At 40.2% G+C, this 144,179-nt stretch overlaps 1 protein-coding gene across 1 annotated transcript; it reads right to left on the bottom strand.

The window, feature by feature from the left end:
• Window positions 1-50,741: 50,741 nt before the first annotated feature.
• Window positions 50,742-133,091, bottom strand: Gnai1 (G protein subunit alpha i1). Its single transcript, XM_085684192.2, has 8 exons — window positions 132,850-133,091; window positions 83,881-83,923; window positions 83,650-83,791; window positions 71,217-71,374; window positions 69,269-69,397; window positions 58,160-58,289; window positions 55,287-55,440; window positions 50,742-52,804 (listed from the first exon to the last, which is right to left on the bottom strand). The coding sequence occupies exons 1-8, from the start codon at window positions 132,965-132,967 to the stop codon at window positions 52,614-52,616; spliced, it is 1,065 nt and encodes a 354-aa protein (XP_085540318.1). The 5' UTR covers window positions 132,968-133,091; the 3' UTR covers window positions 50,742-52,613.
• Window positions 133,092-144,179: the final 11,088 nt, after the last annotated feature.

Below are 144,179 nucleotides of genomic sequence, written 5' to 3'. Positions count from 1 at the left end.
ATCCTATTCCCAGTGGTGGGATGACTTGTTCAGCCTTCATACACAGGAGGAGGAGCTTGGTCCTGCCTCGACTTGAAATGCCTTGCTTTGTTGACTCCCACTGGAGGCCATACTCTCTCTGAGGGGTGGGTAGGGGGACTGAAAGGGAGTGGGGGGAGGGATACGGTTGGAGAGGAGGGAGGGGAAACTGTGGTTGGCATGTAAATAAATAAACTTACTTAAAAGATCCAATACTAAATATGAAAACTATAAAATTCCACTAAATACTGGACGCATCCTTAGGTATGTCATGTCAGGTTGCATTTTAAAGTTTGCTCACAAATTCAACTTTCCAGCCATGTTGGAGAACTGACACATTTCAAGGTAAAATTGTATATGGTAGGGTGGACTAACGTACATTTTAATGTACTTTTCGTTAAAATATGCTACTTAATAAAACAAGTATATGATATTTAATTTTCCTAACACTTTAATTATAGTAGGAACCCACCTAGGCCATATCAATGACACTAAAGCCATGTTAGAAACAAGTACAATTAACCAAGGGCAGGAGCAAGAAGGCAAAGGAGGACACTAAAGGGAGCTGCCTTCTCGGGTCTCCCCATAAGTGGCTCCATCCTGCTCCTACATGTGACTGGGTGACACACTGTAAGTCAACATTCCGTTGATCAACACTGAACATAGGAATCATAGGTGATGGAGACACCAAGAGAGCATGGCCCACTGAATCGAGTAAGCAGGGCTCACATGGGCTCCCAGAGACTGAAGCAACAATCATTGTACCTGCATGAGTCTGCCCCGGGTCCTCTGTATGTTGCAGCTGTTACCGTGGTAGTTTTGGGAAACTCCCAATAGTGGGAGAGAGTGAATCTCTGAATTTTTGCCTGCCTTTGGGCTCCTCTCCCCCTACTGGGTTGCCTTGTCAAGCCACAATATGAAGGCTTTTACCTTGTTTTCCTTGATCTATTTTGTCACGTTTGGGTGTTGTCTCTTGGTGGCCTGCTTTTTTTTGAAGGTAAAGAGAGAAGAAATTGATCTTGGGGAGAAAAGAGGTGGGGACATTTCGAAGGAGTGGAGAAAGGGAAACTGTGGTCAGGATGCATTGTATGAAAAAAGAGTCTATGTTCAGTTAAAAATGAAAATGGAGGAGTAAGATTATCATTTAGGCCTTATCTTCTCATTGGCTGGAATAAAATATGAGACCCCATTATAATGCAGATACCAGAGAAAATTATATTAAACATGAAAAATGATTTCAGAGAAATAAACGAGAAGGAAGAAACCAAAGTGTAGAGATGATAAAGGAAGGGATTATGCTCTGTCTAGATAACTTGTAGACTCTAGACTAATACCGATACAGAGAAATAATTCTTGAAGCAAGTATTACACTTTAATTAAGAATGGAGGAGACGACAGAAAATTATTTTAGTGGTACTTGGATAAAGCCCACGCCAAAAGATCATTCTTGAACTGGAGAGCTAGCCTAGAGGGTATCAGAGCTTTCTTTGCATGTATTAGCACCAGAGAGTACGTCCCAGAATCTATACAGAAACTGGCTGCAGACATGTGCACCTATAAATCTAGCCCTGTGCAAGAAGTAGACAGGAAGATTGCTGAGGCTTGTTGGGTGCCATCCTTGCTCCAACTTCAGTCAGTGACAGAAACTTTCCTGAAAGGAATAAGGAGGAGACTCATAGAACAGACACTCAACATGCTCTCATGAGCTACACACAGACACACACACAATACTATTCACAAAATCACATTGGCACACATATGCAAAATCAATAAAGAAATAAAATTAAAAAATAAGATGTCTTCTTATATGTATACAGTAGGAAATGTTTTGACATGACAAAATATTTCTGAGTTGGCAAGATATCTCAGTGGGTGATGGGACTTGAAGCAAAGCGCTGTGGACACTAGATAGAGCCATCTCAGCAGAGCACAAGACTATAAGGGAAAATGGTGGAAACTTATACATAAAAAAGTAACTTTTTCCCTCTAAGAACAAAAACTGAAAGCTCTACATTATACTCTTGTCCAGCGCATGCCCTACATAAAACCTTAAGTCTTACAACATGCTGAATACCATCAAGGAATGAGTCAACCATCCGTTCTCTCTTAGGCCTCCACTTTTACTCAGTATCTGACTATATTTCAGTAGCTATTCTGTATCTAGAACCTCACAAGGCAACTGTAGGGGATGCTCTATCTTTCATGACAGCTAAGGCTCAGAAAAGAAACCGACACGCTTTCTTTGCCCAGTGCCTGCGATACAAAGTGGCTTGTTGCCAAAGATGACTAAGTTATTGGGGAGAGGAGCTGATCTTGCTTGATTTAATTGTTGCTCTGTGTCTTACTGTAGTAATTAAAACCAGGAAGGAGACATGTTTTAAATCTTTGCTTGTCAACGGTTTTTCCTCATCAATGTATTTTAGAAAACATTTCCCTAATAACTTCCCATGAAATATGAACACCACATATATACGTTGGCTATTTACTATGCTATGATTTATACACTGAAGTTTGATCAATCCCCTAAGAACCAACATTTTGCACTTTGGAGAGATATTACTCCACAGCATTTGCACAGTCAAGTCACACCACTGCATGCAATGATATTTATGTTTGCAACTTACATGCCCTTAACCCTAATTGCAAAACTGGAATGTGCCACTAAATTTTGCTTTAATCCCTAGGAAAAAGACTCAACACAATATTTGTGAAACTGCTATGGAGAAATCACTTAGATTAAGCAACTAAAGAGAATGAGTCAATTGGAGTTTGTTAACATGAAGTCAATAGCCGGGAATTTTTCATCCTTCCCATTACTGGAACTTAAGAAAAAACACATTTAATGGTTTTAGAAATATTCTACATATAATTAGCAAGTTGTGGGTATTGTAGTCATTCCCTGTTCTTATCAAGTATCTTGTTTCAAGAGCATATTAAATCATAAAGGCAAGTCTACCTAAGGTGTGATTTAATGGCATTTGATTGTGGAACTGGATTTGCTTATTAGTTCTTATTAGTTGTGCTTATCCTACTAAACATTTGAATTAAAAGCAGAAAGTAATGCTAGGAACAACCTCCCATATGTGTACCTAGACACACAAAGGAAGGGTTGCCTTCCTTAACAAACCACGGTGTTCTTTGAAATGATATATGCTTCATACTATAAAACGGGCTGCTTGTATTCTTTATGTGGTAGAAGAATCAGCCTTTGCCTGTTTTTCTTGAGGAATCAAGAAGCAAAATGCATCTTCTTCTCAGCCCTATCCACCCTATTCATTAATCATGTGTCTCTGTCCCACCTGCCTCAAGGTGAAAGTAAATAGCTTTCTGCCTCCAGGAGGCATCCCTCAAGGTTTCTGAAATTTAGAAATGGGCGAGATAAGCACGTTTTACTTATCTATGCTTATGGCTTATTTATTTATGCCCATTTATATACTAAAATATGTTTATTTTTGTTCCTGTCAATGGAAAGAAATTCTCGTGCTCCATGTCTTAAGCTTTAAGCGGAGAAATCTGAAAAGAAAATAAAAGATGCCATGAATTTTTCACACTGCCATCACCTGATGGAATGAAAATGAAGCCAACCGTGCACAGGGTTTCTGGGGATTCACACAAATATGATTGGAATCAGGCCACACGCCAGCTGCATGCCCTTGCAGAAGATTGCTTCAGTTTTCTGTGCCTTTGATTGGGCTTGCTTCCTAGCTTGCCTATAAGGATTGCAAGGCCAGAAAATATCCTAGAAACATTTCCAGCACATTGTAAGCATCCCAACGTACTAGCTATTAATAACAGTAAATTATTCTGTTTCTTGATTCTACGGAGATTGACTGTTGTATCGAAAATATCTCTATATGGTGACTATTAAAAATGGAAGATATTTAGTATTCAGATACTCATGTTCTAGTTCAAGTGGTCATATACTTAATGTGAAAATATCTAGGGCAGGGTAAACAAGCACAAAGAATATAAATTGTTTTTATACCACATTGAAATTTTAATTTCATAAGTCTCATAAGTTAAGAATTGTTGAAGTGATTAGTTTTTATCACTTTCAAAATAGGTCTAAAGGATCCAAAAAATGCTTCTCAAATGTAAGAACAGATAAATTTCCAAGGTTTCCATTAAAATGCAGATTCTGACTAAGTCACTCTGAGAGGGGGAGATCAGTGGGGATATGCATGCAAGACCAATGCTGCTATCTCAAACTGTGGTTGAAATGAGAGGATCTGCGGTTTTCAAACACTTTATGTTGCACTTGATAGAGGAACTTGTCAATATGCTATGCTGGAAGCGTAGATCAAAACTGCAGAATTTAATGAATAGCAATAAACTCGTAAGTTTCTGTGCATACTATTGAGACTAGTGGACACATGTCATAAATTCAAGCTATAGAAATGAAGTACCCAGCAGAAGATCCCAAACCATAGGGAACAAAGCAAAAGACTAAAGTTCTGACCTGTAGTGAGAAAAACATAAAATTAATTAATGAAGTGAGAAGAACATACATTTCATGTAACACTTTTGTTGAGATAATATAATGTTCCAATAACCTTGGAATTAAGACATTGTATGTATTGTAAAACACTAAAAAGCATATAAAAATTAGTGAGCCAAAGCAAGTATTTGCATGCACTGTAAGAGTAAAGGGAATACAAGTTTGCAAAGAGTTGTGCATTTTAAAAAACTATAATGACACTTAAGGAATATTATATAAATTAATGACAGGAAAAAGGCAAAAGTTATTTAAAGTTCTGTGCTGCATGAGTCCTAATTGGTCTTAATAATAAAAACCCAGAGACAGATATCGGGGCAAATGATGCAAGATCTGAGAAAGAAAGGAGCAAGCCACAGCAAACTCTTACATTGCTAGCTTCTCAGGCAAAAAGGGCCAACCTTATGTCTCTTCCTGCCTTATATTCCACTCTCTGTCCAGCCATATTACTTCCTGTCTGTCTGTATAGACCTCCAGACCTCTATGGTTAACTAGTGGTTAGCTCTGCCCTCTGATCTGCAGCAAGCTTTATTTGTTAGACTACAACCAAGATATCACCACAGTACTGCCACTTTAATATATGATACATGTATTTAATGTAATTAGGGGAAATCCGTTTTCTAATAAATAATGTTTAAAAATCAAAGAGGCTCCCTTCCTATAGTTTAGTGTCACTTAAACATTAAGTCAGAGGGAATTACAGAAATTGAAAAAGAAACTATGAAATATTTATCATATCACTATACACAAAACAGTTAAAATAAATAAGCATCAGACCTACAGAAAATGTTGAAGATTAAACCATTAAATAAAAGTTATAACAAAGATCACTGTAGGAATGAAATCAGCAGGAAAAACTATATAGTATAAATAAAGAATATTTATTATTCGTTGACCAAAAGAGAAATACATATTTAATATGAAATTTGCTTGACTAAACTGGAAACCACAATATATAAATCTTCATTTATTTAAGTAGAAACCAAAATGTTTCCCAGTAGAGAACAGCAGAAGTCTAGTGAAATGGGTGTGTTTGGGTACTTCTGGTGAGACCGCACACTGACAGCCGCCGGTTTAGAAGGCAGCTGGGCAGTAGGTACTCCACTGTTCACTGGGTCCCCTCTGGCCCCTGACAGCACAGCTGCTGTAGTAGACCACCTGAAACAACCGCAGGATCAGTGCACAGATCACGGTGCATTGTCTACTGAAACTTGAGGAGAAACTGAGAGGGAACCACTTTCTAGAGAAGCTGTTACCTCTTCAAAGGAAAGACACAAGCATGTATGGTCTGAGGGCTGAAAAATTAGAGTTGTATGCAGCATATTTACAAATGCCTACATGCTGGAGAATATGTATACATGATACATATGATCTATTTCTGCATAAGCCTTTGGTAGCAGGTCAAATAGTGGTCAGGAAAAAAATAACCTCCCTAGAAGCCACAGGCATTTCTTATTCAAAAATTGTTGTGTAAAATATAATTATTCTCATCATTTTTATAGCTGGACAAATTTAAATCATATTCTTTTTATCTTTATATGTGTATACACACACCATCTCTCTATATATATATATATGTGTATATATATGTGTATATATGTATATATATACATACATACATGTGTGTGTATGTGTGTACATACACATGCTAAAGATTAATTTTTGTTGGAGCTTATATCCATTCCATAGATGCTTACACCGAGTGACATCTCCAACCCATAAACTATGTTTGGAACACCACTAAGGATTCTGTCATTTAAATAAACAACACTGTATTTCATCATTTTTCATGATTGACCATGTTTTTCTAACGGTAGAATTTATAGATTTCTATAATTATTCACAAGTGCTGCTCTCTGCTGTGTCTGTAGCAGGAGAGCTGCTGTGCTCAGTGCTGTGTGGACTCTGAATATTTGTATATCTGATCTCATCTACACAAGACCCAGGATGGACATTTCTTTGTCTTCTCTCAATTGTGAGTCCAGGAGGTCATATAGAGACCTTTTCTTCGTTCACAGACACCCCTTCTGTAATTAGTTCTTATTTTACTTCTTAAATATGTGGTTATCTTTCTAGTTCTCTTTGCTTCTACTTTAAAATAGCAATATTTTAAATATTTAGCAATATTTGTAGCATATATGTAAACATAAAATAAAATTATTTCAGTTGGTGCATATTTGTAATTCCAGCAGTTGGGAGATTGGGGCAGTAGAATTGTTGAATTGGATTAAATCCCATTTGGGGTGTACGTAGAGAGACACTGTCAGAAGAAAGGAAAACTCAGAAAAATTATTTGCCAAGCTATTAAAAAGCTACAAAAACAAAGGACACTTTCTATGTAATGCTATTTTTATCATAATTATCTTGTGCCTTTTATTAGTGACACCATTACAGTAAAGTTATTTTATGTGCCTTCTCTATTTATTTAAAGAATCAGCCACTATCTTTGCAAGTATCTGATATAAATGATGTTTTCAATAACATTGATAGTGGTATAACATTGTTTCTTGATTGACCGGAGCATTTGGAATGAGAGGCATTCAACCATTCTATAAAGAATTTTTTTTAACATAAAGATCAACATGTCCATGATAGCCTCTGGCTTATTTATGTATTTCCACAAGAGAAATGCTCAACCACAGATACTCCCTTCATGCCCAATAACTCCCTAGCCATCACCAATTTATAGAAATAAGTATTTGGTGGAGACTGATGAGCCTATTATAAAATATAATTGAAAGCACAGTTTCTTTCAGAGATCTGTCAACTTCTTGCACACAGAGTCATGTCCTCTTTGATTTATTCTTGCGCCATTTGTTTCACCTACAGACTTGGACTTTATTTCGTCTGTTGTCCTATATATTCTTTTGCATGACTTTTCCTTATAGGTATGATAACTCCTTGAATGCTGTGGCTCTGATTTTTTTTACTCTCATGTCCCCAGTCCCAATCACAGGTCTGAAACTTGGTGTTTACTAATATTTGTCAAGCTGTAATTAATTAAATCTAACTTAAAAAGAAACTAATCATGTTTCATGTTTATAAAATTAGAAGGTCATAGGAGGTAAATTTGATCAGGAAAATAATATACAGAGATAAGTTTGACATAATCTTTCATTATATTTTGGGTGATAAACTTAATAAGACTACTCAAAGATTACACCTCATCATCATGTATAGAGTTGAAGACAGCAAACTATACATTATTATAGTTTGAGAGTGTCCTTCGGAATTTCATCCTCAGCAAGGCAGAATTAAATGCTGAGGTGTTTGTGTCAATAAACAACTGAGTGTTAAATGTCTGTTATAACGTCAGCAATAATAAATGCACAAATGAGAAAGTACCAGGGCAGCTACTGAACATGGATCAGTGGATATCTTTTTCTGGTACCTACTGGCTGATGTTCTACCACAATAATCAATTTACTAGATTGGTGTAGGAGGTTCTTCTGTCTCTGAGTTGCTTTTATTGGTTAACAAATAAAGAACTGCTTTGAGCCTATGGCAAGGGAAGAACAGAGCTAGGCAGGAAAAGCTAGACTGTATGCTGGGAGAGAGAAGGGCAGAGTCAGAGATACACCATGGGGCCACCCAGAGTCAGACATGCCAAAACTTTAGCTGGTAGGCCACTGTCATGTGGCGATACACAGATTAACAGAAATGGGTTAAATTAATGTGCAAGATTAGCCGATAAGAAGCTAGAGCTAATGGGCCAAGCAGTGATTAAATTAATACAGTTCCTGTATGATTGATTTCAGGGCTAAGCTAGCCGGGTGACCAGGATGAACAAGTGGCCTTCCTCCTACACTAGACTGTATTTCTTATGAAATCTTTGTTTTCTCTATCTCATGGGATAGCTATTGTATAGTGTAATATTGAATATAGGCAATATTTGTCTTAACTGTTTAACTTTCTTGTTATTTGAATATTAAGAAAATAGACTTTATGTGCTAAGAAGGTCTGATAAGACAAAAATAAATAAAAAATAATCTCGGACTTTCCTGTATCCAAGTCTGTTTATTTCCAGATCACTGACAGATTTTAATATATAACGAACATCTCAGGTAAAGTAGAACAGAGGTTATATAACTGTGTCAGTAACATAAACTTAAAAAATATCTATTTACATGCACGTTTTACATAGTTATATGTGTGTATACATTGTAGATTTTTGAAGTTGACTATAAATAACAAAAGTTTTACAACTGGGAAAATATTACATGATTCAAATGTTTTTATTTTGCTGACAAAAGCATTTGTCCTTGGTCTACACTGTTCATGTGTGTCTGATCAAATCAAATCAAGGGGGCAGGCTGCTGGGTAGAGAGGAACTAAGGAGAAATGAAAGGACTTCGCTCCTCCACTTTCTCGCCCTGGGAATGCTCTATGTCTATATTATACAGTTCTTTTTTTGACACATGTTCTTTCAGGGACCTTTATTTCTACAGCTGCCTTTCCCTACAGGGTCATAGTGGAACTTAGAGTTGCAAGATTGTAGGCTGAGAACTCTCGTGGTAATCCACAGCTCACACTAAAACTGACTTCAGAATTTTTCAATTTAGGAGTGGTCTTGCTAAAAGTTGATGATATAGATATTAATTGATATATAGCTGTATTACGAAGATGAAAAAAAGTCATTAAACCAGATGAAAAGCGAAAAGAAACTTTTTCACGAGTATGATGCCTATACCAGTGACGTTATCAGGAAGCTGACTGTGCTGAGAGACCACGTTGTTGACAGGAGCTGCTCATGCAGAGCACACGAAAGCATGAGAACAAAACCCACTCACCATCTGAGGAAGGTAAGAAAAGGAAGAACACATCATGTAAATAACAACAGAGAGATGAATGCAGAACCACAATAAATTGAATAAGCATTGACATGGTTATTATTTTCAAAGAAATATAAGATAGACATATAACTGATCCCCCAGGTCCTGTCTGGCTCCCTTTACCAATGATAGAAATTTAATTTATGAAACAATTACTGAAAGTTGTGTAGTAAGATTTTAGAAGTTACATAAATGTCAAATTGTTTGACATTACCATATGAGAGAGAGAAAAAGAGAGAAAGAAAGAGAGAGACCAGTTTTACAGTATTCCCAGGTCACTGGAGGAAAAGTAAAGCATTATTAAATGTTGCTAAGAGTGGCAGCTTTGTGTTGAACATTCTTCCAGTCTTTCTTAAATATGCATTTGGTGCGGGAGAATTATCTGTATTCTGTCAATCATATTTTAATAAAACGCTGATTGACCAGGCAGGAAGTATAGGCGGGAAAACTAGACAGGAAGTAGAGGTGATGCAATGAGAACAGGAGAATTCTGGGAAGCAGGAAGCTCCCACTACACTCCTGCGCAGACCACCGAAGAGGCAGCAGGTAACTTGCCCAGCTGAGAAAGGTACGGAGCCATGTGGCTAATGTAGATAAGGATAATGGGGTGACATAAGTTATAAGAGCTAATAAGTAGCCTGATCTAATGGGCCAATCAGCTTTATAACTTATAGAGATCTCTGTGTGATTGATTTTCCTTGGGAGTTGCCGGCCACGGGGTACCGGGCGGAACAGATACCCCAACAAGCCGGCCCTCACACTACATGCATTCTATGTTGATTTGGTTTTTATTTTATGTGAATGAGTGAAATCAGTTCATGCCTTTGAATAAGCTTCTCTTCTTCATGGTGTCATGGTTTGAGAGCTGTCAACAAGCAGCTCCTTCTCTGGAAACCAGGCACATCACCATCATGGCAACACTGCTGCTTTGAACATTTTCAGATCACTTTGAGAACACTCCAGCTGTAAGGACCACACGCTGAAACCTTGGTCATGCTGCAGCAAGTCTGATTCCAGTCACAGCCACTCTAGACAATAGTGTAAGTCAGCATTCTAGGAAAGACAAGCTCCATGACTCTGCAACTACTTTCACCAAAAATACAAAAAGTAGCACTTCTCCGATAAATATGTAAGAATATAGTAGTTGTTACAAGAACCCATGCTATGATTGATATAAATTCTTTTCTTCATTTGCATACAACACACCCTCTCGAATACAGTCAAAGCTGTTTGCCTTAGTTTTTGAATCACTGGGGAGCAACTCTCCCAAATGTACTACTTTGCTGTTTCACATGACCATCTTAAAAGCCTTCTCACTAATGGCCTTTTTGCCTACTTGGGGTTTTTATCAAAAATCAGTGAACTTAGGTAGTAGCTTAAAGAGAAGACAGGGGGCTAAAGGAACAAGGACAGTCTCTACCAAGGGCTCTGGAAAGAGTGAGAAATAAGGATAAGAGAAAGTAGACAGTCAATATGCAAAATGCAAAACATGGGGAGTGACAGACTTAGTGATACTGGTTGCTAGAAGGATACCTGGGAGTTCCCCAGCCTTGAAGGATGAGGGCCCACTAAACTTGAGAGCCGTAATATTAATTGGGATGACTGCCACCAATACTGACATAATTGATCGCTACTCTGGACTATGGATTTCATAGTTCTTCGGTGCCATGATATTAGCAAACACAAGCCAAAGCATTAGCAGTCTAGCATAAGCAAAGGACTGAACCCATGAGAATCTAATTCAAGGGTCTGGACCCTAAAGGTATAGGAGGCACAGAGGTTCTGGTGCTCACTAGTAAGCACGAGGGAAACCAGAATATTCAACATGCTGGGTTATCTCTTCAAAGGAAGAGATATATGACCTGTAACCTGTTTCTTGACCAGAAGGCTAGGAACCGATCAGTGTATAGAACTCATCTTTATGGAAGATGTCAATTCTTCTTTGCAAAGGGTTTTGATGAAGTCATGTCTTACGCTTTTTTGAACACATGGAAAACTACAATCAGAAAAAAGTTCAACAAATTATGCTGTGCTTAAATATGCCTAAAATCAACTCCTCAGGGTCAGAATTTCAAAGTCTGAGCCAACACTGAGTCATGCTGCACTGGACTCCCTGTCTGTCTTGTGTGACCCTCTGCACTCTTCTGGCCATGCTGTTTGCAGAGACACCCTCCCCTCCCAACACTAAAGGTTTAGTTCCAGGGGTCCTTCAACACTCAGTGTCTTATAACTACGTCTTATAACTAGCAACACTAAAAAGCTAGTTTTCCAGCTGCTCACAATTTCCTCCTCAGAAGAACAAAACACCCCAGGCAGCATAGAACTAAAAAAAAATCTTAAAAAAAGATCTTAGCTAAAGAACAGCTCAGTGATATGAAAAAATCAACAAATAAATCCTTCTTGGTAGCACTAAAAAGAAACCCACCTTATTGATATTAGTTATAGATTCAAGATCTTGAAGTTAATCTGTTCATCAATATTATGTATAGACCTGAAAAAGGTACAACACTTTTGTTGACCTACACAGACATGCACAAAGTAGCAAAACTATTGAGTTACTGTACTAATATGATCAGATCAAAGATGATGCTCTGACTTCTTGTAGTGACTTGTAGAGGCAAGTGGAGAATAGAGCATTTAGCAGGTCATGTGCTTCAGAGCAAGAATTCCTAGTTTCAGATATCATTGAGTTAAGTTTGATTCCCACCTCCAGCTTCTGGTAGTGGACAAATGAGATGAGTCACTCAACAATCTTGCTTCCTCTTTTGTGTTATGAAGAAGATGAAAATTCACCAGGATGTAAGGGGTAGAATTTTTCCACATTTGATGCTTTTTCTCATTGTTTCTCTTTTATAGTGTTTGTTTCTTTGTTTGTCTGTTTAGAAAAAATAGCTCAGTAATCTCTCAATTCCATGTTTGCAGAGACCTTATCTAACAAATGGAGGCACTGGTAATTCAAACCGATTCCAATAGTTACGAAGACAAGAATATAAAGGCAGAAATTCAAACGTGTACCTACATGGAATATCAGATGCCTCAAAAGAAAAAGGAAAGAAAAACATTGAAGAATCATTTGGCAATTAATTTAAATTAATTTCAATTAAGTGTAATTTAATTTCAATTAAATGTAGACTACATGATTGTGTATTGCAAAAATTCAGAGAATACCTCATAAAATCAAAATAATTAAGCTAATAATAAATAAAACTTCAAAATAGAATGTGTTGTAAAGTAACTCCTACAAATTAATGATAAAGGGAAAATTGTAAAAAATAAGATAGATAATAAAATAGGATTGGAGCATGTGATCAAAATGGACACTCTGAACGTGGCTGGCAGTGAGGGCTGACTGGGAAACCAAGGACAATGGCACTGAGTTTTTATTCTACTGCATGGACTGACTTTGTGGGAGCCTGGTTTGTTTGGATGCTCACCTTTATAGACCTGTATGGAGAGGGGAGGACCTTGGACTTCCCACAGGGCAGGGAACCCTGACTGCTCTTAAGACTAGAGAGGGAGGGGGAGGTGGGGAGGGAAAAGGGAGGCAGGGAGAAGGTGGAAATTTTTAATAAATAAATAAATAAAAATAAAATAAAATAATAAAATAAAATAGGATTGGGAAGTTGGCTCCATTGGTAAACTGTTTGTCCTATAAGCAAGAAGACCTGGGTTGACCCCCAACACCCATATAGTATACTATATAAGGGTAATTCACAAATATAATCCCAGCATTGGAGAAGAGAGACAGGGACATTTTTGTGACTCACTGGCAAGCCAGCCTGGCTTAATCAATGGCAAGCTCAAGTTTCCAATGAAAAAGACTCTGTCTTATGAAAAAAGTAATAAGGTAGTACCAAGGGAAAGAAATGCAATATTGACTTCTAATCTCCAAAACACAAGCAAGTACAAACAAATATGAACTGAATGTGCAAACAAACACACACACTGTGTGCAAAAATTATGTTGTATGGACTTAAAATTTAATCAGTAGTTAAACTTACCTGGATAAAAGACACATATATGTTTTGTGTGGAAATTGGCTAGACCAAGAGAAGACAGAGGCTGAAGGATTTTGTGAGCTTCTCTCCTTTTGAAAGCACAGGAAATGGTGGAGCTGGGATTCCAAGGTTTCACGTGGGAGGAGACAGAGAGTGATCTATCCTTGACAAATGGAGAGCTGCCTGTGAACACGTTAAAGCAGTCGTGTCCTCGGTCACACATTCTTTTCATGTTTCACCAACATTTCTTGTCTTCACTCATGACTCCCTACTCTAAGTGCATGAACTATTCTAGGCATCTTCATTGTAAGACCCATGATAACCAGCAGTTTGCTGCACTTGCATTACTTCCAGGACATCCAGGGCTACACAGGAAAAAAAAAAACACTGACTCTAAAAACAAATAAAAAAGAAAGAAAAGAAACAGAAAAAGAAAGAATTCTATTTAAAATTGTTAATTAAAAATAAAAGGAGTTGGTGAATATAGATAATGTTAAGCACACAAAAAACGAAATATAGAATAATCAATTTTGACTAATGTAAGTGCATTACCTTTATGGTTAAGAACAACTACCATGTTTTTTCTCTAAATAATTAAATTCTAATAATTTATTTAATAAGCAGAAAATATATGTCCTATCAAGGAAACTCAAACAAATATTAAAAGTTATATTTAACAAAAAGAAAGGAATTACCTTTTTGGAGGTGTGGAAACATAATATGTGTATCTTGAATGTCATTCTTCTTTTTACATATTCATACTTGGAATATATCTAATATGTAAATGAAAGATTAATCTGTATTAATTCTGCTATCATGGAGCTACTTCACTGTACAAAAGTCTGAATACATTCCAAATTGTTTCCAGAATCAATTCTATATTTTTTGTGCTACGTAGATGTTAGCAATAAGTAAACTCATTTCCAGTCTATAGAAATTTATTTCTTACAACGACTGCTTTAATTAAGGTCTTAACTAACTATTCATCAAGTTCTCTTCATATCGCTAGGTTCAGAAAAATATTTTATCTTCTAAAATTTTCTTCCTGCCTATCACTTTGATCTTAGTCATTCAAAGGGTTTTTCCTACTTCACTCTTAAGGTCATGGGATAAATTGAGAGAAGTTTAAAACAGACATTAATTACTTTGAGACTTCCAGTTATTGAATTGGTCTTATGAAGACTATCAACGGACTGCTAGGCATTTATGGTCTTCTGAAGACTATCAATGGAAAAAACAGTGCAGTACTATAATATTGCAGTCCAAATACACTGACACAGCAGGTCAATTGTCATAAAAGCTGATCTCTTTGGCAAGTTGTGGAGTTTGTTTATTTGATTTCTTAAAAAAGGACACAGTATGTATAGGCTGTCCTTGATCGATAATGAATTTGCCTAATCCTCCAATGATCTATGATTACAGGCATGTGCCACCACTCATTAAAACATTGACCTGTATGTAATTATTTTTCTAATGTCCCTGCTATGACAAATAGAAAATTATCCCCAATATTTCAAAAATATTTATTCGTATGTTTTCTATACATCAAAAGATCTTCACACGGCTGGGAAACATTGATGGTCAAGACATGCTTCATTCTTGTTCTTCTATTTTAATGGAAAGAGAGAGAAAATTAACAGACAAACAAGATCATTTCAATGTGATATTTATCAAATAAATAGGGTGATAAAAATTTAAAAGAAATAAACAAGACACAATTAGAGGTTAAATCCTCAGGGTCAGTTTTCTTACGTTACCTTGGAAAGGGCACATCATTTCAAGAGCTGGATCACGAATAATTCAAGCATTGGTACTTGGAAGAACAATGAACCTTATGAAGGAGCTGGTCTTAAGAGAAGGCCCAATACATTGACAATCTGATGAGGACAGGGGAAAAATAGCAAGCTGAGGTAGGAAAAAAAGGTGGAGATAAATGCCCAGGGCCTTTTGGAGTATAGTGTGTATAAAGTTAACGTTCTGCTGCTTTGATAAAATACCGTGACAAAAAGTAAGTCACAGGAGAAGGAGAAGGAGAAAGGGTCTGTGCTGACACACATTTCCAAGAGATCCAGTTCATCGTGGTGTGAACAGCATGGCACCATGCAGGAAAGGCACGGTGGTGGCAGCAGCAGAAGGAGAGCTAGTCACACTTCGTTCATACTCGGGAAGCAGAGCATGAACAAGGTGAAATTGTCAAGGCCTGTCTATATTGGCCATGGTGGCTGAAAGAAGAAATGTTCCCCACAGGTACAAGAATCTGAATGCTTGGCTCCCTGTTGGTTGTATTCTTTTTTGAGACTATGGGGTAATTTCAGAAAGCATAGCATTGCTGCAGGAAGTAAATTATGGGGGACAGAGTTTGAGAGCTTATAACCTTTTCTCTCTCCCAGCTCCCCCTCTAGGGTTTATATCTGCAGCTGTAGGTGGGATTGTTCAACTTTCTGATATGGCCTCCTTCTGTGCCATTGTGGACTCTCCCATTTTGCTCTTTCCTCAATAAAACATTAAGGAAAAGCAACTTGAGGGAGAAAGGGATTTATTTCGGCTTATGAGTTACAGACCATCATCAAGGGAAGCCAAGGCAGGAACCTAGAGAAAAAAACTAAAGCAGAGATCACAGAGTCAAGTTGAGTGCTTGTTTTCCCTAACTTGTTCAGCTACCTTTCTTATACAACATACACCCACCTACTCAGGGATGGCACTACCCACCATGGGCTGGTATCTCCCACATTAATAAGAGATTAAAAAAATGCTCCACAGACATGCCCGTAGATCAATCTAATGCTCCAATTTCTCAACTGTAATTTCTTCTTTCCGAGTATGTCTAGATTTGTATTAAGTTGACCAACACTATGAGGCTTAGCATCACTAGAAATTTATCTAATGCTTGAAAGCAAGAAACTGGGATTATACTTAGGCAAAGTTCTCTTCAACCCAATTCTTCCCAATCTCTTTCTTTCCTCAGTGGTATTATCTTCTACATCAAGGAACTGATCAAAAGTCATCTATGTTAAAGACACCAAAGACTACTTGACTGTGGTTGAATAGAACCTGCAGAGAATTGTAGGTTAAAATCCAAAGTTATCCTGAGCTCTCTTCAGTCTCTTTTTTTTCCATTTGGCTCCAAATCCTCTTAAACTTTAGGTAAAACTCTTCAATGTAAAATGAGTGTAAGACATTAAATTGTAACCATCCCTATACTAAGAATGTAGTAGATAGCGTATTTATCCTGTGGATTTCCAGAAATACTGTAGGTCACTAACCTAAAATCTTTTCTATATAGTTTTAAAAAACATTCATCCCTATTCATTATTTTTTCTGTGACTATAAAAGTTCATACAACTTTTTAAAATAGTTGTTTTTTATTTTTGAGATTATCATATGATTATAGCATGTACCCTTCCCTTTTCTCACCCCGAACCATACAGTATACCTATCTTTTTATAATATTATTTTAACTATGTAAAGATTTGTTAATGACTGTGGAATATTAACTGTGTAAAGGTGTGCTACGTTTGTTCATGCAGTACTTGTTTAAGGATGTAAGAATGTGTGTTAAGTAATGTAAAGATGGGCTGCATTTGCTTCACCTTGCAAGCCTAACACATCTGATTGCTCTAATAAAGAGATGAATGGCCAAAGACAGGATAGGCAGGGTTGGCAGGAGAGAGAAGTAGGAGAGGAGAGAACAAGGGACACACCCAGGGCCAATGGCTAGTCAGAGGAAGGATAGGAGGGGCTGACAGGCAGAGGGATTAAATAGAAGAAATCTAGGTTCGTGAGAAGAACAAGAGAGAAGAAAAAGAAGAGAATGAAGAGAGGGACACACATGAGGTCGGTCAGTTTGTCAGACACAAGAAGCAGTGAAAGTAAGATATACAGAGGGAAGAAGGTAAAAAGCCCTGAGGCTAAAGGTGGATAAAGAGAAATAGGTTAATTTAAGCTAAAGGAGCTAGCAGAAATGAGCCTAAGCTAGGCCGAGTATTATTCAAAACCATTAATAGTTCTGCTTGTCAGGATTTGAGAGCTCGTTGGTGGCTGTCCCCCAAAAAAATCTGACACACCTTTCTTCCTTTCTTCTTCAAGTTCATGACTGTTTTTTCCATTGGTTGATGCTACAGAGATGTGTGTGTGTGTGTGTGTGTGTGTGTGTGTGTGTGTGTGTGTGTGTGTGTATTTCTAAATACATAAAAACAACCTATATGGGCCACTTGTATGTATGTACTTCCAAGGCAGACCATTTGATATGAGACAACCAACTGCTTTGCTCTTCTTTGGAGAATGGTATTTTGCCCAACCTCAACTAATCAAAATGCGGAGTTGTAGAGCCCAATCACAACTGATGCATCTACAGCCCAATTGCTGCTCATAAGGCTCAGAGATCATAGTAGTGACAAGATTGCAAGAATAAAGAGAAACAGATTTGCTTTGCTGTGATTGTGCCTCCTAGGAATATCAGAGTCTCGACACATAAAGTCTCACCATCATGTCTGTCTCAACAGGAGCTGAGCAATAAGGACACCAGTAGACATACTAATGTGGACAGAGCAAAGTCTATGAGGTCTCAATTCCACACACCCAATAACTTGATGCACCTGTTTTAGTAAGGGAACATACTGTTTGATGTCATTAGAACCCGTGTTCCCAGGCCATATTTACTCACATTTGGCTCAAAGTGTGGAAGAGTTCATGGTTTTAAATCCAGGTTTCCAATGTACATCTCTCAGACCTATGCACCAGCAAACCTAATGCCTCTCCTAACCCAGAAGCTTTTCTTTAGCTATGAAAAGATTAGAAGAAGATAGAAGCCCAAATGAGTAGCTGTGGGTGATGCGTATGTGTGTGGTGTGCGTGTGTGTGATCATTTGGGGACATGGTTTCACTATGATGCATATATGTGTGTGGTGCATGTGTGTGCATGTGTGTGATTGTTCTTGATACGTGGTTTCACTATTTTTGTACCTGGCTAATTTGTAACCTGGACATTTGGTGTCACACTGGGAAGAGCAACTGGTCTGACCTTTACTGTGTTTATGCCCATATACTGTGGATTAAACTGTGGTCTCTGGTCCTTTAAGATTCTCTACTTCTCTACTTCTGGTAGAGAAGAGGCCTAAAACTGGCATTTTTGCAAGCTAAATAATATCCTATTTCATTTCTGTCCATTTCCTACTTTGGTTTCTGGAACAACATGTGCTCTTTTAGGTCTTCAATGCCCAGCTTGCTATACTCCATCCGCATCTTGTATATTTCATCTTATCCTCAAAAGTTCTTTTTTATTTTATTGAAGTTTCTGTTTCCTTGAAATCAATCTTGAAGCATTTTGCAAAGGTCAGCCTAGTCACTGCTCTTCTGAGACAAAATAAACACTGTTGCGTCAAAGAACCCTCACTCTGAGATTGGGAACGGCAAACAATTGTCATTGAAAACCACTCACTAAACAGTCTGATTATAATCTGAAAAAATAAATGTTTCGGGTCAGAATCTCAGAACACAGAAATGGATATTTACTTTTATTCCATCAAAAATGTTGGAAATAAGAACGAAGTATCTTCAAATTAGATCAAATTAAATTACTTTTTTTCTTTTGAAAATAATCTTGTATTTGTTATTTGGAATAGAATTTTCATGCAAAAGATGAAAAATTGAAAATATCTTTTTTCTGGAATTCATATAGCTTTTCAATTATGGAATAAAAGATCCTATTTGGAAATTGAAAATACATGTTCTGGTCACAACGGTAGCATTTTTTTTAATCTTAGAATTTATAGTATACATTTTTTATCTACTAGATGGATATAGCTTCCCCTGACTTGCTTATGACTAATTCAACTATTACGCCATTTCACCCACAGAAAATGCATGTAGATTCTAGGTATTACTTTAAATTCCTTAAATTTAGATAGTGTTAAAGTATATAATAATAGTCTTAGGTCCTTTTATGTGTTTGGCAGGATTCATGCAAGGGTGCGCGCGCACGCGCGCGCGTGTGTGTGTGTGTGTGTGTGTGGTGTGATGTGTAGTGTGTGGTTGACTGTGTGATGAAACAGACGTAGAAGAAGGTGCTGATTTAATATTCAAATATTCCTATGAAATAGATATTATTGTATTTATCTTTTCAGATGAAAACTGTAAAACAGAGAAAATATAAATAATCTGCAAAAGGCTGACGATGAAAAGAGTAAAACAGAGAAAATGTAAATAATCTGTACAAGGTTTCACAGCTTTTCAATTATTCCATAAATGTAAGTATAGCAAGAACAAATGAATTTTTACAACAAATATCCAGAAACGGACTTGACCAAGGCACAAGATAAACACACATTTTTTTTATGAAGTTGAATGAAATGATTGTGTATGGTGTATGTATCCATGTATATGTGTGTGCATACACGTACCAGTGTAACTAAGAGAACTCAGTACTATTCAGACTTCCTCCCACATCCCGGGTTTGGAATCCTGTGATTCCTGTCAGATTGCCTGCCCTTATACAAACAGTAAAAAAAAAAAGCCGACTGGGATGCCATGTCATTGTTGGAATTTTAGTTAGTTTAGAACACGAAGCATAAAATAGTATTACAGTCAGAGCCAAGATGAGATTTAGCGTTGGTGACTCTTTGCGTTGGTGACTGGTGAGCTGCCTCTGCAGTGTGTTCCTTCCCGAGCCTCCTCTGCTGAGGGCTGCCATCCCACGCCACTCCTTCATTGGCCTGAGCTGCCTGCTGCTTACGTCAGTCCGAACCACGTCACACTTGATCAGATTGCTTTGGCATGAAACATGAAAGTCATGTTCACCAGAAGCGCTACAGATATGTTTAAATCTGTTCACCATTAAATTGTGCCAGCAACAGTTTTGCGGCAGGATGTATACCAGTGATGATTAAAATACAGGGGACATATAAATAAATGAGTCTCAAAAAAAAACCCCACAATTGAAGGTATAAAATTTTAAGTGTGTTTCATTTGTCCTTTAAAATCAAAGGTTATCACTACTAGATGAATTTTGTTAACACTCAGATTCTATGGCGTAGAGTTTGAGTTTGATGGGAGCATTTAGAATGGGAGGAAGAGGGAATATTGCTGTTTCTATTTTCTGAGATTATCTACCATGACTGCTCTATGTGTTTTATGAGTATTCCTCTACAGAAGCGTCGAGAATATGGCACCGGGTTTCCAAGACAACAGAATAATCCCAAAGGATAGCAGAACAGGAGGTGAAGGCAACTGGCAGCCAAAAGAATATCCTGAGCTGAGGGGAGGCACCACCTCAGCAGGGAATTGAATGGAAACCTCTGGATACCCAGGCGCCAATGTGAAGAAGGAGAGCCTATTCAGGAAGGAACACTAATATATGGCATGTGTCCCAGAATTCTATAGTGCTTGGGGAAAAAATGTAATTGTCACTCCCGACAACTTTGTAAAATGAAATTAATCTCTGCCAGGTCCTTTACTATGAAAGATAGACTCTTTTCACCTGGAATTATTATTTTTGTTGTTGTTGTTGTGGAAAAATCATTCTAATGCCCCTTTCCAGGCTGTGGCGAGGAATGACTTAACTGATTTTATGTGTGGTGGGGAGGAGGGTGGACAATCACACTGTGCTCAGCTGCATGGTACCTTGCGCTCTTCACCCTCCTGCTTGTGAAGAAGGATGCCTAAGATACTCACTGTCCTTGAGACCCCACCCTTCTCTCTGCTACAGAGAAAGCCTGTGACTGCTCAGCTCTGTTCATGACAGGACACATGCATTTATTTATGAAGTAAAATATTAGAAAGTCCAAATCGGCTACATATCAAATCTCCTCATTCAACTCTGTCTTATCAGGAAAAAATAATATAAAAATTTCCATTTGTCTTGTGGCTCATCTTCTTGGTTAATGCTGTACTTGAGAGATAAAATAGATATGATTTGTTTATGCTTGGAACTGCTAAGACATTCTTGCTATATTATTTGTGTATAAGTTTTCTGTTACTGACATAATGAATGATCACGATTTCAGCACATTTAACCACCACAGATTTATTTTCTTTTCACGTCAGTAGGTCAGAAGCCCAGCACAGCAGTGTCAGACTCCGTTAGAATCAAGCAGGCTGGCGTCAAAGTGTTGGCTAAAACGGTGCTTATCAAGCAGTGTTCAGAGTCCCCACAACAACTGATCTGGTTTTTTTATGCCCAAATGTATTTGTTCCTCTTGTTTTCAAGGGATGCTTCCGCCATCTTTAAGCCAACTGCTGCTCAGATTGGGTTCCCACTGTGATCGTCATGTACAGATTAATGGAGATGGGTTAGTTTAGGATGCAAGAGTAAATAAGAAATATGCTTAAGCTATTGGCCAGAGAGTATTGCAATTAATAGAGATTTCTGTGTGATTATTTTGTGAGTCTGGGCAGCCAGGAAATGCAGAAGCAGCCTCCCCTAACAGAGCGAGGCACCAATCTATGAGTATAGCAGAATATTTGTTAGGATTCATTACATTGACTTTTTTTTTCCCTCCAGTCATGCTTGGTTGTATCCTAAGTCTCTGGACCATTCAATTTCTGGGTCCTGGGGCTCTAGTCAATGTCAGGATTAGGCTTCTTCTCATGGTATGGATCTCAGACTGGACCAGTCATTGACCGGTCATGCCCACAATCTCTGTACTACCTTTACCCAGACAATTTTTTTTTTTTAAGCAAGGAAAAGCATTACCTGCAGCGGGTCAGATTTGGATGTTTTCATGTGCTTGGATTCTTGTCCAAATAACTGAAAATAAAAGATCACACAAATTTGAGAAATTAGCAAAGAAATTGTATTTGGTCAGGATTTAGAGTCCAGGTTAGAGAGGACTGTGAAGACTGACACTGGGCCACTCCAGTGAGGGTACACAAAGGCTCTGATGATTGTGTGAGACTTCTTTCCATGGAGATCAGGAGGAGGGAAGGAATTTGGTTGCTAAAGGACATAATAAGGGTGGTTCTCTGTCTTTATTGATAAGCTAGGGCACATAATCTTTACTGTGAGCCTACCTTCTCACAATTCACTTAATTTAACTATATGCACACTCAACTGTGCATGAGTATAAAATGGTAAATAGGAGATTCTTCCTGCTTTTTATTTGCAGCACAGTTTGCCTTATTGAACATTACTAAAATCTCACTCAGGTTTTATCAATCTTCTTCGTCTTCATACATAAATATATTGGGAATGTTTTGAACAGAAATTCTCTAAAGTGTTGTTCAGGGTGGGGATGCTTTTCTCAGTGTTCATAAAAGGGTATGTACATACCACAATGCCAGTAGAGGTTTGAATTTTCTGGGTAGATTTTTTGTAGAGGGGTGTGTGTGTGTGTGTGTGTGTGTGTGTGTGTGTGTGTGTGTGTGCAGAACGTGCAGGAAAAGCAGAGAAGAGAGTCAGTGTTACTAAAGTATTCCCTATGCCCCTCTGCCTCAAAAGAACACATAAAACATACAGCATGCCTGAACCTTGGGCGTCTTACTCTCTACCCATCTTAAATAGACTAGAATGCCTTTGCTTCCACTCTACATCCCGTTAGTTCTCCGTGTTGCTCTTATAACTGACAGCCTCTCTTCTCACCGAAGTGCCCTGCACTATTTTCATCACTACTCCCAGGCTCAGATTTGATATAAGCCTCGGGCAATAACTGTTTTCTACAATTACAGCCCACGACCTCAGCTCCCCCAAACACATGAAGCAAGCTTTCTTTATTTCAAATTAAATACATTTTCCTAAGAGCCTTCTGCTTCTAAGGTTCATGGTGAAACATGAATTTTAATGGGTTCCGGGAAAACTAGGCCTATACAGGTTTGGGCCAGTGGGTATCCTAGAGATCCTCTGGTCCTATTACTAACTGCAGACCACCTTCTTCTGGATAGCCCTCAAGTTGTAGAGGGCTTTGTTTGAAAATGGGTGTCAGCATCCAGGGTATCACCTACAGAATAAGGGTATCTGCTGTGTACAGCTGTGTCCCGCTTTGGAACTGCAGAGTCGGAATAGCAGGGTGATCAGGATCACTCTTGGTGATCCATCTGGGGACATTTGTATTTTCCTCCAGTATTTTTAGATCTTAAAAGACTAGCAGTTAAATCCAACTTTTGGCACCATGATAGGATGTTGTGGTCCACAAAACTGACACTTGAGAATTGTGCAGTACAGTTGCCAAACACACACGCACACACACACACACACACACACACTCACACACACACACACACACACACACACACACACATCTTATTATCTCTTAGGAAACTATGATTTTACATTGGGTTGCATTCATAGCTACCCTTGGCCATGTGTAACCTATTGACTGTAGTGTGGGCATGACTGATACGGTTTCCAAATCTTAGGAATAGCAGTGTTGAATCTTAGATTACTTCTACTGCCATCCCTAAAGACAAGGGACTAGCCGGGAAATAAGGAACTGTCGTCCAAGTAGAGATAATCGACTCAAGCTTCAGGAGGAGGCAGGGCAGCCATTGTATACTGAGGAGGAGAAACTGCAATATATTTGCCGTTCAGGAAGTTTACTGGAAAGTCTGTTGGTGCCGCTGTACTGGTTTCATATTAAAGGACAGTAAGCCCATCCTGAGAAAAACACAACAACAGAGGATTTCAAACTTCCTCGATTAAAGTATGGGCAACTAGCACAGGTGGAGGAGTTGGCAGGTGGTATCCATCATGAGATCAGCTGTATCACTTGCACTGCACAGTGCATCTTGGTAACCCTTCTCTGATAATTTTGGGAAACAAGACCCACTAGAGTATTGGACAAGCGTTTCCCTGTCAGAAAGGAGTCATTTCGAAAGCAAGTAGTTGGGAAATCCTCCAAGAGTGAACGCATCAGATAGTGTGTTGCTCCCACCAGCTTCCTTTTGTACAGTCACTTTCTTCCTTCTCTTAACGAGCGGGCAGGAACAGCATCTCTGCTCTATATTCTGTGTGATAAGGACACATTTGGAGCTCACAAAGCTAAAAGAAACCCACATGTACATATAGTAAACAGTTCAGCATACACACATTTCTGTTCTGAGTCAGTCTTTAGCTCAGGTGGTACTTTGGGTAAACTTGGTTTCACAGAGATAAAAATGATGTGACAGTTCTGAAGACAGAAGAAAAGAAGCATCAACATCACGTGGACCAGGGTCAAGGCTACCTACAGGTTCAGGAGATAGGATTAACTTTGGAAAGTCTTCCTGACTTTGTTTCCACTCCGTATGATGTTTGCTGACTGGAGATGCAATGGAAGACATATTACGGCCTTCATCTGCCCTTTCTTAGATCATCCCTTCTGTAAATAAAGTCAGTTTAAAGATTGAGCTACTGTTACTCATTGACATTTGTGGTAAGGTGACAGAAACATGAATCCTGGTATCCTGGAGATACATATTTCTCTGTATATTGCTGTCTCCAAAGGCAGTCGTTCTCTATGGCAAAAAATTGCCAGTCAAAGTGGGCCAGGCTATTGACTGCCCCATATGAGGATAGTAACATCTGTTACTTTGGGCTCATCTAGAAGTATTTGATGCTTCCCTACAGGATCCATGAAGAGTTAAGACCATAGATCTCCTTCCTGCTTAATCCTACCATTCTGACCAGCGCATCTAATTTCAAAGATTCTTCAGGCATAAACTCTGTTGCCGCATCTGTTCGGAGGGACCCAGTCTAAGACACAGGTGTCGTTACAAGCTGCTGTTAGTAGTTCTAGTCTAAGACAAATGTGCCATACAAACTGATGTTAGTGGACTGTAGACAAAAGTTTCCGTGCTGCCTGATGCACAACTGTTTGTGTTTCAATAAATTATAAATTCATAACTGGTATTGTATACAATAACTTCTAATTAATACATGGTATACATGTATACACATTCCAGACTTGATGGGGTAAAGTCCATGGAGGATCAACCCTACATAAAAACCTATAGGCCACCGAGAAAGGTGGGGAGCAGAAGATGTGGACTTCCCCAGGAAAGAGCAACCAACTGATTGTATAGTGCTAAATGTTGACCCGCAAAACATGTACAAGTAACAGCATATGGATTTTACAGGTTATATCTGAGAGTATATAAATGTACATATATGCAAGTAACAACCGTTAATGAAAAGAGACCATGAATTTGAAGTAAAGCAGGAAAGGCTTTGTTGGTTGATTTAGAAGAAAAAATAAAGGGGAAGGAAGAAATGTTGTAATTAAATTACAATCCACAAAGTTAAAAAAATTTTTAAGAAAGTATATATGAATTATGTGTATCTTTAGCACTTACTCATTAAAAGACATAATTTTCAGCCACCTTAATGTTACATTTTTATCAGACAAATTGTTTTCTCCTCGACATTTACTACAAATTTTTTGCTGTTTACTTTATTTAGAGATGGAAACCTAATGTTGCCCAGGCTGGCCTCGAACTTGCTACATACCTGACCAGCGTCTTGAACTACTGCCCCGCCAGCTTTGCCTTCGCTCTGCTGGGATCACAAGCACATGCCACCACGCCCTCCACTCACTGATTTTCAATTTCTGAATGCTAAATGGATGTTAAAATTTGTTTACTTTGGCAATTCAGGGCATCAATGTACTTTTTTTCAGAGTAAAAAGCATTGCGGTTTCATTTTCTTAAATTATAATTAAGAATTCAAGAGAAAACTGCAAAAAAAAAAAGAAAGAAAGAAAGAAAGAAAAACGTGCTTAGAAGTCTGATTCCTCTGGTTCTGCGCTAATATGTAGTGTGTGTTGGGGGGGAGGCGGAGAGAGCCTTGAGTTCCCAATGACAGCATCAGCAACCCAGTCTAATCATTGATAAAAATCGCATGATATTTATATGATGAATATTCTCACACTTCTTTTCCTTCTTTCTTTTTGTCCTGAGTGGTGCAGGAGCCCTGACCTGAATCTTGCCTGTTGTAATAGCTGCTGTCTCCCACATTAACATCTGTTAACATCTGTTTACTTCTCTTCGCTGGTGCATGCACATCAGACAGCAGGCGCCTCTTCTCTTCTGTGTCCTATGTTGAAGCTTGCCTATTCACTTCAAGTCTCTAGGTCTCCAACACAGATTGGTTGTAATCTATTTCGTCTTGGGAAGCTCACTCTTTATGTGTAAGGGGGGTCTTTCCGATCCACAAATGTTGTGCAATATGTAATTGAGTGCGTTGAAATAGAAAATAATGTCCAGTCCTACCCCATTCCCTCAAACCAGCAATGTACAATAACTTCCTTCAGGGACCACTCCTTTTTAGATTGTGTTAAGCATACAGTTTGCATCTGTATTCCCAGCCATAAGGTTCAGTCTGGCCTCATAGCAATCACTTCACTAAAAGTTTCTTCGTCTCTTTAGACTTTAAAGCATCTTTTTAAAACATCTCTATCAAAACCTACGTCTTTCTGCATCTGTGTCAAGTATATTTTAGCTGGTTCAAGCTAGAGTCATAGCTATTCACTGCAACAGATAGAATTTAGAAATTCCATGCGTCTAAATCATCACCAGGAGGCTACAAGGAGAGCAGAGAACATCCTTCTCAGACAGGTGTACAAACATTGGCTGAGATGTTACAGAGGCCCTGAAGCCTTATACTACGACTTCTCTACAAATATTATCACAGTATAGTCTACCTCTAAAGTTTTCAAACTATAATCCTTATCAGCATCACCTGGAAACTCTCTAGAATTGCAGACTTCAGCTGTTCTGTAGATGAGTTGATTCAGGGTCTCTGAAGGCAAGAATAGAGCATCACGTTTGTTTCATATACCAGAACTGGGAACCACTGAGAAACCTGCTCATGGAGCAGGTCATGGCCAAGCTTTCAAGCTGGGTTAACAGAATCACCGGAAATTGTTCTGAAAACTAGATCCTGGGTCCCACTATGTAGCTCCCATGAAGAAGACTGCAGGAAAATGCAATTTTACTAGTACTTCCCAGGCATGTCTCTTTCTCAGTTAAGTGCTCATGACTGCATACGTATTGTTTGTTCTGTGCTCTTCCCATTTTCTCTGTTGAAAGTGGCATTCTCTTCTCTTTGGACCTGCAAAGGAAAAGAAGGCAATGATATCTGAAGTTAGCTTGTATGAAAGAGCATGCTCATATACCAAAGTCATTATCTCAAACACTGGTAATCCCAGTACCTGGGAGGTGGGAAAAGGAGGACATCCTTAGTTACATAACAAGTTTGGGGTCAGTCTGGGCTTTATATGACTCTGTGCAAAAGAGAAAGGGAGTAATTTTGCTCATTTATCACTGCATTCATTTTGAAAATCATTACATTCCATAGTTGCCTATTTACTGATATTAAGCATCTTGGCTTGCATCACACACACTGAGTGATTCTTGAAATTACAGATGTTTAGATTCATTGAACAAGATCTGTGGTTATTAATTGATACACAAGAGTACATAGGCATCATTAGTACATCCAGAACATATTTAACTCTTCGGAATATGTTATCATCTACATTATCTATACCTGAAAAATAAATATGATACAGAACATACCTATTGACTATCTAATGACCATGTGTAAGTTCTGTGTATCAAGTTCTTGGTGAACAAAGTAGAAGTGTTGAAATAGTTCATCTTTGATGTTTCTTGCTTTTCAAGCTACGATAATTAAATTACTTTAAAAATACTATGTACTATGATTAAATTACTTATCAACTTGTATACACAGTCACTTCCAGGAATCATAAATGAAGATTAAATAGAATTCCTTTGAACTTCTATTTCTTGGCATTTATTGCATTGGCCACAGGCAAATATTTAAAATTTATTACCCCCGTCAGTGCAAAGCAAAGCGCAAAGGATACAGACAAGATGTTCTAAATAGTTTATTCATACTTTGAGACACTTACTGTAACTTTACTGCTTCTAATTGATAAAAAATATTTCAAATAACAATCAAATTCAAGGGCAAATTCCAGAATGAATTAGAATCAAAGAAAAGAGTAAATAATTAAACCACCCCAATCCTGTGTTGGGTTTCCATTTGCTTTGGAGACTTTTAATTGGGAAACATTTGTTTTGATTTATGGTCTCAGACATTGCATCATGGTTACTTGCCCCTGTTGCCTGTGAAAAACCTGTTACAATGAGAAACCAGTGGCAGAGGAAGCAGTACCCACGAAGCAATGGAGGAGACAGGAGAAAGCACTTTCAAACTATTTAACTTCCACTTTTTAGTGGTGCTCCAGCTCCCATTGGGATCCAGCCCTCAGCACGTGTGCCTTTGGGAGAATTCAAAAGCCAATCTCCAGCAATCCGTTCTCATCTCAATGTACAATACTTAAAGATGTAATACTTGTTGGAAAATGTGAGTCCCATCCCCAGCTCTACAGTAGAACACACTCAGCAGACTTCTGTGACCCCATGCACCTTCCTATCAGTGGTGGATCCCACAGATCCTCCCCTTCTAATCTTCCTCACCCCATTTGTTGCATGGCCCCAGATTCCAACCCTCGCAGGCCCCTCTTGTTAATCCAAGGACTGTTGCTCTCAGGGTAACAAGTAGGCTAAAGGCAGACCCACACCTCTCTCACTGTTCCTGAGATTCAACACCCAGCTACCCCCCAGTCTCACTCCAAGTTTTGTAGCCTGGAAATTTTCGTTTTCCCTTTCCTCTCTGACATCATCCCCAAGAGGTAGTAAAACTTCTCCTCCAACACACCTACTCCAACTCATCCCAGTATTCTTCCCTGTAAACATACCAGCTGAGCACACCAGGAAAACAGGCAGCACACTACCTAACACTCTCCAGAAATCCAGAAAGGAAACAGAAACCAAGGCAAAAAGAACAAAAACCCACCCAACAAAATGAATCCAGAAATCGACACCTAGACCTATAATCATCCCAAACCAAGATGCCTAGACGTGAGTGCAAAAACAGCATCAATAACAGGCAGGGAAATATGTCCTTACAAGAGCCCCTCTATCTGACCACAGCAGGCCCTGAATATTCCAGTGTAGCTGAAGCACAAAGAAAAGGCCTTAAAACCAACTATTTGAAGCTGACAAAGATTCTTTAAAAAGAAATGAATATTCTTTTCTTTTTTTACTGTTTTTATTAATCTATACATTTTTTTTTCTCTAATCCCCACCCTTCCCTCTCTCTTTCTACCGTCTCCTATGATCCCTACACTCCCAATTTACTTAGAATATCTTGTCTTTTACTTCTTCCTATGTAGATCCATGGTTGTCACTCTTAGGGTCCTCTTTATTGTCTAGTTTCTCTGGATTTCACTAGGCTGGTTGGTTTTTTAATGTCTAAAAGCCATTTATGAGTGAGTACATATTATATTTATCTTTCTGGGTCTGGGTTACCTGATTCAATATGTGTTTTTCACATCCATCCATTTGCCTACAAATTTGAAGATGTCATTATTTTTTTTTCCTGCAGTGAAAATAATCAACACTATTGGTCACTGATACCTTCCATTATCCACGGTCTCAATTCCCCAATAAAAAGACACAGACTACCAAACTAGATGTAAAAACAGGATCCGTTCTTCTCCTGAATCCAGAAAATCTACTTCCATTTCAAAGACAGATATCACTTCAGGCTGAGGAGTTGAAAAAAAAGGTATTCCAACCCAATGGACCTAAGAAGCAAGCCATTGTAACCAATCTAATAGCTAACAAAATAGACTTCAAACCAAAACTAATATAAAGAAATAGGGAAGAATACTGTATATACATCAAAGTAAAAATCCAACAAGATGAGATTTCAACACTTACAATCTAGATGCAAAACAAAATGCCACACACATTTTCAAAAGAAACACTGCTACAGCTTAAACACATAATGTCCCTCACACACTTAAAGTGGGAGACTTCACCATCCCACTCTCAGCAGTAGGCAGGTCCTCTGGACCAAAACTAAACTGAGAAATACTGAACGTAAGAGACATTATATATCAAATGGACCTAACAGATATTTACAGAACATTTTACCCAAACAAAAAAGAATATACATTCTACTCTGCATCTTCTGGAACTTTCATCAAAATTGACCACTTACTTAGAAACAAAGCAAGTCTCAACAGATATAAGAAAATTAAATAAGTTCCTGCATCCTATCAGATCACTACAGATTAAAGTTACATATCAATAATAATGGAAACAAGAGAAATCTTGCAAACATATAGAACCTGAACAACTCTCTACTCAGTGAAAAATATGCCAAAACAGAAAAAAGAAATAAATAAAATAAAATGACTCCTAATGATAAAAAAGGAAAAAGAAAACAGGAAAATGCAACCTCAGTTAATATCTTATATGTTATAAATAGCTGATTTGATTATAGATAATTATTTGTATATTCTACTAATGTTTCAAACAAATGTTTTTTTTAATGTGATGCAATCCAAGCTTGCCTTGACTTTAGCACCTTCCCATTTCAGCCTCCTGAATACTGAAACTAGTATTGCCTATCACAATAACAAACCTTAAAATGTCCTTTCCATTTGATTACATTAATTATAAACACTATATATTTAGACTAAAAGTAGACCTATATGAGAAAGCACCTAGTTTACTCTTTTACATTGGTACTAGCTAGATATTCTTGACTGGAAATTAAGAACTTTGTGAATAAGGACTCCAACGATAATGCACTAAACACGTTTAGCATGGTTTAAATGGTAAAGTTTTCTAGGTAGATCTCTTTTATTATTTCTGTAATAATGAAATTTTTAAGATTAATAACAGTAACCAGCATATGAAATAAGTGTATACATCAGGAAGGATTGAAAAGAAGACAAAATTGTTCAAAAATAGATAATTTTACGTATAGTCTCCGTGTAATATGGTAATAATCCGGAATGCTAAGTAAATGCAGAGGTTTTGTTTATTCACATTTCCTGTACATTTCTAGCATGCTCCACATAGGTAATTTCACAGTCACCTTAGTTTATTTAATTTTCCAGAGTAGTAAAGTGCTGTAGATTAATGACAAGGGAAGGACAAAACCATGGCAAGTGGTTATGGTCCAACAGCGCCCAGTCTGTTGGCCTCAGGCTGAGTGAAGACTCCATCTGTTAAGACAGTTTCTTCCTAACTGAAGAGAAATCACCTGAAGTTTGCTTCTGAACTCACACGTGGGCTTGATGGCTTTGGTTTGGCATGTCTAGCTTTTGTGGTAACTGAAATTGCATTTTACAAGCAAGAGTTGAGACCATAATCAAATTTCTGATCCTTTCATATTTTTCATTACTAATTAAACTAAGACACGGGAAAGAAAGCATAAGTCTTGTAGACATATGCCAACCATTTTTCAAATTTATGCATAATTTCTCAATATGAAAATGCCTTGCTAGCCACTACTCTTTACTGACCATCAGGTACGAAACATGACTGTACGAAGCAGGAAGAATCCTACAAAGAACAAAGTAACTGACATTGTGGCATAACATCATTAAAAAATGAGATTTAGTTAATGAAAAATTATATTATGAAAAAATAGTTAGACTTATGACTTAAATTACATTTAATCTGATTAAACCATGATTAGGCTATTAGACAGGATTTTAATTTTAATGAGAACTTTGAAGTGATTTGTGTATATTGTGAAATACTTCAAACTGGACTAGAAAATCAAATTTTCCTTGGTCATATTTTGTTTAAGGAAAGGGGTCTTTTATAAATTATCTAAAGTTTTTGGAAAATCAGAAGAACAAAATGGAAGTATAAACAAACCACAAAATGTTTAATTTAATTGTGACTCTAATTTATGAGATTTAGCGGTGGTAGTTACTGGGTCCCGTACTGATTTAGAGAGAAATGTGTGTCAGACATACCACTGCGCTGAGGATGGAAAATAAACCTTTACTGAAATTATGGACAGTGGTGAATCTTCAAACTAATTTTTATGTTCCCTTACTAGTTCTCAAACCATTGGTTTCATCCTTCATTTGAATCAGAATAAAATACTATTAAAAGGGGACATTTCATCACATAAATAATTTTGAAGAAATATATTTATTTCTCAGATCTATAATATAATAAAATCATGCCATAATTTTTCAATTTCTATTTCCATTATAGTGTTTTTGCAATTGACAAGTGTATTTGCTAGAACAAAACACCATACGAATGCAACTTAAGGGAGGAAAAGTGTTTGTTTTAGCCCACAGTTCCTGGACAAGGAAGCCAAAGTGGTAGGGGCTCAGAGTACCTAGGCATAGCACATTCACAGTCAAAAGACAGAGAGAGATCAATAATGGCTTTCTCGTTTTCACTCAGTCACAATTAAGGTCAATTTTCACATCTCAACATAGCCTAGAGCAGTGGTTCTCAACCTTCCCAAGACTACAAAACTTAATACAGCTTCATGTTGTGATGACTTCCAACCAAAAAAAAAAAAATCTTTGTTGCTACTTCATAGTCATAATTTTGCTACTGTTATGAATTTTAATGCAAATATCTGTGTTTTCCAGTAGTCTTAGGTGACCTCCCCCAGGGGCTGGGATGCACAGGTTGACAACCACTGGCCTAGACCGTCGCTTCCAAGCATATGTAGAGACTTGTCATCAGGTATTTCTAGATTAGGAAACTGATATGCTACTGATGTATTTGGCAGCATGAATCTGAAAGCACAGAATATAAATATGAGGTGGACTAAAGTCTCATTTAGCAGCCATCTTTATTCAGAGCCTCAGACGATTTGTATCCTGAGGATATTCAGAAGGTCATGTGAGCAAATCTCACATGTTTAAAGTTAAATGGAGTCACAAAGGCAAGATCACGTTAGTTCAAGCTGAAAAGAGTGAGGAGGACAACTCGTGCTTGGAAGCATCATTCTGAGCAACAATGGGTAAGATGACGGTAACCTAAAGTAAACCTACTCATATTATTGTAACTGGGAGGAGCACAAACTCATATGCCAGGAATAACTCATGTTACAGAGGAACAGAGGTTACAATACTCTCATCTTGTTTACTTGGAGCTTCTTCACAAGCTCTTGGAAATCTCCTTACACAATTCTATTCATTTCTTAAGTGCAGTATGTCCACAGTGGTTTTAATTCAGGATATTGACAAATCTAATTGTCACTTAATGTACAAGTACCTTATAAGTAAAAAAATTATAAACACAATGAATAACTTTAGGCCAGTGAAAGCAGTCTTTGTGATACTCTGCTAATGAGGAACAAGGGTCCATTCCTTCTAAAGGTTCAGCTATTCCATCAGCCATACCCTTGAAGAAATGCCTGGCAAGCAACGTGAAAATGCATCAAAAACTTTCTGCTGTAACTGCATAACATCAAAACTTAAATACATTCCCCAATCCTGTAAATGTATTCCCACGCATAATTTTAAACATCCCATAGAACTGACGGATTACAATTAAATCAATGACTATTACCCAAAGAACAGTTAGCAGTAAATGTTCCATGAGAATTGCAATCAATAAACACATGATCAGCAGAGTGACTGATTTTCCTTTTTCATTTTGCCATCTTTCTAATAGTAATAAAATGTTATGATACCAATAGGAAGTGATTCAAGTTTAAACACCGTACCTCCTTCAGATGGATGAATGCATCTAATTATGGTCCAAAAATCCAGGCATAAGCACAGCGTCATTAGTAAAAGTGACAGGAACGGGTGAGATGTGTTCAGAGACACCACAGATGCACAGGTCAAAGAAGCTAGCAGCAATGGAGAAACATCGTCAGGTGACATAGAACTCTGTGTTTTGTAGAATAATACCTCTCACTTGGTGCATGGGGCCATAACTTGCTCCCAGGTGGGAAGACTTGGCTTCAGATGATATGATCAAGATCTCCATTTGTCCTTTGCCCTTCAGCTGGAGGTTCGCTATCTTTCTGGTGACTTCTGATGTCTCCACGCCATCTGCCAGATGATGGCCCTGGGCCATAGGAGCAGAAAGAGGATCCATAATGTTTTAATGGATCACACAGTCTTCAATGATACCCTTTCTACATTCACAACCTTTTGCAACATTTCTTTTCTCTCTCAAGTCAGATCAGTTTCCGTTCTCAGTGCAGCTCAATCCTTATGTGCCAATTTATATATAAGGTTAGTGTTGAACCTCAGTCTTCCTTCAGAATACCCATTTTGTGTGAAGATAGGCAGACTGGGGTTCCAAAGCTGCCCATTATGATTCAAAGACTCTGCGTCTTCCTTAGTCCACACAATAAGTGGCCATCCAAATTTAAATAAACAGCAGGTTCAGTTAAAACAATGGCTGAAAAATATCTAATAAAAGCTGATTGGTTACAGCAAGCTGTAGAGCTGTAACCATTAGGGACTGGGTAAAATGTGTATGTAGAGTATGTAGAATTTGAATATAGAATGTATGCTTCTTGTCTTTTCAAAGAGCCATTGATTGCCCCAAAGATGGGAGAAGAAAGGCCGCTGACCCAAATCATCATGGCCAAATTAATTAAAGCAAGATTTTTTTTTATTCATGTACACTGTCCACCTCCCTCCTAGTCAGGATTGAAGAGGTCTGTTGACAGCTTATGTCCCATCCAGTTCCTCAGCCATTAAGTTCCAGAGAAATACACAGAGGTCTACCTACATTAATTATAAACTGGTTGACCTAGTAGCTCAGGATTCTTTTTAATTTATTCTTTCTCATATCTTAAATTAACCCACTATGTCTATGTTAGCCACATGGCTTGGTGCCTTTTTCAGTGAGGCAATCTCATCTTGCTTCCTCTCTGTCTGGGTGATGACTGTAGACTGAATCTTTCTTCATTCCAGAATTCTCCTGTTCTCATTGTCCTACCTCTACTTCCTGCCTGGTTGCCCCACGAGTATTTCTTGCCTGGCCACTGGCCAATCAGCATTTTATTAAACAAGGCAAGGTTTTTATAGCACTGGAGAAGGTGGTTTCCAAATAGTGGATTTGGTGGGTAAAATAGGCAGGGTTATAGTAGGAGAATATAAAAAAAAATATGTTAGTCATAATGACCTCTTGAGACAAAGATAAATTGCAAAGTGGGCATACTAACAGGTAGGCATGACAAGGTAGCCATAACAACCCTTTTGAAACAAAGTCAGGGTTGCAAGATGGTTATTGACTTTTTGAAACAAGAACATGATTGCCATTCCTGAAACAGGCAGTACAGAACCATTTGTAGTTAAGATTACAGGTAGCCCCTGGCCCAAGCCCTGAGAAACAGATTTAATCATGAACAGGAATGAAGCTAATTTGTCTTTACTGTAGGATGGCTTTTTACTATAGGAGGCAGTCTGGTTCTTCATCATCTATAAAAGCATTATAAGCAATCTCTATGGGATGTTTAGACATGATTTTAGGTAATATCCATGTTCTTGAAGCTCAGGTGTTACCACTCTGCCCTCGTGTGCATAAAGGGATGACAGACATCATGCAGCTGGACAGCTCTGAACTCTGGTCCAATAATGAAACAGAGACAAGCTCAAAATCCTGAATGTGCTTGGCTTCATAATCAGGAAGTGTGAAAGGCTGTGGAGTCCATTTGGTCTACCCTGCGAAGCTGTGTCCGACAGAAAATTTTCTCTCTTTTTCTCCATTTTTTTTAAGGTGGCCCAGTAAACTGCAATTGAAACACTATGCTGAAATCTGTCTTTGAACAGGATAGGTATCTAAAGCAGCTAATTTTTCTCTAGGTCCCCACATTTCTACATAGTTTTAGAAAGTTGGAACTTGGAACTCTGAATTCATTGAACCAAGTTTCTATTTGGGTGCCAGTGAGTGTACATAGTGAGTCTCTCCTGTCCACCTCATCCTTTGTAGGCATTTATGTCTGTGACCCTCCTTGGAAAAGAAGTCTTACCAAAAGGATCACTGAGATTTTAATTATGCAAAACCATCTGAAATGCCAGGGAAGCCAAGAAAAGCTTGCAAGTAATTCTTCCTAATCTCAGTTCCTCAGAAAGAAATTCATCTGGGAATGAGGATGTTTGGACAGTAAACCAAACCACACAGTCTCTAAGATCAGAGGAAAGTGACTACTCAGGGATCTCAGGCACTTATCCTAGAACTCCCTAAATAGTCATTCTGGAAAGAGAAAGCTTAAACACACACACACACACACACACACACACACACACACACACACACACACACAATCACACACATCACCTCCAACAAAGCCTTTAGTGATGTGTCCTAACTAGTGAGGAGAGCAAGAGAGCCTGAGAACTCCCAAGTATCAATTTTTATGGTGTATCTCACACCTTTCTTTGTGTTGTCCAGAATGGATGTTGACACAACCACCCCTAGGATCCGGTGCTAGCAGAGAGTATCTCACCAAACCATCTCCCTCAAGAGTAAGTGTGTTTGTCTGAGGTTTAGATATGTGCCCCAAGCAGGACTGAGTCTTTCAGGAGATTAGACTCATGCTGGGTGAGAAACGGTGTCTTTCATTTGGTTCAGAGCATACCAACCTGAAACTATGAAAAGGAGCTGTCTTTGCTACATGTTGAAAAGTTTTCATCAACAAACAGGTCAAATAAAATCTCAGCATGGATGGGGGCATTTGGCATGAAGTCCTACTTCTAACTAAGGAGCTACTGGCAATTTACAGTAGGTGGAAATGAGGATATGACCACTCCAAGCTGTGGTTGAAAAAGAAGGATTTTATTGTATGTATGAGGTAGATTAAATCCAGAAACATCTGGAAAAGTCCAGACTGAACAGAGCCATGATAAGAGATGGAGCAAGAGAGGAGGAAAAGAGAGAGGTCAGATAAAGGGCAAGCAGACCGAGAAATGGCTGAGGACAGAAGGACAAAGAACACAGGGCTGAGATGACAAGTTTACATAGGAAAAAGAAGCTGGGGGAAGGGAACCAAAGTCCATGGGCTAAAAAAGTTTAGGGAAGGGGATGGGTGAGATATGCTGAAGAGGGCCCAGCCCAAGACCCTGTAACAGGTGCTGAAAGCAAGAGTCTGGAGGCCAGCTTGAGCTTTGGTGTGTTAAATAGGCACCACAGTTAGCTAGTTTCCTGAGTTTGTTTAGGACTTAACAAGTGGTGGCTGGGACGGGGAGAGTGTGTTTTCTTTGAGGGTGTAGCCCCTGGTGAGTTAATCATGTTCCAGTGGACACTCATACATACCCAGGACTACTGGGCAACGTCAACTATACTTAACAGGTTATTTTGAAACAGAGGACACAAAGCTCTGTGGATAGGCGAGTGGAGGTAGATCTGAGAAAATGATGAGAAAGCATGGATATGACCAAAATATATTGTTTGAAGGTCTCAAAGAAATTAAAAAAAATTGAGAAAATGAAAATAAGAATTATGTCAGAGGCTGGAGAGATGACTCAGAGCTTGAATCTTTACTGATCTTTCAAAGAACCTGAGCTCAGCTCCCACCACATACAGAGGGCAGCTCATGGCCCTGTAACTTCTGATCAAGGGGCTTCAATGGGCACCTACACATACAGGGCACACATATATTTACACACACAAAATAAAATAAAATTCAGACACTTAAAATAAACCGAAAGATAGATAGATGATAGATATAGATAGATAGACAGACAGACAGACAGACAGACAGACAGATAGATAAATGAATAAGCAGAAAGTAATGAAGTCATCACAGAGGAAGACAGGGAGACTAGGTGGATCATCTTTGCTAACAATGAGTGACAAAGTGCTCAGAATCTGCTTCTTGTCTAGTTTTGTCGTACTTTAAAAGTGAACAACAGATACATTCCAAAGAAAACCAGGTTGCAACAAATATATTTGACTTTGACTTTGTACGGATTTACATTTTGTCTCTTTTTGACTAATGTATAGGCCATCTTGTTCACAGGAAGGAGCCACCAATGGACATGGATAGTAATTTGTTTAATTGGGGCCTTGGAGAACAAGGGAGATGCCCAGTGGAAATAGCAGAATAAACCGAAGTCTCAGAAATTGTGGTCAACCATTGGAATACAGGGTATGGAATCTGAGTTTGGCCTCTCACAGATTTCCTCATGGTATTGCTTCCTTAGAGTCATGGAAGGTCAGACCGAGGAAAAATATTTCTTAATTTTCTACAAGTGAATGTTAGAAGTTTCTAGAAAAGGAGATTCTTATACCTACTGGGATTTCGTTAAGCTTAGTGAGCTTTCTCACTGCAGTGATTTAAAATATAAGAGTTATGCATAACCAATCGAGCTATTTATATCAGAGGAGTAAGACAAGGTCATTTGAGGAAAAGCAAAGTGTTGACAGTGAGTATGTCCATTCCTATGGCTTTGAGAAGACCAAACTAATGAGATAATGTGAAATTATGGAGAAGGTAGTAAAAAATAAGCCTGGTAAATTATAGACAGGTAGGGTTAGAGCATAGCTTATCTGAAAGGCTTTAATTGGACTTAGGATGAAATAGGAGGAAGATTTTTATATTATTTATTAAAATGAGTTTAGCATAACTTGTCAAAGTGGCTTGCTCTACAAATATAATCAAACTTCTTATCTCCATGGCCTGCTCAAGTTTTTGTAGTCAACTTAAGGACCCTTTAAAATGCATATGGGAATTCTCTGATTCCCATTGTTCACGGGTCCAAGAATCAGGGAGCTAACTCAATGGAAACTTATTCTTTTTTCACACTCTATACAGAGAAGTAATTTGGCCCCATGTGGCTCACAGTCTGACAGTTTTTCCTCTGTTTTTGCTACAGTGCCCTTGCCTTTGCAGACACCTTCACGGGATGGAATGGCCACTGCCTTTTAGCTGTAAGCAAACAGACCTTACATAAATATTTATTTTCTCAGGATGTACTTCCCAGTACAGGATGTCCACCAGACTGGCTGGGTCTAAACCCGGGCTGAGTTTGAACAAGCAACACAGATGTTCCTAGAGGATCAACTCTAAATTTCACAAGCTCTGCCTCCTGGCAGCTGTTCAGGGAGTACACTTTGTAACCCTGCTGCAAATTGGCTGCCAGCATAATGAAACTAAGAATTCTTGAAGCTACGAATAAACCGCAAGCAATCTGAAGAACAGTCTCTCTCATTTAGGTGTGAGTGCTTGTGTCTACACAAACTACATTCCCCAACTATCTGCTGAAGAGGAGAGTATCCACAGCTGTGTTTACCGAAGATGAGGAAATGAACAAAAGGGTCAGTGGTGGAAAATTACTAAATGATGTAGTACATAAGCTGTAAAGAAATTAAGATTTACCAGTGAAAATATGTTAGGAACAACATATGGCAGGTGGATAAGGATCGCACTCTTGAATATCTATAAATGGAAGTCATATGAAAAGATCAAAAGTTGGGGTCATGTGTTTAAAACTAAAACTAAATATTTAGCTAAAGGGTCTTTCCATGCGCGTACAGGTATATATCATATACATATGGCATATGTATATAAACAAACACACACATATATATTACATATATGCTGAGGGAATAGAAATGTGCAAGGCAATTTGAGCACAAAAACCTATGTACTACTCAGATGTACAGAAGACAGAGACAGTTATGACCTGGAACAGGAAAACAAGACCCCAAGGACCATGCAAGTTCATGTCACATGGAGATGTACTTCTTTAATTTTCATTAAATATTTGATATCTAGATGCATATATATGTATATATGCATATATGTATATCTCCTACATCATGTACATTGTGCATACTCATTCATGACATTCTTAATTATAATAACTCTTAGCCTCATTGGGCTCTTAAAACTAACCTAAATGGGAATCCAGTCAGTCGGTCTTTGGAACATCTTCTAGACTCTATACCTCCAAGAACTAGGGACAGGAAAATTCATTCATGCTACAGTCATTAGGTCTCTTTAAAGAGAAAGAATTGAAATATCAGCTCTTCTTGGCTATGCTCTGGAAATAATTGAAGACAACTATCGTAGTAGCTCTAAAAACTGGACAACATCTCCTGCACATATTCAGGTCTCCTGTGCATATTCAGGTCAGTGATAAGACTGGTATCTTCCTTCACTGTAAAGCATCTCCCTGTGGGCCACCACAGCACCAGAACACAACCTTTTAATCATCCATCTACCCCACCTTTGCTCAGCATCTCTGCTCTCCTAACTTTGCTACACATTTTTTTTTCCACCAAATTTTCCTACTATCTCTACTCGCCTTAATTTTATATTTGTCAAATTTGTCCTTATTGTCACTGGTTGTTTTTTTACACATATTTTTGAGTTAACTCACTTGTGAACTCAGACAACAACTTGTGGCCAGTTTTCTGTCTCCACTGTGCGGGTTCCAGGAATTAAACTCAGTTACAAAGCTTGGAGACATTGTTTGCACCAACTGAACTATCATCACACAGGCCTTAAGAGGTAGAGGACGAGGTGCTTAAGGATCTCAAGGTTTCAGATAAAGTCCTTGAATAACAACCCTTTATGACCATTTCATGGAAAAAATTGGAAGTCAGTCAGGTTCTATTACTTATTATTAATATTATTGTCTTACTATTAAGCTGTGACAAAGGGGTCAACTTCTCTTTATTCTTAGTTCAATTACAGAATATTTAAAATTGTTATCTGTAGTATGAGCACAGTCCCTTTGTTCTGTCCTACCCAACAGCTTACACCCAATATAATCACACAAAAATTGTATTAATTAAATCACTGCCTGGCCCATTATCTCTAGCCTCTTATTGGCTAACTCTCACACATTGATTTAACCCATTTCTACCAGTCTGTGTAGCACCACGAGGTCGTGGCTTACTGGGAAAGATTCTAACCAGTATCAGTCTCAGGTAGGAGCTTCATGGCATCTGTCACACTGCCCTTCTTCCCAGGATTCAGTTCAGTCTACTCCACCTATCTAAGTTCTGCCCCATCAAAAGGCCAAGGCAATTTCCTTATAAAACCAATGAAAGCAACACATTGACAGAAGGACCTCCTACACCAGTCATCTAAATTTTAGTAAACATATAGTAGGCCACACATTTTTATAATTTTAAGCTTAATTTGTCAAGAGAAAAAAAACCTCACTCAAACTCATTTTCCATTACTTTCTATGGATTCTTTTCTCTATTACAGGATGACTCAGCTTAAGATCCTTCTCATTACCAATCATTTTCAGATAATGAGAATTTCCAGCAGTGGGTTCTCCTAACTTACATCTAAGGACTCACTTTGAAGTCTTGACTGTCCTTTTCAATGAGCTCCTGATTCTGTCTTTAAAAATTGCAGGTAACTGACGGAGCATGTGCACAGCCTTGTTAAAAGGCCAACCCTTTCATCTTGGACAGGCTGGCTTTGGAGTTTTGAGCACCTCCTTGGTGATCCCAGGGCAATGAAGTGAGCCTCCAAAGGTGCTAGACTGTCGTCTGAGAAGCATTGACTAGGTCATTTTCCATTGTGCATGGGGGTTTGCAGATGATTTCAGTTAAAGATCTGAAGATGAAATGCTAGGCCCGGATTATCTCGGTAAGAGCAGAGTTCTCATAAGGTTCCTACAAAGAAGGTGGCAAAAAGGTCATAATGCACGTGACATATGTTAGGACCGAGAAAAGGCTACAGGAAAGATGTGACACTGGAAGCCTTGAAGACAGAGGCAGAAGTCATGAGCCAAGGACTGTGCACTGTTTCTAGAAGCTGAAAAAGATAAGGACTCAATGTTCTCCTTTGATGTCTCCAGGTCAAGTGAAGGCCTGTGCATCTATTTTTATTTTTTAAAAGTGTTTTGCAGATACCTGAGAAGACAGCTTAAACTGGCTGCCGTAGAAAGATCTAAACTTGTGCCAACCTAAGTTCAGTTCCACAGAGCCCACATGAAAGAGCCCACCTGTAACTGAAATGGAGGGTTGGCCAAAGGGACAGGAGACCATAAGATTCCAGTATTCCTGATACACATTGGCCAGACTGATTAGCAGAACTAATTAGTTCTGGGTTCCAAGAGACAATCTGTCACAAAAGAAACAAACAGACAAATAAATAAATAAAAAAAGAAAGAAAGAAAGAAAGAAAGAAAGAAAGAAAGAAAGAATGAACAATAGAAATAAGGGTGAAGAGTAATGAAGAAAAGAGACCCAATTCTTGCCTTTTGTTTTGACATAAATGTGTGTACAACAGCAAGTAAGCAAACAACACACACACACACATACACACTCACAATTCACACATCTATTTATCTTTTTATATGTATTATAGTACTTCGGATGGATCCCAAGGTCTTAAGTTCAAAGCTATCTTATCTACAGAATTTATAAGACTGAGTTATCACTCTCATTAATTTTGTGTGTATTTGTTACTACATAAATAGGAAGAAAATAGAAGCTTAACTGGATTTGATTGTTTCTTTTTTGATTGAATGAAAGCTCAAAAAAAATCTTGGCTTTCAAACTGTGTATTTCCTCAGGGACAGTTTGGCAAAGAACAGAGAAATGCTTTCTTTCCCTCTGCCTCAGGTCCTTTCATGAGCCAGTGGAAAAGTATTTTCCCTGTATAAACTAAAATCCCCCAACCTACTGATTGTATTTACTTAACCACAAGCCCATTCTGACAGTGTAGTGTTTTAACACTGCATGCTGGGATAGTGGAGATGAACAGGGCTGGACTGGCAAAGATGACATTTCTTCTGTAGTTCCACTTAATTTTTCTCTGCATACCAATTAATTGTTGACAACATCTGTCCCTCATCTCTTTCTTCCTAGCCTCTAGTTCCCATATGCTCATCACCACCCTGAAATTGCAGTTGCTTAGAATTGCCATCTTATTGTATGTCTGGTGCATCACATGAACCATTAACCTATTTAACCCTAGCTACAACTATAAAGGGAGGTCACTTAAATCATCTCATTTCTAGGGAGATACTGAGCCCTGGGGAGATTAGACCACTCAAAGCTGTAGACCAGGCAGCAGCAGGGTCAGCGTGGAGATTTGGAGATGTCAGGTGCAAGGCAAAGGATACACACTTCCATTCTGATCCTAAATATTGGAGGAAAACGGAACTTAGTGTACAGGCAATAACAACCGTGGAGTAGTCTGCATCTCATCCAACTCTCTGTGGCAAGCTAAGAAAGAAGAAGCTGTCCACAGAGAGTTTTGACCTTGGTTTTATCAAACTAAAATTAAAATATTAGAATTGATTAGGGGAAGTAAGAGTTATTGAAAGGAATAGGTACTTTTTTCAAGTTGACTTTGTGTTTAGAGTGTAACCACAGCATGCCTGCCTATAAAAGGAGCTGGCAACTGTACATTTCTCACCAGGGCAGTTTGTTCACTTGTCCTTGAGAGTAACTATATGGAAATTGTAATATTTAATGAGAAAAGAAAGTGCGTCTACATGGCTTTGAAAATGTCACTGTGTCTCTGTGTGATGTGTGAGACTAGATATCCCAGGGACCTAGAGTGAAATCAGATACTTCTGTTCTTTAAAAAAATTGGCAGCAAGATGACTACTAAAGACATTTTGCTATACTCATAGATCTGTGCTTGTTCAGTCATCGTCCATTACCTTCCTCCCGCAGCAGACAGAAACAAATGCAGAGACCCACAGACACATTATGTAGAAAGTGAGAGACCTTGGAATGCTCAGCTGTAAATGAGTCTCCATCAAAACTCTCTGTTTCTTTATTATTGTTACACACACACCTAAGTGCATTGTGTGTGTGACCATACTGTCTGTGTGTTGTGGACCCACATTTCTACATGGTGTGACAGCCAAGTTCTATGAGTCTCCATCAAAACTCTCTGTTTCTTTATTATTGTTACACACACACCTAAGTGCATTGTGTGTGTGAACATACTGTCTGTGTGCTGTGGGCCCACATTTCTACATGGTGTGGCAGCCAAGTTCTCAGGCTGTCGCTGCCCTAACAAAAGCTCAGGATATATTTTTTTTGCAAATATGTAGATCGCCTGAGAAGAGGTGTGACTTCCAAGCTAGTGACTGAGCTGGAATGTGATTTAGGAGCTGGCTGGATGGACAAAGATTTGCTACAGTTCAAAAAGCTATGAATGTTAGAAGTTTGATGTATGTGGGTCCATTAAGGCTGAACTCTTCAGGTTCTACCATCTTCCATCACAGATACTTATTCAACAATGTTCATTGCCACACAATTCACAAAACCCAGGAAGTGGGAACATCTTAAATGTCCTTTAATCTTGTACAATACATAAAAAATCTTGGTACATGTATATTATGTATACTGTATAATGTGATACTATATATAAAATGAAAATGCGGTACACATGAACAATGGAATATTATTCATCTGTAGAGCATAATAAATTTCAAGCAAATCAATGCATCTAAAAAGATTATTTAGTAAGGTAACCCAGATGTAGAAAGACAAACACCCCAAGTTCACTCTCATATGAAGTTCCAAATCTTCAGGTGTAAATATGCAGCATGGAGTAACCACAGAAACCTGGGAAAATGTAAATGGACCACAGTTATGTGGGTGTTCTTGAGATGGGAATTGCATACAGGTTTTTGTAGACAGGGAATGTGAAGTGTGACAGAAAAATGTAGAGGGGAGCTCCACTGGGGAGAAGGAAGGCAAGGCATAAAGAGGAAGAAAGATGATGAGGGACAAATAGCATCAGTGTTTAATAAGGCCTTAAGGGATACACACACACACACACACACACACACACACACACACACACGCACGCACGCACACATATGAACGTTAAACCACTCAGGCTGACAATGATCCCCAGAGTAAGCATAGACTAACAACACCTTCATACCAAATACAATACATATCCTTTAGAATGGTTGGGCATGTAGTCCAGTTAGTCCTTAAACAATATAGACGATGGTTGTAGCCCTCGGATGCCACTCAGAAGTTGAAGGTAAGCCCCTCTTCTTGAACACACTGAAAACTAATGACTATAATTGGGTCTAACCTGAAAGCTTATGCTATGCATGATACCAAGGGAGGGATGCAATTAGTCCTACATCTATGAACCACAGCAACGATCATGCAAGATCTGCAAAGGAGCAATGAATGGCATACATAGGCTAGTGGTGATCAATTGCTGTCCAAATGGAGCAAAAACCTACTCAAAAGTAAGGAAGTCATCCTCGTACTAGAAACCTAGCCAGCATCCTGGAGTGAAAGAGGTCATGTAGCTTAGAGAATAATCTACTGCCTCTGTTTTACTGAATCTGAATTCTTTCTTACTACGTTCTCATCTCATCTTTTGTCTGCTCATCAGAGAAGCTCCTCCTTACTACAAATGGAGATCATCCCAGAAAGCCATGGCTAAATGTCTTGATAGTTTTAGTAAATGATAAAAGAAATTACTGACATCTTCTAATGTGTGTGTTATATGTCATACTTAAGTAGAAATTCATCATCATTCTCATGCAATACATACATACATACACACACACACTCTGAAAACAGATTTGCTTGTATATGCACATATGTATAGCAACCTTTCTGATGAGCCTAAATGGACCTAATCAAAAGGACAAGTACAAATCTGGTAAGCTTCAACCAGACAGATTAGAAGATTTTTATGGACTATTAAATAACTATTTGTCGTCCTTCTCAAAAACAAAGCTGTTCAAGGGACTCCTGGAGGGGTTTGGTGTCCTGTTGATTTAGATCCTTGGAACTCCAGCTCCCTTTCTCCTCCTCGTCTCCTGAAGTCACTCCTTCTGAACCCCGTTAGGAAGGTTTTCCTGTCATGCATGATTGGTCTAACCTTGTGCTGTGGGAAGTGTGGGAGGAAGAAGGAATTGTAAGGGGGAGTAGAAACATATTTTCACAGAAATACAACACAACAACACTCTGCACTTGTGACTTGGCTGCAGGATACTGGGAAACGGGCCGTAAACCTATGCTTAGGAATTTTCTGCTATGCCATGAGTGAGCCATCTCCAAGTATCAGGACTAAAAATAATTCCAAAGTTCACTTCTAAACCTTGGACTTTCAAACGTACGCTCGTCTGTTCTGTTACAGATGACAGATCTGAAATGAAAATTGGGCTTTTTTTCCTCCCTCTGCAGCGAAGGCTGTATTACATCCAGCCAAACCACAGCACTTTGGACCTGAAATAGTCCAGTCCCTCACAGAGATGAGTCACTACAGTAGTGACTCGAATATTCACTTCTTTTATATCTAAATTTTTAGCTTTTTAGTGTGTCTTCTGCTATGAAACTTAGAAACCCTTTCACGGAATTCAAACAGATTTGCTTTGGGAGAAAAAGAAAAGTTATCTGAGGTTATATTTCTAATGATTCTTGTTACAAGAGCATTTTCATCGGACTATAGAGCTAGGCTGTTTGAGCAGCAACTATGGGGCCCTCAGAGAGAAGACAGGGGCCTGTGCACTGACCCTAAGCTTTCCACTCTGAACTCAGTTGGGAAACTTATCAGACTTTGGGTTATTCCTTGTGAAAAGTCAGTTCAAATTAGGGAATTTGATAACAAACCAGAGTGTGGACCCAAATATGAAAACTAAAGTGGTACTTATGACAGGTAGACTGGCTTGTGCAATAGGGTCCTAGACCTTGCCTCTTACGAAGGGTAATTCTGTGTACTGTAAATAAAGGAACCACTATGCTCAGTGGAGCACTGAGAAGCATGTCCCAGGTAAACCATATTACAGAAGATGTTAGAGGGACAGTCAACACAACAGGCTAAAATCCGAGAAAATAACATCCTATTCAACGAAAAATAGAAAGCTCTGAGACAGCTTTAGCTTCAGTCTTTTGATTTGAAAAGCAGTAACAGAATGATATTCTGGAGCTTTCATCTACAATGATTGTGATCCAAACATGGAATCCAGAAAATTTTAGGTAATCAAATTACATTTCTACATGGGTTCATTTTGAGGACAAGTTTCACAGTGAAAGTGTGCAGTTATTTGGTAACTTAAAAAAAAATCAAAATGAGGATAAAAATGCTACAAAACTATAAATCTAATTAGGTAAAACCGGAAGCTGCACTGAAATCGTCAATGTGTTTTTGCTTGGAATGTCTGGGAACTCATGAAGCAGCAAGAACCCCCCCATCAGCATTTCCTGCCTCTTTGACATGACAGCCAAGGCTGAAAAATTTACAAAGCGCAAAGACGTATTTCATATAGTTCAAAAGGCTGAGGGTCTAGTGTCGGGAAGCTGCCAGGGAATCACACAGTAAGGATGTAAAATCTGAGTTTAGAGTTCCCTTTTTCTTTCTACAAAGCCACAAATTTCAATGTGGGGCCCAGGCCTCCTTAGTTCATCTGGTCATATCTGCCTCCTGGAGCCCTAACCTCCAAATGCCACAACATATTGAATTTGGGATTAAGTTGTCAAAATGCGAGTCACATTCAAACCACAGCGTACTTCAAAGACTGCAGAGGGAGAAGACATTTCGTCAGTCTTGCGTTCTCAGGGTTTTGCTCTATAAACTTCTTTAAAGAGACAATGTGTTATAACACTCAAATAGGAAGGACACCATTATTAACCAGCACTAGATGAACAGTACTTACTTAGGTTGGTCTTCCACATATGCTTTCTTCAACAAATCTAATTTTCTATCATTTATAATTTTATTATAATAACTCTTCCATTATAGTGGTAGCACATCTTCATTCTATGGATAAAGTAAAAATATTGGCAACAAAATCACAAAAGCTGTAAAGGCTTGATTATTTGCGTGGTACCCAAGATTGCACACATAAGCAAAGCTGTCAGAGTCAAGCTTCGCTGTCTTTGGTCTGGGCAATTCAGCCAATTCCTGTCTGCAACTTGGGTGTCTTTAGACTTGATGATATGTGTTTTATAACTTTTAATGTAACTAAGAAAATCGAAGTAAATTTAAAAAAACACTATAAACACCAAAGCAATCAGGGGAAATGCCTGGGAAACAGGCCAATGAGATTGTGAAGTACAAAACTGAATCTAAATGTTATTTTAACTATGAAGGCAGGGTTATGAAAAGGAAATCAAAAAAAATTTCGTAAGTTAACTTTAAGATTGCAAATCTCCCATAGATTTCACTACATTATTAAAAATAACAGCTGCCCCCAAATTGAGAGCATTGTTCTCTCATTTGAGTTTCCCAGTATCAGCAGCCACATAAGACACCGGGAGGGTTTTAACCATAAAGGTGAATTATGCAGATAGTTTTTGAGGCCTTTCACACAAAATGCTCACCAATATTGATTTGTTAAGCACTGATTATGATTTCAATCTCCAAATCCTAAAATGGGGTTTGGAGAAGTTACTCAGCAGTTAAGAGTGGGATTAGGTTCCCGGCACATGGTGGGGGAAGCACCAAACAGCCAGTGACCCCAGCTCCAGGGAATCTGACACATCACTGGTCTCTGTGGTCACACACACACACACACACACACACACACACACACACACACACACAGTGAATGAATGAATGAATAACAAATCTTCTTTATACCTAAATTCACATAAACTTTAAATCGACAGCAGCCATTAAGATGAACGGTCTATTTTCAACCACGTTCCTAAGATGATAAAAATGAGTCAAAACAAGATGGAGTAACAAGCCCAAGTTAATCAATTAATAAGAATCCAGACTGCTGTAAAATAGCATACTAAGCAATCTATGATCACAGTTGCAGTACTGATCACATTATTAAATAAACACATCAACAGTAAGAAGGGTAGTAAATAGTTCTACAGATACAAAATATGCAAAAATGTGTTACTATTGTGCCCTTCACTATATTGTCATATTGACAATATAGATACCAACATATCTGGTTCTGTGTTTTTGTGAGCTAGAATTGTATTAGTGTTCAGAGAAACTCCAAAGTCATGAGTGCAGAGAGGTGGGAGAGTCTTCTGATGGCTCCTCTGGAAATACGATAATTCCTTAAATACCTCTGACAGACAAGCAATCGTGTGTTTGAAATCTTGATTTGGCTGTGGAAAATTAGCCTATCAGAGATGTCATCTCTACCAGTTGGCAGCATTCAGTGAGAACTCACACATTTCTGCTTTTCAAAGAGGTTGAGTATTCTTGAATCGGATTAAGTAGAAGAGTAGTTTTTCAGAGATGTACTGAAATGAAGAGTATCCTACAATCAAGAAAGTGATACTGGCTCTAAGAATGGAAACTGAGACTGTATGTGGGTTAGTCTGGATCCCCTGCTCATGGATGTGTGGTCAGATTGGTTAGGCTTAAGTCAAGAGACAGGAAATAAGCATGTGATTAGAATGGCAGTACCCAAAACTGTACAGCTCTGAATAGCCCATACCTGAATGATCACAAAAAACTATATTAATTACAACACTATTTGACCAATGACTCTGGTGTCTTACTAGTTAGCTCTGACATCTTAAATTAATCTATTTCTATCAAACCGTGTATCTCCACAAGGCTGTGGCCTACCAGTAAATTTCCTAAGGTTCCAACATGTCCTCCGCTGTTTGCATGTAGTATAAAAACGAAGCTGGAAAGTTGATATGAGCTCAAAGACAGAAAGGCGTTGACGAGGAGGCTTTCAATAATATTCAATTATATTAAGTCAGAACAAGTGTGGATTAAAATAGAGGGCAACATAGTCCCAATGTTATTATTAAGCATGTCAATCTAGATTTCAAGGGGTTGACTGAATGTCATCAACAATTTTCAGGGGAAGCTCAACAAAGAGAAGAAAACAGAGGGAAAGAGATAAAACACCCTTCCAACCATAAACTAGCAATGATTCAGAGAAAAAGAACTCTGCAACTAGAGATGTAGACAGAGAATATACAAAGTTCCAGATGGCCAATTTCAACTTAAAGATTCAGGAATATCCTCTCTCTCAGTTTCTGTCTTTTTCTCTGATAAAGCTTTAAGTAAGTTTAATGGTCATGTGCTTGACTGCTTTCCTAAATGTCTTGAATCACATACGACCTCTGAATTATGTGCATCTGAAGTTGTTACTCAACACGTATGTGATGCGGTTTTCTATAACTACAAAACACATCTGTGATAATCAACTTACAAAGGAAGAGGGCTTATCTTGGCTTATGGGTTTGCATAGATTGATCCCACTGTTTGAACTCTGAGGTCAGGTAAGCTGGAAGCACACGGGAGAACGAATCCACTCACCTCTTACGCCATGCATTAAAGAAAACAAGAAGGGGCCAGATCTACACAAGCCTCTTCTAAAGGATACCCTCATGACCTAAGGACCCCAACTTCTCCAAGAGTCTGCCACCTGCCTTCTAGCTACCCTTGGACAAAGAAATTTATACATTGGTCTTTGGAGGACATTCAACAGCAAAACTATAGCAACAGCTAAAGGGTAATAATTGATTGAAGAGAAAATGATGAAGCATTTGTTTGCGGCAAGGTGATCTAGGGGGTTGAATTTCCATAAGGGGCTTGTAGGCAGGCAATTTTTTATATCACACTGTAGAAGAATATGTAGATAGGGTAAACTCAAACTTCTCAGTCAAGTAAAGCCAACAAGACAAGTAAAGCACTGAAAACAGGAACGAAGCTCCCGTACACGGATACCTAAGTTCTAATGCAAAATGAGTTCAGTCAACAGGTTTGTAAAATTTTAAAAATTTAAATTTATTAGGATGTATTAGTAGCACAGTTACACAGAGTAGACTTCAGGGATTCACCAATGATGGTCACCAATGTGCTTCTTTGTGGTTTTTAAACCCTATTTTGCATCATTCAAATTTTTCAGATAATCGTTGAATTTCATACATAGCTTCACAACCTGGGTCTGACAGGTCTTCCATTAGTAAAAATGAATGGAAACACACATTTCATGAAAGGCACATAAAATAATCTAAACTAACAGGGGAGGAGTTTCGATAACCTCGAATTTCTTTACATTGCAAATAGGAAAACCATTTCCCCCAAAGTAAACCATGTGAATGCAGTTTGTGATTCTCCCATACACTTACGTGTACACAAATGGCAACAAGAAGACTAAGGAAATGTTAACATCTGAGGCAAGTGAGAAATCGCACGCTGGCACAGTCTACAGAAAGACTCCACTTTACAGGATGAGTCAAACAGGGGAATGAGCCGGGCACTGTTCCTCATTTTGCTGAAACAAGGGCACATAGACACAATGTAAACCATTAAAAGAACAATGGCACTAACAAAGTTCAGCATGTAGCTCTTATGTAACACCTATGCAGGCACACACATACACACTCACTGATCTTGTTAAATACTACTATTCAATTTCTAAGTATAACTGTCCTCTTAATGTCAGAAACCACAGTGTAGCTTTAAAGGAATATGAATTCCAGCGAGTGGAAGGAATTTGAAAATCTAAGGGAAAAGAAGCAATTTTGACATAAATTGATAAACTGGAAATTAGTGAATTAAAAAGCTTGTATACTATCAGTAATAGAGGGTTTTCTGGTTAGCTTCCAAACAAGGAACTATCACGTATGCTTAATTATGAGGGATTTGTCAAAGAAAATACATAAATGAATGTCTCAAAACTCACATACTAAAAATTTTTACCCACAAAATTGTTTTCACCACTCACCTAAACTTTGTCATAAATAAACTATGATTATTTCAGGGTATAAAATTAATCTGGCGTCACCCAAAAGCAATGCAGAGATGCCATCCGGATACTAAGGTTCAATTGAAACCAAGTGGTGGACTAAAAGCCAAGTGTTTTTAAGTCTAAGATCCTGTATCTTCAAAATTCTGAACCTTTAGCTTCCTCAGACAAATTTAAGGTAGAATCGTAACATCATGCATCCCGTAAAGAAAATGTCAATGCGCGCGAGGCTTACGTAACTGATACAAAGGCAGTGTGCTAACCTCGGTAAGAACATCCCCCCGCGAAACACATAACCTTTAGAGAACAACTCGTGGTATTAAAATAGTCTGTGCAGTGTTTGTACAAATAACATTTTATGAATACAAGTATACATATAATCAAGGTAAGGGCCGTGACATTTCCTACTATTAATTAGGGTACCTAAAATTTATAGGACACGAACATAAATAAAGCTGTTGAAAACTGGCGAACACAGAGCTAGTCTGTCATTCAGTACAAGGGACTTAATATTTATGTTATTTCCAAAGCCATCCCACTAGAATCGTAAGTTGCCACTCTTACAACCTAAACATAATATGGGAAATCAAAAGATATAAATACATCTTACATTTGCATATTTACACTTACACAGAAGTCACCCGTTACACTAGAGCCCCGTTTCCACCTCACACCTCCTTTTTGCCATTGCAGGACCCCCTTTCACCTTTGAGAAAGGTCCTCGTCCTTCCAGATAAAGACACAAAACAGAACAACTTTGGTCATGTCCAGGATGCATTTGCAGTATACTACATTCTGTGTGGCTGGGAGACTCTAGTCTAGAGAGATCCGAATATAAGTACTCATTTGGTTTGAAAACGCTTTTCCCTACCAACCGTGAAAGTTAGAAGAGACCGCAATCTTTTAGGTTATTTTTGATGATGACATCTGTGACAGCGTCAAACACAAACTGTACGTTCTTAGTATCCGTGGCACAGGTGAAGTGGGTGTAGATTTCCTTCGTGTCCTTCCGTTTATTGAGGTCTTCAAACTGACACTGGATATACGCAGCTGCCTCCTCATAGGTGTTGGATCCTGAGACGAAGAAAGGGGAAGGCATACGCAAAAAAAGTTAGAGGGGATAGGGTTAAGTAAAATGCGCTTTAAAACACAGGCTGGTTTTCTGCTTATAAAATATAGGGACTCCATAACTCCACGTAACCCTCTAGAACAAAATGATTTTTTTTTTCCAGTTGAAAAACACCTGGGTAAACTCCTCTTCACAAGCCATCTTTAAACGTAAGAACTCCTTCACATGGTAGTCTATGTTTGCATAGAACATAGAAGCATAGTCATAGAAGGTAGTCTATGCTTCTGCTTAAGTTTCCAGGAGCCAGACCCCTTTCCATCACCCTCCATCATCTACATCCCCACGCTGGAAAATTCAAGCCACTGAACCCTAATGGTGGCTTAGTATTATTGGGCTAACCCACCGGTGAATCAGCAATGCCAGCTGAATTTGTCCCCTCCCCCTTCGTATTTACTCATTAGTCATCTTTGGTAATCATTTTTATTCAAAATCTATATCATGTCTCTAATAGGGTAAATGTTACGAAGCTACCAAAAAAAGAAAAGGAAAAATGATGGCCTTCTCCTGCTTTTAGGTGAGGGGCTTGAGACTGGCTCTGAGCCAGAACCATTTAGAAAGGGCCTGGCGGAATCTGGGGATAAGCACACACATCCTCTGACCCAGAAATTCCAGGTGTTAGGAAATTCCAGGAGAGCTTTGCTATGGTCAAATAAGTTCACAAATAATGCTAGCAGAACACGGCCTTCTGCTAGAGGAAATAGGGCCTGCAGAGAGGAATTCGGGCTGACAACATAATTTTGCCCAGTTAAGAATAAATAGGACTATGCAAAGAGAGTTAACAAAAGGAATACAGGGCTGCAGATGGACTTTGGTGAAACGGCAGCTCTCCGTGATAGGAGAGGAAGTGCATTGTAAGGCAGCAGAGGCAGGACACACCCAAGGGGCTGGCAGGGCCACCCAGGCGTTATCCATACAAAGCCATAGCCACACGATCCAGGAGCTGATGCTGTGCCAGCAACAGCTTAGCCATTCACCGAGCAAGTAAGTCGTGCAGATTTGAAATTATAATCTTAGCCTTTGGGATATCGAATAATTACGTGATATTCAGTGTTTATCAAAGACACTTCCTTTCTGCATCCAATGAGACTCTAATTAATAACAGCTTGACTGGTGCAGATCTGCAGACATTGCATGATGCACTTGACTGATGCAGAGCTGCAGACATTGCATGATACACTGGGATCTGAAGTTGGACTCCGTGGCTGCCCCGAACTCTTGTTCTTGTCCGAACGGGGTTACCCAGGTGCACACACCAATGGGCTACCCAAGGTCAGCTGTGTGAAGACACTCACTCAACAGTCACCATCAACCCACTCAGTGCAATGCTAACTCAGATTTTATTTAGACTTTAAGAAGTTCTTGAGAATTTTTTTGTTCTTTCAAATAGACTGAGGCAAAGGTTAAAATATTTATATTTAGAGTTCGTACAAACTAATGGCAGTTTTGTTTTTTGAAGGGAAAGGGCCCCTCACTTATACTTAAATATGTATTATATATAGATATATATAATACATATTTAATTATGTCATATTAATATACATATAATATAAACATACACGTATATGAAAACTGATTTACTTTGCTTGTACTTGAAGGCTGGAACAGCATGAGTGGGATGGGTACATATTTCTCTTCTCAGCACTCAATTTTTGTTTTGGAAACAGGTTCCCAGATACCCTGGTCTGTCTTTGGACTTACTATGCAGTCCAAGATGGCCTTGAAGTACTGATCTTCCTGCTTCACCTTCCAAGTCTGGGGCTTACAAATGTGAACACCAGACTCATGTTCAATAGTGGCTCGGGATATGATCCATGGAACTAAACCAAATTTTAACCATGCTTTATCCCTATTCCTGATTTTACAGATGAGGCACTGGAACCTAGGAAAGGTATCTGCCTTGTTCAAGATTGTGGGTTTAATTCTGTAAAAGCTGGGTCTTTTCTTCAAATCTGTTCTGTTCTTGGAGCTCATTGGCCAGCACATCAAAACTCAAACGAGCTTCCTCACTGGCTCCTCTTTCCTGGTCTGCTTAAGTCATGTTCTGTCCATGAGGCTGGGTGCCTACTGTTGTTCTTCATGGGCTTATTAGCATGTGTGTGTGTTTGTGTTTCCCAGGAGCTAGCGAACAGAGACAGATCTTATCTTTGCTCATCCAATCTGTCATTATCTTATTGTATGAGCAAGTCAGTTTTTAAATTCATTAAAGACATGGAGTCACCTTAGGAAATTACCAAAACCTTTTCCAGAAAATGGACAAGAGAAAAACCCATCCCCATCTTCAGGAAGTGTCTGTGTTCAGTTTGGAAAATACTATGTCCTCCAGTGCAAGAATTAGTAATAGATTCAAGCCAACAACTGAAAATCATGCTTTCGGGGAAGTTCGCCTGGATACACATGATTCGCTAAGTTAATCTAAGAGTCCAATACCTGCATATTCCGGGTAGCAGATTGTGAGGGGGCTCTTTTTGATTTTTTCTTCAAAGAGGTCCTTCTTGTTTAGAAAAAGGATGATGGATGTGTCTGTGAACCACTTGTTGTTACATATACTGTCAAACAACTTCATGCTTTCATGCATTCGATTCTGAAACAAAAAAAAAATCATTTTCATGAGCCCTGAAGGTTTTGAAGAACCGTTTTTTTTAATTTAATTAATAGTTTTCCCTTTAGTTTTCATACTGACCACAGTTTCCCGTCCCTCTTCTTCTCTGTTCCCCCCCCCACACACACACACTCCCAACTAGCCCCATCTCCATTCACCTCCTCCTCCTCCTTCTCCACTCAGAAAGGAACAGGCCTCCCAAGGGCTTGAACACAGAACAGATAACATGGCACATCAAGCTGAGGTAGGACCAAGCTCCTCCCCCTGTGTCAAGGTTTGCCGAGGTTATCCAGGATGGGGAACAGGTTCCCAAAAGCCAGCTAAGTGCCAGGGATGGGTTCTCATCTCCCTGCTAGGAGCCCCACTAACAGACCAAGCTATATAACTGTCACACACATGCAGAAGGCCTAGGTCAGTCCCATGCAGGCTCCCTAACTGTTGGTTCAAAGTCAATGTGCTTCCCGGAGTTCAAGTCAGCTGTCTCTGTCGGCTCCTCTGTCATGACCTTGACCCACCTGGCTCCTACAGTCCCTTCTCCCTTTCTTCAGTAGGGCTCCAGAGCTCTGTCCAGCATTATTTGTCATAGTCAGAACTTGGAAACAATCTAGATGTCCCTCAATTGAAGAATGGATAAGGAAAATGTGGTACATTACAGAATGGAGTATTACTCAGTGAAAAATATCAATGACCTCATGAAATTTGCAGGCGAGTGTATGGAACTAGAAAAAAAAATCATTCTGAGTGAGGTAACCCAGACTCAGAAAGACAAACATGGTGTGTACTCACTCATAAGTACATATTAAGAGTAAGGTATAGGATAACCAGCCTACAATCCACAGCCCCAGAGAGGCTAGATAACATGAGAGGTTAGCTACAGGTTGCATGGATTTCACTGGGAAGCAGAAATAGAAGAGACCTCCTAGGTAATCGGGGGTGGGAGGGCAGGGGGTGGGAACTTGAGGAAGCAGGTTATGAGGGCTGGGTGTGAGGTGGATTGGGGGCTGGAAGAGGGGGAGAGTAATGAAAGAGACATCTTGATAGGGCAGGACACTTTGGGGTTAGGGAGAAACCTGGTGCCAGGGAGGCTCCAGGGAACCCCCAAAGACAAAGCTAAGACCCCTAGCTATAGTGGAGAGGGTGCCTGAACTGGCCTTCACTTGTAATCAGATTGGTGACTGTCCTAATTGCCATCATAGGGCCAGCACTCAGTGACCGATGGAAGCAGAGGCAGAGATGCACAGTCAAGCACTGGGGAACGGTTTTAAAGAGAAGAAACGTTGCACTAGACCAGACCTTTGCAGCTGAAAACCGTTCAACACCCCGAAGGACGGCCCAGCTGTTATCTCAACTCCAAATTTGTCTTAACCTGCTCCGTCTGAGGCACTTGGGCTGATTTCAAACTCAAGCAAGGAAAGCCTTCACCGGTTTATCCCCTGTGCTGAGACGGAGGGTAGCCCTGAGTGAAAGCTATTACCTCCTAACGGGAAACGAACCGCTCTCCTTTCCTACAAGCAACAACAATTTTCTGAAAGCCAGCAGGAGACCCTGCACAGCCAGGCCTGCGACAATGATCAAGCAGACCAGGGTTTGACCCAGACAGTGGAATGAGGCATACCCCTCCCTCTTGACTGCCGGCTTTTCCGTCCTCATTCAGAATCCAAGAGCTTTTCTCACTATCCAACAAGTGTCTAGGATGGTGAGACCCTGTTCTTCCCATAAGGCTGTACCGAAGGAATAGCTTCCACTTCTTCCTGACCAGCCACCTTTTAATTAGACTACAGAGATGACCGGTGGCCTGGTCCAGTCGACTGAGGCCACTATCCAGTCAGGTCTCTCGATCAAGAACTCATAATCATTCTATAATAACACATTTTTGTCATCTCTACACAAGCACAACTTGGATTTTAGATAAGCTGAGTGTCTCGGCATCACATAAACACCGCTGGCTCAGTGCCCACTGTGTAATGTCTAATGCCTGAGGTCCTGCTGCCGCAGCAGGTTGTAACCAAGGGTGTTCATGTCTGAACCCATCAAAGACATGTCACTGGTGTGCAGATCACCTAGGCTGAGGAGGCAGGTGGGAGCTTTGGAGAGTAATTATTAAGTTGAGCAAACTGAAATCCAAGTAGGTCCACACTGTGGAAATTAGTAAAGATGATTTCCAGTTTTGTTTGCTGCCCTTTGAGGGGCTGAGTTCAAAGAAGACCCTGCCATGTTTTACTGCATAGGACTGAAAGAAATGTATATGTGATGTTGTTTTTCCCTCCTGGCCAACAGCTGTTTGTACTTGATATAGAAAAACCTGAAATCTCCACTAAATTTTCTTTGTATTTTAGGGCCAGAACTTTACATCCCGATCTACGAATGCTTCCCCAGGTGAACGATACATTTATAAAATGCTATTTGAAAATTATTTTACTATAAATATCCAGGGGTAGCATATATAAAACAACAAGCATCAGAGGAATGCATGACAAAGTGTGGGCCTGCAGTGGATGCAGGAAATGCATAGGTGTGTGTGGGGGGGGGGGGGCCTACACCTCCCAGCATCTGTACGCCCCAGGATGCAGCAGAGAAGCCACAGCAAACAGCCTCAACTTTCAAACACTTCCTTCGTCAGCCAGGATTTCTCAGAAACGTTCTTGGCAACATCTGCCGCTGCTGGCGTTTCATGCTGTGCCCCAGAAGTGGTTCTACTTGCCATTTCTTCGTCCTCAGCTAGGACCAGGTCATAGTCACTCAGGGCCACACAGAAGATGATGGCGGTCACGCCCTCGAAGCAGTGGATCCACTTCTTCCTCTCTGACCTCTGACCGCCCACATCGAACATTCTGCAAGAGGAAGATTAATGACTTGACACCACATTCCGTGTTCAAAAGCCCCGACAAGTTCTGCAACGCCAACAGAAATGCTCCGCATAGCTTGGGGACTGTGGGACAGAAAGAAAGGGACGGAGTGGGAGGGGAAAAATGTTACCAATTTGTTTTCTCAAAGGCCCGGGGTGGGGGGTTGTTATTTTTTTAATAGATTCTTTGATTGCAGCAAGAGTAACTCTAAACCAAATGAAAAATATTCTTAACAAACAACACATATGGGCCCTTGATATGTCTCAGAAGCCTGAGTTCAACCCTTCGGTCCCTTCCACACGCACTCTGTGGCATGTGTGTATGTATGAGTTCATGTGTACACACACATACGTACACACACATACACATACACACAAATGATGAAAAAATTAAACTTAATTTTTTAAAAGCACAGACATCCATTAACAAACATAAAAGCACTTAGGATATCAAACCAGCAACAGAATAATGGACCTCACTGCTTGTAAACATGGACAACCACATGAAGCAATGGAGGAAATCACAGGCCAAAGAAAACACACTCGACTTGCCAGTTCAAAGCAATAGAACCACAGGACAGGGCTCCCTGTTCGTATTGAGAAATGAGTTCGGGCAGGGCAGAAAGCAGGAGGTTGGAACGTCAGGGAAACCATCTCAGTAAGAAGAGGTTTATGAGACAAAGTACTTTTAGAAAATGACCAAGAGGTTTGTGTAAATTATAGACTAAAATGAGAGAGAAGGGGTGATGGACCAATAAAATAAGAATTCCTCAATAATTATATAATATATAACCATGGACCACTGGAGGTTAGTGTACCTGGTTCTGGCACAATCAAACAATAACATGCCAGTGACCTTTCCTTCCTGTTCCTGGCAAATCTATGAAGTTAAGCCAAAGTTTAAATTTGCATAGACTACATTATACAGCCTAGAAATAGCCGCTTATATAACGGAAACACTGTGTAAACAGGCACATTTTAAAGGCCCCATTTATCTCAATGGCGCACTAATTAAAACCACTCCTCGCTAATTCCCCACGGAGCAGCGGTGGCCTAAAACCAAATCTGGATCTGTCCACGAGTGCCGCCACTTTCGTAGTCTTGGTTTATCTGGAAGCTGCTCGTTAGCGTTTGCTACAGCAGGACGATCCTACCACAGCATAGAAAGAGACCAGAGGGCAGAGGGGTAAGATGCAACCCACTGAAGCAGAGAACAAAGGGAGAACCGATTTAATTCCACTAACATTAATACAAGAATACCATGTGTAAACAATTTTACCATAAGCTTAGATAGTTTTTTTTTCACACAGCATGCCTCGCCCATCCATCTGGAAGAACCCATCCCTTCCTCCACTTTGTCTGCTCTGCTCACTCCGTGACTCAGTCACTTACTAGTGCTTCTGTGCTACTGATGTGGTCGATGTCTAGAGATGGCTGACTTTAAGCAATGCGGACTCTCCTTAACAGTGTAGCCAGGCTCCCTGCAATCAGCCAGGAGGGTTAGGACCAAGGCTAGGGTTTCTCAGACAAAAGATGAAACTATCCTCATGATGTCACCAGAGCTTTTACTGGAGCCTGAGAGCCTGCTCTGCAAACTCAGGTCTGCCCCTGCTTTCTAACAACCTAATCATTCCTGCTGTCTGGGGAATACTGGGTGGTACAAAAGGAAGAACCAATAAAGAGAGATACTGTAACAAATATCTACAGGTGTGAAAATGAAAAGGGACTTGGAACTGGATACATGAGTAGCATCTTGAAGTGTCCTGAAGCATGTCACATAAAAAGAAACAACCAGATTTTCTTGAAATATAGATAACATAGTTAATTTCATTTCAAATTCAGTTGAAAGCAAAAACCCCCTGAGTTTCTACAGTCTTAGGGAATGCATAGACTATGGTGAACAGCCTGCAAATACAAAACTGGTTAGAAACAGATTTAATGAGTTCTCAGAGCAAAGGGAAAAGGCCCACTGTAGGGAAGGTGATGCTGTAACAGAGGGGCAGAAGTGGCTGCGTGGCTTGTCTCCATCAGTCTGTAAGTAGTGGACTTGCCTTCGTATAGGAACACAACAGCAGAAAAGCAAACTGAGGAATAAACTCCAAGCCAAAAGGGAGTCCCTCTCCCCCACACACAGGAAAGAGCGACATATGACCGCACAGTTGGCAGAGGTATAAGCCAAGGTGTGCCATGAATTGCCAGCAGCTACCAGACACTAAAATCAGGTCAGGAATATTCTTCCCTGGAGCCTTGAGGAAGAGCACAGTCTCCCAAAACACTGATTTCAGTTCTAGCCTGAAGAACGGGAAGATGATGGATGTTTACTTGTTCATGAACCCATTTTTGGGCAATTTGCATAGCAATCCTAGGGAGTGAAAATATTATTTGCAAAGAATAGTCTTTACTCGTAAGCTCTATTTTCTGACTTAGCAATTACCATCTCCTAAAAATTAAATATCTGTTTTTGTATCTGCCTTTCTCCTTAAACAGTTTAAAAGCAAAGACTGTCTCTCTTTGCTTGTTTATGTCCCCAACATTCGATACACAAAGAACTCTATAAATACTACTAAATAAATCAACCATGCCTACTGAATACTTTTCGACATTTTCAAGAAATAATAGACTAATGTTGTGTTTAAGATTTGGAAACACTTTCTATATCAGGGGAATGTTAAAACCAAAGATATTTCATTATAATGTGACAGTCAGGTAATTTGAGTATAGAAGAAACCTCCCCAACTTATTTAATTTATGAATTATAAATGAATGATGGTCCTTCATATATTGGTCATATAATGGAAAATTCATTCTACACCAGTGGTTCCCAAGTAGCATCAAACAGAAACAACAATTGGGAGATGCTGAAGTCACCGGTCAGAGATTGTGTTTTGAGAAAGAACCTGAAAACCAAGGAGCAACAATAGCTGTGGCCAGATTTTATTTAAACTTATAACTACTTAAAAAGCTAAATGAAGATAATAACCAAATTAACTATTTTACTACTCTTTTCAGATTCCATATAAATCACAGATAATTCAGAAATGTCATAATTATTTCTTCATAAAATGTTAATTATTAATGTAATTCTTTAATATATTGTTTCTCAAATTCTGAGTATCTATTTAAACAATAAAAATTTCTCATAAAATCTGTTCTCCTTTATATGAAAAGGCTGTTAACAACTGTTAACAACTAGAGAATCAGGTTGAATTTCTTAGGTATTTTTGTAATGTGAGGTCGAAGGAAATGTTTCCTGAGATGCACTACCTTAGCCTCTGAAATCATCTAGTACCAAGTGGCCAAGCCTGACCAGTACAAAATTAGCTAACTGTATATGACTATCACGCTCGCTAAGAGAACAGTGCGTCCCAAAATCTATTACACATTTATATTATAGAAAGGAAATGGAAGGTTCTCTTAAGTCATGTCAACTTTATAACAGAAAGGATACGTGAAATCTATATCTGGAAATAGATAACCAGAGCTGCTCAATTCATTCATTAGACAAAGACCCTGACCATAGCAGCCCAGTCACATAGATAGATCCTTAAACTCTAAGAAAATCTCCCATAACTCATCTTCTATTTGCTAAGCCAATCATATAAAAATATGAAATCTATTTCATTTACCAGTTAAAGTCAGACAGAGAATTGTAACAGGAAATATACCGAGCATTACTGAGAGAGTACCACAGTCAATGGTTCGTAGTACATTTATTCTAAGTACATTTCTGACCTAGTTCATTTCAGGCCCATTTAACCCAGAAAAAGAAAAGTTAAAAGCATATATAAGCCATCATTGGGATTTACAACCCCAAATCCAAAAGAAGAGCATCTCTATGTCACTATATTAAAGATGAAACTCAACAAATCCTGTGACACTGTCCCTCAAGGGTCCCCACCCATGCAGTAAAAATGGCTTCTTGGCAGGATCACGGTGACAGTCAACCTCAGCAAATCCTAGGGTCTATTTGATGTTGAAATGACAACTTCGACAAAGCTAGGAAACGTATGTTCTGGTAGTCAACACGTAAGACTATCCTGAAACATTAAAGTGATTTCATACGGCCAGACTGTCTTAGGACCCAAATAATACAATGACATGCACTGCCATCATCTGTCACATTGGTGAAGTTTTATCTTTACTTAATTATTTTCAAAAGGAAAAATAAGACTCATTATGTTATTGCACTTCTGATTAAAGGCAACATGCTAATATCCAAGCATCTCAGTGGGGTTTACCCAGTTACTTAATGGGAAAAAATCTATGTCCAAATTCCATCTGTTTTAACTGAAATGCCTTCCAATTCCTCTTTAGACAACCCCACCTCACAATCAGCCATTTCCTCACCAAAACACATTTTCTTAATCCATGGTCACTAAAACTAGAAAAACTAGTGGATGTGGCAGGACAGCCTTTTAAATCCAGAACTCCAAGAGGCAGAGATGCAGGCGGGTTACTATGAATTTGAGACTCGCCAGAGTGAGCTCTAGCCAGCCAGGGCTACAAAGTGAGACCCTGTCTCAAACACCAAGCAAAACAAAACAAAAATGAACAAACAAATCTTAAGTAAACAAAATTTTTGAAAAATCAGACTTGAAGATGTTTTGTAGTTAGGCAAATACGTTTTAAATCATCAAACAATAAACATTTTATGATTAAATATCATTGCATAGTTTTAACACAAATGGATATGTCTGATGTGGGAGTAAACTCTGTGTGATGTGATTACAATTAATGAATAAAGAAACTGCCTTGGCCTGTTGATAGGGCAGAACTTAAGTAGGCTGGGAAACTGGACTGAATGCTGGGAGAAGGAAGGCAGAGAGAGACGCAATGGAGCCACCACCAGTGGAGATAGAACTGCTGAAACTTTGCTGGTAGGCCACAACCTTGTGGTGATATACAGATGAATAGAGATGGGTTAAATTAAGATGTAAGAGTTAGCCAATAAGAAGTTAGAGCTAATGGGCCAAGCAGAGATTTAATTAGTACAGTTTCCATGTGGTAATATCAGGTGTAAGCTAGCCAGGCGGCTGGAAACCAACAAGTGAACCCCCTGCAACATATGTCCCCAGACCAGATATTGCATATGGCTACTCAATAACCTACACTTTTATCAGGAGGGTTACAAGACAAGAGATTCAGTAGGAAGGAAAAATATATCCACTATGAGGTGCAAAAAAAAGGGGGATGAAAGTGGAAACAATAAGAGTGAATTCAAAACCACTCCTACTAAATAAAATTTGTATTGAAGATCAACAGTCTACACCTTCACTTAAGACAGTAGGGAAACAGCCTCTTTTTTGAGGGAGAGAGAGAGAGAGAGAGAGAGAGAGAGAGAGAGAGAGAGAGAGAGAGAGAGAGAGAGAAGCTGAGATGCTCCAACTTCCCAGCTTGGAGTACTGAGCCTACATTAGGAAGTGAACTGACAAAGGTTTGTTTTGCTATCAGATCTCCAACTGACAACCTCCTTGACAAAATTTCTTTAAAAAATCCTGTTCCATTGTCCTTATCATTTGAGAGAGTCGAAGCTACCTGAAGCAGTCTAACCCATGATTCATAGTAAAGCTTTCTTTTGAATAACAATCTTGAACCAGAGCATTTTACAGGCAAAGCAAAACAAAACAAAAGATAGTTTCAATAACAACATAAACTAGGCCATTTCAAGCTAATGTGGACAAGGGCTGTTGAACAGATGATTCAGCAGTTGCTGCTAGCTTTGTTCCTTTGTGCCTTCAACTTTTCAGATACTGTGACGATGGTGTAGAAGAAAAGCTAAGGGAATATATATATATATATATATATATATATATATATATATATATATTCTTTTTAAAACAATCTTATTTTCCATACCAACTCCAGTTCTTTCTCCCTCCTGCTATCCCACCTTCTCTCCACCCCTCCACCATCCAGTCCTTAGAGAGGCTGAAGCCTGCATGGGGAGTCAACAAAGTCTGTCACATCACTTGAGGCAGGACCAAGGTCCTCCCTCCTGTACCTAGGCTGAGCAAGGTATCCGTCCATAGGGATGAGCTTTAAAGAGTCAGTTCATGCACAAAACATAAATACTGGTTCCAATGCAAGTGGCCATACAAACTGCCCAAGTCACACAACTGCCACACACATTCAGATGGCCTAGTTGGGTCTTATGCAGGTTCCCCAGCTGTCAATGCAGTCACTAAGATCCCAGTAGCTCAGGTCAGCTGCTTCTGTGGGTTACCCTATCATGATCTTGGCCCTTTACTCATAATATCATTCTTCCCTCTCTATGTCTGGACACCAGGAGTCCGTACCAGTGCTGATGTGTGGATCTCTGCATCTGCTTTCATCAGTTGTTACTAGATGAAGGTTCTATGATGACAATTAAGATAGTCATCAATCTCATTACAAGGGAAGGGCACTTAAGGCACCTTCCCCACTATTGCTTAGATTCTTAGTGGGGGTCGTCCTTGTGGATTCTTGAGAATTTTCCTAGTGCCAGATTTCTTCTCACTAGCCCCATTATGGTTCTCTATATCAAGATATCTCTTTCCTTGTACTTCCTCTCTGTTCGTCACCCAACTCAACCTTCCTGACCGCCTGGCTCCCCTTATCCCCTTCCCACTCCCCTACCAGCCTCCCTACTCAGTACCTCCATGCTCCCAGTTCACTAAAGAGATCTTGTGTATTTTCCCTTCCCAGGATGGGGAATCTTGAGGGATAATGCTCTTGTACACTGTAAAGATTTGTCACTCATTTTGGTTTAATAAATCACTTACTGTCCATTAGCTATGCAGGAAGTATAGGTAGGGTGACAAGACTAGGAGAATTCTCAGAAGAGGAAAGGCAGAGAGTCAGTCACCAGACAGATGCAGAGGAAGCAAGATGAGAATGCCTCACTGAGAAAAGGTACCAAGCTATGTGGCTAAACATAGACCAGAATTATGGGTTAAAGTTGTAAGAGATAACTAATAATAAGTCTGAGCTAATAGGCCAAACATTTTATAATTAATATAATCCTCTGTGTGTTTCTTTGTGACTGAATGACTGTGGAACTAGGTAGAACAAAAACTTCTGCCTACAAAGGGATCCAAGTATGTATTTTTTGAGTTCTCCTTGTTTCCTGTATTCTCTAGGGTTGTGGACTGTAGGTTAATTATTCTTACATTATGTCTAATATCCACTTATGAGTGAGTACATACCATATTTGTCATTTTGGGTCTGGGTTACCTCACTTGGATTTTTTTCTAGTTCCATCCATTTGCCTGCAAATTTAAAGATTCTATTTTTTTTAACCCCTGAGCAGTACTCCATTGTGCAAATATACTACATTAACTTTATCCATTCTTTGGTTGAGGAGCACCTAGGTTGTTTCCATGTTCTGGCTATTATGAATGATGCTTCTATGAACAAAGTTGAGCAAATGTTCTTGTAGTATGTGTGTGGATCCTTTGGGTATATGCCCAAGAGTGGTATTGCTGGCTCTTGAGATAGATGGATTCCCAATTTTTTGAGAAACTGTCATACTGATTTCCAAAGTAGTTGTACAAGTTTTCAATTCCATCAGCAATAAAGGAGTGTTTCCCTTATTTCACATCCTCTCTAGCATAATCTTTCATCAGTGTTTTTAATCTGTCATTCTGACAGGTGTAAGATGGTATCTCACAGTTGTTTTGATTTACATTTCCCTGATGGCTAAGAATGTTGAGTAGTTCCTTAAGTACCTTTTTGCCATTTTAGATTTTTTTTTGTTGAGAATTCTCTATTTAGATATGTACTCCAGTTTTAAATTGGATTATTTGATATTTTGTTGTGTAGCTTCTTGAGTTTTTTGTATATTTTGAAGATCAGCCTTCTGTCAGGTGTGTGGTTGAAGATTTTTTTCCATTCTGTAGTTTACCATTTTGTCTTGTTGACTGTGTCCTTTGCCTTACAGAAGCTTCTCAGTTTCAGGAGGTCCTATTTTTTAATTGTTGATCTCAGTGTCTGTGCTACTGGTGTTGTATTCAGGAAGTGGTCTTCTGTGCCAGTGCATTCAAGGCTACATCCCACTTTCTCTACTATTAGTTTCAGTGTGGGAGGATTTATACTGAGGTCTTTAATCCATTTGGACTTGAGTTTTGTGTAAGGGGTAAGATAAGAACCTATTTGCATTCTTCTACATGCTGATATTCAGTTATGCCAGTACCATTTGTTGAATAGGCTTTCTTTTTTTTTCCATTGTATGATTTTAGCTTCTTTGTCAGAAATCAGGAGTTCATAGGTATGTGGATTCTTTGGGTATTTGATTCGATTCCATTGATTCACCTGTCTGTTTTTGCACCAATACCAACCTATTTTCACTACAATAGTTCTATAGTAGGGCTTGAAGCCACAAACAAGAAAATATCTTGTTGTAACTCTAAACAAACAAATGAAAGACTTATATAATAAGAACTTTTAAGTATTTAAATAAAAATATTGAAGAAGATATCAGAAAATGGAAAGATCTCCCATGTTCTTGGATGGGTAATATCAGTAAAATAGTAAAAAGGGCAATCTTATGAAAATCAATTTCATGCAATCCCCATCAAAATCACAGCACAATTCTTCACAAACCTTGAAAGAACAATACTCTACTTCAAATGGAAAAACAAAAAACCCAGGATAGTCAAAACAATCCTGTATAATAAAGGGTATATAAATTTTAATTATATACAGTTTGAATTTATATAAAGCAAGCATAAAGCACTAAAAATAACCTGGAAAAGAAAATGTGTAATGCAAAACATAGGGTATGAATATCATGACAGTTTTCATAAGGAGGACTCATCGTGAGTTTCTTTTCTAATAACTTCTGTAATGACAAGTGGGGTCTGCTCAGTCTGAGTCATGGGATCTGTAGCATCCTGTGGGAACATGAAGGCACCTGGGTGGACTTACACATGAATACAGCTGCAGTGTCCCTAAACCTATCTCCCTCACACTGGTTTAAGGACACAACCAAAGGAAACCCCTGCCTGCTGAACCAAGGAAAATGATACAAAACCCACGCAACACATTTAATTCCAGCCTTGTATCCTTTCTCTGGGGTTACTAATTAGCTGTTATATATACGGTCTAGGGAACATGGTATTTGATACAGTCTGAGTAATCTACTGTCAGGTTTATGTGACGGGGGCCCCAGCAAGCTGTCCAAAGGTTTTACATCGGGATCCTTGCCTTTGGACACAGAACTGACACTTAGGGAATGTGCCATTTTAAATGAAATTGAATCATAAGACATGCGGTATTGAAAAACAATCTCCTCCAGTTCCTGTATAGAGCTTCAGAATATAGAAACATAATATCAAGGAGGGAAGATTAGTAATGAAAATCATAAACAAGTATATCATTTTCTTCAACACCAAGTAACAGCACAGTGGTCTTGGCTTTCTATGAAAACACTGTAGTCAAGTTATTGTTTTCAGGCATACATAGTTATATGAAATATGTAGCCTTGTTTTCCTTGATTCTATCGTCATTGCTTAAATGAGAGTAAGGTGGTCAAAATGAGGAGCAGCAAGGTACACGCTCAGCAGTTCTGACTGGAAAGGCATGGGGTTAGCAAGTCGAGCAATACAGCAAAGAAATAGGGAATAAAAAATAAACATAAAAACTCCAGCAGCAGATATCGACAAAGGGACCCTGGATGAAAGAAATTACCAAGGAGGCTTTAGGGTTGGAGGTGGACGGGCAAATTAAAATTTGGTTGGGTTTGACTGAGATTCAATCCCTGTCTTTCTCATGTTTTTGAAAAGCATTATTTATTAGAAGAAGAGAGATACAGTTTTATGAATGTCTGTATGATGAGTCATTGCCTTCCTCTGAAACTGGCTCATTCCAAGGAAGGAGTTGGGAGGAACATCCCCCATACTCCGTCATTCCTAATGCTCCATTATGTACCACTCTTCACACACAGTAGTTTCACACTGGACACACCTGAAGCAAACATTGCCCACCACCAGATTTCAAATAGCAGTTTGCTTCATGAAATTTTTCAAGAAAAAATTCAAAGGCACCTTTGTGCTGTAATATTTTGTTTCTGATCTAACAAATAAAGCTTGCCTGAAGATCAGAGTGTGGTATAAGCTACTAGTTAGCCATAGAGGCCAGGCAGTGGTGGCAAACACCTTTAATTTCAGCACTTGGGAGGCAGAGGCTGATGGATCTCTGTGAATTCAAGGCCACCCTGGGCTACACAAGATTGAACCATTGTAAAAGAGAAATGAAGCTAGATGGTGCTGGCTCACACCTTTAATCCCAGCACTAGGAAGGTAGAAAAGGGAAGGGATATCACTTGCTGGAGAGGGGAATGTAAGGTGGGCGGAGACAGGAGCTCAGTCTAAGAATTCAGTTTGAGGAATTCATGGAGAAGGTGAACTCAGTCTAAGAATTCAGTTTGAAGAATTTATGGAGACAGGATCTTGTCCACCCTGGGTCCAGATTTGGTAAAGGTTAAAGGTCTCTCTAGTATCTGGCTCCTTTACTTCTCTGATCTTTCAGCATTGATCCCCTAATATTTGATTTGAAATTTTTAAGTAATAAGATGAATTAAAATTCACACAACACCTTTCTTGAAACACAGTTTTCTAAGTAAGCACATATTGTAAAACTAAAATTTCCTATTTTACCTAAAGACAGACAACGATGCCCTCATTAGAAATATGCTTATATATTAAAGACACATCTTCTGTTTTGTCAAACAGCCAGACATTATTATGGTTTGGGCACTGGAAAAATAGTGAGCAAAGGGCACTTGTCTGGTTATTTTTCCTTAAATAAAAGTTTAAATATTCTTCCGAAAATGTTCTAATTCATTTCCATACAATTATCTTGTCTAATCTTCTGAAAAAAATTTCCCAACAGTAAAAATGTTATAAACAATTATTACTTTGCCTTTTGTTTCTAAAGCAATGCATTTTATAGTCAAGCTTATAAGCAATATATTTGGAAGTTACTCACTTAAAATGAAGATCTTTAAAAGTAAAATGGGTTTCCACAATTCCTGTTGTTTTCACCCTGGTTCTCAGGACGTCCTGCTGAGTTGGGATGTAATTTGGCTGTGCTATTCTGTCCAAGTCATTCAAGTAACTGAAAACAAATAACAAGCACATTGTCAAGAGGGACTGGAGCCAAAAAGATGTCTCAAAACAAAAGCTACAGCATAGTTTAATTATGCAGCGTTCTGAAGTCTTCAAGGGTCTTTATGAGTATATAAACAACCAATTTAAGCATCTCTATCACAAAGTTACTCACAAATCTTTTAGTGCCTGTTTAAATTTGTTAAGCTTTGTTTTTGCAGTTATAGAAATTCAAAAGAAAGTTGCTTAAAAATGCCTAAACTGAAAAACATCATGAGCTTAAAATGTTTCTTAAAATTCTTACTTACGCTTTTCTGTATAACACCATGCTTGGGTCTATACTTTGCACTCCGTTAAAGACTTTACAGGTCTTAATTGTGGAGGCAGTGGTAAGCAAGCTCAGCAAAGGCTGGGTGGAATGTTCTTTCCTTCTAGCCTTCTATTTCACTGTTCTGTTCTCTGATTCAATAGCTCTACAAACATTGAGTTCCCCCAAAATAACATAGGCTCTTGTCAGTGGCCTTATTTTGCCCATCACAATTAAAGAATAAGACACTAATGTGAAAGGTGCCACACACTTCAGCTTAATTAAGATATAGAAAAAGCAAGTTAGAACAGCTTCTTCCCTGAAGGCAAGCGTTAAACTCCCAGAGATGCTATGCAGCTGCTGGGGGAAAGAAGACATCACAGGGCTGGTGAACCCTATGAATCAAACATCCAAGATGCCAAGCAAGACATTCCCATCTTTCAATAGTGCCACCACTCTCATAGAAGTAATCAAGTGCTGTCTCATTTTATTTGAGACCTGCTCCACAGATGAGAATCTCACTTGTAAAAGGAGCGGTGGGCCGCTTCCTGCCGTCTAGCTCCCAGCTAGCTTTACCCGAAATAATTACACGGAAACTGTATTCATTTAAACACTGCTTGGCCCATTAGTTATAGCCTCTTACTGGTTCACTCTCACATATTGATTCAACCCATTTCTAATAATCTGTATCACCACTTGATTGTGGCTTACCGGCATGAGTCTAACCAGCGTCCTTCTCAGAGAGAACAACCATGGCGTCTGCCTGACTCCACTTTCTTTCTCCCAGCATTTTGTTTGGTCTACTCCACCTATCTAAATTCTGCCCTATCAAAAAGTTAAGGCAGTTTCTTTATTTAACCAATGAAAGTAACACATCGACAGAAGACCCTCCCACACCACTCAATAACAACCTTAGTCTGGGGAAGTCGTAGGCCCAACTATAGTTACTAAATTGATATAACATAAAGCTACTTTATAAATATCTATGTTTATGCTCACAGACTAGAGCTACTCCCGGTCTTAACCAGAGAAGCCTCTTTTCACAGTAACTGATGGTCAACATTGAGACTCGTGGATGCCTAAGATGAAGAAAGTAAGAGATGGCTGAGGGCTCAAACCTAAACAAGGCATTTACACTACCCTCTCTAAGGCACGGAGAACTTAGGAAGGGGAGGAGGGTTTAGAGGAGCTAGATCAGTGCTCTGAGAAAAGCAGAGGGAGTTTTCAAAGCTTCAGTGACATTCTTGGAGGTAAACTGGAGAAAACCCTGTTCCATACAGTTCTAAGTAGAGATTAAACATGATCTCTAATTGGAAACATGGGTAATAACAGCATTGCTACCACAAACATACAAACACACACACACACACACACAACAGGGAAAGCATTCAAATATTGTCACTCAGGAACCATGAGTTGCATGTGCCCCACAACTCTCCAGGGCAAGTGACCTGGAGACAGATTTGCTAGCAGAAGATCATTCATTAAAGTTTGGTTTCGAATTTAAGCGGTGGCTACTTACTATGCTGCAGAATCATTCAGCTGGTACTCCCGGGATCTGTTGAAGCAGGCTTGCACACCACTGTCTTTCCACAATCTCTTTATGACTCCGGCGAGCTCTGCCGTCATAAAGCCTTCTTCCGCAGCCCCAGCCAGCACGAAAAGTTGGCGAGCGTCATCCTGCACATTCGACAGAACAAGAGGTGTTAAAGTTAAAGGATACAAATGGAGAGATGAGCAAGACGAAAACCACAGTTGTGAATTTCCTTCATGGTTTTTTATAAAGGGCCACAACTTTTCTCTCTCGAAAGCACCACTTGCAAAGTTGGCTTATGCAAAACAAAATTACAAGCTTATGTTACGAGCCTCTGCTTTGTGGTACAGGCGGCAGCTATTGAAACACCTGGAGCAACAAGAACAACTAATCACGGCGTGTGAAGAGACCTTCGCTATCCACTGACAGAACGTTGTAGACTAACACTCATTTCAAACAGAAAAAGATGGGTGATTCAGAAAGTCATTCTTCTCCAAAGTCTTTTAATCAAAGAAGCACAGCATCCTTAAAGACCATCTACAGCACAATCTAATTAAGTGTTAGCATTTTGATTCAGTTTACAGATGCAAAATATTGTCAGGGAAGAGAGAAATCAACGTGGCGAAAGCAACAATGGTTTCACAGAATTGTCTGTGGATTCTCACGATGTACACATATTGATAATCAGGGAGGGAGGGAAGCTAGGAGCAGGGTCTGTTAACCCAGGCATAGGGAAAGACATCTGGAAGCTTTGGAGTAGATGCACCCACCATCCGCATGAGGACAACACACACGAACACACACCAAGCTCTATGAGACTGGGTATAAAGGGGGCCTGGTTCTGCATTGGAGATGAAGCTGCTACAGTTGCTGAACCACAAATAATAACCCACTCGTAGTCACAGTTGCCAAAGAGAAACGGGGGGGAGCCTCTGGGTGTGATCCAGGCTGCCTTCCACAGCCATGCGCCGGGCAAAATGAGCTCCTGCTCCAAGTGCACTTTATTCACACCAAGTCTTCCACATCTGGTCTGTCGTGCAGCATAGCTTTGCTAAGACCAGACACATATTCAAGTTCTGAGCTCCGGGTGTGGGTAGTAATTGCCAACCCTGGTAGTAGAGTGGGGACTTTAGGTAGAAATAGTCTAAGAAAAAAAACCCTTGGTGTCACAAGTTACTACTTTACTCAGGTTATTTTTAGCTTGAGATGTGTGGTTTTGTTTAGTGTGGAAAAAAAAAATACTGCTATTCCTAAGGGCCATCCTTCCAAGCTACAGCTGGCTCTCCAATCTTCAGGTTGAAGGCATTTGGAAAGCATGTACTGGGGAGGCATAGAGGCTTTAATATTTTGTTATTTTAATCATTATTATATGACAAATGCTGTATAAAATCTATTAGCATATATGGTCAGGTTCTTATTAACAGTAACCTAGAAATAATTTAATGTACACAGGTAGGATTTCTATAGATTACATGTAAATATACCTTTTGGCTTTTCTAAAGTAGATTTTTTACTACACAGTCCAGACAAGCATTGAACTTGTGATGCGCCTGCCTCAGTGCCAAGTGCGGATATTATAGCAGGGGACCACCACATCTGGAAGCCAAATTATACATAAACTTGATCACCTTCAGACTTTGGTGTTTGCTGAGCTTCCTTGAACTAATCTCCCACCACTACTGGGGGATGAAAGCATTGCGGTTGAGTCTGACAGACGAATGACGGAGTATGGGGAAGAAAAATGTCTCAAGACAGGCGTGAGGAACAGACAAGCTGACGATACACACTCATCCTACCGCTAATTCATGAAACATTTTCTTGTCAGCTGGAACGCGTCATAGAAACTAATTAAGTTTCTCAGCATAGGAACACGTTATTCAAGCATATGCTTCCTTCCTTAGTAAACCACAAGAGAACTGCGTGCAAGCCAGCAACACGCACACGTCCTTAGTAAAGCTGTCCCGCAGACCGCAGCCATTCTTGGTACCTTGGACCTGTCTCCAGGAGCAATAAGGCCACCCACCTTCCACATAATAACCTATGCACAAACAACCTGCCCTTTTTATTTACCGAACTACCGAAAACACAATTTTGTTTAGAAAAATACCTAAGGAGTTTCGAAAAACGCATCCCATTATGCAATCTCTCCTCAATGATTGTGAAGTTTTGGCAGAAGAGAACAAGACCCTCCAGGCTAGATCATCGGGTCAGAGCCCTTTCTTGCATACTTTCTAGGAGGAGGCCCTAAAGAAAACACACAAGGAACTTTGGACGCTGTATTTATAAACTGCACTTCCCTCCCGAGGCACGCCAATGTCTCTTCCGTTTTTAGACTGCACACGTCAGTGAGACCACGCGATCCCTTTCTTTCCATGTCTGCCTCATTCGACTGAAGACAGAATCCTCCAAGTCAGAAGAAAATGTTGGCCAGACGTGCAGAGGTAGAAAATTAAACTGGGCCCCACCCCCGGAGGAAAGGAAGTGGGAGAAGCAACAGGGAATGTTCTCGGAAGGATAAGCAGCAAGAGGCAGGTGGAGATTAGATAGCATAAGGAGCAACTGCACGGAACCTAAACTCAACAGAAAGTTGAGTTATTTTATTGTTTTATAAAGTTATTTTATTTATTTATAAGTTGAGTTTATTAGAATTATGTTAATTATTTATAAATAATTATAAATATATAATTTAATATAATATAAATATAAAATAAAGTTATTTTATTTATTTATAAGTTGAGTTTATTAGAATTATGTTAATTAAACTCATTTTAGCCCCTCTCCTAAATGTGAAATCACAGACATCTTAACTTGCTTTCCTGTAGTAACTACGCTATTATCCTGTGGATTTCATAACATCGAACTGCAAACTCCCAAACTACACAGTAAAACTAGCATAAAAAAACAAAACAAAACTAAACAAAACAACAAAAAAACCTCTCTTCTTCACAAAATGTCAAGCAGCTTCTCTCCCTAAAGTAACTGGAAGCCTGGCATGGTGTGATGGTGGACAGCTGTCGTCCTGGTACTCAGGATGCTGATACAGGAGCATCTCAAGTACTAGGCCAGCCTGGGTTGCATAGTGAGTGCAAAGTCAGTCTAAAATACAGTGAACCGCTGTCACAGGAAAAGCTAATGGGATTTGAGCAGAACGCATTATAGGAAGATTTCTACCTAACCTTCTGTGTTGAATTAACCAAGGTATTTTGCCTCAAACACCACAGCCCAGTAATCACATAAATCAGTACATAAACAATCAGTAAGTCCTTATTGTCTGAAATAATTGCCTAGAGATATAAAATATTCGTCTAAAAAAAATAAGTCCTTTTCTTCTCTAACACAAGAAAACGAAACTGTAGGACAGTGACAGTGTTTATACTCCACTCTGGAACAAGGTATTTATAAAATGTACATAAAACAAAACTCAAATTCGTTTGGAGAAATCAACAGGAATGCACGCAGTAAGAGATAAAAGGCACAGCGACCACAGACGAGAGGGCTGGAGTGAGGTAAGCCTGTAGCAGTTTGCAGGAGCCTGACATGGTGTTAAAAGCAAAGAAGGGCTGGAGGGCTGGGGGGAACTAAGTCAGAGTTAGACTTAGTTCGATTTCCAGCCTACCTACCGTCTCCAGACCAGATCACACTCTACATACTAGACAGCATGGTAAGCAGCATGTGGGGCACAGATTATGTATGTAATGCACACACACGCGTAGAAATAATTTTTAAAATTTAATTTTTCTTTTTAAAGACAGAATGGGTATGAACATGGAAGTAAGCCAATTAAAATGTGAACCTGAGCGTGTAAGTCCCAGCTCATAACTAAGCCGTGGAGCTCAGAAAGGAGCCACCTCAGTACCGCACTAGGGAGATAGCACAGGCTTTCCCAGGAGTAGCTAGACACCGGGCTGGGCTGTGCATTTTATGTGAGACTCTCTCATAGTCTATCCAGGATGGGGAAGACTTTGAAGGACCAGGATGGTTGACCTTTGACATGCTAAGGGTCACGAAAGGCACAAAAAGAATATATTTCCTATTGGGTACAGAGCAGAAACAATACATTCTCAGTGCCAAGCACATCAGGATTCGTTCAGAAGCTCAAACACTCTTGAGTAGTCAAAGCAATCTGAAATATGGAATCCCCAGGGGAGGCTTTTAAGGCAATGGCTAGATGAGTAATCACAACAGAGAAGACAAAACGCCAGTAATCTTTGCACACAGAGCATCAAAAGACCCGTCTAAAATACAAGGAGAAAAATATGATAAACTAGGTGAAAAGCAGCAATCGCTCTGAACTGAAGCTTACAAGGATAACTTCCGGCCGTCAGGTCTGACACATGAATGGACATCCCTTGTCCAAGTGCTTACATCATTTATAATATTTGTCAACGATATTGGAAATCACACAATGATAGCTTATGTTTAACCTACTACATTCCTGTAAATATGTTGCAATATATATGTGTGTATACACATATATACAAATAATATATACACATATAAATATATATACAAACAATACACATATACACAAAGAATAATAAATATTCATAAGTAAATAATAAATAAAAAGTTCTGAAGCATCTTAATTGGGCAAAGAAAGAATTTGGTGTGTTTGACACACTGTGGCTCAGTGGCAACCTCAGATGATTAAGGGCTGCTTTAAGGAGCATGAAACTAAATATATTTTCTCTACAATCACAAGTAAAAATGACAAAAAAAATTGTCAGTCATTTTCTTTCACCATAGTGGTTAAAAGGGTAATAAAATAAAAAATAAGTTAATTTTAATTCCATTTAAGATTGCAAAATTTTTTGCTAAATTTCAGTGAATTTATGAGGGATCACTGTATTAAGAAAGGAAATGACTGATATTACCACAAATAATTTAATGCATGTTTATGACAATAAATATATCCAAATTCATAAAAATAAAATATACTGTCATTTCTGTTTTTCATGTGGATGTTCAGAAGTCAACAGAGACCCAACAAGACATGATAAATACTAGTGAACTAAGACAAGGAAATAGCCTATGCTGGAAGAACGCGTTACACTCAAATTTTCCTGTCATCCTCAGGATGGGAACCCATACAACCACGAGCCCCTCACCTCCTTGCTCTAATGTAAAGTGGAGCACTCCTGTGAATGCCTCCGGTGCTCATCTAGCAGGCACAGCGAGGGAAAATGCCTCAGGGACAATTTGCAGAAATGAGATTCAGAAAGAGTAGAAATTACTGGCTATTAAAAACCTCCTACAGTATGTAGAACAGTCTGCATTTAATACAAGCCAGGAAGATAAAAATACCAACATAAAGTTGTATGATAGAGGCAAATCGCTGGGGAAGGATGTGCTTATCTTCAAACACTGAGAGATAACAGGCTATAAATAGGAAAGTACATACACACCTTATTCTATTCGTACCGGTGGCTAATAAGTTATTAATAGGGAAGCATAGCTATGGCATATTGTGTTCACCCAACAGAAGGTTTCAGAGGGACTAAGGAACAAACAAAAATACTGAAATTCACTGCCTCGCAGAACCTTTAAAGTCGGTATAAATATTTGGTAAACCTTTGGTCAACTGAAAACGTTCTAAATAAAACATAGCAGAAATAATACTGTAGGGAGCTTTAATGATGAAAAAGACCCAACAATGAGACAAAGGATAATAAAGAAAATATTAGAAACTGGCTACTAACTACTATTGGGGAACAAATGGCAATGCAGGTGGACTTAAAAACGAGCAAACAGTGGGTAAGCAAACAGGGCACATTCCACAACAGAAAATAATACATAATAAGTAAGGGTGTGAAAAACTATACTCCTGAAAGCATTCGCATGACACTGACCTAGGACTCACTCACCACAAATCAGGCAATTCCCTTAACTTTGGCTGCCTAGGGTAAGAAGAAAATGTGTACTCAGACTGCTGTCAAAGTGAACTGCTAAACATTCCTCAACAGCTATCTTGCAAATCAGGCAGACAGACATAGGGTAACCAACAGGCTGATGAAAACAAGCCACACAAGTATTCAAGGAGAAAGGTGTCCATCTTCTAAGGGCAAACTGAGGCTGGTCAGGAAGATGCTTAGTGGATCTTGGGCAGGCTCGGGGTTCCTCATAGCATAAGGCACGAGTGCAATTATTAGCTGCGTAATAATCCTTTATAATATTAATAAACATCCTATAATACATACATAATATTATAAATAATAATAAAATCCTATATAATAATAAAGCTGTAATAATAAATTTACATTCGTTTCCAATTTATTTCAGATACAATACTACTAGAAAAATAAAATCCAATGATAGATAAATAAAACTTCCTATCTTTAAAGATAACTTAGCAAACATTCTCTGCCAATCACGATGAACCCATATAAACCTGCTTTCTGGCTGTCCTCATTCTGTGCATTTTATTGTAGGCTAGACCATTGCTCTAATTAGAGTAACAAGGGCCAATCATATGTTAACAGCTCTACACAATGCTTCCTACCACATAGTAATCTAAAGTATCAATACTTCAGTATGCATAGATGGACCACCCTCACTCTGAGAAAGATTTAAAGAGACAGCAGCCATAAAGGTAACTGTACTATGTCGATCTTGAGAATCATTTGCCGTGGAATAATCCTTCTGAACACTGTGAATATGTATTACTTTCATGGGTTAATAAAGAACCGACTGGCCTATAGCTGGGCAGGAAGAGATTGGGCGGGAGACCCAGATTGAAAAGATGCTGGGAAGAAGAAAGGCAGAGTCTGGAGTAGTGAGTATACACAAAAAAAAAAAAGCAAGATGGAATGGATATGCCGTACTGAGGAAAGGTTCCAAGCCATAGGACAAAGCATAGATAAATATGGGCTAATTGAAAATATAATAGCTAGCTAGAATAAGCCTGAGCTATTGGTTACGCATTTATAATTAATATTAAGCCTCTATGTATTTATTTGGGAGCTGTTGGTGGAAAAGAAACAACCACCAACAATTATTTTTTTATTTTTCACAACTAAAATATATAATGTTGGCTGTGACTATATCAGTTTAAACATGCCCGACCTTGACAAAAATTGCCAATGTCTATATTGTGTACAAACCTGCTAATTGCAGAAATTACCATACATTAGTCATAATTTCTGAAAAGTCTATTCCTTTTCCCCTCAGTTCTCAACAAGTAAACTGTGTATTAAGATAGAATCTCAATGCAGATGGGGGAAATCTCACGCCCCCCCAGATGAGGAGTTATAAGCAATGAATAACCACTGAAAGAGGGTGAGACAGTCTCCCATGAAGACAGCCCTCCTACCTCATGTTATACATGAATATATATAGTATTTATATAATAAATATGTGTTTATTCATTTATGTGTATATGTAATGACATGGTTAAAAGAGAAGACCTTAATTAGGGAGAGAGAGAGAGGGTAGAGAGGAAAAGGGAAATTATGTAATTATATTTTAATTAATTATTTAATTAAAAATATATACTCCCCACAAAAACGACCAGGGTTTTTTAGTATTTGTTTAGTTTCAACAGAATTAGAGAAAATTAATTCTCAATACATTTGAAACAGAAATGCATACTGGTCTTATTTGTTTGATAAATAAATGAGGCAGTGTGATCACAACCTACTAGGTGTCAATTAATCTTTGAAGCAACGTAAAATACCACCCTGTGAATCTGTCAACAATATCAGTACAATTATAGATATCAAAATTAACAATTTGTTGAGATCTGCTATGTTCAAGGCATGTTGTTATAAACAATCAGTACTGATTTTATCTTTTTAAAAATCCTATGAGGTAGATGCTCTTAATTTTTCCTGTTCCAATATAATAAAACAAGATAAGAGGCATTGAGTGACAGAACTGGTGGTTTCTCTGGGAAAGAACCAAAGTCACATCCGCAGAGGGAAAGAAGCTGACTGTTAAAGGTGGTATTCCCAAGTCACTGGTGAAGGGACTCGTTACTCAGTGAATGGCAGTAAGTCAGGAGTCAAATCATATGACATACTTAGATCTTATTTAACAGGAAACACCCACTAGTAGGTGGATACAAACATGTAGCACAGAAAAACCATGGTAGTATAAAACTTAGAAGTTTCAGGTTGAGAGGATGGGTCAGTCAGTAAGTACCTATACATAAGCATGTGTACCTAACTCAGGTCTCCATCACCCAGGTAAGAAGCCAGGCATGGCATTTCTAATCCTAGTTTGGGGAAGACTGAGATAGGAGGATTCCTGGAACTCCCTGGATAGCCAACCAGGCTGAATTAATAAACTCCAGGTTCAGTGGGAGTTTCTGTACCAAAAAATAAAGTGAGAGCAATTGAAGAGACAAAAGAGGATGTGGACTTCTTTTTGGACACAAAATGCACAGAAACACATATAGTTGTGCGTGCACGCGCGCACACACACAAACACGCAAACACACACATACACACACACACACACACACACTCTCATGTTTAAGACCAACATTAGATCTACATTGGATTTGGTACCATTCTAGGATACATGAGACCCTGGCTAAACAAGAACCGCAGTAATCAGAGTAATTGTGAAAATTGTCTTTGTATCAAGAGCAAGACAGAAGTGTTAGATTTAATTGCCAACAAACAAACAAAACACCAAGCAAGCAAACAAAAATATTCTGTAAGAAGGAAAATATTTACAACAGATGAAGGGTGAATGTCTCTAATATTAAAAGAAACCTGCTGCGAAAACAACCAATTTAACAAAAATGAGAATATTTAGAGGAATCCATGATGGAAGCACAGATAAAATATTATAAAACATTCTCATCTTTGATCAATGCCAGAGAAAAATGAAAAAGTGACACCAATAATCTTCCCCATTTGTCAGCTGTTCAAACTAGAATACTGGTAATATTTACGTCAGTGTGGCCCTCAGAAAACATGCAGTGATGAAGGCTTGCTACTAAAGATTATCCACTCTGCCTTCACGTGTGAAGCAGATCTGTGGTCCTTCGCAGAACTAAACATCTATTTTTCTTTCACCTTATAACACTCACAAGGATGGCTACTTCTGAAAAGAGAATTTCCAAAGTGCTTTTGCATATCCTATTCCTTGGTTGTAGACTGCCTTTTTCTTCATTTTTTTTCTCTATAGACCTCTGACTCGGGATACAATATTCAGTTCAGGTGTGTCGTCCTCATGGGTGGCTCTATTTAATTCATCTTTATATCCTTAAGAGCAGTTGCAAGGGCCTTGCAGTGATTTAAATTCTACCTAGATGCAAGGCACCCTGAAATACAGGACAGCTAGAAGGGCAACAGACCCTGGGAGAACACACCCTGTGTGTGAAGCGGTGACCGAGGAAGGCTGTGAGCATCAGAGATAATGGACAGAGAATAGAACGCCACAGCTGCTGCGTGCAGTAGGGAGCCTAGCAGAGTGGATGCACACACAGATCCCACAGCCGCAGGAGAGCAGTTAGCCATAAACTAGAGCTAAGGCTAAGCCAAAAAAGTGTATAAAAAAAGAGTTTAAAAAAAAAAAAAGAATTCTGTCGGCGAACCACATGAAAATCAAATGTCTTCTGATGAAGTTGCCTGCATTGTCCCTGCATGCTCTCTCAGCACAGGTTCGAAGCATTTTTCCTTGCAGCCACGGGACAGTCTGCTTCACAGTGAGGCAAGTGTGGGTTGTTGAGTTTGGTTTGGTTTTCGAAGATGAGGTTTCTCTTTGCAGCCCAGAATGGTCTGGAACTTATCATGTAGGTTTCTGAGCTCAAACCCATGACAATCCTCCTGCCTCAGTTTTCCCAAGTGTTAGGATAAGAAGCATGAGACCCTGTAACTCACTTACATAAATGAATTTGCCAAGTTTTCAATTGCCACAATTGGTATTGGTATAAAGTATGATTTCTGTTTACTTTTCCTCCTTAACCTCAGTGTGGATTCCATCTGTGGCATTCTTTTAAACAGAGATTAAAAAGTTGCTGTTGCTGATATTTCCAAGAATATTTCAAAATAATTTTTAATAATTCATAATATTCTTCTAAATTTTCTTTTCTGAAATAAGATTTGATAATATCAAGAATATCTTATCTCATCTACTAATCATTCACTCTGTAATATATGCATTTATCATTTATTCCCCTAACAAATGTCCTAAATGTATTGAATAAATTAAAAAAAAACCATTATTTAAAATGATCATGACCGAAGCCCCCAAATTGTACCTTTGCTCTCTAGATTTCTTTGCCTTATATATCTGCTACTTTGCAGACTTCCAACCACACACCTTCATTCCCTTCCACTCTACCCTAATCCCCTACTAACAATTGTTTGCTTTTCTCTTTGATCCTTGACTTCTATATTTAGTTTTGATTTAACACATATGGGAAGCCAAATAGTATTTCCTCATCTTTCATAATATTGTTGAGGTTCATCCATGGGGCAAAAATGGCAGACTTTCCATTCAGTGGTACATCAACAAGAGACAAGTAATAACCCTGAAATAGACAGATGAAGCATCACATGGAGAGAAAGAAGGAGAAAAATGTGCTCTGTGGAAAGGCCAAGGCTCTTTTCCACCAAACTGAAATCACATTGGGGTTCAAGGGAGGCAGTCCAGGCCAGCACCTGGACCAACACTGAGCTTGCTGCCCTCAGAGCCTGTGGCAGTTCTGCCATGTAACCCTCTGCCTTCTGGCTTCTCTACCAGACATTGGCTTCTCTACCAGACACTGACTTCTCTACCAGGCACTGCTTTGTCTGCTGACGCACTGTTGAGCTCTGAAACTCTGACTCATGTCTTTAAACAACCAGTATTTTCCTGTTCCAAAGATAAGCAAACTCAGCGAGCGATCCCATTTACTCAAGGTTCAGTTATCATCGATTTAGTCTAGGCCCAAGAACAAATCACTAGATCATTTCAGTGCTCAAATGTCTTGTTTTCTTGTTGTGTAGCCCAGGCTAACACATGACTCACAGTGTGGTCTAGTTTGGGGTGATTGAAGCATTCCTCCTGCCTCAGCCTCTCCCATGCTAGACTGAAATATCTAAACTTGTGAGCCAAAATAAATCTTCCGTCTTTTTATGCTAATTATTTCTAGGATTCTCATTATGGTGATGGCATATGAGTACGTGGACACAAAGGCATCTAAATGTTATGGTCTAGATATAAAAGGGTGGCAAGTGTCCATGTGCTAAATATGTGGCCCCTGGCTCATGGGAGATCGAGAGATGTCTGGATTGGCAGTGGGGTGGGTTATAACATCATCACTAAACTAAACCACTGGCAATTTCAGAGGTGAACGGGCAATTAGAATGGGGACCTGGCTGGCGGAATCAGGTCACATCATATCCCTGGCCCCTTCCTGTATCTGTCTACTTCTTGTCTACCATGATGTGATCCCCTGTTCTATCACACACTCCTGGAATGCCATGCTATTTCAGCCTGGCCTTAAGACCACAGCCATGGTACCAGCCAACCACGAACTGAAACCTTTGATGATGTGAGCCAATAGCAACTTGTCCCCACTTTATGTGGGTTTGCTCAGGTGTTTTGTAGGATTGCCAAAAAGTTCCTAAGACTCTAATGTACCTGTTATGTAGAAAATACTTCAGTGATTTCTGGACAGTCCAGATAAGCCAGGAGAAACAGCAGCAAGGCTGAAGAGTACACGTCTTTGCTCTTCTTCTTGTACTTACTTCCAAGGCTCCTGACTCATCCCTGTCCTTTTGACTTCTTGTGGAAAGCATCCCCAGTAGCTGTGTGGCCTCAGTTATGTAACTACAGCACTATCCCTGCAGGGGCTGAAGTGTATTATATAGGCCCATATTCCTACATTGTCTGGTGGTCAGAGAATTCTGAGTGAGCCACAAGGCACAATTTGCACCTGCCACACAGAAGGTGGTCGCCTAGCCTTTTGATAGGGCAACAACCTGATGCCATCCAAAGCAAGTGGTCAGGATATGCTAATGTCATTCTGCTCCTGCTATTGAAATTTAGGAGGTCACCTGGGGAAGAGGTATTTTTCAGTCTATGGGACAAAGTGGGCATGTGCATGGCTGTGAAAACACAAACATAGCTACAGACATGACCTAAGTCTTTCCCCTCGTTGCCTAGGAAACAGATTGCTAATGAATGTCCCCCTCAATTTACGTTTTGATATAAAAGCTGTTTGGATAATAAATATGGGTGATTTTCAGGATGTGAATTCAGGATTTCTTGAAGGATCACTGAAATTTCCTCCTGAAATAGTTGTATGAGTTGTGTACTCATTCCCAGACTTCCACTCTGGCATAAGAAATGGTTTATGTCCAGACAGGTTCCAGACATATTGACGCCCAACATGGGGCCCAAACCCACCACTGTGAGATTCAGAGTCTCATGCTTTACCGACAAGATCCTCCTCAGACAAGCTCCAACAACGCCACTGACTTACTGCCCGAGCAGAGTCTCCGAAGTCTATCTTCAACCTCCCCATGGCCCTGATGATGGCAATGATGGACTGGATGGTGTTACTGTAGACCACCGCCTTGTACTGTTTACACTCTTCTTCTGAGTAGCCAGCTTCGTGGATGATTCTGAAGAGAGCAGAGGAAAATAAGCTTTACTTCCTGTACAGAGGTCACTCAGAGACGTGCAAACATGTCTAAGGGCTCCATCCACTTACTTCATTTGCTTCACAATCGTACTTTTCCCGGATTCGCCAGCACCTGGAAAATAAGGATTTTCTCTTTCAGTATCAACACTTAAGTATCTCCAGCTCCCATGACACACACACACACACACACACACACACACACGTGTGCAACACCCTCTGTGTCACTTATATTGAATCTTGTATTATATTACAGCAAGATACAAAGCAGCAACTATGGAGGATGAAGAAGTACAAAGACCAAAGGTATAAGGTGCATCATACAGTCAGTAGGAAGTGGTCTCAGAACTAATGTCCTTCTTTCCTGACCTCTTCCTTCCCATTCTTTCTTGTGGTGCTAGGGATCAATCCTCAGGTCTCACATATTCAAGGCAAGTAAATGCTCTACCACTAAACAATACCCAGCCCTGTATTCAGGATTTTGCTAAGTAAGTAGATTTTAGCCATTCTTACCACTGGAAGAAAAATGGGTAATTGTGTGAAATGATTGATGTTATTTTTTTCATGACAGCAACCACTTTACTATACAGAGATCTCTTCATAGTATGTTGTACATCTTAATACATTATAAAACAATAAGATGTAAAATTAACTTTGTTTCCAGGCATAAGAATTCTCAAATTTAAGTCTATTTTTCTATTACTTCATAATACTCCTGTCAATGTCAATACACTCAGCTGAAAAAAAAGTTTCTGGTATTGTATATTCTCTAAAACATTAAAAGTATTCAGTCTTTTGTAGGCAGAGACTGATCATTCATTCCCTGCTGCCCATACCTGAAATAATCACAAAGACTGTATTAATAAAAACACTGCTTGACCAATAATTAGGCGTCATGCTAGCTAGCTCTTACATCTTAAATTAACCCATTTCTATTACTCTGTGCATCACCATGTGGCTGTGGTACATGGAGTTAAGTTCCTAGGTATTTGTCTCCTCCAGCAGCTACATGGCTTCTCACCGACTCTGCCTACTTTCTTCTCTATCTCTGCTTGGAATTCCCACCTTTCTCTAGTCTGCCCTGTGATTGATCCAAAGTTCTTTACTAACCAATGGTATACAGAAGGGAATCTCACATCAGTCTTTGGCTGGGCATGGTAGCTCACAGTTATAACCTGGCATTTCTGAGGCTTGGCTACCTAGTGAGTTTCAAGGTAGTTAGTGGGCATCTATATCACAAAACCAAAACTATGAAAATAAAAATAAATCAACTCTGATTGAAAATTGAAGTATTATAAATTGTTTTGATCATGGTTTTCCACATCAGTAGGTATTTCAACTGTTGGACAAGTATCCTAACAGTAACTTCTGGCTACTTTGAAGTAGAAGGACACTGGTATAAGAAGCCACTTGAGGGACTGGAGTGATGGCTCAGTAGTTAGAAGCACTTGCTGATCTTATAGACACGCAGGTTTTATTCCCAGTACCCACATTGGACAGCTCACAACCACCTGTAATTCCATTCCCAGGGGATTCGGCATTCTCTTGTCTCTGCAGGCACAAGGCATATATGTGGTACATATCCACACATGTAGGCAAAAGACTCATATACACAAAATAAAAATAGATATTTAAAAAAGAATTCAGGGAGCCATGGGGATGGTTTAGCAATTAGGAACACTCCCAGGTTTGATTTTCAGCACACACACACACACATGGCAGATCACAACAACCCTAACTCCAGTGCCAGGAGATTTGATGCCCTTTTCTGATACACGCAGGTGACAAGCTTATACATGGTACACATACATAAGGCAGAACATTCATGTATACAAAATAAGTAAATCTAGAATAAGGAAGAAGAGGGGAAGGGGAAAGGAAAAGGAATAACAGATGATGGGAATAGAGAATGAGGAAGGGGAAGGACGAGGAGATTTAGAGGATGAGGGGAGGGAAAGAGGAAGGGGCATCCATGTCCATGATAGCCACAGTCTCCAGGGACTGTAGAGATGGCTCAGCAATTAAGAGAACTTGTTGATCTTGCTTAAGACCTTAGCACCCACATGGTGACTTTACAGCCATCCGTAACTACAGTTCCAGGGGATTTGACACAGTCTTCAGACCTCTGTGGGTATCAGGCACACACATGGTGCATATACATATATGCAGGCAAAACACTCACGCGCATAAAACAAAATTTCAAAATCCAGAAAAAAATTAAAGAAGCTACATGAGGAAATTTTAGAGTAAATGTTAATAGTAAGGGCTCTGCACTGTCTGCCAATCTCCATTGCTAAAGACTAGCACATGGCCGATGTGACTCGCTCATGCCAGGCAGCAAGGTTATGCCAGACAGTGTTTTTTCCTTCTTCCTTTCACGGAGGTCACCAACCTAGGAACCACTCTCTAACCTTCCCCGCTGCCCACTTGCTACCTGCAAAAAGTTGCCTAAGGAGCCAAACCCTAGCTCTATGCGGTACTAAAGCATAAATATTAGCAAGGAAACGGGGTCCCCCTTCCTTCTCGTCCCACTCAGCAGGAGCTGCTCTTACTATCTTACACTAGACCAACTACACTTTCTATGTGTTGAGAACATCTGAGCACCGCACACAGGGATGTCTGACAACTTCACACATGTGCTCCCTCTTTGGCATAACCATGTATCCAGAACTTAGTTCCTGTTTGAGAAAGAGCATGGGTCATGTGATTTTGTGAGCCTCATTCTTCTGTTTTCCTAGGGGTGTCCCCATGGTGTTTTCTGCTCAGCATTACTGAAGAGCATAGACAGGAGAATGCCCAGGGTTAATCCCATTATAATTCTTTAAACACTATCTCCCCTGCCCAACACCCACTAATCCTGTTCAGCTTCCTCCGGCCATCTGTGATCTTCTATCAACCACACTTCTCTCCTCTGCCAGCCCCTCCAGAGTTCCACAGGTGATACTCCCTGGCTTCCTGCATCTGAATCTACTAGGATTCTCAGCCCCTGTCATCACACAGTCAGCCAACCAGAAGGCAAAAAAGCTGTTAGGTTGAAGATTTTAGAACTCATAGATGCTAAAGTTCAGCATTGCCTTTGTCTTTTCCTCCTGTAGTGACGGACAGACATAGAACACACATGCACACATACACATACACACACACACACACACACGGGGCATCTAAAAATAAGCTATCGTTAAATGACCTGTTTGAAACAACTCAGGAAGAAACTGCCTAAGTTTACTGTGTTTGGTATTCAAGCAACCCTCATGACAAAGAGAAAAGCAGGCATTGAATAAACAATAGGGCTATTCTTTGTCTACAGACAGTCTTTGAATCTTTCATGGCATCTGCCCATAAAAAACAATTCCAAGATAAACAACCCATCATTTGCTATCAGTGACAGCGGCTTGGCTCTGGGAAAGGCACAATTGCAGGCATTGTGGCTCACACATTTCTCTAAAACCAGGGCTGGGCCCCCTGAGCGGTACAGGGTAGGCAGTCCCCAGGAGGGCAGTCTCTAATTCTGCATTTAGAATAGTGCAGGCGCTGAGAGCAGTGAGCCATGCCGTGGTAGAACGTTGTCAAAATATAGGGTCCATCGGGACACAGGGCAACCACACAGGCCCCCTCGTCTGTGCTGTTAGTGAGACCGTTCCGAGCTAGAGAAGTCAGTGAGGTGTGACATCCTTGCAGTGGAGAAAGTCAGGGGACTGAATGAGACTCTTCTCAGCTGACTATGTACACACAGATTAGGATTTACTTTTGCTTACTTTGTTTTGTTTTGTCTTTCAAGATAGGGTTTCTCTGTGTAGCTTTGGCTGTCCTGGAACTCACTCTGTAGACCAGGTTGGGCTCAACTCGGAGAGCCACCTGCCTCTACCTACCAAGTCTGGGCCACCAGGACCTGGCTATAACTTTCAAACCTTACAATGGAGGGAATAATTTTAATGCTAAGAGTATCTTGAAATTCTAAAGCACTTTTTCTCTCTCTGAAAATAATTGGTGACATGGGGTACTTGGCTTTTTCTGTAAGGAGCACTCCGCCTATTGTTCCTGTTGACGTCTGCGTAGGGTTGAAGAGCAGAAGCGGCCATCTTATTAACTGGGCATCCCCTCTTTCCACTGGCAACAAAAAAATCTCTGGACAACAGGTATCTAGAGGCGGAAACCCTGAAAAATGCTTTAACACTTAGCAATGTATGTAGTTAGTTTTTGATTCTTGCTTCCCTGCTAAGAAGATGCTAGCGTGAAAATCATAAATCCTTCCTGCTGTAGTTTCAGCATTCCAAATAGTGATATCCTGCCTACTAACATCACAAAACAGTTTAAAGGTTGTTCTCTGCAAACCTCAGTCAGAAACAGTCGCATTTAAGAGGGCAACAGGAAGCAACGTTAAAAATCAAACATCAAAACCTGTAAAGTGTCAGAAGGAAAAGCCTGCTGTCCCCAGAAGTACTCCGCCAGGAGGCTATTACTTTCCACTGACATCTAGAGTGAGACAAGAAGAAAACAGTTGCGCAGACTCCACCAAGTGCAGCTTCAAGGAGAACATGAAAGGCTCCCGTACAACATATCGGACAGAAAAGTATCAGGTGTGAAAGCATTTGGGTCATAGGCCCAGAAGCTCAGGGTGACTCTCTGGTCACAGTGATGGGAGGCTTGAGAGGAGACAGAGAAGGGGCAGGGACGCCTAGGGGACTGGGGATGTGTACTGACATGCATAGGTCATGATGGGCCCGCAGAGCTAAAAGTAGAGGCTTTGAGGGGAGCCCTCCCTTCCCCCGGGCCTCCTTTCAGGAGGAAGTGACTGGCAGAACATTGCATCTCTGGGAGCCCATGCTGGGCACAGCATGTGTGTGAAGTGGAGCTTAGCAGAAAATGACTGCGGAAACAGATGCTAGAAGAACAACAGCGGTAATGTAGGAGCCCCAGGACACAGAGGGAAGGCCTTGCAGCAGGAGGTCCCTCCAACATGGCAGCCCAGCAGTGGGACGGCTGAGAATACACTGAGGACAGCTAGGGTGAGGGAGGGCAGTGAATGGGAAAACCTAAGCAAATGTAGGACGTCCATCGTCAATAGCCACCTGACTCAAATTCCTTGAACATAAGCACCCTGACTTTAGAAAACAAATTCTTTGGTTTTGTTTATTTTTAAGGTTTAAGACAGAGCTATAGCCCAGGCTGGGCCTCCAACTCACTTGTAGCTCAAAGCTCTGATCCTCCTGCCTCCGCCTGTGGAGGTCTGAGTTCACTGGCAGGCACGCACCACCAGGCCTAACTTTATGTTTCTGGGATGGAAGCCACGTGCTGTTCCAGCAATGCAACCAAGGGCTTCATGCTGAGTGATACCGTCACTACAGCACCTTAGCGGAGAGTCATCTGCCCAACTCTCTGCTTAGGGCCGTATTTCTAACACTTATTTCTCGGCTCCAGGCTGTAGGCCACCATCAGTAGTCGCTGATCAGATGTTACCATGGGGATCTTGTCAGGTCATCACGGTGCACGCCAGCACAATTATGGAGTTCCTGCTGACATCAAATTTAACTTCTTCATTTACCTTGAGTAAAAGTAAACTAGTGCTCACATTAAAGTGGAATATAGCTCGGCCACGCAGCACCTAGGGATGGTCTGCTTCAGGGTGCTGCGGTGATGAAGTGATGGATATAGAAACCTTTGACTTTAAGAAGAAAGTAAACAGAGGGGAAGGCAATCGCAGCAAGAAGTGAAGCATCAGGGGCTGCTGCTTCTCCTCTTAAAGGCAAAAAGAAAACATTCCCCTGCCTCCTTTCTGTAAAGAATTTATTTTACAAAAATTACAATTAGAACTATTCTCTCTTTGAAATACTCACAGATATTCTCTGTCTCCCTCCCTCCCTCCTTCTCTTCCTCCTTCTTCACTCTCTCTTTCCCTCCTCTCTTTCTCCCTCTTTCTCTCTCTCTCCCTCCATCCCCCTCCCTCCCCCATCCTCTCTCTCCCTCTCTCTCCCACCCTCTCTCTCCCTCTCTCCCTTTCTGCTCTCTCTCTCTCTCTCTCTTTCTTTCTCTCTCGTATGAAACATGAACACTTGAGGAGATTGTGCTTCCAATCCCACAGCTTCAGTAGAAAGGCAGCTGCCTATTTCCCTCCTGTCCCATGGACAGATGTTGTTTCCCCCTCTAGACAGAGGCTGCTGAGCTAACACAGAGGGTTGCTGCCCTCACAGTGAGGAGGGATTGTGTGAGAGTAGAGAAAGTTCTAATTCTCCTGCCTGAAGACTCGGTTACAGATCAACTCAAACAGGCATTCTCAGCTCGACTATACAATCTCTTAGCAGACTCTATAATACACATTGCCTATCACTTTAATGGTTATTCAATAATAAACATACTCTACTACCTAGGGAAGGTTTCTGGGCTGTGTGATTTTTGTTATTAATTGTAATTCCTCAACAGTTGAAATAATCTATAATCCTTTCTACTTTGCTCTAAGAGCTCCAAATGTATTTAAATTATATTTACAATATGCCTGATAATCTAGGATAGAAGGATAACTTGATGACTGTAACCCCCAAAAGTTTAAGATCTCAAAGGAATCCATTTTCTTCAGGTAATATAAAATTATTCACCATAAAGAACGAGTATACAGGAAGCAAAATCAGCCTGACCCTGAGCTATCCGCATGCTCACTATGGCACTAGTCCCACGGTTAAGATGGTCTACGAATCTAACTGAAGTAGTTCGATAACACATGATGATGGTGTGCATGCCCGTGTATGTGTGTGTGTGTGTGTGTGTGTGTGTGTGTGCGTGCACGCTTCATGTGCTTATGTGTGTACTTGAAATCTGTTGGCAGCAGATTTTAAATATCTTCAGCACAAAAAAAATAACGGTAGGTATACAGTGATGGATATGACAACTAGATTGATTAAAGCACACATACACATATGTACTAAACACAGCATTATACACTGTAAGCATACATCTTTACATCTATCTCAAATACACATGTATATTGCATGTCAAAAAGAGGGAGGAAGTGATCCTACCAACACCTCAACCTTGGAGCTCCAGCCTCTAGAACTATGAAAGAATAGTGTATGGTCAAAAAAAGAAAAAGTCGATGTGCTGACTAGGGAACCACAGAGAGAGAGAGAGAAAGAGAGAGAGAGAGAGAGAGAGAGAGAGAGAGAGAGAGAGAGAGAGAGAGAGGATAGCATTAAGGAGAACTGTGCAGCACTCTGCCCATTCCGGGCACTGCTATGAAACACACCACAGGCAAGCCAGACAAACTATGGTGAAGAAGAATGGAGGACTAGATGCTACAGGCATCCTCCTACAAGCGTCTACAGGGAGTTTTAACCCAGCGGTGGTTTTTGGACAGCAATAATAACAGCTTATTCTACCCCATTCCGAGTCACTTTCATGGCTCCATGAGAGACAAACAATACCAAGGTCTCTATCACAGTTTGTGGTTATATTTTCTTGAAATCAAATTTGAAGCATGCACTGGCGATGCTGAAGCATGCATGGGCAGTCCGTATATAGCGGTTCTGTTGAACTTGTCCGTATTGGGTTTCAGGGTCTAAGTTGATGAGGATGACTGACCATGTCTCTTCCTAATTGGGTACCAGATCTCATTACAGATGGTTGTGAGCCACCACGTGGTTGCTGGGAATTGAACTCAGGACCTTGGGAAGAACGGGCAGTGCTCTTAACCACTGAGCCATCTCTAGTCATTATATTTTCTTAGCAAGCATCAAATACTGTGCACTATAGTTGGTTATGTGTCAATTACCTAACCAGCAACCTCCAAGGATGGAATTATGTATTTTGAGCTAGACCAGTGTATACTACTAGGGCTGAAGCTCCTCAATTTCGCAGGCCTTAAACGAAGTAGTCAAACAAATGACTACATGCAACAACAACAACAACAACAGCAGCAACAAAAATCTCTCTGGATACAGGAATATCTCCCTTCCCAGGATACAGGAGCAAATCAGGTTCTTCCCATTCCCTTGACATTAACATTAGCTCCAAATATCAAGCCACTAAAAGAGTGATACAAAATTGAACACACTAAAATCACTTTGTATGATCAAATGATGGCAGGAACCAGCATAAAAAAAACAGAGCCCAAAGAGTCCCGAGAAGTTGTGAAAATGAAAAGATTCACTTATCTGCTCTGTTTATGCTTCAGGAAGAGGGGGTGGATGCTAAGACAGGTCACCTACAGCCTAGACCGGTCTCATGGCTCCCTAGCTATAGAGTCATAGCTAGTCTTGAATTCCTAATGTTCCTGCCTTGGCTTAGAATGGACTGGAAACACAGGTGTGCCTCCACATCTGGCTCTGTTTATGCTTGTAAACTGGAGTTAATCCATCACCATCACGACTGATCAGACAAACTAGGAAACTATGTAGTGTGTCACCAAAGATAAGTCTAACTTGGTATCCACACTTGCTATTAAAAACGAATATAGTCTATAAAGTAGATAGAGCCCCATCAAATGAGACAAGTACTATGGTTTTACCCACTAACAAATTTCTTAACAAAAGATATCTGGATTTTCATAATCATTTGTGCATTTAATATATTTCTTTGGTTGAAGAAATGTGCAAGGAAAACTCAGTTTCACAAGTTATGCAGTTAGAAAGGGGAGGGCATTTGTACATCATTTCCCGATAACTGGTTGTCTTTGATTCGGTATTAAAATTTTATGAGAGGCTTCTCTGTATTTATCCACTGGTAATTTCTTGTACAAGTACAATACACATGGATCACATTTACTCTAATAATGTCTTAAAGTTTGTTAGAACATAGAATCCTAAGCCATTTCTATGAACTCTTCATATTTTTGCTCAGGAAAATCCATCAGTTTATATTGTAGACTTTGACGTGGGTGTTTTTCTGTTCTAGTGCATGTCTGTTCTAGAAACTGGCTCACTGATTGACACAGAACTGGATGCTGATGTATTTCATTATGAAAAATTTTAATCCTATTTTATTATACATAATTTCATCAGAAAATGTGTTGTGGGGGGGCTACAGTTCCCATTCCAGAGACAAATAGTTTTCTGTCTCGAAAGCTTAAATGTTATTCCTCGCTGTACTGTTCAGTGTTTTCCCTGGACTTAAAGACTAAGGTCAGAGGCTCAAGTCAGAAGGACTATAATTTTGCAGCCTGGCAAGTAAAAATGGTTTCCAACAAAAGCAAGGTAAGTCCCTTTCATGATTCAGTTACACGTCTGCCTTCTCGGGAGCATGATTACATGTTGGGACACTGCAGAAGCACTTTGGGTGTGCTTCTGATCTAGTTATATACAACTTTAAAGAAGGGAGCCCGGTGACCCACACTAGTAATTTCAGCAGTCCGGGCAAGAGAGTAAGGAGTCCAAGGACAACCTGGGCTACAGGGCAGGATCCTGGACAAAACAATACCAACCCGATAGTTGTAGAGATGTGTGCAATTAAGAGTAAATAGTTAACAGAAAATGACTCTTAACTCTCATTTTTCTCTTTTAATCAGAAGGTGCAGGCTGCAGACACAGTAATTACTAGTACAATCTGATGTCACTGACTTAATTCCCTCTCCTGACCAAACATTCTGACCCGTTATTGCTGGGGTACTGTTAGTACCAGGAAGAGCACAGCAGGAAAGAACAAAGATCCTATGACCATCTTATGAAATAGTATCCTAGAATGCCCCACACCCAGGGTCACTCTGGTGATGTAATGTCATCTTTGCCTAACTCACTACACGCCCAAAATAAAGAGAACCCATGTTTTCCACCACCGTGAGATCCCACTGCATACTGCTGCATTTAACACATAACAGCAACTCAATAGATTATAATGAACTGGCCAGAGGAAGAGAAGAAACACCCCATGAAATATAAGAAAACAGGGTAGATATGTGGACTGTGGGAGAAAAATGAACAGTCCGGTGGCAGCCTGTGTCTGGCTGGCCACGGGAAGACGTTCCCTCTCCCTTCTATTTGGGCAGTAGCTGGGCAGTGTATGGTAGCAGCCTGTGTCTGGCTGGCCACGGGAAGAGGTTCCCTCTCCCTTCTATTTGGGCAGTAGCTGGGCAGTGTTGAAGGGCAGCCCAGGAACAATGCTTCCCTTGCAAGCTCAAGGGTCTGAGTTTGGTCCTAGCAATGTAAAATATAAAGTCGGGAGCATGTCTGTGATCAGATTACCTGTGCCCCTCATGCTCTCCTGCTGCTAAAAGGGTGTTGTGTCACCAGATTTGTCACCAAAGCCCAAGCCACACCCATACAAAGCAAACGTGGCCACGTGGCTTCTAATTCTTACCATTCTATATGAGGAGACTTATTCCTATGTACTTGTTCTACAGTGTGGATTAAGGCAATGCCCAGGAGATAAAGAAGCAGTAAGATGCCAGGACCTGGTCCCTGAATGACTGGAAGGCTACCGCATGACTCTGGGGTACCATAAGCATCTTCTTTGGTTAAGTTTCTCGGATATAAGAACTTGACTTCCAGGAAGACTTTTCTTTTTTTTTTTTTTTTTTAAATTGGTCAGAACCTAAGTATGTTAAAAGAGTAACACAACCACATAATAGGGAAATGTTCATAAAAGTAAAGATTTAAAACATGGCTTTTTACTAAGTCATGAAGTATCAATTGATAATAAAAGAATTCCAACATTAACAAAGTGCAGCAGCTGATAAGAAATTCCGGGGTGGGGGTTGGGGATAGAGCAATGGATCAATGGCTAAAAGCACTTGTAACATTTTCAGAGTACTTGCTTCAGTTCCCAGGACCCAAAGGTTGGCACACATCTGTCTGTAATTCCAGTTCAGATGTTCTCTTCTGGCCTGTGGTACCAGGCACAGTATGTGGTATACATACGCACACACAGACACTTAGTCACACAAAATAAATCCTTTTTTTTTTAAAGAAGAATCTTTGACAGTGTAGATTATCATCTACTTCCCAAAAATATTCCAGGACTCCAAATGATACACTTATTCAATATATGCTGTGTCCCAGGCACTGATTTAAACAGAAAAAATTATAAAAACTCTGAGAAAAAGGCATAAACAAAAAAATTTAAAACTATTTATAAATATATGCATCATATATTTATAAATATATAAGGGAATATAAATATATAAGAGAAACTTAAAAGGGAATCTAGCATAATGGTATTTATATCTGAGTTATATCATCAAACATGTCTGCGGTTTCCCACTTTTTATATTGTACATAAAACTGAATCAAAATTATGTAATTTATTTAGAAAAATTCAGTCGCATTTCTCCCATGTTTAAAACTGAATAAAAATCATCCTCGTTAGACTCATTTGCATCTACCCACCTTCCCATCTCATCAGCCATGCACATAAATCTCACACTCCAGTTGTAGGAATTTACTTTTATTCTCAGAATTTCATGATCCTTCTTGCCTGCCTTATTCCCTGGCCACATGCCAGAGCTGAGCACTGTACCAAACTGGGTTTAAAAATGGTAAAGCACGTGGTTAGCACCGGAGCCACTGGGGTTCAGTCATCCCAACCAAGGCCATTCTCACTCTCAAAGGCTGTGCTACGTGCGTTGAAAGATGTTGAGCTGATACATGGGCCACCATGGTAGTAGAAGGGGCAAAGACATCAAAGCTACACAGTGCAACCTCGGACCAAGGGAAGCATCATGAATCGCCCAATCAGGTGCAGACTATGCTTGCCCAAAGGAGCTCAGGTGCTTACTCTTCCCCACCCCCCTCAAACCCACTTTCTCTCCCCCACACTAGTGTCACAGAGCAGCAAATAAGGGGGAGAGCATGAGAAGGAACATTTTCCTGCAACATCACATGAACTGACTGTTCAAATGTCTGAGCATTATTAAGGCTCCCATGAGTCGTTTTATCATTTAAACACACTCTAGTTCTCCCTACGAACCAGCAGGCCATGATCTGATTACAAAATAAATTCGGATGGTATTTCTTTCTACATGAAAGCAACCGTATGAATTAGCCCCTGCAATCCTCACTATTCACTTATAAGTAATAGATCTTGAAACATATTTACAAAGGGAACTGGATGTTAGATTTTTACTTCCATCTCGAATGTCAGCTGACTCCATCTTTATGGGAGCTTTGCAAAGAGTGGGAAGAAGCACAGAGAGAAAATGGAAACATAAAAAAGGTTCTTTCCTAATAAAAGCATAAACCCAAAAGTTCCTGTTGCTTCTAGTCACATCTCCATGGCTACAGCACACTGTTCCAACTGCCCTTGGTTTAAACTAAGACTCTGAACTACACTCACTAGGTATGGGGAGATGTCCCCAGAACAGTCACTAAGGGCTGCTTAGGAGACAGCCAAGGACTTTGCAGCGTGTATAATCCTATTCTCTCCTTACTTTCCCTCTGTCCCATTGCTTGCTGAAGTGAGTATTACGTGATTCAATATACGCAAAATTAAAAAGTTGAAGCAGTGTCCAGTATGGGTTCTATCTCAAATATGCGCCTACAGTCAAATCAGACATTGCTTGGTTGCTCCCATAAGTTTGTGCCGCCATTGCTCTTAGTGTATCTTGCAGGCAGGACATTACTGTCAATCCAAGGGTCTGTGACTGCATTGGTGTTTACATTTCTCTTTTAGTAGCATGAAGAGTACCTTACTATACAAAGACACTAAAATGTAAGTTTCTTTTTTCCTTTATTATGATCTTGGTTCTGTAATTTAAGTTGGATGCCTTGAAGAAACGAGAAATAAGAAAAATAACTTTTTAAAAAGCCATGAATTCAATAAGGGCAAGGCCATGGTTAAGCATGGAACTTAACTACGCAGTTTGGAAGGACTCTTCATTCGGATTGCTTTCTGCCATTTAATTTTGAACCATGTCAAAGAAATAGAGGATCTATCTTGTGTTTGGAACAAAAGGAAAATCAAAACTATCAGCAATGAATCGTAACAAAAGAAAGTCATGGGCCCATGGAGAACATAGCTGGGTAAGAGAATTTTCACAACTTTTCAAGTAAGATAACTTTTATTTTAATTTTAGAATTTCCTCTCAAGAGAAGTTGTTGTTGGCTGTCAAATTCTGATACCAAAAGACATTCCCTGCTTGTTAATTCAAAACTTAATTGCCTCCATTTCCCATGAGAATGGGAACAACAGTACCAATTTTTTAATGCAGCCTTCCAAGCGCAATGCATAAGCATCCCACAACTGGCTCCAAAAGCCTTCTAGACTCCCCTCTTTACATACATCTAACTACCTAAGGCCACATATACCTCTAAAATTACTTAGTCCACACAGTCCAGACACTGCGGCCTCTTTTACCAATAACTATACTTTTAAACTCAAGCAGAAGAACGAAGGGTAGAATTTCCAAAGTCTGATCTTCAGTCCAGACTGCGAGCAAACAGAGCTACTAGAGCACCTTTGCATTCATTCAAAATTGTGGATTATGTAGCTACCACTTGATAGGCACACTGCGAGACACCAAGGAAAGAGACCACGAGAATAAGGTTTGTGTTTCCTGCTCATAGAAGGGGGAGAGCAGGTGGCAGGAAATACTTCACACTGAGTGGGAAACAAAGGAAGTAATTAGCATCCATGGAGCCTAAACTTAAATTACTAACACCTGCTATTAATGGGGATCAAAAACATACATAGGAACTCATCTTGAGAATTTAAATGAAGGAAAAGCAAGATGTGACAATAGAAGATTATAAAGAACTCAGGATAAACCTTGCACACACACAGACAGCAAAGTTCAAGGTCTGTCTGCTGCCCTATTTCGAGTTCTTTTAGTCCCCTGCCATTTCAAACACAATGCTACACAAAACCACCCTTCTTGAAAGGATCCTGGGGGGGGGGGGGAGATTACAACCAGAAGATGGTGTAAGAAAAGACAAACTGTTTCCATTTGAAGGGTGATGAGGCAGGAAATGTTAAGAAGGGAGAAAGGCTAGAGGTAAATAAGATATCTCATGAAGAGCTGAAGATCCCTCACACAGAATGTATTACACCATGTGACAGACGAGAGACCAGAATTAACAACGGAAACGCAGTTACAGATATGGGACTGGGGCTGGAGAGGTAGTGATCTGTTAATCATCTGATAGCAGAACATAGCCCACTCTATCATTTGTCATAGACTTGCTGCCCTCCACACCGGACCTTTACTGTTAAATGTTTCACTGGGTGACATCAGTGTGTGACTTTGATGGAAATAGGAAACACTACTCACTCGCTGGCATGCCTGTGAAGTACAGACTTTGTCTACCCTGATTCAGGCAGAGATTTGAAAATTTTAAGTTGCGTATAAACATCAGTGAAACCACCATAAAGTTGTCACATCCTAGACATAGCCAGGTCTACAGCAAAACAAAGCACATGGAAATCAATAAATGATTAGACAGACTGCCTTTCCTCAGCATCTTTCTTCCCCCGACTAGAGGGAAACTAAGTATGACAAATGACAATGTGGCTTTAACTCAGCCCCTCTACCTCCCCATATCATAGACCTAGTGAACTAAGGTCAATATAAAATCATAAACAAAAATGCTTAGCAATCAACAACTTAATATGCTTCTCTTTATAAGAAAATATGAATTCTATGAATTCTTTCAGCTTTTTCCTTTTTCTTTTCTTTTCTCTCTCTTCTTTCTTTATCTTTTTTTCTTTTTTAGAATGAGAATATTGTATCAATTTCTTTAAGACTGACCCAACATGGTAGAGCAGAGTAGAAGCTACTAGCCATTCATTCAAAAAAAAAAAAAGAAGAAGAAGAAGAAGAAGGAAAAAGAAAAAAGTTAAGATGACACACTATAAGTTATTTGAAATCTTAAGCTGGTAATAAGAGACAGAATTGGTTAGTCTTAATATGAGAGTGTCAGATTTTACAAGTTGCTATAGGGATGAGAGAACCCAAAACAACAGACTTCTTAACTGTTAAACATGTTATTTTTTATAAAATGTCTTTTCTATAGTGCTATTACATTTACTGTGAGATATGAGGTGCTCAAAAGTGTAAAAAAGTGTGTGTGTGTGTGTGTGTGTGTGTGTGAGAGAGAGAGAGAGAGAGAGAGAGAGAGAGAGAGCGCTAATGAAACATGCTCTGAATCCCCTTGATCTATTCCCATTAATAGATGGTTATAGCAGGCTAATGCTTCCACTGGCGATTCTAAAGTATAGTTAACTTCTAATAGTAATGAAATCAGTAGGCCTTAAAAGATATTCAGTACCACTAGTGACAGGAGAAACTAATGTGAAAATGACAGAAAGACACTACTAGGACTTCAAGACTAAAGACAGCAGAATGAAAGTGAAAATTTGGGACCTGTGGAGTCATCCTCACACAGTTCTGGTGGGACAATGAGCCATGCAGTGATTTTGAAAAACACTGCTAGAGACCTGAAAGATGTTAAACAGTTACCGTTCAATGGACACTTCCAGCCCTACATGTGGGCACCCAACAGGAATGATTGATACCTCCAGCTCTACATATATGCATCTAACAGAAATGGTTAACACTTCCAGCTCTACATATATGAATCCAACAGAAAAAAAAAATCTGTCCAAATCATCATCCATGGGTGTTCACAGAAGCACCGTTAACAGCACAAAGCTGGTAAGGATCCAAATGTCCACTGTGGGTGGGCAGAAGGCAGCTCATCCTTAGCATAGAACTGCATGGCCATGTATGGGAATGAGGTTTACATTGGGTCTACGGCATCACTGGCCCAGGGCTGCAATATCAATCTAACTGAAGGAGAAAAAACTAAAGTAACACAGTATGCCACACGACTGAATATAAAATGCCCAAAGCAAGGAGTTTATAAGGACAGGAAGTAAATGAATGCTTTCTGGTGTGGGAGAATTGTCTGTAATCTGTCAATCATATGTTAAATAAATGCTGATTGGCCAGGCAGGAAGTATAGGCAGGAAAGCCAGACAGGAAGTAGAGGCGATGCATGAGAACAGGAGAATTCTGGGAAGCAGGAAGCTCCCTCCACCATTCCTGCCCAGACCACCGAAAAAGCAACATGTGAGCTGACAGCTGGAAAAGGTACTGGGCCACATGGCTAACACAGACAAGAATTATGGGTTACCATAAGGTATAAGAATTAGTTAATAAGAAGGCTGAGCTAGCTGGGCAGTGGTGGCGCACGCCTTTAATCCCAGCACTCAGGAGGCAGAGGCAGGTGGATCTAGGTGAGTTCGAGGCCAGCCTGGTCTACAAGAGCTAGTTCCAGGACAGGCTCCAAAACCACAGAGAAACCCTGTCTCGAAAAACCAAAAAAAAAAAAAAGAAGGCTGAGCTAATGGGCCAATCAGTTTATAATCTTATGGAGTCCTGTGTGTGATTTTCTTTGGGGCTTGCAGGCTGTGGGGTACTGGGCAGGACAGATACCCCAACAATCAGGTCCTTCATGTTACAGTTTTCCTTAGGGAGGGAGTTGAGGGTGGCAATGGAGGTTACTGATGAAGGCCACAGACTTGCTTTTAGAGATAAGTAGAATAGTCTAAGACTGACGCATGGTGGCAGCTGTGCAATATTGTGAATAGACTCAGAGAAATATCAAACTGGACACTTTATACGAGTAGCTCACATGGCTGGTTAATGGAAGCTCAAAGCCTCATTGAAGTTCATGAAACTGAATTATTGATGATGAGAAAACCATTGTGGTTTAAATGTGAACTGTCCCCAGGATCATGTACTTGAACGCTTCGGTCTCCAGCTGCTGGTGTTTCTTTGCGAAGCTGTGGAACCTCTGAGAAGAGAGGCACAGTGCCTGAGGTGGCAGGGGTGGGCATTTGGGGCTACATCACGGCCACCCCTGCTCCCAGGGAAGCAGACTCTGGTGCTGCCCCTCACTGAGCCTTCCGGCCCCAGGACAGAACTTCCTGAAATGGATTCAAGATGACTCTCTTCTCCCTGAAGTTTCTTCTCTCTAAGTTATTTTGTCAAAATGACAAGAAAAGTAACTAATAAAATAATGAGGAATTATGTTCAAAATCCTGAACATACTGAATATGACTACCTCACGGTTGTCTTGCTAATTACCTCACCTTGAAACACTACCACCGTGTTCCTCGCTCAGAGAAGACCAAGTCTCTTCTATACACAACCCTCAATCCCCTGGCTCCTCTCACCCAGCATCCTTTCTAACCACACGGTTTGCTCATGTCCGCTAATTTCATATAAAGTAGAAGTTCCACGAATTTTATACCCAGCAGGCGAGTGCTGTTTGGTGAGAGGCTGGTGTATTTACATTCCTTTACACCATCCTAGTAAAAACTCCCTTTGCAGGAACGTTTAGTCTCTATGTCTCCAGCTTCTCAAAAGTCTAAGGACTTAGGCCACTGGGTAGACAAGACAAATCTGGTCCTGGTGGAACAAGCCTGTTGCTAGGCTTCCTTAGCCTCCTTATACCCTAGAGAAAGGTGAGTGCGCTATCCACCCACTCTGCAGCCCGACGACACAGGACAATCACAAGTGATAGGGAGTCAAGTCAAAGCAGGAACTCAGTTTATGACTGTGTGCATCCGCTTATAAAGGGTAAGTGACGTCCTGTGATGTAAAGGGTACCTTCAGCCAATGAGAGGCAGCCAAGCCCTCCCTCTGGCTGGAGGGGCGTCTACCTAGATTTTGCTGTCTCAGTCTCACTCAAACTTGAGTCAGGCTTCTCTCTGTCCTACAGGCCTCAAGGTACAAGCCCTGAGATATTTTTGGCCAACAGCTTGTGACTACAGCTACTTGGGAGACAGAGGCAAGGAGGTCTCAAGCTAAAGGCCCCCAATTGATCCACAGTGAGGCAGAAGCCAGTAAGACCCTGTCCAGAAATTAAAAAAGTGTGCACAGTTTAATTGCAGAACACTTCTACAGAAGTGTGAAAGTGCCTAGGTTCAAAGTCCAGAAACACAAAAAGAAAAAGAAAAAGAAAAAGAAAAAGAAAAAGAAAAAGAAAAAGAAAACATGCCCTGATATAACTATATTAAAGGGGTCAGGAAGGCCACTGTGGGCAAGCACCAGTCATGTGTGAGATATCCAATCATCCCGTAACTGCCATCTTTCAAGAGATGACTCTCACTCTCTGATCTGAATCTTTACAATCTGAATTTTAAAAAGAATATCATGAGTTAAAAATGTTGCAACAAATGAAGTGGAAAATGAAATAAAGAACAAAAAGTAGAAAGAAGATAGTGAGAAAATGTCATCTACATGTAAAATAGGCTAAGATGAAATCAATACATCAATACAGAATAAGGAGAACACAAGAAACGAGACAGAAGCTCAGGAGCTGACAACTGAGGCACACACGGGCTCCATGTCCAGGAAATGCCAACTAGCTAAACTCATGCACTGTCAAAAAAATTCTTCAAAAAATACTTCAGTGAGACCAGTGAGCCAGATTGCTGGAATGTGTGCAAGGAGTCTGCTTGCTCCCTGAGAGCACAGCTATCGTTGACTTTCCATCCTAAATGCAAACTCAAGCATCCTTTTTAGCAATTGGTCCTAACACATTCATACGTTTTAACTCTGGGAAAAAAAATAAAAACAGTCAGCTGAAATATTCATGGATAGGGATTATATTCAGATCTATATATGCAATGCATTTTTAAAGCATTATATGTGATGGTTTGATAGTCAACACAAAAAGTGTACAGAAAATGCCATCACTTTCTAAGAGGACATGCATAAGGTTGGGATTAGTGCTGGTCTTCCTATTCCCTGCAAACCAAAAGCAACATGAGATAACAATTCACACCCCCTAGGATGGTCGCCATTTCACACACACAGACACAGACACACACATACACACACACACATACACATCAAATACATATACATACATATACATATATACATACACACACATATATACATATATATACATACACATATATACACATAGATACATATACACATGTGCATACGCGCATATATATGTATATGCAAGTAAGTGCATGGAAAAAGTGGGAGTTTTTCACACTAAGTGTGGGAATGTGAAGTTGGGCAAATACTAGAATAAACAGAATAGTCATTTAAAATAAAATTGCTTTTAAATGTACTGGAAGGATGGTTCAGTGGTTAAAAGCACTGGCTCCTCTTCCAGAGGACCCAGGTTCAATTTCCAGCACTCCATGACTGCTCACAAGTGTCTTTAACTCTAGTTGCAGGGAATCTAATACATTCACAAAGACATACATCTTGGCAAAACACCAATGTATGTAAAATAAAAATAAATAAATCATAAAAGATCATATGATCTTTTAAATTCATATATATTTCCCAAAATGCAATTACTATATGACCCAGAATCTTGGTTATGGATACATACATACTTACAAACACACATACACACATGCACTACCAAACCCATAGTCTCAAAGGGACATTTGCCCACTAAAGCTCACTACAGGATTTCCGAAAGCCAAACAGTGAAGCTACTCAAGTATACAGGATGCAGATGCACCTACCAACACAAAAGAACCTTGAAGGCATGTGATGCAAAAAAAAAAAAAAAAGCTAGACAGGAAAGACAAATATTTTTAGAGGGACTAAAGAGATTAATCAATGCTTAAGAACATTTTCTGCTTTTTCTGAAAATTAGAGTTAAATTCCAAGCACCCAGGTAAGTGTGGCTCAGAGCTCCATAACTCCAGCTCCAGAGGCTCTCAAACCTCTCTGGCCTCTTCGGGCATGTACACATCCACATACATGCAAATACAATATATATATATATATATATATATATATATATATATATGTGTGTGTGTGTGTGTGTGTGTGTGTGTGTGTGTGTGTATGTGTGTGTGTATGTATACATATGTGTGTGTTATACCTTCATGATTCCACTATTATGACTTTCATATATGAGTCAAACTCAAAGAAACACAGAAGAAAGGTGGATGTCAGGAGCTGGAGGAAGCAGTGTTGGGGAGATATTGTTTAATCATTGAGTTTTGGCCTGGACTGACATTAAAAAATTATAGCGAACAGACATTGATGATGCTTTAACAAAAGGTTGTTATACTTAATTCCACTGAATTGTATATCATAAAAGGAGCTTAAATTTACTTTGAGTATATAAACCTGTTTCTGCAGGTACAACATACAATCTATATACAATCTTTTTTCTAACCAATTTTACAGTGATTTCAGAAAAATAATCCAGTACCTTATTGAAAGGAGAATTAGATCCACAGTGGGGACTCTAGCTCACCTTGCAAATGGTCAGGTTCATGTAAGTCCTCTATCATTAGCTAGTACCAGGGTGTAGACTGCTGGCTGAAGTTCTAACTGAGTCAGCACAAGGCAGAGCAATGGAAAGTTTAAGAGTATCTTCAGTTATCTGGATGGTTGGGCACACTACCCCATATACGGAACTTCTCAATATATACCGAATATCTTCTTGATGTACATATTTCTGAGGACTCTCTGAGTATCCTACTTGGGAACAAATGGTAATTGCATTAGCTCTATTTTCACCATGAACACGGACCTTTTTGTATGGCTTTAAAATATGTTTAATATACGTTTTTCTTAGCAATGCACCTCCTAGAAAAATGCAGGCTGTATCGTTTGGAAAGTCTAGAGAACTGGAGCACCACACCCACAAATCATATCCGTGGCGGCACACAGATATGTGCAGTACAGGAAGCCACAGATGTTCTTATTTATAGAAGAAACGCCATTGGTTTCTGTAGTTAAAGTGCTGAGAGCAATTACATACTGAAAAACACAAATTCCCTTTTCTTCTTTTCCTAATACACTGCAGTTAGGATGGGCTAAACTTAGTAAACATATGACATAGACAGACAGGTTATGTATACATTTTGTTTCAGAATATGATATAAGGTAAAAACTATTTGTTTAGAAAGGGAGCACTGAATGTGATAGGGATGAGACGCATGAGCTGTCCAAAGTCTCAGCTTCTTTCCCCTCCACACATAAGTAACCGAGTTTTCCAGGTCCTAGCACAGAGCATCTTAAGCACAAGCAAATGATGCTATCTTACAGACTCTACACACATTGCCAAGGTCTGCCTTCCACAGGATGCACTGCAAAGGAAGGTCTCCTTGATCTTCTTCTCTCCCTTCCATCAACCCAAGTACTTAGAAGACAGATGGCCCTTAGCACAGAGCTGTACGAAGACAACGTTCAATTTCATATCAGTTAGGAGGCTACACCGGGGTCAACTCCAAGTTCCATTCCTAGTCTAAGTGTACCACATCACCAACTGTCCATAGATGGCTCCAGTTATGACCCGTGACCAGGCAACAAGCATCCACTAACCATTGTTATTGGCACTATCTTATGCCTCTTATCTATCTTCGTGAGCAAGGAAACACCCCAGGTAACACACTCTAAAGACAAATAAGTCACATAAAAATACTACATACCTTATCAACTCATAAGCCTGAAGTCTAAACAGCAAAGCACCAGAAATCTGCTGTAGGAAATGGAGAAATAACTTCAGAAACCGAAGAGATGTATGTGTGTCCATAGATAAATGTAGACAGAGAGACAAACAGATTGCTGAATGATTGATACATTACACAAAGAAGATTAACATATAATCCCACATTCCTATTCTTGAGATATAAGGCTAATATGGCAGATAATAAAAAAAACTGCTTTATTTTTATTTGAAACACTGTCTCATGTAGCCCCAGATGGACTTGAACTTGCTACCCAAGGATGTCCTCTTCTTGACCCTCCAGCCTTCAGCTCTCAAGTGCCAGAATTACAGTTGAGAAATGCTATGCTAAAATATTCTGAAAGAATTGTAGAAGTGTAGCTGCTCAGAACTCATATATAACTTGATGGGACTCAAGTTAATTCAAATCAAAATTCAAAGTGACTAACTCTAAAGTGAAGGGTTCAAAACATTAATGCCAGTTTGTAGATATGCAAGATAGAATGGACTTTCCTCTTCTTCCAATAGCATTCCATTATTGTTTAGGCTCAAAAATATGAAAACTCTCTAAAGCCAACACCTTTGTATGAATGGTGCATCCATCTGACATGGGAATCCCCTCTGTGTGTTGTGATTATCATTAATGAATAAAGAAACTGCCCTGGCCTGTTGATAGGGCAGAACTTAGGTAGGCGGGGAAAACTAAATGGCATGCTGGGAGAAAGGAAGCAGAGTCGTAGCCGCCAGAGTCAGACAAGCCAAATTTTTGCCGGTAAGTCACTGACACGTGGCGATATATAGATTAATAGAAATGGGTTAAATTAATATAAGAGTTAGCCAATAAGAAGCTAGAGCTAATGAGCCAAGCAGTGTTTTAATTAATATAGTTTCTGTGTGGTTATTTTGGTTCTGGGCAGCTGGGACAAAAAAGCAGCTCCTCTGTCTGCAACATCCATCTACCTTTTAAAAGAAAATAGTTATCTCTATTTTGGGGGGGGGGATGTTTTTAAGAATTTGAAAGATTTGTTTGGCCCAATGATTAAATTATTCAATTTGTGACACGTGTTCTGTGTAACACTGTAGTTTGATTCCTTTGGGACTCAACCTCCTGGTGTGGATGCAGGGTCCTGGGGTCCCTGGAATTATTCTCTTCCACCACTTTCAACCGTTTCTACCCCATCTTCATTCCTTTGTGACGCCTCACCTGGCCTGTAGAACAGTTCTCTACCAGGGACCCCACAGTTCCCCTGCATGGGTAAGACCCAGGAAGCCCAGAGTTTCCACACTTGGTTGGAACCCAGAGCAGAAACAGCACCCAGAGAACACAGATGAGACCAGCTGTCTCCATCAAGATATACCTCAAATGTCCTAAATCCAGATGCCTGGGTAGGTCCTAGCGCAAACACACAAGCATGAACCACCAGAAGCCAGCAGCCTTATGTTAACAGGCTCTGAGAAAAGATTGCATTTCTAGGGGGCTTCTTTCCACCTAATTTATTTCTTCCGCCTACTTTAGCCATGCAGGAATGTGTCTCCATAGAGGAAGTAATGAACATCTTCCTTCTTGAATACTCTGTCTTTAGCATTGTTCCTAATGAGCAGCGGCAGCGAGCTGAACGTTTTCACTAATACCTTCAATCAATTACCGCTAAGCGCTCACTGTGTGGCCAACACTGAGGAAAGCTTTCTGCTTTCACCATTTGTTCATCCTGACAATCGTCGTGTCCTAGCTAAGGCACATTTTGAATGGTAAAATTGAGGCAGACCATCTTCAAGGCAGAAACTTGCAGAGGTGAGATTCCCAGAGAGCATCTGTCTTTTTAGGTAGCTGATAGACCCTGCCCAGTAGCCATGTATTTTATATCATTATTGTGAAAAACACCTCCAATTATAGAATTATTTAGCCAAAAGCACTACCCAGTAAGAAATGATTTGAAGGCAAAATAAAAACAAGTGCACAGAAAAAAGAAAGAAATGTTCTGTCAAAACGTTAGAGGTAAAGAGAAAATAAAGGCCATCTTTAAAACTGAGCAGCCAGAATCCCATTGCTCTGAGAATTGCTGACATACCACAGGAAGTATGTAGGTCCTAGCTAAAGATGTGAGACGGAGCTTTATTTCACACTGAGAACAGCACAGCAGACTTGGCGGTCACTTTTCCATTAGCAGATTCATGAAGGAATGCTAACAGGACTTGAAATGACACCCAGAGATGGCACAAGACGTGAAAGGAGACTTGTGAACAGAGCCCGAAGAAGAAAGGACACGTGAAGGTCAGCGAGTCCGCGTCTGCCTGCGGGGGCGCTGCACGGCTCCTACCTCACTGCAGATGAAATCCAGTTATTTTTAAGAGAGTTTGGAGTGGAAAAATGTCACAACATTTCCAAAAAGTCATTCCAGGGAAGAAAACTATTTAGAATCATAAAATTCTACTTAGACTCAACACAGATCCTTGAATGACACAGTGTAAATTCATTTCCTTGTTTGGTCCCTCAGGAATGTATACAACTTTTGGCTATCATAATCCAACTTCACATGAAAAATCTTTGGCTTTCTCACTTCAGAGACAGATATGTCATCCTCAGCTTTCTCTCAAAGGCTTCACTTTCTCAACTTTTCAAAGTCCTTCTCCATGCCGTCTCCACCTTACCAGGAAGGAGGTGTATGATATTCTAATGCACAATGTCAACCCCTTTCAACATCTTTCTGGCTTCTCTGATTACCGGTATTTTTGTAAGTTTATCCAAGTGGATACAAACAATCATGAGTTACGTTAACAAAAGGTTGAGGTGGAAAAGGACCCCAAATGTAAAGGGAAACAGAAGCTAGACAAAGTCTAGAGTTGACTTCAAGTGATTTTGAAAAAAACAAAAAAACAAAAAACAAAACAACAACAACCCAATCCCTTTTAGAAATGATTATTTGACAAGAAAAAAAGAAAACTGGCTATGTCTGAGACCTGCCTGATTTCAGTGAAGCTTAATAATGTGTCCTATAATGCCACTGCACTCTATATCAGGATGCAAAGCCAAACTCAAGTCATTCAGTGAGTTTGTATCTAGAGGTACAGCCATGCCAAAGAACCCATCTGTAGGAGTTGGGATCAACATCTGGATATGCTACAATGTGAACAAAAAGATACGATGCCAGCTAGTCTCTTCTCAGAAATTCAGTAATAAGGACTGCAACAAACTCTTCACATATATGGAATTTGATATAAAACATAAAACATGTGCTAAAAGTGTTCACTTACTCACATATTTACTATGTGTTTGAGCTAAATACTATGCTAGTTCAATTAGTAAGTCAACAGTGAAGAGGACAGTAACTGAGAACCCACTATGAACAGAGTTTATGGAGATATGTACAGAGCCAGTCAAATGTTAGTACTCTCCAATGCTTAGATGATAGATGGACTTTGCAAAGAGGTCTGAGCATGCTCACAGCCAGGTTACTAGGATCCTGAGAGATGGGAGAAAATGTAATAAAGATGACCACAGGGATACAAGTATTTATATCATAATTTATTTATTATTGATAAAATAATAAAACAATCTTGATAGAGGTCATCTTGTACTTCTAGTAAATAAACAAAGATGTGGTATCAAGGAGTAATGACACCCATATTGCCTCAGACGGATAAATGCAAGTTCAGGGAGACACAGAGGACAGGATATGCAGCCTCTCAGGCAGCAATCTTTTAAACCTTCCTTAATAGAAAGTAAAGTACTTCCTATAAAAAAATAAATCTGGCTTTGCAAATTATTTTTTTTCAAAGATTTAACACAGATTTTATAGGGAGACAATGGAAAACATTTGCACAAGACACCAATCAGTGACTTGGGGTACTCTGGATTGTGAAACCCTCATGTCAGGTTTCACAAACCTATCCTCAAGTAACAATGATCCTGTAGATTAACATGTATGTAAATGTAATTTAATAATTTAACTGAATATATGTAATATATGTAAATGTAATTTAATAATTTAATTTAATAATATAACATACATATAAATGTAATTTAATAATTTAACTTAATAATAATTTAATAAATGTAATTTACTAACAATCTATAATGACCTTCTGAAAGCATACAACTTTTAATGAACCCTTCCCTTGTTTTTACAAACATTACCAAGGAGTGGAAGTTCTCTCTAGCACACCTAGGGTCAAACAGATGGTACTCTTGAGATTCATCCTCTAATCCATATATTAATTTTTAATCACCAAAGCCATATTCAATACTTCAAATACTTCTCAAAACAAGATACTGGTATGAGACTTAATTTCTTACTCTAAATCTAAGCCCCAAGCAAATGAGTAGGTAGGCAGCTGTGGGGCAGCCATGACCTTAGAGGTACATGACCTGTCAGGGAGACAATGTTTCACAGAACCGGAGCATCAAAAGATGTCCAAAGATAACAGCACTTTATCAGCTCCGGAGAACATGTGAATGAGTCTCTCAGAACACTGACGCGAAGAATTGCTAACACATGATCTGTGGAGGCCACGATACACAGTCCATTCAAATATACATTACACTTTCCTTTTTGAGGATTTATAAGAAGTTCTCCAATTATATTCAAAAGAAGACCACAGCTTTAAAGTTCCAGTTTCCTTTAACTCAACCCTTGCTAGAAGTAGTCTTGAAGCTTCTCTGCCATGGAGACTCAATAGAAAGAATATAAAGCATATACTTTCTAATTTACTTAAGAGAGACATTGTGTTAGCAAAATATTCTCCCCATTCACAGATTTTCTAATTGTTATAAGGGGTATAATTAGTGTTTACAAGTTCAACACACTATTTACAAATATTAAAACTTTTAACTTTCTAACCCGTTAACTTCTTTAGTGTCATAACTTAAAAACTTATTATGAAATTGTATTTTCACAACTTCATAAGGAAAAACAAAAGTTCAGGATAGGTACAACAGTCTGGAAGGAAAAATGAACTGCTGAGGGTATCCACTGTAGTAGAGATTTTAAGCTCTACTACAGAACTCTAGAAATAAAAACTTCATGGTACTAGCATAGGAGCACATAGGTTGGTCAATGGAATTGAGCTGAAGACCCAGACGTAAATCCACACAAAAATCCATAATTTTTGACAAAGAAGCCAAAATTATACAATGGAAGAAAGAAAGCACATTCAACACTTCAATAGATAGTACTGATCAAACTAGATGTATGCATGTGGGAAAAGGCAATACTGATCACTTTGCACAAAATTCAAGTCCAAGTAGATCAAAGACCTCAACATAAAACCAGGCACACTGAACCTGGTAAAAGAGAACATGGGAACAGCCTTGAATGCAATGGCATGGGAGACAACTTCCTGGCCAGAATACCAACAGTGAAGGCACTAAGATCAATACTTAATAAAAGGCACCTCATGAAACTGAAAAGCTTCTGTAAAGCAAAAGACACCATTATTTAGACAAAGAGGTAGTCTGCAGAATGGTAAAAGATCTTCAACCAACTCCACATTCAATAGAGGTGTAATATACAAAATATATTTTAAAAAACCCAAAAGATAATAGATATCAAAAACCCAAATAATCCCACTTAAAAGTAGGATACAGATCCAGAGAATTCTCAATAGAGCAACTTGTGGGTCATAACTGCTTTGGGAATCAAGTATCAGATATCCTGCCTATCAGATATTTGCATTATGATTCATAACAGTAGTAAAATTACAGTCATAAAGTAGCAATGAAATAATTTTATGGCTGGGGGGTCACTACAACATGAAGAACTGTACTAAATGGTCTCAGCATTACGAAGGTTGAAACCTACTGCACTAGAGGAATCACAAATGGCTGAGGAACATTAAAAGAAATGTTCAACATCCTTAGTCATTAGATAAAAGCAAATAAAAACTATGCTGTTGGAGGGCAAACTTTTACATCCACTATGGAAACCAATATGGTAGTTTCTAAGAAAACTGGGAATCTATCCACCTCAAGACTAAGTTATACGACTCTTGGGCATATTCCCAAAGGACATTCACCACCAGAACACTTGTTCAGCTATGTTCACTGTGGCTTTATTCATAATAGCCAGAACCTGGAGACAACCTGGATGTCCTTCAACTGAAGAATGGATAAAGGAAATGTGGTACATTTACAGCAATGGAGTATTATTCACTTGTTAGAAACAATGACATCTTGAAATTTTCAGGCAAAATGGATGTAACTAGAAAAAAATCATCATCATCCTGAGTTAAGGAAGACTGATCCACATATACAGTATATATTCATTTATAGGTGGATATCGGTTGTTAAGTAAATGATAATGATGCTACAATCCAGACCAGACACAGAGAGGTCAAGAAAAGAGAAGGGCTCTTGTGGAGAGATGCACTGGCCTCCTTGGGAAGAGGAAACAGAATAAATCTTTTGAGTAGATTGGGGGTGGGTGGAGACAGGATGAGGCAGGATGAGGTGGTGGAGAGGGATGGTAGGAGAGAGTAGGGGGGAAGAGAGATGAAAATGGGGAGCATTGTTGCAGTGGGACAATGGTTTGTACCCTGTCAATTGTATTTTAATAAAATGCTAATTGGCCAATAGCCAGGCAGGAAGTAGAAGCAAAGCAACAAGAACAGAATTCTGGGAAGAGGAAAGCTCATTCTGCAGTCGTGACCCAACCTCAGAGGAAGCAAGATGTAACTGCCTTGCCAAGATGGTACCAAGCCAAGTGGCTAATTCAGACAAGAATTATGTGCTAATGTAAGTTATAAGAATTAGTTAATAAGAAGCCAAAGCTAATGGGCCAATCAGTTTATAACTAATATAGACCTCTGTGTAATTTTTTTGGGGGGGGGCTAAACGACTGTGGGATCTGGTGGGACAGAAATCTCAGTCAATCCATTGTGGTGGCAGAAACACAGTGCAATGGAAACTTCCTGGAATCTATGAGTGTGAACTAACTTAATTCCAAAGAAGTGGCTCACAAAAGTCTAGGTGCTAGTATGATGGGTAAGACACTAGAACTTTTGCTAGTTGCTGTATCACTTATTTGTGTGGGGTAGGATAAAACTCTCAGCTTCATCTTGAGAACATGGCACAAGAGAGACACAGCAGCCCCAAGCCTTGTCAACAGTGGGCTATGGACAGCAGTGCAGATGTTGTACTAAAGTCAACTAAAAAGGTTTGAAAGAAACCTCAACCAGGCCACAGTAAGAGAGGGGACAAATGATTAAGCCCACAGAAACCAAGAACTTGAAGATGATGGATAAATCCCCCTTGACAAACCTCAGGGAAGATTGGGAGAAATTCAAACCTGATAGAGTTCCAAGAGCTGGTATCAGTAGCTTGCTGCAAACTGAGGAAATTGTGAGTTGACTGTTGTATTGCAACTTTTTACTAAAGGGTCACCCTTTGGTAAAGATTTTAATATACTCAAAAATACTGCTAAATATTAGCAGGATAATGAAATCTGAAAATCAAGAGTTAGGTTAGCTAGGAGACTGTTTGTCACCGTCAGCAAATGGATTCAAAAGTTTATAAAGAAACAAAAGATCCTGAGTCACCTTTGCCATGCTGAAGGAATCAACACTGGAGCAGCTACATTAATTACCAGTCCTCAAGACTTACTGCACTGCGCAGCTTATCAGAGCCATTTGCTCCTGGTCAGAGAGCAGAGGAGAGCCGACAGTGGGCCAGAGTGAAAGGCCAGCAGGAGACCCACACACCCACACAACCGTCAGCTGACCTTGGACAGAGGCAGGAAAGCAATGGAAAAGAAGCAGACAGTCGCCCCAAATGTCAAGAGTGTTGAAGCTAGACGTCTGCATGAAAGGAATCCAGGCAACTGTTGTACATGAGAAAACAATAAACCTCCTGGAAGAGAGTCTACGTGATCTGAGCTAGTCTCAACTTACTGGATTCAGCATGAAAGCAGAGTGTGTCAAGATGGGCCTTATCAAAATTGCACACTTCTGCTTGATGAAGGCACTGCCAAGACAATACTGGCAGAACGTGTCTCCAACATATAGCATACAGGGCTATCGTGCGAAATATAAAACGGTCTTGTCAGTTTAAAAAAAATAAAAAAATATATAAAATATAAAATGTGCATAGAAGTCTTAATAAGACATATCAAAAATTAGACCAATGACCTTAAGAATGGACACAGGTAGTAAATTATTAGTAAGTGAAAAGTTGCTTCCCATTTAAGAGCATCAGGAACTCACAAATGAGTGTAACTCTTACACTTCACGCATACCAGAATGTTCCAGTCACAAACCTGGAATGGAAAAGTGTGTGACAGGAAGGACTCTATTCACCGTTGGTGGAAACGGAAAAAGAAACAACCCATGTGGAAGAGTCAGGCAGTTACTGCTTCACTGCTGCAGAAGTCAACACCCCTTTCTGTTGACAAGGAGTGGAAATGTGCCGACATGGAAGTCCTGTACACAGATGCTTATAGCAGCTTTACTCATAACTGTAAAGCTCATACCACTCTAGAGACAGATACTAATAACACAGAAGACCAAGGACAGATAGCTTATCTAGGCATTGGGAATTCACTGTCTCCTGCTACAAATGCAAAAATGCTACAAGAAGAAGCCTATGCCTTTTGAAGGGTGCAGTTAGACAACAATGATTGCAAACCTTCCTGTCATTCACCAAGAGATTACCACACACTCTGGAGCTCTGTCACCCCACAGAAGGCAGTCCCCCTGCCCCCCATCCCCACAAATACTCTCTCCCTGTTGGCTTTCGCATCTTTAGAGCAAGCCCACAACACATGCCTAGTGAACACAGTGCAGTGTGTTGAGCAGAGTGGGAAACGGTTCTACACGTGAAGCAGCCTCCTGAAACAAGCAAGGCCAACAGCAACAGCTCCTCCTTCCTCGTGCCACAGAGTGGAAAGGCAGCCTTGCTTGCTGGTGGGTACATTAGCTTCCTAATTGTCTGCTCAGTGACACGAAGCTTTTTTCTTTTTCCCCTTAAGCACCCAACCGCATAACTTTGCTATCATTCCTCCTGGAATACCACTGCTACTTAGAATTTCAAAACCTCAATTATAATCACTGATCTTTAATAATAAAGACACCAGCCTACTCACTAACTTTGACACCTTAATAGCTACGCGTGCAGTCTTGAAAACCAGACTATACGAGATGTATTTAACGAAGTAAGCACATAGATTTTTCTTTAATTGTGATGAAATCATCTTATTCCAGAATAAGAAAAAAAAATCTCTGATCACTAAATTCTGAAATGGTCAATTATCATAGGCCTTGCACACAGTAAAAAGATCATTTTGTTAATAATTATACTGTCTGTTCAAACTGCAAAATTAAACATCTCTTGAAACAAGTATAATAAACAAAATTGTATTTACTTATTTATACTACAACAAAGTCATTTTGATTGTAAGCATCCTTGATCTAAATAGTGGGCTGATGGGAATGAACTTGGATATTTTGTCCTTCTTCAAGTAAAGAGACTATGAAGTGGACCAAGTATTTATTTTCAAAAGCACTAAAAGTTAAAAATGTACACAATCCCAGTCATTAATGTGGAAAATCCTCTGCGCTTTTGTTACAGCTGTAACTCAAAGATGGACAGGACATTTAAGATGAGTCCAAAAGCAGAATAAAAGAAAACAATGCCCAATGTATCAATCCAGATTTTCTGTAGTAGGTCATAGCTATTTGTCCTGAATATTTGTCACTAAGGTAAAAAGATACTTTATTGAAAATATAACCCACTTTAAAAGATACTCCACCTGTAACCTACTAAACCATAAATTCAAGTCTTTAACAATTATATTCCTCTTATCAGGCTGGAACACAGCCCAGAACTGCTGATCCTGGAATTCCAGTGAGAACCACTAAAACTATCTAAGTTCTTGTTACTTGGGAATAATGTCATTCTCAAGTGTGGTCATATAGTTCTATCTCAAGCATAGAATCTATTCATGATTTCCTTTAATATAAACAAGGAAAAACAAGCCTTCCAGAATAATGTAGTAATTAAATTATCTATCATCATGAGCCTATATAAAGGTGCTGGAGCAAATTCCTTCCCAGCATGAGAATGTTGTCTTCCATATGGTGACCTCCATGACAGCTTAACTTAAATGGCATGGCGTTCCCTCCTCCTTCTCTGTACCTACCTCCTACAGACAGCTGCCAAGACTTAAAGTTTGTGTGACCTTGGGTTTTTCTTTATAAATAAACATCTAATGAAATTCTCCTCAGGCTCAAAACAGTTATATGTGGTATGTATGTATGTGTGTGAAAAATCTCAAACTAAAGACTAGAATACTGGAATGCCTAGTTACTTCAATCTGGAAATCGATACTCATAAAGAGTATGCAGAACTGTCCCTTCCACCAGCTTGGAGAAGTGCCACTAGACCCTGGGTCCCAAGGCCAAGCCTAGTCCTCACTGTGTAACCACATAAAATTCATCAAATCCACACAGATACTTAAAAATACACCCTTAAAAATGCTTACAACCCATCACTCTGCCACAAGACAGTAAGGGCGTAAAATAATAACTGAAATAAAGTACCCCTTCCATTTATTTCCTGAAAAGATTAACTTAGTGGCTAACTAAAGCTGGTTTCCATGGAAATTTATGATTGGAATATGTCTGGGTATAAAACTAAGAGAAATAAAAGTTACAGAACACAACACTGAGATCAAAAATCCAGTAATCTACACACAAACAAGAAAGCAGTATCTTCTGTTGTTTTTCTTTATTTTTATTTATTCTTCTCTCCTACATTTACACTACATCCCAACCGCAGTCTCCCACACCTCCTCTCCTCCCAGCACCCATCCCACTTCCCTTTCTGAAAGGGGCTGACATCCCAGGGATTTGAAGCAAACACACATAGCAAGTTACAAAAGACCAGCCACAACCTCCTATATCATGGTCATACAATCCTGAACACGCGCAATCTCATCTGTTTGAGTATCTTAATTTCCCTTTCCTTGACAACAGAACAGAGGCTGTATCTCTTCACAATGGCATTTGGGGACAGATATCTAAGACTGTGGTTGGAATGATAATGTCATTGACAAATATGACCTCTCAAAAGAAAGTCAAAAGAAATATTCTTTCTATACCCCCATCACATTAGTGTTTGGGATGGCAGGAACATCTTGCCCCCAACCCTGCTGGCTTCGCTGACAATAACCCCACTAACTTCTCCAACAGCACCACATTTCACAACACTACAGTACATTCCCAGGCAAATCGGAGTTGGAAATGTCTTTAACTTTAATTAAGTCGTCAAAAACAAGTCAGTTTTCAAGCAAACTCAGAACGTAATTAGAAAACGAATGTCTTAATTTCCGTTTGCTAATTTTAAGATATATAGTTTACAAGGAAAACACTAAACCTAGAATGTAAAACTTTATTATGGCCACAAAAAGGAAGGGATACAAAGTCAAAATGTGTCTTTCAAGCTTTTTGGAGGCTAAAGTCACAAACTTCGTTAATATAATATTCCTTCTTCCAGTCTCCCTCATAAAAGTGGTAGAAGCCAGAATGCTAAGACATGGATATTCCTACATCGTGCCAAGTTCCCACAAGTTCAGTATTCTCGTTTACTTGATTAATGGAAAAGTCATTGAGATCTAAAAGGAAATGTAATGGAACAGTCTACAGTCTATCTTCAGTAAGTAGAGTGCATTAGGTGTAATTAACTCAGGACATGAGATAGCCTCAGGTTTTTCTTTTAAATAAATTTAACTTTTTCTTTGAAATATTTCATCCCTAGATACTAAAGATGTAGAACATGAGAGTAAATATACATGTATATTAACTCCAGCTTTATTCTGGAATTAGTTTTTCATATTCTACTTTTTGAAAAGCAACCCATACTATTTTAATGCATATAATCTTATATATAGGAAATTCATTCTCACTTTAAAAAAATATCCAGATTAGGCATACGTTATTATTCACATTAAGTGGCTTGTTTATTTTTTCATCTATCGTTATTATTAACTGGTTCAGTAAACATGTGCTTAGCATATATTCTGCCAATCCTCGTCCCCATAAGTAAGGGACACTTCTGTTCAAAGCTGCAAATGTCCACATTTTAAAAGGATGTAAGGAAACTTAGCTCAGATTTCAGTGTAGAAAAGTACTTAGAGGAACGACATCAAAAGACTAAAACATGGAAGTCAGAAGAAATGTAAGACCCAGTCTGGCAGCTCATATCGTGGGCAAATAAATTGGCTGTCAGTCTCGATTTCCTGCTTTGTAACATGATACTGACTCTATTTACACCATCTCTAGAAAACTGAGGGAAAGATGGAGCACAGAAAACAAAGAGAAATAAATGGAAAAGCATATACACATTTTTTAAAAAGACCAATGAAAAGGAAACATATAAACAATATGCTCTTTATTTGAAACAAAAGATTTACTTGATATTTGCATACCTGTGTGTTTGTGTATGTATTCATGCGTGCAGATGCCCAAAGTGGCCAGAAGAGGGCATAAGATCCCTGGGGAATGGGGTTAAAGGAATTGCAAGTTATCTAACCTAGGTGCTAGGGACCAAACCAGAGTCGTCTTGCCTTATACAAGATTCAATCCCACTCTCCAACTCACATCCTTTCTATATTGTTTTCTTCGACACTGCATTTCTCCAGGACAGAATCCACTCTAGACACAGGTTTGGATCCAGATCACAACCCACGACTGACAGTAACTTACTTAGGAGCATTAACTGATAATTTGCATTCAGGCAATTTAAAGTCAGATACAGATGAACCGTTGTGTTTTTTTTTTTAATACTCCCCCCGAAAGGTGATACTTGGAAGTACAAAAATGAGTCTTTTGTTTCCTATCATAGATGGTGCTTCAAGGAAGAATTCATTCTACTGAAAAAGGTGGAGCCACTCTTAAAGGGGATTTTTGCATTCTGAGGGGGGGGGAGTGCAGAACCATTCGGTATTTGGGAGTAGGCGCGGAGCATGCAATGCAGCCTAGGCCTGTGTGACATCACACCTAGATGTCACAGAGCATATGGTGTGAGCCAGACTGCTCCACTTGGGAGTTTGTAAGCAGTTGTTTGGCTTTGTAGTTATATAAATCTTCAATCTAATTATATGTTTGCATAATTGCACATATTCAAATGATGTTGAAATTTATTTAAATCGTTATCAGGAATCAATAAATAGTAATTTATTAAGAATCCAACATTCAATATTGGGAAGAAATCTCAGATTTTGTTCTTGAATTTGCATAGTCAAGAGTGGAGCAAGTGAGAGGGAAGGCATCCTGGGAAGAGGAATAAGGACACAGATAGAGATCGGAGCCATCGTTTACGCTTGACGTCACATTCAAACATGGGAAGGGCTAGAGACCGGCAAAGCCAAGTCATGGGAAATACGCAGAGGCAGAGTGGAAACCACACCCCGTGGAATCTTTCCTACCAGGCTAACAATTAGGGTGGTGCTCTGTAAAGATGGGAACCACCAGGGACTTCTGAAAAACGACTGATAAGATCAAAGCTGTCAATCAGGAGGCCTGTAGGCTGAAGGCATGCAGGAAGGAACACTAGGTAGGAGACAATTGCAGCAGATAGACTTGGGTAAAAATGGAAGAGACGAGTGGAGGGGTGGTGCAGACCACATTCCAAAGGAGGAGCAGAAAGACTCGGGGAACAATAGGGTGCAAAAGCTCAGGAAGAGACACGCGCAAGTTGGCAGGCATTGGACCGCGTTTTTATATGTGAAGTAATTTTGCCAAGAAAACAAGAAGAAAAGCATCTGAGTACCTGGCACCCTAGGTAAGAGTTGAAGCTTTACAACACCATGGCAACCCTTTTCCTCTTCCTCTGAGCACGAACCTTGTAACAGCTCAACACCATTAACCTAGGAATTTAAAGACAAACCCAGGAACATCCGCACAAAGTATGATCAAGGCAACAGACTACGCTACAAGAAAACAGGAAGACCGCAGTCGCTAACGTGAGACCGGTCACATGATCTGTGGAATGGATGGTAATAAAACAGGCCAAAATAGCTAGAATGCTTGATTTGATGGCAGATGTTTAAACACTGTTTTCCCTAACTCTTATTAGCTTCCCAAAGACTGTTCCATTCCAAGATACGTGGAGCTGCAAGCCATAGAGTTGACATGCTATAAATATGTATTAAATAGACGACACGTGCCTAAGAACCACATGTGGTGACTAATTTCGAGTAAGCCGAGTCCACAAGTGATACTCGGGAATGAAAGGAGCTGAGAACCATGGGCTACGTGTGATCACCAGGACTTAAAATTATTAATGAGAAGCTAAGTCGTAAGCTCAGAATTCCCTCTTAGATGCAAAAATCATGCCACAACTTCAGATTAGAAAAAAATTAGGTTATGAAAAAATACATGAATGACATACATGATCAATCATTTCAAGTCCAGTTACCATAAAAAACATGTTCACCTGATTCTCAGCATCCTCACACTTAGCAAAAGTCTCAATTGGTTTGGGCTGCTCTGACACCCAGACTAGGCAGCTTTGACAATGAAGTATCTGCTCCTCCCAGTTCTGGAAGCTGGAAAGCTGTGAGGAGAAGCCGTCACTGTCTGCTTCCAACTGTGATGAAGGTTTGATGCCCCTGCTGCACTCCAGCCTTTAGTACCTCTGACAGGCTCCATGCTTAGTTATTACACGGGGAATTCAGATTTTAGCAAGAGGTATGGGAGGACACAGAATTCAACCAGAGAGCAACTGCCCTATATTTACGATCAACAAAGGCATTTCATCACCAACATCAACAGAAGAAAACAGTCATAAAAACATTATGGGGGCACTTCCAGCCAGGCTTGAATGATCTTATCATCAAAGGGACTTCACTTGAAAGCTCTTCCACACATAGGAATAGAAGATTGATTGTCACTAACTATAATTTTGGGACAGTCTTCAGAAAGTGCATGTTTTCATGTAGGAAACTATTCTCCCTCAAAATGTCCAACTCAAATTAGGCTTCAGATTCATATCAGAAATTTATAGAGTAGCAACAATATTTAAGCATGAGAGATATTGACAAATATGTATGTGTGCATATGTGAATGTAAAAAAAACATAATAAGGGGTCACGTTTTACACATTAAATCCAATTGATAAAGATTACATGAAGTTTCATGAATGTGGGAGAGAGAGAGAGAGAGAGGGAGGGAGGGAGAGAGAGAGAGAGAGAGAGAGAGAGAGAAGACCAAGCATGAAAAGACTTATGAGGAGGATAAATGTGACAATCCTTTCCTCGAGGGTTGCACACTTCATAATGTGGACTGGCTGTGGGCCTGTAGCACCCAGATCCCCTGGGAGTTTGAGGAAAAAAAATGCAGAATCTCAGACCGAATGCTCCACAGTCTGAACCCCAGAGCTCAAGCACATCTATGCATGTTATAATGTTAAGAAAAGCAGTCCTAGAAAAATCGAGCTGGCACTCTTGATATAGCAGAGGTGGCTAAGAGGAAGAATTTCTGAGAAAAAAAAAATTGTTAAAAAACATAAAGAGAAGAACCTAGCTTCAGAGCAGGCAACAGAGAGTGTACTTTTCAAGGGCTAGAGAGAGGGCTCTGTCGAGGGGAAACTGAGTTCTATTTCCAGAATTCACATTAAGTGTCCAAGCCTTAACTTGGACTTAACTCCAGCCTTAACTCCACCCCCAGAGGGATCCACTGAAACCTACATTCCTACCCACATACTACCAGACATACACACACACACACACACACACACACACACACACACACACACACACACAAAGTATATATAAATTTTAAAAGAGGATGATATTTGTAATGTTTAGAAATATGCTGGTCTGCTGGTGGTTTATTTATTTTTTATTTTTTTTTGTACTTAGAAGAATAATAAGGAAAGAAGCAGACATGAGTGTCATCCAGATGGAGATTGAAGAATATCCAAGTGGCCTACTTTCCCAAGCAACCCTCTTGGCAAAGGCTGCAAGCTTGGGAGGTAATCAGTAGCAAAGGGAGACGGCAGATGGGGACAAGCCAGGCAGAGTCGGACCTCTCTCTTCGTTTCTCCTCTGGACCAAAGTTCTCAGGGTAACTGGCAGCCCAGGAAGAGGTACCATGCAGTCTGGTGGAGAAGAATGGCTAGGAAAAGCTGAACTGGGAGCATCCAACCTCATAGACAATGAACACAGTGCATGATTCTCCAGGGGCTTGAAATGACCAGAAAATGCAGAGCACTCTAGACAGTTCGGAGCTTGGATCCCCACACAGACCTTGCAGCAACAGGATGCCTGAGGCAAATGGTAACTGGGGAGGAACATAGCATCCAGAAGACAGTCAGTCAAGACAGAAAGAAAGGACGGGCCGGCCGAAACAGAAACAAGAAACAGTGGACTAACAGGTGCAGTGATGATTCAACGGGGTTTGCCAAAAGATAAGAACTATCTGAGGGTACTAGCTGCTGGTGATGGAACCTCGACATGACAGTCCGTAAGGATCCCCAGTACCAGAAAACTTCCACATTTTCGCATATCAAGAATTGATGGTGCCATCAACTGTGGAAGGAAAAAAAGTGGGGGAGGGAAGAGTGTCTAAACAAAGGGTGAGCAATGCTGCCTTGAACATATCGTGTTGGGAAACGTAGAATAGCCTATTCTCGCCTTGCAATGCACAGGACCAACTGGGGGGTGGGACTATGCCAGTAGTCACAAAACTCAAACGTTGCCCCATGTGCACTCGTGGGAAGGAGCCTCAAGGAGACACACTGTATGGTGGGATGACATCAATACACTTTGAACAGCAGACCACACAACTTTTCAAACTACGCACAGCAGACACTGACTAAAACTCTGGAAAATAAAAGAGGCAAATAAGCAAACTTAAGAGTTTAGAAATGGTTTCCAGAAAATGGTTTAGAAATGACACTGGCACCATTAAAAGGTCAGCACTAATATAAATTAATATAAAAAAGCAGGCTAGGTTGTCAAGGAGCTTATTAAATGAGGATTTGGAAGCAGCACAGAGAAATATGGAAAAGTCCAACTGAAATACAAAGTATTTCATTCAAGAGGTGAGAAAAAACACAAGACACTATCTCTTTTTAAAACAAACAACAAACAAACAAACAAAAAAACACGGATAGGTGCGGTAGCATGAATGTCTTTTATTTTCCTCAAGGCTTCCAAATCTGTGAAAAAGTCTTTAATTTAAAGTCACTTCATTAAAAGAAAATCCATAATGTAGGGAGATATGGTGGTACATGTCTCTACTTCCAGGTAATTTTAGGGAAGCTGAAGTAGGAAGTTAGTGAGTTCAAAGCCCATCTGGGATATACAATAAGTTCAAGGCCAACCTGGGCTATTGGAGAGCCCAACCCAATAAAAAAGAGGGAGAAAAATGTCTATATAGGGATATACACTGGTGCAGAACCTTGCTTAACAATCATGAACACTTCAGTACAACATGCAGTACCACCAAAAGGTGAGAAAAAAAAAGAAATCGATCTTTAATGACTAAATTATGATTTATAAAAGCAAAACCAGAAATAATCTAGCATTATTTAAAAGGTTTAAAATTATTGAGAAATACATGAATGGTTTTCTTGGTCTCATATTACTTTAATGCCAGCATGAGTTGAACTTGTCTAAGGAACAGGCCACAGGAGTGTGAGGACGCCACACAGAAACCATGGCGATGAGAGGAACAGCCGTTGGGGCAAGTGAGGGTGAACGAGGGGGCAGAAGCAGAGTACAGTCTCCCATCCACAGAGCAAGTTTACCAGCCAGTCATGATACAATTGCTCCAAGTGACTGCAAAGACCTGTGAAAAGTCAGGTTGCTAGTTATGTTTATAATATATAAAAATGAGTTTTAATTCTTGAAATTGTCTAAACATCGGGACCACTAAGTCAAAGAAGAGTTTTCTCTGGATCCCACTCCACTGTGATGATCTCACTGCAGCTTTTCTTATCTGACCCGTGCCTGCAAAACACGGTGATGCACAGAATTGGTGTGTATTAGTCTCTCAAATAAAAGGCAGCTTTCCAAGAAGGAGGATTACAACACAGATTAGGTAAATAAATTCTGAAAATAAAAGCTCAGGACCCTAGTTTGGGAGGGCCATGCAAACAGGAAGCATTCCTTATGACTCCTGGCTGAACCTTAAGAGACTCTTTTTACTGTTTGTCAAAAGGTACCAACACAGGGCTGGAGAGATGACCCAGTGGTTAAGAGCACTGGATGCTCTTCCACTGGACCCAAGTTCAATTCCCAGCACCCACATGTTGGCTCACAAACATCTGCAGCTCCAGTCCCAGGGGATCTAAGAGCACCAGGAACACATGTGGTACATAGACACATGAAAACAGAAAGTCATACACATAAAATTAATAAATAAAAATTAAAAGAGAAAGAAGAAACTGGGTGGTAGTGACGCACACCTTTAATTCCAGCACTCGGGAGGCAGAGGCAGGTGGATCTTTGTGAGTTTGAGGCCAACCTGGTCTATAGAGCAAGTTCCACGACAGGTTCCAAAGTTACAAGAAACCCTGTCTCAAAAACTAACAAGTTTAATAACTCATAATTTAAAATAAAGTCTACTATAACTTTTCAAGAGATGCATCTCCTCTTCCAAAAAGAAAATTCAGGGTAGGTCTAGAGTTTTATTTTTTTAAAAAAAAATCTTGGGAATCAAAAATATGGTAACTTTTGGAATTATTTAAAATGTTTTGGAATATAATCAACTTCCCCAGGGAAAAGCACATTCTTTTGAATCTGTCCAAATGATGTTTCATAATGTAGTCTTACAGGTTTGTTTTATTTCAAAAAAATAAAGAGAGAGAGAAATATAAAATGAAAATAGGTAAGAAAGCAACAGCATTTATTTTATTAGTGAGTAATACCATGGAAGAGAAATACTGTAAAATCATTTTAAAAGTCTTCTGACTTCAGAATTCTAAACAATGTACAAATATTTCCCTGGTGCAGCATCAGTAAAGGAACCTGAATCCACGAGGAATCTGTGGTAGGACCAGAAAAAGTAATTGAAATTGATTTTTACCTCCAGAAGTCTTTGCTATGCACACATCTTTGCTACAAAAAAAAAAAATAAATAAATAAAGTCAACAGAACGATTAATGTCTAATACAGAAAATGGCTGTACTCATAAGGCGGGCTGAAACTATAGTGATTATAACCGTTTCTATCTATTAAGAACTTGTGAGCCTCCTTTGTTCATATTATCATTCCTCCCTCTCTATGACTGGACCCCAGGAGCTCGGCCCAGTGCTTAGCTGTGGATCACTGCATACACTTCCATCAGTTACTGGATGAAAGTTCTATGGTGACAATTAAGGTAGTCATCAATCTGATTACAGGGAAAGGGCAGTTCAGGTACCCACTCTACTATTGCTTAGATTCTTAGCTGGAGTCATCCTTGTGGATTCCTGGGAATTTCCCTAGTACTGGGTTTCTTGCTAACCCCCAAATGGCTCCCTCTATCAAGGTATCTCTTTCCTTGGTCCCCTCTGTGTCCTTCACCCAACTTGACTTTCCAACCTTTAATGGTCACCTCCCCCTCCCCTTCACCCCATCCGCCACTCTCACTTTACTCAGGAGATCTCGCCCATTCCCCTTCCCAGGGGGATCCACATATGTCTCTCTTAGGTGATGGATAAACCCACAGAAACAGCTGACCCAAGTTAGTGGGAGCTCACTGACTCTGAGTGACAGCTGGCATGTGACCCAACTAGACCTCATGGTGGGTGACAGTTGTGCATGTGGCTTGGGCCCTTTGTGGAGCAACTGGTCTTGGAATCAGTATTTATTCCTAGTGCATGAACTAGTTCTTTGGAGCCCATTCCCTATGGAGGGATGCCTTGCTCAGCCTTGATATAGGGGGAGGGCCTTGGTCCTGTCTCAAGTGATGTAACAGACTTTGTTGACTCCCCATGGGAGGCCTCACTCTCTCTGAGGAACAGATGGGGAATAGGGTGGTGGAAAGGTGGGGGAGCAGGAGGAGGAAAGGGAGAGGGAGCTAGGATTGGTATGTAAAAAAAAATGTTTTAAAAAAGTAAAATAAAAGAATGAGAAAAGAACTAATGTGCCGTTTTCTGAGAACTTCGGTCATTAACTTATTCTGTCCCTAACCCCATGAGCTAGATATATTTATTATTCAGTATTTATAATTTAAAAATGGAAGCTTAAAGAATGTGAACTACTTAAGGCCACAAGTAAAACAATTGCCCCGAGAGTTCTCATTCACCTGACCCTCATTCTGGTGACCACCTTTACAAAGCTCAGTTAACCTAAGGGGACAGCAAAGGACCCACAGGGATGCTGGACCACACAGAGCTCACAGTCAATTAGGCTCAGATATGCTCAGAAAAACGTGATAGAGGTTGGAGAATTTAAAGCCACAGGCATTCCGTGCACTAAAAGCTCCCAAACTAAAGTCCATTCCCTACTGCTAATTCTATTCTCTGACTCCCCTTTTGCCTATGGAATTTGGATTTTTTAAATATAAATATATCATTTCTCTAGATATGATTGATAAGCCTAAGACTGATAACAAAAGCATAGGGCATACTTTATAAATACCACCAACAATAATTCCTTCCGCTTGAGGACAAGCCACTCAAGAAGACATTGTAGGTGAGTTCTCAGCGTGCCCTGCTGGAGATCGTATTATCCCAGGTGACACCCAGCTGTGAGAGTGCAGGACTCCCTATGTGCCTGCCTCCAGCTTTACGGAGTCAAAAGTGAAGAAGCCATGTAACAACCCTGTCCAAGACGAAGTACTGAGAATCAACAACGGCGAAACACATTTCCTTCTATCACTCTATTTACCAAGGCACACGGTATTGTTCTGATTGTGCGACAAGAGTCTACCACCAACTAATTTGTATAACTGCATAACGAATAACATACTGTTTTAGTTACTATAACCAGCAAACTATCTATCTATCTATCTATCTATCATTCATCTGTCTATCTATCTATCTATCTATCTGTCATCTATCTATCATCCATCCGTCTATCTATCTATCTATCTATCTATCTATCTATCTATAAATATAGATATATATACACATATATGATAAATGGGGATATGCTAATATACTGGGTATATTATTCAAATTACCCAAGATACAACACAAATATGTTAATTCTTTCCACATAAAGCCTACAAGTCAGTCTTAATCTTGACTCACATATGTAGTCACCTCACCAGTAATGAAGAGAAGGGTACTACAGGCCACCTCATCAGGTGGTAAACAAGTCCCACGGGATTCATTCTCTGAGAGCCAATCCCACAGAACAGGACAACCAACAATTTTTCTTTTAAGTCTGTGATTTCAGTATGGTGCAATCAGGAAGAAAGATTAATTTAGACTCGGTGATCAAGAAAAACCTCACCAACGAGGAGAGGGAGGGAGAAAAGCTACCTTCAGAGTATTATACATAAGATTCCAGTGGAGATACCTGACTGAGGCAGCTGTTGCACATCTGTCAGGATACAGTCGCGTTGCCCTGGCATGCTCAGGATGCACATGACACTGAGTTCTCTCCTAGCAAAGGCTCAGAAGAAAGACAGAAGCATGATTGCTTTCAAGTTCTCATGCACACCCCATTGGGACACCCAGGGATTGTGAAGGCAGCACAGAATAGCAACACGGAAAAGAAAGCCATTTGGTTAGGTACAAGAGTAAAGAGAATCCCTGTTATTCATAGTTGGAGACTCATGTGAGAAGCCCACTTGAATATTCAAATGAAAAGACTTCGTGTTTTTACATATTATAACAATAGTAACAGATCGCTATTACCATGGTGTAGGTGTGTTCTGCTTGGTTTAGCTTTTTCCTCTTTGCTGAGTATGATAAAAGGAAAAACATACTTCTCACATGTATGTTGTGAAGAAAATGAGGCTATAATACCATTAAAACTTTTTGAACAAGAATGGAATAACATCACTACCAGTTGCAAACATGTGCTCCCACGCCTGAAGGAAAGAAGACCAAAGGGCAGAGGCAGCATCTCATGGTCCAGACCCTCGGCAGATCTCCATGGACTTCATGGAGAGAGTGATAGAGAAGGGCTCTTTTCTCCTACTCCCTATGGACTCCATTTTAAATTGGTGTGGTGGGGGCGTGTCTAGATCTCATGGTCTCTTATTGTCCCATCGTTACATTTTGGAGCTGTCCACTTGTTCATCTGCTTGTTTGGCCAGTCCACAGACTGCCAATCATACCTAGACTCTCACCCACACCCAATTAGAAGCTTAGGCATTTCCACTGGTGCTGTGAAGGGCAGGGGCGCTGCAGATGCTTTATATGCAGAAGAGACTGGAACCCTTGGGAGCTACATACTTGGCTTGTTCAGTGAACGCCAAGCTCTGGCCTCAGAACCTGTGAAGGTTGACTTATCTGGTAAAATAAATGCTGCAGGTATCACTGTAAATCCTAAGGTGGGTCTCTTAGCCTGGAATCTGAAGGTGAGTTTGATATAATCGTAAGATTGTAATAAGTGAAAAAGAGCAAGGGAGGAAAACCCCAGAGGCCCCGTGGGCTCTGAAGAAGTAGAGGACTTCTCTAAGCCAGTGAAAACATACGGCTGCCTCTAGATCGGGTAAGGAAACAAAGCAGTCTCCAGAACCCCCAGAAGAAATAACTTGCCCTCATTCTTCTTAAGCTAGTGGAAACCGATTTGGGAATTTGATCCTCCAGGACCCCATAGTACATCTAGGTAGTTTGAAGCCACTTAATATAAACTAGTAAACATTTAGTTTAAAATTATTTCCTCCTACTAGTGTTAAGATTTCTAACTATCAGCCGGGCGGTGGAAGCACACACCTGAATCCCAGTACTCAGGAGGCAGAGGCAGGTGGATCTCTATGAGTTTCAGGCTAGCCTAGTCTACAGAGCCAGTTACAGAACAGGCTCCAAAGCTACAGAGAAACCCTGCCTTGGGGAGGAAGGGCGGGGAGGATGTCTAACCATCATTTAGTAAATTATGGGAAAGGTAGTTTGGGAATTACCAGATAATGGATGCTCTGTTAATCTTAGTTCCAAGGGTCCATCACCACCTCGGATCTGAACCTCACCAGGACTTTACCCTATGGAATCATAGACTGGGTAAATTGTGCCATTGTGCCAAGATGTAACCAAGGAACACGTGATCGAAGAATGTGACCAATACACTCCATTCCTCTCACATGAATGTGTCGATCTTAAATGTTCCCAGGACCCGAGAACAAACAAGAAAATAAAAATTCAGATTCTGGCTGGGTCCTCAAGTTCTTGTTTAAAAGCTTGCAATCAATGTTTTCAGGCTTTACCAAAATATTTACAGAAATCTAGTTCCTAAGTCCCTCACTAACTCCTGTAACATAGGTCTCATAGTTACTGCTCTTGATACATTTCACAAGTATCGGGTTCTAAATGAAAGGAGCCCAAACAAACACTTAAGTAGAAGATCTACTTCTACCAAAAAATAAAAAAATAAAAATAAATGCACCTAGATCACCAGGGCAACTGGAACAATAGTCTCTGCTGCAATAAACTGCCAATGTCACTTTCTAGCATTTATTAGATTTATCAAACAATATGGCAAGTGTGGAGAATTAAATATTACAGCATTGCACTTGCTTCTGGATACCATCCATTTACTTTGGACATTTCATATTTTCGGTAGTCCTTTATCTTTAACACAGGTTGCAGATACTGGAAATTGATGAAGATACAATCCAGCATAAGTTTACATGACTTAGCACACATTTCCACATGACCGAGCAAAGACAGTAAAGAAAGCGCAGAAAACAAGGAAAACATAAGGACATTGCCCCCTACTGTGATCACAGTAGTTAGACCCGGGTGAAAGACTAAACACTGGACATCAACCTCAAATATGATTAATCTCTGTTAACTCTTCGGTGGGAGGAGGGAAAACCCGGAGAAGATGAAGGTGGAGGGGACCCTGGTCTAAAACAAAAGTTTATCTGGCAAGCAATGGAGAAGGCAAGGAAGGTTCCAGATGGAGCAGACAGCATAGACGGGCCATAGGGAAAGGCAGGAAGAAGGGGCAGAAAAACCTTTAGCGAAAAGGCTGTGTGGGGCAATGAGGCCTGTGGATGGGGTGGAGTTGGGGTATGCGGTGAAAGATTGAAGAAAAAGTCAACATATTCAAAACACACCATCACACAACCAGTGGCTTCCGTTAGAATACTTGCTAGTCCAGGCAGACCTGGAACAGAGAAACACACAGCCCAGTTGAAAATGGCAGGTCCATTTGTCTAAGGAAGTAGACTTTTTGGATAACTAAGGTTCTGGGCCAGCTGTTAGGAAATAGCTAAAGCAACGCGAAATTAAAAGTCTGACTCAGCCAGAATCTCTCAGCTAGGGAAGGCATTGTGTAAGTCTGTAGGAAATAGAAGATCGACGATGGGGGGAATGGTAAGGAGTCCATCAACAGAAGACTCCAGATCTCTCGCCCGATTTCCCCCAGGCCTGTAATTTTAGTTATACTAAAGGACGGGGTGGGGCCGCGGGTTTTGATTTGCTTGTTTGTGTGTCAAAGTGGGTTCTGCGAAGACGAGGACTGGTGTGGTGGAGAAAAAAGGAACTCAAAGCATTGCAAGTGAACAATCGATTCATGAAAATTGAACTTTCTCAATATGGCACCTTTTATCGTAGAAAAATCATCACCAAATTTAATTTAGAAAATACCAGCAGTACAACATAGTCTAACTGAAAGACACTGTAGTTATAATCGTATTCCCCTTAAAATTATAAATTCCAGAATCCCAAAGACGTAACAAAGAAGGCACTTTCCTCTGAAACAATCAACCATGCATAGTGGAAAGAAAGCTAGGCACACACCTGTTCATGTAAAACTCTTAGCTTATTCAATTACTAAATGCTGAAAATTAAAGTGAAACCACTGAGTGAAGAAGTTCTTCCAGGTCAGTAGACCAGATGAGGTCCTCTCCATTTGCTTGAGCCTAATTCACTGCACCTAAAGAATCATGGGACACCTATAATTTAAATAGTAACTATTAGACATCCAGCACCCAAATAATCGCTTATTATTTCTAAATCTTATGCAGGAATCTCTCACTTCAAACGTTTAAAACAACGTAGGCTTTCATGAAGAACTACAACGTAACCAGACAGATAGACCTCTAAATTTTTTATGCTTTAAGTATTTTTAAGTAAATTGTTAAAAAAAAAAACAACTGAAGATGAAGATGTCCTGTTAAAAACCGAAGCGCAATTGGTTACAGGCTACCTAGGTACCACTTTCAGTCTCACATGACCAGCTTCTACTTGTTAGATGGGCGATACCATGCAACTACTTGCCCACAGCCTTAAATATCCAAACAAGGATCAATGGTCAAAATTCACTGCTAAACTCTGATCTGGGGGAACATGTTTCAAGTACTACAAGAACTAACATTTGCGAAATAAGTACACCGGCATATATCGATAGATAGATAGATAGATAGATAGATAGATAGATAGATAGATAGATAGATAGAATGAGAGAGAGAGAGAGAGAGAGAGAGAGAGAGAGAGAGAGAGAGAGAGAGAGCAGTGTATTAATGTCAGAACTCTGGCCAAAGGATAGGCAGGGTAGAAGACAAAGCAGTAGAAGCAAGAAGACAGCGATGTATTCAATTCTAGACCAAAGAGTCAGTTGTAGGGAAAAGCAAACACTCAAAGCCAGAAACAACAGGTAAGAAAACCCATTTGCCTCTGTTCGTTTGCTTTTCATCATTTTGAGATTTTTCTAAAACACTTGTTTGGAGGAATAAGAACGGCATAATTTCTAAGAACCAGGACTCTGGTCCGTCTCTCATTGCCTCTCCAAAGACAGTTAGAGAGATCATCTTCAGTTGTATGCTGAGCACTCAACTCTATTATTCTATTCAATTCCTTTTTTTGTTTTTTTTATATTTAATTCTTAATCTAAAAGATTAAAAATGTAGCCATCAGCAAAGGCTACAATTCTGCCTCCAGGGGGCATTTGGCAACACGCTGGGAGATTAGAACCAACCACGGGGCATCCATTAGCATTTAATGGGTGGAGATCAACAGCCTTGCTTGACATCCTACAGCACACAGGACAGCTGGTAAAGAATCATCAAATTCCAAATGTCAACAGTGTGGAAAGGGGATATCGTGACCTCTGAACCCTCCAGAAGCAGAAACTCTGTTTCCCAACCCTTTCATAGTTGTCTGGTTAAAGATAAGCCACCAAGGGCAGCTCCTTTACAAAGGCTTTCAATATGGTGGAAGGCAGCTCCAACCCATTAAGATATTCCAGGCAGGTGCACCGAAACCACAGGAAAAGATTTTCCTAATCGTTTTATGTGATAATAATTGTAAGTCACCCAACGGGCCTCTACATGGTTCAGTACCGAGTTGTGTGCCTTCTTCGGTCAGTATTCTAAAGACTCACCGGCCCCATGAACGCACAGTATCTTTTTAATACAAAAACTCAGGTCAATCCTATTTACAGAGAAAGATTTATGGGGGAGGCTGTGGAGGGTGAAAAATACCACCCAGCTCTTTAAAATGCAAAGTTATTTCACAGTTTGCTTGCAAAATGACTCAGATCGTTATTACTTTTAGTCATGCCAAGTTTGCTTCTTCTAAGCCTACTAGTAATGGGGAAAGAACGAAATAACCACCATCTTCCTGCAGTCGTTAAACCAATGAAACAGGGGCTTACTAAAAAGCAGATCCGGACAGCAATGTTTCTCTTTTATAACAACTGTTAGGAAAAGACAAGCAATCGCTGGAACTGCAAATGAAGATTCTAAGAAATCTGTCATCTGCCTAAATACCTAGAGCGTGGGAGGAAAACAAACAAAAGGAAACCCCAACTCACAAATCTGAAAGCCATGACCTATGGATGCTTTCCTAATAGATGGCTCAATCAAAATCCGATTTATTCTCCCACCTCCGGTTCAAAAAAAAAAAAAAAAGCTGGTAGAAGAACCTCCACATCGGCTGTCAGCTAACAGTGTTAAGAATGAATAATAATAATAATAATAATAATAATAATAATAAATCCTGATGCACCTGTCAAGCCTCGCTGGAGCAAGCGCTGCAGCGGAGAGACGACCCTGTCGTGGAGGGTGAGCCCCTCGCACCTGCCAGGGCCCTTTTCACCGCGAAGCATCTTCGTCTCCTACTATGCGAGCAAACGTAAGCCAACTTTGGTAGGTTTCCATCCCCCACCCAGGCAAAATCCAGCATCCAGCGCAGCTCTTGTTCTTACGCAGGAAAACCTACTCAGCGCTCTTTTCTACTCACTGAGTCGCCATATGAAGTTGACAGGCGAGACAACCGAGACCCCCACACGCACAGAGGCCACACAAAAGGCGCCCCGAGGCCAACCAACGTGACACTTTCCTCGGCGTGGGCAATTACGAGGCGGCAAGACACCTCTCTCCGCGGGGTGTCCGTGGAGAGGGGGTGCACGGCTTTCAGGTTCCGAATTATCCCTTATCTAGGGAAGGCAGAGCTCAACTTCCAAAATAGGGTTCCCACGCGTCCGGCCGCCCGGCCACGCTGTGCGTTGCCCGTGGGGTCGCGCGACAGTCACCACCGCGGCCGAGAAGCCGCCTGCGCTGTGCAGGGGCTGGGATGCCGCGCTCGCTCCCGCACCGTCCCCTGGTCCCGGGCCCCGTCCCCCACCGCCCCGCTCACCCAGCAGCAGCAGCTTGACCTCCCGCGCCGCCTTCTCGCCGTCCTCCCGGAGGTTGCGGTCGATCATCTTGCTGCGCTCCACGGCCGCCTTGTCCTCGGCGCTCAGTGTGCAGCCCATGGTGGCCGAGCGTCGCCGCGCCCTCGGCGCCGGGGCCGGCTGGCAGCGCGGGGAGAGGTTGGCCCGGTGGCGGCCCCGCTACGTCCGCAGCTCCCGCAAGCTGGAGGCAAGGTCTGCGAGACCGCACGCCGCCGCCCCGGGCGGCCGTCCCCGCCGGCCGGAGACACTCCGCGATCCGAGCACCTCTAGCCGCTGCAGCCGCCGCTTCTGCTGCTGCTGCTGCTGCCGCTTCTCCTGCTGTTGCTGTTGCTGCTGCTGCTGCCGCTGCCGCTGCTGCTGCTGCTGCTGCTGCTGCCGCTTCTCCTGCTGCTGCTGCTGCTGCCGCTGCCGCTGCCGCTTCTGCTGGTGGCCGAGCCGCTGCAGCTCACAGCCCGCGCGAGCCCGGCGTCCGCGCGCCCCCGCGGCCCCGCCCCTGCCCGCCCCGCGACCACTCCCAGAGCGCGCGCCCGCCCGTGCACGTGCCCTCGGACAGCGCCCCCTCCGACGGCCGCGTGCCCGCGTGGTCACCGCCCCGGGCGCTTCCCGCGCGTGCCCCCGAGGTGCCCAGCGCTGGCAGCCCTCTCTGGCCAGAGTCGGGTGTCCCCACCTCCCAATCTCCACCTCTTGAGATCCGCAGCCGGGATCAGTGCGTACCTGTCCCTTATGGGTGCGGATGGGACGGTTGCCAAAGTTGCCAGCAAGAAAGGAAAGGCAGGCCAGGGCATTTGAGCATGCCCGGCGCTTGCAGCCAAGCACGGGTTTGCAAAGGGTGTCGGCTTGTATGAAACACCGTGGGAAAGGGAGTGAAATGAGCGAGGGGAAACCCGAGGTGGGGACCATAAGCAACCAAGAGGGAATTGTGGAGTCTTGGGGCTACAAATGTCCACTTCCTCCCTGCCGCTTTATTTTCCTCTAGCCTTCCCTATAATCTATTGCTCACCTTCCTTTTCATAAGGGAATGCATTTTGAAGCATTCCTTCCCAGCCTGAGAAAACGTTGGACAAAGAATCAAAGGATGCATTTTAAACCGACAAGAGCAACAAGACACACAAACAAGGCTGGCTTCTGTCGTAACCGTTCGCCTTTAGGGCACATATAAGTTCCTAGCCCAGCTGTGTGGCCATGTTTATGACTGTGTGGAAATTTCTGTGCCCGTGGGCATGTTATTCTGCCGTTTTTCAGGTCTTAGCGTCTTTGCTGGTAAATGATCAGTTGATACACTCTGCAGTCCACCCTTCTGGACCCAGGTCTAGGCCTAGGAGGCTTTTCGCCCGTGTAAAGAGACAAGCATAGGTTTTAAGCTCTGGGCTCTGCCTGTTAGTTTCTCTGCTGGTTATAGAGGAAATAATGACTAATTACAAGACAGAGCCAGGAGCAAAGTAAATACCTTCCTTAGTGAGGTAAAAATTATGAAATTGCTCTTTGGCTCCCGTTTTAAAAATCATATTTTCTAAAATTCATTTGGAAAGCTGGTCTTGAGTTTGAAGGGGTGTCTGAGCTGACACAGGGACAATAGCTGTCTTTTGGATCCCTTGGAGATGGCGGGGCTTGTGGGTTCCCATTTTGTGAAGAGGGTCAACCCTGCTGGGCACGAGATATGCAATTGTAAAAACTGCCTCAAGCTTTTCTATGATTTCTCAAAACAAAACAGCCAGAATGGCACACTTTGGGCACTGGGCCACCTACCTTCTCTCTATCTCCTGACTTACTAAATGTTCATCGAGAATCCCAGAGTTAATGACACCAACAGTCAACCCAATGTGAGCTAACCAGTGGAAGCTGTATGTCTGTTGTCTTTACTATAAGTGTGAGGGTCCGATCAAGTGCAGGGGGGGCGCTTAGGACTCAGTGCTGGAGGGGGATTAGGGAGGACTCAGTGCTGGAGGGGGATTAGGGAGGATTGAGTGCTGGAGGGGATTAGGGAGGAGTGAAAGCTGGAGTGTATTAGGAAGGACTGAGTACTGGAGGGGTTTAGAGAGGATTGAGAGTTGGAGAGGGACTAGGGAGGACTCAGTGCTGGAGGGGATTAGGGAGGACTGAGTGACAGAGAGAATTAGGGAGGATTGAGTGCTGGGGGGGGCATTAGGGAGGATTCAGTGCTGAAGGGGATTAGGGAGGACTGAGAGTTGGAGGGGACTAGGGAGGACTGTGTGCTGGAGGGGGAATAGGGAAGATTGGGAACTGGAGAGGTACTAGGGAGGATTGAGTAAGGGAGGGGATTAGGGAGGACAGAGGTGGAGGGGCATTAGGGAGGGCTCAGTGCTGGAGGGGGATTAGGAAAGACTGGGTACTGGTGGAAACAACTTGGGTTTTGCTGAAGTGACGTTGTAAAGAATGACATGAATTGCGCCTTTCCTTTGAAAATCTTGTCAGCAGGTGAGGAAACCAAATAAATGAATAGAAAAGAAGCCAAACTTCTAAGACAACATAAAGCAATAGGGAGGGCGAACGGGAAGAACCTTTGAGGGAAGTGATAGCGGGCTGCTGGCATGGACTTTAAAGGTACCTGCTGGAGCTTCTGCCATAGCAATGTGTGGTAATGAGATAGCTTAAACAAAGGGATGTTTTTCTCACAGTTCTCAAGCCTGGGAAGTCCAAGATTAAGGGGCCAGTGGATCGAGTGCTCTCCAGTGAGGGTCTCTTTCTGGCTTGTGCAGGGTCACTTTCCTAAGTACGAAGAAGTGGTGGAAGGAGAGTGAGGAATGAGAGAGGTGGAGATTTCTGTCTGGTCTTTCTCTTCTTATACTGGCATTGACACCCCACCTTCAGGACCTTGTCTGTACCTGTACCAAAAAGCTCTGCCTCCCAGTACCATCACACCAGGAGTTAGGGCTTCAAGCTAAGAGTTTTGAGGAGACACAAACATCCAGTCCAGAATAGGAAATATTTTGTTTCATATAAATATCTAACTAAAAGATTAATCGACAAGGAATGCATAGAAGATGACAATTGTTTTACGATTGTCATCACGTCTGCTGTGATAAATGTAAGGTTATGAGACAATGAAGAAAGCTGTAAATATTAAGATGAAAAGTTAAATGTGATGCAGTGAGTTCTGTGTCCCTACATTCCCGAGTTAGGCAATAGATGTATAAAAGGAAAAAAAAATGCTCCTTGCATCATATGCAAAACCAAACAAACAAGCTACCAACAAGTGGGTGACATTAGTAATTCAGATATGAGATGGTAGCCCACGCTCAGGCTAATGATTTACATAAGTATGATGCTGTGAAATGTGATTCAACAACCTTGTCATGGAAAGGGAGCAGACATTACTAAACTGTGTAATTTATAGAGAGTCAAAGAGTGAAATTGGAATTACATAGGTTAAAATAACAGCTTCTGAATGCTTGTTTTCCTTTGGAACATCATGGTTGTTTTTAACAGTGATACTAAGACATAAATCACACCCCGTAACATCTGCCCATTTGAAGTGCACGGATCAGTGGCTTTCAGTGTAGACACAGACTTCTACAACCATACTGTTTATAAGATGTTTTGTGACTCCCCAAAGGAAGCCCCACATCCTATAGCTATTGTCGTCAATCCAATCCATTCCCCCGGCCCAAGAAAATCACTGATCTCATTTTTCTTCTATTGCCTTCTCTACACATTTACATAAAGAAAAGGAACCACAAACTCTTCTGTCTTTTATAACTGACTCCTTTTATTTACTCCCATATTGTCATTGGTTTCCTCTGTTACTTCTTCCTCTTGCAAAACTGAGCTTCATATGCTAAGAGGTAGACACATAAGTCAAGGGAAAATTTGGACCAGGTTTAGCTAAGAGCATCGGTTTAAAATAACTAAACTGTGTCATATTATTATCACGTACATTATCTTTGGAGGAAAATGTGTATATTTAATGTAGAAATGCTAAGGTGCAAGTAGCCTGACTGTTATTTCCAAATGAAAGAGGATAGGTCACAAATCAGACGCACCGTGACTTTAAATCTAGAATTACGGAAGGAATGCACCAGTAGAAAAAGCTACCTTGGTGTAGGAGGAATGTAAAGTGGGATGGGGAGGTCCTTCTGTATACGTGTTGCTTTTATTGGTTAATGAATAAAGCTGTTTTGGCTTATGGAAAGGCAGAATAAAACCAGGCCAGATGAGAAATATAGAGAAGAGAAAATGGAGTCAGGGAGATGTCATGTAGTTGGCAAAGGAGACAGATCAGTAAGCCACGGTCTCATGCCAATATACAGATGAATAGAAATGAGTTAACTAAAAATGAAGAGTTAGTTAAAAAGAAGCCTGAGCTAATAGGCCAAGCAGTGCTGTAATTAATATAGTTTCCGTGTGATTGTTCTGGTCTGGGTGGCCGGGAAATGAATGAGCAGTCTCCGTTTACAGGAAGGGGTGCACAATTCCTGCAAAACACAATCTGAGAGGCCCATTCAGCATTCTCTAAGTCTTAGACCTTAATACATAAACATCTAGATTGAGCAATCTAGACCTATATGAATTTTTAAGATTTTGTATTTTTCAAACATCAAAGCGACTGGAGTCAAAAATGAAATTACCAGACCGCAGAAACGATTTCTGGCACTAACACTTTCCTACTCATAATAATCTCAGGAAAATAAACAAAAGTTTCCTCAAGTTTTGCTTTGAGGGCTCAATGGATTAGTATGTGGAGAAAGGACACAGAAAAAATGAAGTCAGGATACCTATAGGTTAGGATAGGATGTAAAGCTAACCTATGAGAGAGGTCTAAAGGATGCTACAAGTCATTGGTTACAGTGTTAACGGGGGTGACTAATGAGCCATGCACCCTTATGCATTGATTGAGCTTCTACTTAATAAATCAGAAGAGTTTGGTTTGGGCAATCATTAGAAATATTAGGAATAGGTGGGGGAGCCTGGCATCTGCTTCCAGTTAGAGATTTACAGATCCCGAAATCAAATCCTTTCATGAGAGGTCATGTGACTTTCTAAGCCAAGATTGGTTGGGGGAAACCCTATCGAGTGGACACAGAGGATGTGATCATTAGAGTTAATAGTCAGTGTGACAAAAACCTAGACCAGTAATTCTCAACCTGTGGGTCGTGGCCACCTCTGCAGGTCACACATCAGATATTTACACGGTCATTTGTAACAGTAGCAAAATTACAGTCATGAGGTAGCAACAGAATGATTTTATTGTTGGTGGTCACCACCACATGAAGAACTGTATTGAAGGGTCGCATCATGAGAAAGATGGAAAACCACTAGCCTAGAGTCACCTAAGAGAAGGACCTTTGGACGTGTGTGTGGGGAGTTATCTGGATTGCATGAACTAAAGTGGGGTGACCTGCCCACTGTGGGTGGCACCTTTCACGTTACTCTTTCATTATAAGAGTTACAACACCGTGATAGTAAAATCAGATGCTGGCACTTCACTACACATAACCACCCTGGCATGGTGGCACTAAGATCTTCTACAGGCAGCCCTTTGGGCGTGGCTAGTTTCATTTCCATGATGGACTTTTCCCACTGCAATGTTCAGTCTCCCTCAAGAAGCTTCACAGACAGTAGCCACAACCAACGGAATCTTGAAGTGTAGGTTATGGAGTATATGAGGCAGAATCATCAAGCAACAGATGAATTTATGAGTGTACATGGATATTGAAGACATTTTGAAGCACTTGGAAATATTGGGACAATTTTAATTTTTCCAATTAAAGTGAATTCGGGAGGTTTCATTTCCCGCTGAAGCTGGTGATTCTTGAGGTCCTTGTTGGTAAAGTCAGGAGGCAGAGGTAAATGAGGGAGAGATTTTAGAAAATAAATAAATAAAGGAAACATAAGATGCTATTTTTTTAACTGTTGCCTGGAACACACATAAAGTAAAAGCACTCTATCAAGAGTTGGGAGAAGGAATGGGCTCTAGGCCTGTGACCAGGTATTCTTGAGGCAGTTCAGAGGTCTGTGTTCAATTACATACGTGTCTTAAAAAGTTACAGGCTCTTCTAATTGCAGAATTCTTGTGTGTGAACACAAATATGGTGAGTTAGATCTTCTGTGAGGTTCTGATTGTTGCGTATTTTCATGAAGCCTTACCATGCAGGATGAAGTCGTGAGCAAATCCTGGGGATTTGAATGAGGAGGTGCAGGAACTTCACCCCCAGAATGTGGTGGGCACGTGGGGTAGCATGTGGAGACGTAGGCTTGAGGACTTTGCTTTCCTTCCACCTAGACCCTTCATAAGTGCTTGCACAGGGAGGGTTGGAGCTCACTGTGCTCCGAAAAGAAGAACATGCCTTCCCTATTCGCTGATTGCACCTTCGATCTGGGACCTATTCACCGTCAATTTTTCAATCCAGCAGAAATCTTCCAGCCATTAACTGACCATATTTTATTTTCCTCCCCTCTCTGCCTTGCCATGGGTTAATTTTTTTGCCTTAATTGATTTAAATTCTGCTTTCTATCAGGACAATTGTTACTTTGTAGATACCTACCCCCTCCCCAACTCCACAAAAAAGAAGTAAAACTCCTCCATTGTGTTCAGCAGGGAAAACTCAAATTCCAGCTGACTCTAGCCGTTGCCTGTCTATATCTGTACCGGTTAAAAATAAGTTCCACTGGAGGAAAATGCTAATCAACAACCCTACTTTTTGTTTGTTCAGGTAAATACTTCATTTGTTTTCTTTTTCCTCAAGGCCTCAATGCTCAAACTGTCAAAAAATAAATAAATCTTATAAACTCTACTCTCAAGTGTTCCCAAAGTAATGCATCTACACCAATGTAGTCCGATTCAAGATATCTGTGGAGCTGTTCTCTAGCCCCTCTGTGTCCACTCTTAGCTTCTACTCCGTTGCACCCAGTATCAAGAGTCAGCCTCTTTAGATGTCAGAGCTACCCGGTCACTTTGTAACCTGGGGAATATTCTACCCACGTTTATTAAAATGCCTTCCAGGGCTTTGCTTGATGCACTATGTCCACTCCTTTCAACCAGGCTATTGTCTCCCTTTTTCCCATTTCTCTCCATAGCTGAGCCTCTCTGACCTCTCGGCTATGGCTTGAACTTCCCAATGCATCCCTTCGTTGAACCTTTGCACATCCACCTACCCAACGAGAACGTCATTCCGCCAGGAAGTTGCTTGACTCACTCTCTTATATCATTCCAATCTTTGTTCAAATGTCACCTTATCAGAGGGGGCGCTGTCTCTGTCCACCCAGCCACCGCTCTCTATTCCTTTACTATATACTCTAATTTCGCTATAACTCTTATCACATAGTGCACATTTTCGTGGCTGCTTATCACCTATTTTCTCTCTCCGAAGATGCATTCAAAAGGGCAGAAACTTTGTCTCTCTCTCCTTTCCTGTTTGGTGTTCAATGCCTTCAGTAGAAAAAGCTGTGGAAAAAAACTAAAATCAGGAAATAAAACCCATTGCTTGAGTCATTCAAAAATAGTCTTTAAAGACCTCGATGAACTCAGAATCATTCTTAGTCCTAGGATAAGATAGATAATAAGACAGGTAGCAATAGAAATCATGGCAGTTGAAGGAGGAGGATGTTTTATAAATATGTAAATGGATAAATGAAATGAAATAAAACAAAATAAGTCCTCAGAGATGAGAACTGAGATAGATTTGATCGTGATTTATTATAAGTGCCCAGGAAAATCAAAGACAAACGTGTTCAGGAACAGACTGTGAGAGGCCTCAAAGGGAAGCAGCTAAGAAACACAGAGAAAAGACAAGAAAGGCCTCAGGGACCTCCACTCACTATATTCTGTGTAGATATTGCTCACGAAAGGAATCCTGCATTAGGCAGAAAAGAAAAAACTGTCTAGTATCTGATGTCACCATCATGCTCAGGCTTGGTATGAGGTAGACTTGTTAGCTAGGGAGAGCCCAGACCGTGAATTTAAAATATGGCAGGTCGAGCTGTCAGCCAACCATACTCTTCAGAAAGCTGACCTGAGTGATGAACCTCCAGAACCAGTTGGTCGAGGAGGGGACTTAGAATGTTTCGCCAACCATTCAGGTAATTATGATACCTAAGAACTAAGAATTAGAGAACAAGAAGAAACAATATCTGAAAGGAAAAATTCCAGTCTCTATGGCAGAATGCAAAGTCAATAGACTGAAGCTGAGGCCAGTGTGGTCAAGGAGACTCCACGTTAGATTGATGGGAGTGTAATAATGAAGATGCACCAGATAAAAAGTAAGAAGGACACAGACTGCAAGTCAGGCAGAGGCCAGATCGCAACTTGCGGAGGCCATTCTCAGAGGTCCAACTCTCCCCATTTTTTGTAAGAACTATGGCGGTTTCTTCGTTACAATGGACGATCTCGGAAGCCTTGTGGTGATTACATAAGATGATGTGTAAAACTGATGCGTTGTCTGCTCGTGATTACAGTGCAGTTACTGAGATCAGGCTAAGACAAAATTAGAAAAAGACACAAAGATGGAAGGAATAGTTAAGGACGTTGAGGGTCAAGATGTGGTTGAGGTGTGGGTAAGAGCTAAAGAGGCCAGATTGCTTGATAGCCAAATTTAGAGTGTATTATCTACTTGTAATTTGATAACGGAAAGATTATATGTGTGTGTGCATGCCATTCACATTTTCTCTTCTTTCTTTTTCCTTCCTTCCTTTCTTCCTTCCTTCTTCCTTCCCTCCCTCCATCCCTCTTTCTTTCTTTCCTTCTTTCTTTCTTCCTTCCTTCCTTCCTTTCTTTCTTTCTTTCTTGTGTGTATGTGATTTTCAAACATTAGTTCCTGTGTTCCACCTCATCAAATCTGACTTCATCAAAATACCAAAAGTGTTGTCGTATTAAAGAATCGAGCCAGCCTTTGGTCAAGCTCAATGCAAAGACTAGCTTCTCAGAGCTACCTGCTCCTGGTTCCTTGGAGTCTGTTTGTTTACTATGGGATTTAAAAATAGTTCTGTTGCCACCACCCGCTCTGTTTGGGCTTCCTGCTGGCTCAGCTGCTTTTCTTTCACTGCAAGGCTCTGGTGAAGCTGTGAGACCGACATCTGTGCCTCTTGTTCTTCTCAACAGGACAATGACAGGGGGGGGGGGGGGGGTAAAGGACAGACACCAGAAACAGTCCAAAGGATTCTGTGAGGCACTCAGGGCTTTGCCATTCTAGGTATTGGTGGTGGCAACATTATTCCACACACAAGTATTAAGGAACTTAGAAACCTTTGCTGAATATCAACACCTTTTTAGGCTACATATGAAACGTTTTAGGCTACATATGGAAAAAGGGGGAAGACATATTTTATATTACAACTATAAGACATAAACTCTTCTGTCTTTCACAGGGTGGGCAGACTCAACCACGACATCTGTGTGAGTTTCTTCTCTGTTTGATGCAGCACCTGGGTAGGTGAACAGACTCCAAGCCCTCCTGTGTCACAGTGTTTGTCAGGAGCCAAGCACACTGGCCCACATATTTCTAACTTGGCTTCTTCAGAAATGAGAGTTGAATGTGAGTCATACATTATTGTTTAGTCTTTTTTTCCCCTTAATTTTGGGATTTCCTTGGTCAAATTATTCTTTCTCAGAAGGAAAGGACAGTCACCTATCCCAGTAGTATCTAGACAGTAGATATTCAACCACACAAAACAGGGGGAGGTGGGGACGATAAATATAACTTTAGTGCTTTCAGGAAAAGCACTGAAAGCCTTTAATTATAGGAATGTGTTTTTGAACCCTGCTGCCGAGACTTGCTACCTCAGTTTGTTCTGGCGCTATGAGAATATTTAAAGCAAGCAAATTTAATACAATAATACAGCCCAAGAGTTGCTTCCTGCCCTTGCTTGCTATCTACTCTGAGGCTCATTTGCGAGACTTTGGGTCAATGATTGTAGTTTCCTCATCTGTCAATAGGTAACTGGATGGGTTGTAATTAGTTGATAAGCTCTTGGGTGGAATATAGAAACGAAATGTTTATAATCCCAAGTCAGGGGTTGCCTACCTTCCCTGGGCATTCTGAATTGAAAAGAGTCCCCCTCTGCTTCTGTTTTAACACACATTCCTTCTGTCCCAAAGGGATTTGGTCATCACATGTAGAATTTACAGAGACATGCACACACTCACATGTGGTTTTTCATTTAGATAGTGTCTACAGAGAAAACAATTTATACAGAAATAAAAAATGGCATAAGAGAAAGAGAGATATTATTTCCTAAAAAACTGTAGGGTGTAGCAGAAGAGATAGCTCACAAGCTAAAGGTGTGCACTGCTCTTAAAGAAAACCCAGGTTCAGTTCCCAGCAACCACATGGAATAACCTGAAACCCCCAGCTCCAGGAGAAGCTGATGGCTATAGTCTCCTTAGGAACCTAAAGTTATGTGCACATGTGTGAGCATGCTCATGCATGCACACACAGACTCACACTTAAAAATGAAAATCTCTAAAATTAATAAACTTGGAGGAGGCGTTGTTGAGCAAGAATTTGTACCGTGGGGAGAGATCTGTCCATTCTCTCTACTCCAAGCAGATTCCATGGCCTGTGCTTCTTGGGCTCTGCCTTCCAACCCTCTCTATGCGTTGTTTTTGCTCTCCAGTCCCCTCAGGAAGAAGGGCAATGCCTTTAACTTTCTGCAACAGAGAATCCTGAGCCTCTTTTGTTCTTGTAACTTCGCTGGTACAGATGCCCTCAAGATCTCACTTCTCTTCCAGGACCTTTGTCGAAGTATCTTATTTCCTCTCTCAAAGAAAATAGCTCTGTCCCTCAGAGAAATTCTGTTTTTATCTGTTCGCACAGGGCTTTTCTTTTTCTTAAACTCTCACGGGAGGGAGCTGTGGAAAGTTACAGAGGCATTGGCTCCATAAAGAAGTCTTATCCAATGCTCCAGTTTGGGGGGAAGGGCTCTCTTCAGGGCAAACAACAGTCTTCACCCCACTGTCACTACACGTCTCTTAACCTTGATCATTTCTAATCTCGCAGGACAGATACCCTTAGGATCTGTGTTTGAACACGGAAGACAAAGCTGGAATCTTTACATGACTGTGTCTGCAAAACGTATTCTGCGGCTTCATGGGAAGCAGCATCATTTCACTTATGAACAGGAAAAAGAAATCTGGCTTTACTTTTTTTTTTTATGCTTCTGACAGAGAACAAACAGAGGAGATGAAAGGAGAAGCAATTGGTTCCAGTTCTTTCCTGAGAACTTGATGTGTCCCTGGTTTCAGATACCAGGAAACTGTTCCCTGTCCTTACCACACTATCCTCTCTCCACCTTTTGTTCCCCTTCAGCTAATTTGAGTTGATTTCTATTGCTTGAAATC

Source organism: Myodes glareolus, chromosome 27 (genome assembly GCF_982192425.1).
Source record: "Myodes glareolus chromosome 27, mMyoGla1.1, whole genome shotgun sequence".
Classification (NCBI taxonomy): Eukaryota; Metazoa; Chordata; class Mammalia; order Rodentia; family Cricetidae; genus Myodes; species Myodes glareolus.
The sequence above is the reverse complement of the archived record's forward strand: the minus strand, read 5'-3'. Positions and strand labels throughout refer to the sequence as shown.

What these genes read in the sequence shown, in the direction of transcription:
- Gnai1 (XM_085684192.2), bottom strand. Translation starts at nt 132,967, where the DNA reads ATGGGCTGCACACTGAGCGCCGAGGACAAGGCGGCCGTGGAGCGCAGC. An exon ending in GGTCAAGCTGCTGCTGCTGG is followed by an intron (nt 83,924 to 132,849) that starts GTGAGCGGGGCG and finishes CTTATTTTCCAG; the next exon opens with GTGCTGGCGAATCCGGGAAA. An exon ending in TAGCTGAGGACGAAGAAATG is followed by an intron (nt 55,441 to 58,159) that starts GCAAGTAGAACC and finishes TTTTTGTTTCAG; the next exon opens with AATCGAATGCATGAAAGCAT.